This window comes from Phaethon aethereus (genome assembly GCF_964289735.1).
Source record: "Phaethon aethereus genome assembly, chromosome: 2".
Taxonomy (NCBI): domain Eukaryota; kingdom Metazoa; phylum Chordata; class Aves; order Phaethontiformes; family Phaethontidae; genus Phaethon; species Phaethon aethereus.
Window position 1 is genome coordinate 15150819 of NC_138582.1, and position 136238 is coordinate 15287056.

Consider the following 136238-nt stretch of genomic DNA (forward strand, 5'->3'; position numbering starts at 1 on the left):
TTATATCGGTCACTTATGCATTACTTATAAAAACAGAAATAGTAACTGCCAATGTAATAATTCCTTTTGTATGCACACAGTGCAGATAAAAATATCACTGATGTTCCAGAGAAGCTGAGTTACTTTAAACCATTAGATTTCTCTACACAAGTAAATATTTACACAAGTAAATATTTACACATTCATTATTAAAATGAGCCATTAGTGCAAGAGAGAATCTAAGAACGTCAAAGAATGTCACAGGACTTAATGACACAATAAGTTTATACTGTAAAGACAGTGTTTCACGTGTAGCTACTTAATCTTTACACTTGCAATTCCTCAGGAAAATTCAGAAAAATTCAGAAGGGAATAGCTGTAACTGTCAAACCGAAAGTCCTGTAGAAAAATGCCTGTTGTTTTGCAGTTGGCTATCCATTCTCATATTGTCCATGGGAACTGTGAATTTCCAGTACTGTTGAAACTCAAGTTGCATAACCAGACACTTAAAATTAAACCCTTACCTTCCAGAGCAGGCTATCTGTACACTAGATAGCACAAATCATTGTATCACCGCATATAAAAATGCTGCCATACAGGTGTAGCTTTCCCATCCTGTGTCACTGTAGCTCTCACTGAACTTAGAGTGCAACAGTTGCCTACTGGCTTTTGTATAGCCTTGTCAAATAATAATCACAATTTCGTTTCAGAATTTGTAGGTGGTTAGAGCCATAAGAAATTCTCTTCTTTTTATGTGCAATTTCTTCCTTCTGTTCCTAAGGCACTTCTACCCAGAGACCTCAACAAAACAGTCTCTAGATTGTTGTACGTGGACAGCTAGTGGTATGCAGGCCACTTCAGAGAGGTATTGACATCGTGCCTCAGCAGCTGACCACCTCCTCCAGACTGTTTTGCATCTACCAGTGATTTAGGGACATATTTTGTTTTCTTTCCTGTTCTCCAGGTGGGAGACTCCAGGTGGGGTCTCACCAGAGCGCAGCAGAGGGGCAGAATCCTCTCCCTCGCCCTGCTGGCCACGCTGCTTTGGATGCAGCCCAGGACGTGGTTGTCCTTGTGGGCTGTGAGCGCCCATTGCCGGCTCGTGTCCAGCTTTTCTTCCACCAGGACTCCCAAGTCCTTCTCGGCAGGGCTGCTCTCAATCCCTTCAGCCTGTGCTGATACCGGGGATTGCCCCAACCCAGGTGCAGGACAGAGAGAGGTGAGGCTGACATGTCGGTAGTTCCCAAGGTTCTCCTTTCTGCCCTTTTTAAAAATGGGTGCAATGTTTCCCTTTTTCCAGTCTCCAGGGACTTCCATGACATTTCTAATATCATGGAGAGTGGCTTAGCAATTCCTTCAGGACTCTGGGATGCATCTCATCCCAGTACCCTGGGAAGAGTACAGGTGTCCCTGTACTCTTCCCAGGGTACCTGTCCCTGGTTCCACTGCCTCTGATTTTCCTTCTTGCCCTTCAGTTTGCCCATCAGGTCTCCACTCAGCCATGCCGGCCTCTGGCCTTCCTGACCTCTTTTCTTACACCTGGGGATCGAGAGCTCTTGCACTCTCTGGGAAGTGTCCTTAAAGGTCTGCCAGCTCCGTTGTGCTCCCTTGTTCCTGAGGGCAGTTTCCTAGGGGGTCCTGTTGACCAACTCCTTGAGGAGCTGGAAGTTTGCTTTCCTAAAATTCAGGTTCCTGACTTTAGTCTCCGCCTGCCCCATATCCCTCAGGACTGCGAACTCCACCAGTGCATGATCACTGCAGCCCAGGCTGCCTCCCATCTTGATGTCACCAGTTTTCGATGCTGACAGATAATCAACATTATGTATCTTGTAGGAAATATAATAGAAGAAAAATAGGAGAAATATTGCACTGGATTAATGCTGCAATTAGCTTAAAAACGATGTGAAGTTAATTAACTATTATATTGCTTGAAAATGTTCCAGAAATGACTTGCAAATGTACATGTGCAGAGGAGTGGCATTAATCTGTATTATTAAGGCATAAAGATTTCTTAGAGATCTTAGAATAGCTGTAGTAACCAGAAACGCCATTGCATAAGGAAATAAGTCTTATAAAAATGTCTGTCTTTTTAATGAAGTTATTACTGCTGGTGCCAGGGTTTTTCTCCTTTCTGGTTTCTTGCTTTAGTCCACACTGTGATGATGTTCATGCATCTCTGGAAATGCCTTGCTTCTGTAAATAATCTTACATTTCCCCTGGCACTTACTTTGCAGGAAGCAAGGTGCTTCAAAATTATGTATTTTATATTATATATATATAATTGTATGTAATATAATTTTATATAATATAACCTTATATAATATAACCTTATATAATATATGTTATGTATAATAAATTAATATAAATAATAATATATGTAATTATATATATAATATATTCAAAATTCTGTGCCCCCTGAAGTGCATGAGTGTTTGACGCTGACTGCTCCGGGATGTCTTGGAGGGTACGTATCACTATGTGCAGACAAACTGCAATTTAATTGGAAATGATACATTTCATAGCTTAATTGTTAACTTTGCATCCTTTTTTCCAAAATACAACATTTCGTTGCAGAGATAATTTGAATACCTTTGTCACATTGAAGAAGGAAAGAATTAATTAAATTCCAGGTTGCCAATCAAGATGAGAACACAATATGGAAATCCCATTAAACAGCAGGCAAGTAACGGTGCTCAAATTGTGATAGAGACTAATGTATCTTGCCAACGAAAATGCCATCTCCAATCTGTAACATAATGATATGCACAGATTTCTCCCTGCCCCCATTCCCACTCTTTTTGCTCAAGTCTGAAGTGCACTCTGTAATGCATTATTAAGCTAAATTCTGACCCAGTTTCTTAATTATCTGTAAGCTACGGGGAACTTGTAGCAGAATATTAACTAAGGCAAGAGATGTAAGACAGAAGAATCCACGATGGCATTAGAGAGAATCATCAGCATTTTGCTAAGAAAATGCTTCACATTTTACTATTTAACCTTGCCTAACAAGTAGAATTTATCTTTTAAAGCGGTACAAAGTATCTACCCACCAAGCCACCAAAACAACCCGGGCAAAAAAGACATGAAAAGAAAACAGAAGTGTTTGAGGAAGCATTCCTGGATTTACAAAATTTAAAACTTTTAGCATACTGAGACATCTCTGGGACAACAGGATTTTTTCCAACCGCTCTTAGTGGATACCATCAGCAGTTGTTACAATCTCATATAACATGTGCTGAACTATTTATTTTAGATGAACTGTAGAATATAATCCGCTATGGCTTATACATGTGTACCAAATTTTTTTGGGGTACAATTGGGATACACAACTGTCATACTACATGACAGTTTGAAAGAATTCTCCAAACACTTTTGTGCCTGGTGAGTATCAAGTTAGCAGCTGCAGTTTTATACCTCCCTGCGCTGCTGCATAGCATATTAGTGGAATATAAGACGTTTTCATGGTGAAAAATCAACCACAGATATACTGTATCAGAAACAAAGAACACATGGGCTTCTACCTACAAAGCTGCAGGCATTTATGATTTTGAATGTATCTCTGATGTAAAAATGTTCGAATGAGTGAAAAACATACTGCAAGAGCAATGTATTTAGTGAGAACAATTTTTAATACAAAACATATTTCAAAATTATTTGAGGAAAAAATACTTTCCCCACCCCATAATTGAAGGATTTGTGGTACGCTTATATAGAAAGTCAAGCTTTAATTGTAAAATTTAGACAACAGAGAAAGTCTGCAATATATATTTATAATTTTGTGGACAAGGATGTATTTATTCAGTTCAAAGATCAAAGAAAACCCATGCAGTCCACTTACCATTGAGTTGAGGGGTCACCTAATTCTGCAGAATATGGAATTTGTATACACATTTGAAAAAAATATGTTTCATGAATTCATCAACAAAGAAATCCTACTGTTTGAAAAAGAGGAAGAGTAAATTAAATACAATGTTTTATTAGCAATAGTGTCAAATGCAACTCGTGGTAAGTCTGTAGTTTGCAAAACATTTGATGATTGGAAAGTGCTGACAAGCTGAATGTACATTCAAGTACATTGCTTCAATTTGAAGTGTCCTGTCCGTACTGGAGCATCTGGATGTATCATTGCTAATGCTAACACTGTGATTTTCCTCCTTCAACCCACCAAATACTATTCTTCTTCTAGGAATAAAGGTGTCCAATATCTCTCCAAAGGGACAAACAGCAAGGCTGAGACACCTTTTCTTTACAGATAAGGGAACAAAATCAACATCAACATTTTATACTTGAGCACGCAAACCAGTGCGTAGGCATCTAAACAAAAAGACCAACTTTCAAAGGCAGATTTTGTAAAAGTACTGCACACTTTTCCATTTGTGTGATTTATCTTTCTAGACTGATCTGTGTATTCGGTCAGGCCCAAACATTCATACCAGAGTATCCTTTACAGAGAACGGACACCTTTTTTTCATGCATTTGCAGTTCATTTGTGTTTGATTGCAACCAAACCAGCGTTTAGTCAGCTGTCCCTGGGCCCAAGGAGAGAGCAACTGCGACAGCATGTGCTCCTGGGACAAAGCTGGACACCAGGAGGATGTTTATCAACATAAATATGTTATGCAAACCATCTGTGACATCCTGACCCCGCAGTGTTTGATTCTTTCATCTCCTGAAGTGCTTTGATCCATTGGTGAACTGTGAGGAAATCTGCACAGCCTTTTAGGTGGGAAACCATTCCAACTGCTGCAGACATGGCTGGACAGACAACCTAAAGGCCTTAACCTTGTCTCCGTTGGGCAAAGAAAAGTCCTTAGTGAAAATATGCTGGTACCTATTGTTCACTTCTTAGCATAATCACCAGTGCTATTATTGTTAAATGAAAGAGAGCCCCCCTCCCCTAAAAGCAAAGTCATCTATTTAGACATAGCAATGTTCTGCCTCCTTGCATCATGCTGCTCCATGGTTGTCGCTATTTCTTTCGTAAAAATGTCCAGTAAGAGTTTTTTTCCTTCTCAGGACTCTATTTCTTCCATCACTTCCATCACAATTGTTCGAGGGCCAGTCAGGATAAGGTTGCTCACTGTCCTATAATCCACGTGGAGAACGTTGAGACCATTGACAGATACGACAAATTGGCAAACCTGAAAAGTGAGCAGCAAAAGAAGTTATGCATTAGAATTTTTTTGTAAAGTTATTTACACAGGTGTACTATCAACTCCTGGGAATGCAAAACATCCAGAACTCTTCACACCATCTCATTCAGCACTCTTAAGAAAAAAACATTTCTTTGAATTAATCTGGCAAGTTAATTTTCCATAAAATTTTTTGAAATGTCACTGCAATTTTCCAGTCTGTAGAATTTTGAAGTCCTACATCAATCATTTTTCTTATAACAATGACATTTGCTGATATCAATGGTGCTTTGCAAACAGTACAGGACAAGACATCTCTGGCCATTGCAAAAAGTCCGTTATCCTTAGTTTGTCTTAAACACTTTCATAGAAACCATTTTAGACAGCTGTTGGTAGTTACGGTAAAAATATGCATCACGTTTCCAGGCTCATGGCAAGGTCTGGATGATGACTTCACTAGATCAGTGCCAAAACCTCCACCAGTACAACATGAACCCAAAGGATCCAAATTCTAGGAAATAATATCATGGAAGAAGAAATCAGTACTAGGACAGATTAAAATGTCACTGCCATTTTCAGGAGATATTCCTACACAGATTTAGTTCTTTTTTACTTTTTATGTGAACAGTTTTGGTTTTCTTCAGCAAGTATGGGTTATTAGTTAACTTCAAATACGCTAGTATTTTGTTTTTAGAAGCCATAACAAATTTAAATGTTGAAAGTCTTGTATCTTCTGTCCAAAAAGTCTTGGGAGAAATATTCTGACAACCACCACTGTATATCTTAAAAGAGTTAATCAGAGAAAAAGTCACATCAACATTGTAAAAAAACTGAGCAGGAAAAGAAAGATAACAATACCGGTTCCTCAAAAACATTAAGCTTTCTCTGTATCTAATCATAATATTACAGTATTTGGTAAAAAGGCCAAAAATATGTAGTGTCTAGATCTGCGTTTTTAATGATAAAAATATGGAGCCTAAAGCAGCACTAATATCATCCTGATGTTTCAGTGAAAACAATACATTCACTAGAAGATTATCTTACGTACAAGTCATCTTGAGTCTATAAGAAAGAAGCTATGAAGTCCGTATCACTAGAAATTTACACGCCTTATTTTGTATTTTTACCTTTCCTATTTAGGCAGAAACACAACACAGAAATGTATGCAGGAGAGGTGGGAAGCAGCTCTGGTGTCTTCCAATGCCAGCTCTAAACCAGATTTTCTCGCGAGCCAAGTCATTTGACTTTTGTGCATCAGCTACCTTCCCTCTCAGGTAAAACATGTGGCAAAACTAAATTCATGTTTGTGCAAAATGTACAGAATGCAGCTATCGATGTTCCATTTAAGGAAAATTATAGAGGAAGCAAGGCCAACCCAAAAATGTAACATTTCATCAAAAATGCCACTGATTATTTTAATCTCTGCTCCTCAGACCCTCGGCACAGGAACAGCAGCAGCAGCCCCTGGAGGGAGGGGAGATCTCTCTCTTGCACCCTACCCCCGACCCTCAGAACTCCTCTACAGAGCTGAAAAGCCTGGAAGTCGGCCTCACTGGTAGCCTAAACGATCATCAAAGTATGGCCATCAGCAATACCATTTATCCAACTTCCATGGCAGCATGGATGTATCTTTCCTATACATTCATACGCTGTATTTCAGCTGCAAGTAGCTTTGGGAAAACAGTTTAGTTTTTGCACACAGACAAAGCCTCCTGAATTTCAAGGATTTTGGTTGAAAAGGTAACCCATCATTCTCTGCAGTGTGCCTCAAGTAGTATTTAAGAGGCATGTCTATTTAGTTTAAAATGCAGATTATTGCAGTATCTATAGGTCTCGACTCCAGCGGTATTTCCTAACGCTTTCGATGACTTTCCAAGATTGTATCAAGTTTTACTGAATTATAGCTCTGGCTCCAGAATAATATTTGGGTTGATTTAAAACAGACCTGCAGAAATAACATTGTATCTTCTGGCTTAATGCAATTTTTTGGAAGTTGAACGGCTGACGTTTGTTTTACTGCTGAATATTCTCAGACTTCTCAAGTTACTGGAATCCCAATGCATGGGATTCGTGTTTGGCCAGGGACAGGCATGCAAGCGTGTGATGGATAAATCTGCATGCTGGATCATGTCAGGGGCATTCGGGGGCCTCCGGGGAATGTCCCTGGCAGAGGAACAGACTTTCCAGAGCAGCCAGCTACTCGCACCAGGGCGGCAACGCTGTAAATGTGGACGGTGCAGGCACCGAGTAGTGAAGAGCAATCTGGATGTCAAAGAGTTAATTTTTTATGCAAAAGACAAGAGTCTACATGACTGAGTTCTCAATATGTTTGTTTTAACGTATGCCCTTGGTCGTATTTCTAATCAGCAATATGTACTGGCTGAGAACAGTCCCATTCGTGCCATCCTTTGCACTGGATCCAAATGGCTTATTAGTCTCACCATTTCCAGTGGATGGGATTAGATGCAAAAAGTCCACCCAAGCCAGATGAGAAGAGAAATGTAGAGAGGAGGACAAGGCACAGAAGAGCGTACTTCTGTCCTAAAATATCATGAAAAGACCCGTGAGGAACAGGAGATGATAATAAGAGCCAGTCACCCTGGGGGCAGAAAGCTCTCTCCATGGCCATCACTTGGCCAGTGTCCCCAAGGGCTGAGTCTCTGCAAATTCCAGATCCAGCTCCCTCGGGGATAAAGAAATGTGGAGCCATTTGCTGCATCCTCCAGTCCTGAGGGGGGGAGAGAGGTCCGCATAGACCTGAGCCTTTTGGTATGCCGAGTGCCCTCAACTCACCCACTTTTCTTCTCCCCACCCCGGTTTTCCATCCAGCGAGGAGAAATGAAATGCAGCGCTGCTTTGTGCATTTTGGCCATCATCAATCCTGCCCTAAAAAAGTCCACATCGTGCGTTGCTCTCTTGGGGGAGATGATACAAAACAAGCGAGAGCAAGTGAGTACCCACAAACCAGCCCTGACTGAGTATATCAACCCACATATTATCATCTCAGGAATCTTCTTAAGGAGACTGGTTTACAAAATCATGATGATTTAATGTTACATTTATAAAAACACATTTCAAAAAGCTGTAAGTGCTCAGTTCATAGCTACAGCTGTTAAGGGCTTTGTAACTATAAACATGTAAAATTTCTCTGTTGGTTTCCACACATCAGTAACTATAATAGATAATAAACTGAAGTTAAAAGAGCCTCAAAGAGCCTTTTATTGCTCATTTCCTCATAGCTCTCCAAGGAGCTTGACAGGAGATAAGCATCCATTTTTATCCCTCAAACTTCAAGAAATGACAAAGTCCAGAATAAATTCCAACCATTTTGTTGGTCAGGATATGGCAATCTAAAAACCACAGAAACAATAACAGTTAAATAAAGTAACACTGAAATTAAAAGACTCCCTTAATTAATTTCAAATATTTGAATGTTACATGAATAAACAATTATTGTTAAGTATTTCAATTTCCCACCTTGGCAAACAGCAGCCCACAAGAAGCAGGGACAGCAGAAAAGGCACCTCTGTCCTTCTACAGGTTTTCACTGGCACATACAGAAGGTTTAAACAAATCCAGGTGTTCCCAGGAAAAGGAAAACTTCGACTTTGGGCTTACATTTGAACAGAAAGGATCTGGGAACCTATCGCTTAAAGAAGTTAGCAAAGATTTGTCACACCATTTATCATCAAACTGAAGATGGCAAGAAGAGGAATTACAATTAGTTACCATAACATTTAATAGCCAAAATCAGGATTGTGCTGGACTTGGAGCTGTACAACCCTTCCTACCCCTCGCTGGTTATTGTTCTTCCCTCCATGGCAAGCTTTGGCTGCCTGTCCCTCCTTGGTCGTGCCAAGCTGCCCTGGAGATACACATCCACACCCCTTGATTTTCCTGTCGGGAGAATTGCGCGCTGGCCAAACCAGAGCCCCGCTCCCTCGCAGAAGGCTGCCTGCGCCAGGGCCGGAGAGCTGAGCCAGCGTGGATCAGGAGCTGCGGTGAGGACGACTGCGGGATGTGCCCGAGGGATCTCAGAGACCAGCTGCAGGCATGGGCATGGAATTGCACAACTAGCTGAAAGCACTTTATTGAATAAAAACATCATATACCTGTCACTAACTCTTACTTAGCATTCTGCCTCAGGATGAGCTTAATATTTATGAATGCTACAGAAATAGTATTTGAGGATAGGCAGTTAGCCTAGATCCTCGGATATTCAGATGTTGTTTGTGGTGTAGGCTTTAGTCACTTCTCCTTGTGGAGCCAGGCCTTGATTGCTGGACTTCTTTCAATTTAATAATAAAAAAAAAAAATCCTGAAAAAATTTCCTGTCTTTTTCTAGGCACACTGTTTAGAAGGGTGCTGTGAAAGAGCATGAAAAGCTGGAAATTCCCACCACGGGATTTGACTTAAGTGACGATTGCAAAGTTCTTTGGGACAGCCCTAAAACTGGTCACGAAGCAAGTAACAGCTACGCAGTCAACAGATAATATATCTCAAAACAGTAGGATAAGAACAGGATTACACAGTCTTTTTAATTTGACATAAATTTATAAAAAAGTTTGAGATGAAGAGGAATGAGAATGCCCGCGCCAGCACACAGGAGGCAGCGTAGCTGGGGGTGGCTGGGGGACTGCCCCGCTCCGCAGCAGCAAACACACGTGCCCCGGTTCAGTGGCCATGGGTTAAGGCTCTAATTCTCAATGGATTTATCGTTTACATTTTGGCGTCAGGTTCAGTGTCAGGAATCCACTCTGCTTTTTTTTTTTGCCAACTTCTCCTCAAGGAAGAGAGTATAAATACTATTACAAATACAGTTCAAATAGGTACCAAAGAAATCAGTGTTACCAAATACAACGTAAGGTCGAAATTCTTGAATACAAAGCTAGATTATGCAATGACACATTAAAGATAGTGGCAAAAATACTGTTTTTCAGCAGTACTGGTGTTTTACCCAATTATCTGGGCAGTAATGGGACCATTCAGGGTCTAAGACTGCAAAGCACAAAGTCTCTACCAGCATACCTGAGTTTTACCCTCCAACACCACCAAGGTCAACCAAACAGCAAGGTTTTCACAGGGTGTTTGACACTGATAGCTGCTCTGGCAAACAGCATAAAGAGATGCTGAAAAAATTGCCACCAATTCATTTCCATTGAAGGTGCAAATATTACTGTACATGTGGCAACTGCGTGAAGGAAAATCTTCAATAATGCTGGAGAGAGTGAAATCCAGCCCTGCATTAATCTTCCGCTTCGGAGCAGCCAGGATTTCACCCCTGGACTCTGTGCAGATCTGCAACAGATTTCTAGCAGCTGGCAGCTCAAACCAGGGCCATGTCCTGCTGCAAAGCAGATCCCTTTGAAAACAAGGTACTTCAAAAGTTATTAGCCCAGTGCACAGAAACATGCAGTTGCTGGGAAGGCTGTGTGTGAATCAGGGCTGGCTCAGTCATCCACCATAAGACAGACTGCATTTAAGCCTTTACTCTGCTCATAATTTGTATGCAAACTGATTTACACAGAGTTATCAGATAGTTTAGGACACAGTCCCTTGACTGTTATCTCTTCTGTCATCTGTTGTGACACCAAAGTCACACAGGTAATTTTTACTTTAAGACAAGCCATTCCCAAAATACATGGAAAAAATGTACTGGTTTCTTTTTGGTCTTTTTTTTAAAACCCTATTACCATCAAATAGAAATTATGAATTTGAGCAAATGTTGGAATTATTTTCAAGCCTGGAAGATTCTTCAGCAATTTTCCTAAAAACTAAAATAAAAGCTAAGTATACCTTCTTTCAGAGCTACCTAAAGAAAGGTGTAATTTGACCATTTTACAGGATAAAATTGATACCAAAATTGATGATATAACTATTCCAAAAAGAAAAGAATAGTCCAACGTTAGTGTTTTAGCTTTTCTTCTATGTCTATAAATATCTGAAGGATGGCTGTCAGGAGGATGGAGCCAGTCTCTTTTCAGCAGTGCCCAGTGACAGGACGAGGGGCAACGGGCACAAACTGCAGCACAGGAAGTTCCACCTCAACACGAGGCAAAACTTCTTTACTGTGAGGGTGACGGAGCACTGGAACAGGCTGCTCAGAGAGGTTGTGGAGTCTCCTTCTCTGGAGACCTTCATAATCCGACTGGACGCGTTCCTGTGCAACCTGCCCTAGGTGATCCTGCCTTGGTAGGGGGGTTGGACCAGATGATCTTCAGAGGTCCCTTCCAACCCTACCATTCTGTGATTCTGTGATTCCTGCTAATGAAAATTAAAATGAAATCCATTACTGAAACAGCCTGCTTACATTTCTGTTATAGAGATACCCTCAATAATTATAAATAAATGCTTTTTTCATGTCATACTAATCCTACAGGGACAAGGATCAGCTGGCCAGTTTGAGTAGCTCAAGTTTATAATTGTTTCATTATGGTGCTCTGAAACTCACTGTCATCTTCCAGAGGAAAGGTTCTTCATGTGTAGTTAGCAAAACCATCTATTTTCAATGTGTAATCTGCATGAGAGACCTGCAAGAGCCTAATTTTTATTAGATACCAGGCCATGCTGTCAATAAGAACCCTTCCTTACAGGCACCCATGCAAATTGGGGCTGAAGGATTAACATTTTGCAATTGTCAGTGACCTGGAGATGTCTTAGAATACCCAACAAATCATGTTCTTCACACTTTATAGATACTTCTTAAAACTCTGGGCCAATTCTAAAGTACAAAACTTACTGGTTGATTCCTGTAGTATGGCCACAGCTCTCACCTGTGAAAGTTACTGAACTGCTGCAACTGGGAAGGAAAAAGCAAAGCAAAATAAAGAAAATATATTCTTTTACCACTGCTTGTTTAAAAAGTCGATATATCTGCTTTGGCTTTTCTTGTCTTGCTGATGGATTTCAGCAAAATTTGGGGAAGGGTTAGGTGCTACAAGAACGTAACGTGTGAAGCACAGCTTTCCAGCCTGCATCAAGGAGGAAGGAAGATCCAAGCTTCCAACGTTTTAAAGGAAGAGTTATGCTTTCACTGGGGTTCCCCCCCTCACATTCCCCTTGCTCCTCTGGGATGCTGGGAACCGCTCCTCCCATTCGTGCCTCCCAAGCACCGCTGCCTTCTCCAGCAAACAGATGGGAATCAAGGTGTAATTTTTTAAATCTAATTTAAATAGGAAATATGACGGAGTTGACAAATGAGTGAACGTAAACATTTACTCCCATCTAAGGCTGTTCTTCTGTCACAGACAAACAAAAAATTACATTCTTTCTACTTTTTATTGCAGCTACCATTTCAAAAGGAGCTATTTCCAAGCGGGTAGCCACGCAGGTTTGCCCTGCCGGTTGTTAGATCTCTTGAATAAAACTTCTGAGATAATTACGACATCATAACCTCATCTATCTCACACACCTCGCCATGGGTTCCTACGCAAAACCCTTAGTGACAACAGCAGAGAGCGAGGTTTCCCTCTCTTTAGGGATTGAAGAACTAATCTTACTTTTAAAAGAAACGTGGGGAAAAAAAGGGTTTGTTTATAAAACACTGGAGCAGTAACCTGATCTGGGACCCCACCACCATTTCTGCTGGCAGAAAGGGATGCCCTCGGCCTGAATTGCCAAGGACTTTGTGGATCCGGATATCAAACCTCCCCCAAAGGGGAGGCGGGCTCGTAGCAGGACTTGGTGCCCACACTCCCAAGAGGTGCTCCTGGCCCTTCGTGCTGGCTCAGGGGAGCAATGTGCCAAAGCCAGGCACCGCTCCCTTTTAACCTTGTGCCAGCAAAAATAAATAAATGGAAGGACTTGGCTCCAGGCCAAATGAGTTCCCTGATGTGCCCGACATGGTTGGAGAAAGAAGGCAATAGATACAAATCTGGTTGGAGGCAAAGGGAAAAAGGGAGATGAAAAGGAGGTGAGGATAGGAGCAACCTTCCTGGCAACAGCTTACACTCAGATCGGTAAACTGCAGCTTAAGTTCTCAGATAACTTAAAGTCCCAGTGAAATCAATGGCAAGATGGATGTTAGGGCAGAAGGAACAAGCACAGAGAAATCTGAGGCAGGAGAACAACAGTGAAGGCGAAAAGGCGCAGGGCTCAACTTCTTCTTTTACACCCTTATACACACAACTTGCATTTATGCTGGTACAGGGGCTCTTCCATTTTAATACGTAACCCATAGCAGTAAAGCAGAGGAATCCCCGTGCTCAGCAAAGAGCCCAGGCCACAGACATACCGAACGTGCTGCCACAGAAGAGCCGAAGATACAAGACTAACCTTCCAAATAAAAGCAAAGATAGATAGGCAGCACTGAAGTATTTGCTCCCACTCTGCGAAGCTTTACATTGTCACACTGGAATGAGGAAAAGAGATGAAAATCAGAGGTCCTAAAAGTTATGTTTCCAGTTAGATTTTTATCTTTTTTTTTGTTTGTTTTCAGAATTTGTTCAATCTTGCTAGGATTAGCAAATCAAAGCTGGAACCTAACAATTCAAAACCTACTGCATGTCACTGGAAGGTTAAAAAATCATGCAATGTCCTTTTCTACATAATTGAGGTTACTGGATGAAACAGAATAAATTGCAGCTGTGCGTTCAGCTCTGTAAATATCTCTAGCAAATGTGTAATTGGCTGTAGAGTGGGTGGTGTGGGAGTGGGCAAGTATCCAGATCTTTCATAAACACAGGATTTTCTCTCTAGAGGGACACATTTCTTGTTCAATGTTGACACCAGTGTTAGGCTGGCTCACTGTCCCATCAGCGGGCTAGAAACTGGGTACCAGCAGAGCATGGTACAATGCATAGCAGAGAAAACCAACTCCATTTACAGAATTACAAATATAAGCATGTAATTCTGGCTCTCCATCTTGGTCTGTGGCTGCAGTCTGGAATGGATGGCTGGCCTGAGCAAGCCTTCGTTACATATTTTCATTACATACATTCATTACATATCTCTTTTGTTTTTAAAAAAAAGGCTGAATTTTTTATAGTATTCCAAACTCATCAGTCTCCAACTGAAAAAAAAATCAGAAATTAAACAACATAATATAAAAAATAATAAAAACATCTAATAATATATATTTTATAACATAATACAATAAGTCACATAATATTAAAAGTCATAGCTTCTCAAAGGACCTCATCATTGGTTCAGATAGTTTCCCCCCCCATAGTTCCCCCTCTGCTCCCCACTGATGGGAATCAATGGGAATTTAAGTCTTTTTTTTTTTCACTGGGAATAGAATGAAACTATTGCTGTGCAAACTCCACAAAGAGCGGACAAATTAAGAGGGGGAAAAGAGCTGACCTAACAGCCCATGAGAACAATTCTAGTTTTGCGGTGGGCAGCTTTTGGTCTGCACGCAAGTCTCGGCTCTGCAGTGGCAGAGTTGCCCCGATGGATTGACTGAGCCATCAGACAAACGCAGACATAGCAAACGGGAATTACTCACGTAGGTAAATTAAAGCTATCTGTAGATACCTGGAGGGTAATAACAGTAAGGACCTAATACCCTGCAATGCAAACCTCCCATAAATACGGAATAGGGAAATATAGGTCACTGCTTCTTGCGGCCCTACTGGGGAATTGGCGTGTAAAATGACTGACTGAATCTGAGTCCCATCGAGAAATACCCACAGGTAAAGCCGAGCTGGGCTGGGCCACGTCAGGACAGCAAACCAGTGACTGTATGCTTAACTTTATAAGCGTTTTTACCATATACTGTAATTTGATACCTACCACAGAATAGGTCTGAAAATGTTAAATAACTCAAATGGATAAAGGTGGCTCTAGGTAAAATACTGCATCAGTAGCAAAAGAACATGGTGCCTTAGCTTAGAAATGTCTTTTTATGCTTGCGTTGACTTTTTAGTGTTGTTTTTTCTGGTATATCTATACCTAAACTGGAGTTGCTAAAAGAAAAACACACATAATGAATAAAGAACTTAAAAACTATATATCAGTTTACTTACAAAGTCAAATATAATTAGGTGAACCTAACTAAATGTGGTTCATTTAAGGCCCACATTACTTAAACAAAAATAGTCCCTAAACCAGCCCAAACAAGGGAGTTACAAGGGCAGCCAGATCTATGCAGGGCACCTTCAGCACCCTCCAGTATCAAGACTGCAATGAGCAGGAACGATCTGCGCCATTTGAGACAAACAGCTGCTCTCTGTTTGGACAGACAAAAGTGCAATTGTTTTTCCATGTGTTTGACTAGCTAAACAGAGCCTTGGCTTGAATGCAACGTGTTTCCTGAATCATTTGCTTATATCATGAAAGGAAGCCAGCTTGCGTCTTGAGCAGCAACAAGAAAAGATGTGGAGAAGCGGAGGGAAAGGTCTGCATCCCCAAAGCGCTCGGGGCAGAGGGATGCACTAGCCATGATGCTGTGAGCTCAACAGCATCTGAGGACCCCTTCAAGGCTTCAAGTGGAATGGATATTGCAACTAACCTAATAATACAAAATGCTTTTCACCCTCAATTTGAGAGCAAAAGCAGTTCAAAATGCCATTATTTTGCTGTACCGGCCTCTAATTTTGTGTCTTTTTTATAGACACTTAGGATATTCTTTTTAAGATTTCAGCCATTCTGCAGCAATCCAGCAGTGGGGTAAGTTTTTCAGATAACAGTCCTCTCTTTAGAGAGCCTGGACTACCTAAGAGTGACCTACAATAGCCTAAGAAAGCTCAAGCAAGGGTAAGATCACAGCTGTTCTGGCTGGCACTAAATCTCACCGTTCAATGGGCTATAGACTACGCTGGAATTTGGAAGCTGTATCAAAACACAAGCACAACCCTGTTTTACAGTGCAGCTGAAACCAAGACTGCTTTCTCTCTGAATGGCTACAGCTGTAAGACTTCAGAAACAATCAAGAAAGCACTTTCATAAATGCAGGGTGTTCAGATATCTGGGTTATCCTGCCATAAAACACCATTTACTTGAAAAGGATCTTTAAACCTACTTTTTATTAAAATTAATAAAAAATTTAAATTTAAAAAAAAACTCACTGACCTCCAATTATGAACCTGCAGACAATTTTTTTTCTGAACTGTATTTCCTATTGATGAGAAGGAGCCAATGTACAGACACAATGTACAACAGGTCACTTGTTGCCCAACAGCATTTTAGGTGACGGGCTTACAAACAAGTTCAATTCTAATGTCAAGTGCACTGCTGTGAATGCAGAAAAAAAGAGCTCTGAGGTATTATGAAACTTTCTGTATTTGTATAAGGTTTCAGTTGTTGTAAAGAAAAAAAAAAGTCATTTTATTGGCCAGTAAAACTCTCTCTGTTAAAAGAGTCTTTAGAAAAATTCATGTCTGGGATAAGTAAGTAAAACCTTGCTAAACCTGTGTCCTATAAGTTTACAGGGAAAAAAAAAGGAAATTCACTGTTAAAGGTGACATTTATACTCAAAAAGCTAAACCCACTCCTTTTATATTTCACGCAGGAATTCCCACTGCCTTAATGCCTTTCTCTATAGTGAATAACATGGATCCTGTTGTTCAAAAACAGGACCGAAAACCATAAAAAGAATTTTTCACTGTTTTCTTTTGTGTGTGCAATTTGCAGTTTACATCCCGCTGGAGTGACATCTGAGCTCTGCGCTGCCTGTCTGCGTGGGAATGGATCTTCCCCCTTATATCCCAGGGGTGAGTTTTCACATGCAGAGTTTTGATTTCTTTATCATATAACAGTCCCTGATAGCCACAGCAAGCACTAGTCTCTAGCCCAGTATAAAGCTGCCTCATTTTTTTTAGTTCATTTTATGCCCACTGACTCAGAAGAACAGAAACCCATAGTCCACTGAAGCAAGTGCAGTCCCACACCCCATCTACTTGCTGGTGACTGTGTGCTCAGAGACGTCTGCACAAGGGTGGAGTACACTTAACCATCCAACACAACTTCAACAGAAGTACTGGGGCCTCAGAAAAGACGTCTTCAAAACAAACTGATCATTAAACAGCTCTGTGGGGAAAGAGGCAAGGCAAACCAAGGAAATGAGAAGAAAAATGGAGATCCACCAAAAAAAAGTAGGAATGTAGGATGAAATTCTGACATGTCTGGAGACCACGGGAGCTTTAACATGGCTTTAAAAGAATCAGAACGCCATACTTAAAAGTCTAATGATATATTAGTGGTAAACAGAGCAAAACAGAGGAGAATTTTGGTAAAGACTAGCAGAGACTGGAATACGGTATCATTGGAAGTAGAAAGCCTCTACTCACCCCCAGAACAGTTAGAATCTGGGCAGGGGTAGCAGGGTGGTATGTATGTTGCAAAGAAAGTATCTGGAGTTGATGCAAACACAAATTCCTGGTCAGGAGGAGGAGGATGGCTTATCAAGAGGACAATTTTACAAACTGAATTTTGAAACTCAGTGGGGCCTGTGCTGGTGCAACTTTGCTGCACAGGAGTTGGTAGGTCCAGTCAGTAAATTTGTATCTACGTGTTGCTTTGAGACTGGGAAACCTAGACCATATGCTGTGAACCACAGCCCCATGAAACACAAGGAAACTTTAGCAAACCTTGAGTTTTATTCATTTGTACTGGTACAAAAATGTACCTACTCGTCAAACATTTTGATTATGTCAGATTTGTTGGCATTTTCCATCTGTCTCATCCCACAGTACTTTACAAGAATATCTGTGTATCCTGGTAAGGAAAACGGTCAGTGTAGTTGCACAGAGAGTTTGTGGCAAGATGAAGAAAAGAATCCAAATCCAAATTGTGTCTTCCACATGGCCACCATGGGTCAGGTTCCACCAGCAGGCCAGTGGTTCAGTGTCTCTAAGACAGTCTCCTGCCACTCAGAGGGGTCCAACAATTACAGGGCTTCCACCACGGAAGAGGAATAGAATTGACTGAGTGGCTGGTGCAGCAAAGGTGCAGAAGGCAGACTGATTAGCAGCTCATCCAATGCTGCACTAGGATTCCCAATGATGAGGAGAAAGAGGGACCGCTTTCAGTCAACCTAAAGATACTGTGCTCATTAAAAGGATCATCAAGGCCGTAAGGACTCTGTCGTTGCACATGTAGTATTCTGTAATGAAAGCAAAGGTGAGATTTGACAAACCTTGTCTCCTTTTGGCAACCAAAGTTCTGGCAGTGACACACTATGCAGCTCCCAAAATCACATTTTTCCTTCAGTGAGAGAAGGCCCTAGTTTGGTGAGAGGGCTGAATTCACAAAACTCTCAGACAAGAGGAGATGGGTGCAATGCAGCCTGCTGCCCAGTATTCATAGAACTATGTTACTGTCATAATTTTGATGGCAATAATTCCAGTACAGTTAAGAGTACCAGGGTTTAGCGTCGGTCCATCCTATTGAAAAGCAGTAACAGGACTCACTCTAAAAAATTTGGGACCTAACTGTTGAGGTTAATTAAACACACCCACTGGAAATGGAAACTTTGGGACAATTACAGAGGGATCACCACAGCTCACCGGCAAACTTGTTGAGCAAATGATGACCAAAAACCAAAAAGAGAAGGTGGACACAGAGTAGGAACACCCAGGCACAGATTCATGCCTTGATCAGGAAAATATGGTGACTGCTATACGTGCTGTTAAGCGGTTGTCAAGGACAACGAACCACTAATCCATTTTATGTGTCGATGGCAGAGTTGAGTATTTTCAGATTCACAAATATTTGATCTCTTCCATCTTCTGTTGAATCATCATGCTACTTACACAGCTGCCTTACTAAATTTTTCTTTAGAGTTTTTTAGAAAGAGTTCTACTAAAAATTAAATGAAAAAAAACCCCAGTATCCAAAATGTTGACCATTATGTTCTTACTATGCTCTTAATACATCCTAATGTGACAACCACTCTTCTTGAACATGACTGACAAGATGTTCAAGTCTAATAGCTACTGCCAACAGCTCACTCTCTCCAATCTCTGTGTTGGATAGTAGCAGATAAAATCTGAGGTTCTGGTTACAGCTGCATAAAGTGAAAGACGGAGCTCCAACTTGTTTGAATTTTCTTTGGCTTTACAAAACTGGAATAGATTTTATGGTAAAATATCAAATATGGTTTCTTAAAATTAGATTTCTCTAAAGTCATAGGTGCTTGAATACAGCTTCCACATTTCTATGGAGGAGAATGGACCTTTATGTTATAGTTTATAATTAAATATTATCAGAAAATGAGGCACTCACAGATACATGTTTGAAACTTATATATACTTCTATATTCAAGCCCTACAGTAGCGGCATTCATTGCAAGTGGTGTTATGCACATTTAGCTCTGCTGCTTCTCTATTTATGGACAAGCTACAAAAGCAGTTCATCAGCAACTTTTTTTGAGTGTTCTCATTACCAAATACATTCATTCTGAATCCACTCTAATGTAATTATCGAATTCAGCAGTGAGCTGATAACACAACTAAAGGAAAACACCAACCTGCCGCAATGTTTTCATGCTGTAATTGAAAACAGATGGCAACTCATGTAATTTATGCTTTTGTACAATCAGTAACATGTTGGTATAAGATAAGAATTCTAAGACCGAATTGCATCTGCTTCAACAACACCATATGCTAGTGCACAGTATAAATATTTATTCAAACATACTTCATCTTCTCATTTAAAGCTCAGTCACATGAGACAGTGAAAGTGCCCTTCAGATACCTTCAATTAGCACTAAGCATCTCCCCAGCGCTTTAAAGGGTTAGAGTCCCAGCATCGAACACTGAGGGATCTTCCCCTTCCCAAGCTTCATGGAGAGGGTTAAATGGACGCATGTTCGTTGTGCCTTACTTATAAATACCAGTCTTTAAGCTCCCACTAGGCTGCCTTTAGCTTCTCTACTTTTTCCACTACCCTGTAAAACATTGGAGACTGGCCACAACCATGTGTGGGATATTTTTTCCTGGGGGAACAATTTTTTCTTTTTTTAGGATTTTATCTTGCTTATTAAACAGTTAAACAATCACCAATTTTGAGGTCAGATTGGCAAGGACCATGGAGTGGGTTTTGTGTTTCTCTGCAGCATGGGGTACGTTCAACCTCCCGAGAATTTCACAGTTCAAATTTCTTCCTGTTGCAGGAATTGAAGGCAATTCCTCTGATATCACATGCTTTTGCACTGGTTTTCCCCCACTTGGCACCTTATAATACGTAGCTTTTAGTCCTTTATGTTACAAGTCTGTAATATTTTGTGGCTGTGGCAGCACTGGGACTCTTTGGACTAATCAGATGATAGTACCAATGGTCCTTTGGTTGCAGGGAGACCGGGCTTGATGACCTCGACGGACTTAACAGCAATCTGCTCCATGAAACAGTGGCTACTCAGTTACACTTGAGATTTGGCTCTTATTCTGCTAGTGAAATTGTTTGAGAGCCTGGACCTGAAGTAATCATTTGTGAATGTAGAAGACGATGGCACAGGCAGAAAATTTATGAGGCTGACCTCCTCCCTGCACCAACTTTTAAAGATCAGGAGGAGAGCAGAGCCATGCTGAAAAGATCCTGGCCATATACCATAATCCCCAAGCAGAGCTCAAAACAGAAGGGGTTGGTACCAGTGACGATATGTGGTCCCCCAAACTCCCTGCTAGTAACTGAAATGAAGAAGAATTCAAATAGAGTAGAAAAGCTTGCATGGCCGTTGGCAATTTGTACGATACAAAGACCTTAGGTGTAACAGCTATTAAATACTGGTTTGCTCACAATCAATTTACGGAATCAGATATCCTTTAGCATTCCTCAAAGATTAGAGCTGGGCACTGATTTCTCCAGCCAAAGGGAAGAACAGATAATCAGCAAAATGAGTGATTAATTTGTCTCTTTCAGAGGCCTCACACTGAGCTATGTCTGCTCATTTTGTCACAGTCTGTTGCAGTGATGTCACACTAAATAACGTGTGATGCCTAATTTAAGTCACTAGTTTGAAGTCAAGTTGTATAACTTTTCAAAGAATACTTGTACCTTAAAAACAGAAATTAACCTACAGAATATAACAAGGAAAAAAGGGCAAAAAGTTTTCCTGAGAACAAATGGAAATATTTAGCAGCGTCATCCACAGAGACCTGAATTTTGCAGCCTGTCAGTACTGAATACTAAAGCAACCTGGGAACTTCAAAATCTTGCTGTTCCTGTCTTCCACTGCTGACGACAGCAGACAGCAAAACAGAGCTGCAAATAACTTAGAGTTAGGCATCGCAACACTGACTCCTTTCATAGCCCCTTGTTGCCTCCAGCTCCCACTTGTTAATGTGCTTACAGCAGCCACGCTCTTCACAACGCTGTCACAGGCAACTGCACTTCAACAAACCAAGACTAAAAATATCTTAATAAAGCTAATTGACAAGATGTTTATTATATTATTTGCTCAGCTTCATACTTGAAACCTCAGACTGTAAATGTTTACCAGCCCCAGAAAAGGTACCAAAACTTAAAGCCAAAACCATCACACCCTCTAACACCTCTTCAGCAGACCATGCTAGTAGGGATCTTCTCAGAATTAAATTGTCTGAAAATTCCTCAAGAAGAGGATGTATAACAAGACAACAAGTGCTGCCACACAGAGGTGTGTGTGATGGAGACCGGCGCATCCCAGCCACGCAGCGCCGTGCCCACCACACAGCCGCTGCGTGTGGTCACAGCTCCGTCCCAAGCTCATTGAGATTTCTACTCAGACTCCCAGTTCACAGTGACTTGGAGCAGGCCAGGACCCCAGGCAAGGTCAGACTGAAACCAAGACACCAGAAAGTCCTTCAGGTAGATTGAGACTGTAACATTTACTGCTTTATATAACACACGGTAGAGGTTTAAGCACACGAAGTGAGGTGCTACAATGAGATTGTAGGCAGCAGTCCTCTTGTAACAAATCGTCTAGCGTAACGCAAAGACAAGAATATAGTGCTCTCCAAGACAGATAAGTGCAAAATCCCAAGCTTTGCAAATAAAGACACTTCCAAAGTCGATTACACTGGATACATCTCCTTAGGAGGAAAAACCCTGCTGCTACTGCCAAGAACTTTTCTACAAATGGCAACGCCAAGTCTTGGCTCTTCTTCAAATTCTTGCCCTTTTCATCATAGCCAACTTTCCTTGTTAGCGCTTCTTTGGTGTAGCACTCAGAGCAATACTTCCAGACACAAGCCTCTTGCACCAGCCCACCAGAAGTTACTGGGCCCAATAGTCTATTTTCAAAGTGCTCCTCCTGCAGCTTCCACACAGGGGAGGGCTTATTTTCAAGGAGCTGTCATCTAAAAGCCTGTCATAGGATTCCTTTCAATTTGCCAGACTGAAGAGTTCTGTAAACAGATGGATTAACTGACATAGATTTTTAAAAATTTCAAATACTGCACTATAATTTATATACCTATTGCCATGGGAACACCTCAACAAAATCTCTTATTTTCAAAGAAAACTGCATTTCTTCACCAGGGGCTAAAGGTATTTAGTGTTTCTGAAAATGGGGTGCCAATTTTGGTGTCTGAACAGGGACTCACCTTATATATGGCCATAATATTTTATGTGCAATTCTGCTCTGAAAAGCCATTTTATATGAAGATAGCACCGTTGCAAATAATCAGATCTGTCCTTTGTGAAAATTCAAGGCAATATATCCCAGTTTTACTGTCTAAAATACTGTTTGCTCCCCTCAGAACAGCAGACTGTTTTACATTCTTATGTCTTGAATGGTTCAGGTAAACCTCTGTAACCCCATCAGAGCACATAAGCTCATGGACAGCACGAATGGAAGACATGAAGACATAATTTGGTACATAAAACCAGTTTCAGAGGTGAAATATGGAAGAACCTAGTTTAACTGAAATGACCTAGTCTGTAGTCACAGGGCTGCCAGCCTGAAACCAAAAGTAAAAACAAACCAAAGCCCTACTATATTCAGTTCTAAGCTGCTGAGTTCAGAAGTGAAATCTGTAAGATTATACACATGACACCCCAGTGTTATTTTTACAAGTCAGGTTTCAGAATAGACCTACTTTATTGCTAGCTGCTATATTAAGAGAGTAAAAGATGCTGCAAAGTACTAAACTCCCAAGTTCAGGATCTAGAACATACAAATTAATAAATTCATTATTTTTAAATTTAAGTCCTTTAAATTTTAGGCAGGATTACTATTTGAAAATTATACTCTTCATATAAAAATCATAACTGTATATTATACTTAGGTATTGTATAAAACATATACAAAATTACAGCTCCCTCAAGAATCAAGCCGTTTGCCAGCAGGATGTGTCAGGGTCCTGCATGCACCAACAGGCTCTGCAGCTGCCATTCTCCCTCCCAGGGGTTTGCCTGCCCGTACTCAAAAAAAACAAATGTTCCGAAGACAGTACATTTTTGCAAATGTCATTTTAAAATAAAAAACCAGCAGCTGGAGAGGAGAAACCCCTGTAGCGTGTTTGCTAAGGAGGGTGCCGTGGCAGGTCTGGCATCGTGCAGTGGGCAGGATGCTCATCCCTGGAGACGTGGCAGTGCACGCTGCCTCCAGCTTGGTGGGTGTGAATATATGGGCGAGGGACAGCTGGGGTGAGCATGATAGGAAAGGGAGATTAATTAGAAGGCACGACAAAATTTGTGGCAAACTGAGTTCCATGCGGAATACATCTAAAACCTTCACCTGTGTTGTTACCGTACAATAAAACATGACAGAAGCTGATAATTTAATCTTTGTCTCTGGCCCAGGCTGGACATTGGAGTAGGTGTAGCAACTAGCTTCCCTTTCTTGCTTTTAGCTGTTCTTGGCATAATGCTGTGCTTTCATTTTTCCCATGGTACAAAACAGTGATTAATTCACAGATATATGCAGGATGTGATCCAAACCTGCAGGTAAGTCAATAGGTTCTGCATTAGCAGTACAAAAGCCTTCACATGGAATTTGTATTTATTTATTCCCAAATCATGTACGAAACTATTTCAACTCTTTATGAAATATGAAAGTATCATACATTCCTCTTTCCAAAATGTCTTGAAGTGTAACTGCTTTGCTGTGAAAAATGGGTCATGCTAGCTTCATTTTCAATAGGTATGTCTGACTTTTCCTCTTCCTATATAGGCAAAGTCCAGAAGCTGCATACCAGCAACCACATAAATGCAAAGTAAAGAGGGAAGCTAAAATTGTGCAGAGCTGGAAAAAGGTGAAAATAACAAAAAAAAACACCAAAGCAAAAAACCCCACCATGACCAAAACCAGCCAACCACCACCACCACCACCAACAACAACAAACAAACAAAAAAAAAACCAAAAAAAGGAAAAGATCAAGAAAGCAACTTGTAAAGTATAAATGAGGTTCATGTGGAAAAGGGACCTGAAGAATCTCAAGGACAGAAGAAAAGACACAGGACAGGGGGTGAAAGACAGCCGAACTCACTGTGCACACACACCTGAAACTGAGACAAAGATGCTCAATCCTGGAAACAAAAGCACCTCTCTCTCCCCAAGTAAAGGCAGCCCAAGACCTTCACCGAGCAGCACAAATACCCCTGGTAAATTGTCGCGTTTTGAAAACCCACCTTCATCCCAGCCGCGGCTGCCGGCCCGCTGGGGTCCACGGCCTGGATGTGGCAGGGCTTGCTTCCGCGCACCACAAAGCCCCAGCCCACTGCATCACCAACAATCTGGAAAGAGAAAAGAAGGACATGAGCACCTTCATCAGCTCGGTGAAATTTAAGGGTGTAACGTCTAGGTGGTTCAAGACATAATTTCAACACCTCTATACTTCCAACACATAGTAAAGGATGTTGTGCACAGGCTCACACATCACTCATTGGAAAGGCTCTATCCAAATGATTCCGCTTGCTTTTAATGAACTTTTTTTGTTGAACTAAGAGGCTTTAAAAAGCAGTGTTTCCAATGACTAGGTTCAAAAATGTCTTTACAGAAAGGCTATCTCTAATAATGAATATGAATCAAAATTTCTGTCCCATCATAGTCTAGAAAGTCCTAGGTAGAAAACTTCAGTTGGGGTAGGTAATCCACTCCTGCAGAGTAAGTATTACCAGAAGCACAAAACCTAGATGAGTTTGTATAAAACAAATGTTGTTTGCTTTATGTAATTTTACATTCCGTTTAAGTCAGCAGTACTACATTGGCATAAAGACAGTATAAACAAGTGCAGAATCAGACCCGAAATGTGTGGAAGTACTGATAACGGAGTTTTGGATTTTAAAGTACAAACCTTAGCAAATGCTAATCTAATTATCCCATCAGAAAATGTCTGTTTGGATTACCTCATGCATACAACCTGCAGAGAATAAAGAAAAATACTGGAGACATACCGTAAAAGTTTTTCTTACATATGGGGCTCCAGGCATCAAGAGCTCATCAGCAGTCACGGGTCTCTTTAATACTGTGGAGGTACATAAACAAATATTCAATATAAAAATTCCTCTGGAGTTTCTCCTAATAAATAAGATACAGTGCTGGGATACAACATGGTTTTGGTCCCACTTTCCACATACTCTTTCAGTTCTTGCAGGCTTGATTGAAAGTAGTAAAAGAGATAAGGAAAAGACAGCAGAGTAAATCTGAGCACAAATTATGAGAGCTTTGGAAAATCACGGCATTTAGCCACCAGACTTTGCTGTCTGCAATGAAGATCCACTAAACACTATCACAAATATCAGAAGTGTCTGTTCCTGTGTCCAGTGTTGAAATAAGTGACGGAGCTTCCTGGTATGGAGCAGCTTTTCTTATTGGCTTGCTCTGTGCATGTTGGGTGCTCTCTGCTATTTCATCTGAGTTGGGTTTGAATCACAGAATTAAATAGTAAGAATTCTGCCTGAGCCAGGAATTATCCCAACAAAGAGATTTCTGCAATTGTAGGCACAGACATCTAACCCCATCTTATCTAGGGACAGCCTATATAGCTGGCTGAGATTTTACATGAAAGGAAATACCAGTGAGTTTCTGCAGGGGATACCCCATTGCCTTGCCATGTAATGGGGTAATTTTCCACTGAACAAAGGAAATGTAAAGTTCTGCCAAATCAAATCAATACCATTCTGCATGCCATTTTTTATTTGTCTATAAATGCTTCACAAGATGGAGAACAATGGGAAAATTTATGTTGTTAACCATATTTGCCTGCTTCACCTCTAAATTTACGTCTGCTTTTCTTTTAGTGATAAATAATTTTGATAACGCCTACCTTTTCAGTCACAGGTGGAAGATAAGATTTCCCACAGATGGTATTCAAAGACATTAATGAGTTTCTTAATGACATTCATGGGAGCAGGGAGAATTCTAGCATACAGAACAATATGTTTTTTTTTTTCTTTCCCATGCATTTTGACAAACTGTCATTTAGCCAGTGCTATGCTTTGCAGAGCGTGCCTGGTCAACATAAAAAACCTGAATGATTATGCTCGTTCAACAAGACAAAATCAGGTAAATCATCCATGCAAGACTCCCTTGCGTGCCTCCCTTCATTATACCTTCAGAAATTTTTTTGTTTGATTATTGTTTTTCTACATGACTGGTCAAGTCATGAACTGGGTTTTTTCGAAGTGTTTGCCTGCAAGAGAACTCATCTGACAATATACCTCTGCCTTGTGTTTGTTAGCACACAGTTCAGCAACATGCTCTGGTTCTGGATAGCAGAAAACTGAAAAAACCTCACTTTATAGTCCAGCAGAGATTTAAGAATTCCTCCATAACATTTACAACTGACAGCCTTATGTTAACCTCTACAAGATGACATGTGGATCTGTACTTGCGCTGTGGGAGAAATTACCCTTCATTGCCCATAACTGTGTAGTTCTTAAAAATAAATCTGTTTATAAGTCCATTGTTGTCTTCCTTCAAATACGAGTCTGTTAAGGCTATTCAGAGTTTGGAAACTAGTCCTAAGGGGGAATTTCTTTTAAAAAAAAAAGAATTTATGCAAAGGCAACATCAGCCTTTCATTTTTCTTTCAGTGTTGTGTAATCAGCTGTATTAAAATAAACTTGTTCCCACTACTCATGGCTTGACACTTTGTATATAATCAGAACCATAAATGAATGGAAGATTCGGCATAATTCAGATAACACACATCTGTGGACAGTGCATGAATGCTGTTATATCTGTCCCAGAGAATTTTCCAGGATGTAATTAATCATGTACTGGATCTAAAGAGCTCCCCATGCAAAATCTATCAGAGCATTACTGGGAAATAAATCTGAGAGATATTCTGCCAAAACATGATGCTGTGGCACTCTTTATTTAGAGGAAACCCCATTGCATCTAGAGGTAAACACAACGGAAGGTGGTGCTGAACACCAAAGAGCAGCGTACTCCAAGGATGCAATGACCACCAGCACCGACAAGAGTTCTCCCAAGCTGGACAGCACTTCTGGTGTAGGGGGTTATGGCTTCTGGGCATGTGTGATGGTGCACTCCCTGCCACCCCCACTTCCTTCGCCTTGTACCTGGGCCACTCTAAGTTGCCTGACAAGCCTTGGCCTCTGAACAAAGGGTTTGGCAGTTGAGAGCCCCTCAACTGAACCAAGTACTCTTGTGTAGCCAAGGGGGAGAACGGCACTGAGTGTGTCAGGAACCGACTGCACTTGGGTCACAACAACCCCATGCAACGCTACAGGCTTGGGGAGGAGTGGCTGGAGAGCTGCCCAGCGGAAAAGGACCTGGGGGTGCTGGTTGACAGCCGGCTGAATATGAGCCAGCAGTGTGCCCAGGTGGCCAAGAAGACCAACAGCATCCTGGCCTGTATCAGAAATAGTGTGGTCAGCAGGAGTAGGGAAGTGATTGTGCCCCTGTACTCGGCACTGGTGAGACCACACCTTGAATACTGTGTTCAGTTTTGGGTCCCTCACTACAAGAAGGGTATTGAGGTGCTTGGGTGTGTCCAAAGAAGGGCAACGAAGCTGGTGAGGGGTCTGGAAAACAAGTCTTATGAGGAGCAACTGAGGGAACTGGACTTGTTCAGTGTGGAGAAGAGGAGGCTGAGGGGAGACCTCATCGCTCTCTACAACTACCTGAGGTGGGTGTTGGTCTCTTCTCCCAAGTAACTAGTGATAGGACGAGAGGAAATGGCCTCAAGTTGTGCCAGGGGAGGTTTAGATTGGGTATTAGGAAAAATTTCTTTGCAGAGAGAGTGGTCAAGCATTGGCACAGGCTGCCCAGGGAGGTGGTGGAGTCACCATCTCTGGAAGTATTCAAAAAACATGTGGATGTGGCACTTCAGGACATGGTTTAGTGGGCATGGTGGTGTTGGGTTAATGGTTGGACTTGATGATCTTGAAGGTCCTTTCCAACCTTAGTGATTCTATGATTCTGTGATTCAGAACAAGAACAGAACTAATCAATTCTCTCCAGACAATCTTGGCAGCCTTACCGCAAAAACTTGAGAAACCACCTGCCTGGATTGTGGAAACTCACTGATGCCTAAAGTCAATCATCTCCCAGTCCTATAAATAGTGGTTCCAAGTGAGACCCTTTGAGCTCTCCTGGACCGCAGTGGACTGCGACCAGCACCTCCCTCTGAGTGGGATGCCTCTCAGAGTCCATGAACCCTCATGTTCGTGATCAACTCAGAGGCTCGACTGTGCACCCGTTGAGCGACGCAAAGCATTTGATGTGAGTATTTGACTGAATTTGAGGGGGATATTTAATAGGTACCTTTGTACATATCTATCTCATTTTCCTTATATCTCTTTATGTGTCTCTATCTCTATACCTATATGTGTGTGTGATTAAGGAATCTTAGTAAGTTTAAGTTGATTATGCTGCTAAGTTTTATATGATTTAATACTGTGATTTTATCTCAATATCGTTAGTGAATTTGATCGCTGTTATTTAGTATTAGATTGTTGCTGTCCTAAAGTTACACCAAGTGCAATGCACATCACTATACCAGAACCTCCGATACCCTATCCCTTTAGTCATAAACCGTTGAACAATTCTGGGACTAGGAGTGGATTCAGCTGCACCTAAACTCCTGAGAAGAATTTTAGAAAGCAAGGGGATCCACTCTGAACCTTGTGACTCAACGGGAGGATTTCCCTCATTTTCTTTCCCTTTTCCCAATCCTTAGACATAAACCATTGACTGAGTCTGAGACTAGGGGTGGATTTCGGTCCACTCTGAACCTCATGACTCAACGGGAAGGTCTCCCTTACTTTCTCTCCTCAACATACATTCACATTAACTCAATTCAATACATGAATAAATCATTCCAATTTAATTGTAATTTGGTTTCTCTCTGTATACCTTTTCCATTCTGAATAAGTAATAGAGTGAACCTCGTCATCGAATTCTGTTAAGTTGTGCTTTTTACAAATTTATATTGAAATCATTTGCTTTCTGATATCTTTGGCGGTGCTTCTTTAAGTGGCCTGAATTATCCATTCACGACACCATGCAATCCTACTGAGTCCTTCAAATTATTTTAATTTAGAGCCTCATACTGAATTCCCAGCAGAGCCTAAGGAGAGGGAAAAAATGTGCTAAAAGGAGAAAGAAAATGTCCCCATAACTACACCTCTGCTTCTGATGGCCGCTCTGCACAGCAGGAATGAAACGCATTTTAGCTCACTCATCTCTGGAGTAAATTGTCAATATTTTGAACAGGATTCATATAAGGCTTGAGGCACTCTCTAGTAATCATTTCAAATGCCAGCATCCTTTTGAAAGCAAAGCTTACACATATCCACTGAAGCCTTCCTCCAACTGCACAGTGCTCCCCATGCCATCAGTAGAGACCCTGTAAATTTGAAATAATAAGGAGCACAAAGGGCAGCAGGGACTCTGCTTTGAAATCCAGGGCTGTTTCTGAGGAAAAGAGTGGTTGAAACAATATCTGCCCTGGTCTGTTTTTCCCCTTCCCAGATGTAGAGTAAGAAACAATTTTAAGTGAACTGTGGAAGAATGGGTGTGTTTAACCTTCCGGTGTGGGATAGGAAATCCTTTCAAAACCAAAATAAGCTTCAACGCTACTTTTACCTTCCTAAACAGACCAATATAAGACCTAAACAAACAAAAATGTTGAAATAATCCCTGACAGGCTCAAACAATGCTGCCTCTTTTTATAGATGCTGCTGTTTTCTGAGTTGCGCTATTTCATAGCAACTCAAGTGGCCACTGGACAGTTAAACTCTCCTCTGACTTGCATCAAAGGAATGTCTCTAGGAGGAGACTTGAATCTGTTCAGAACTTGGCAATGAAGAGGCAAATCCGGGTCTCTGACTGCATGTCCTCCTAAGAGATAAACTGCAGCTCAAACCACAGTTATGGTCTTGATGCAGAGATTATTGGAGGCAGACATCTGGCTTGTGTTCAGCAGGACTTCAGGCTAGGGTACGATAATAGTCCCCTCTGGCCTACAAAACCTGTGACGCTGTGAATTTTTAATGTATCCTTGAAAAGATAAATTTAGACATGATGCTAGGCATTCTTCGCATCGCCTTCTCCCCAAACAGATGCCTGTGCCCTGGCTCCTGTGCATTGTAAGCAATGCTGCTGCTCACCAGATTTGGGGTTGCAGAGCACAGGGGGACTGCTGCTGAGTGTTGGGCTACTGCTGAAGTACCCGCTGCTGCCACAGCTACTCATGCTGCTCCTCCGTACTGCCGACACGATCTTTATCTCCTTGGTGGGACTCACTACAGAGAGGAATTACAGAGAGAAAGGGAACCTGTATCAATTATTAAACCCATTTCCTTAGTTTCTTTAAAACAATAGCAATAAGCCATGCTTTGACTGACAACACTGGAGGGGCGTTAATGTGTTTTACATAGTTAGAAGAGTCACTGCATGAGTATGATACACTCATGTATACTGTAGCTAACACAATGGCTGAACTGCTCCCATTGCAGTGTCTTCTAGGAGGCACTTCAATACAGGGAAATAGTTTCTTCCATTTTTCCTTCTACTTACCATTTATCCTTTCGGTTCTTGCTAGATATTGTTGTACAGCAAATGCCCCTTCCCCTCACTTTTACTCTTCTTGAAAGCTCCATATAGAATATATAACTAATTACTTCGGGCTTGGAGGAATTTTAATCAGTTCTGTTTGTTCATGGATATTGATTTTTGATCAGCATCTGACGTGCTATTGATGCAAGCGCAAAACCACCCCAGGGAGCTAAAGATTTGGTAAATCAAGTGAATGAACAATCCCTATGAAAGGATACACGATACCCCGCCCTGCTTTTTTCAGATAAACACTGAAACCCCTTGGCCAAAAAAGTATTGTTTAACATCCCATGGAGTCACCCTACAGCCAGCAGTATAGTTGATGAGTCACCTGAGAGAAAACTGGTGTGTTTTCTGTTGTCATGGTTCTGCTTGCGCAGGCAAAATGGGCTGTCATGGCTTTCTGGCATCAAGCGAGATTTCTCAGTGAGAAGCTCCATTAATCGCCGCCGCCTGCGGAAATTCATTCTGCACTGATAGAGCAAGTTGCTGTCCGTAAAATGGTGCTTGTTGGACACTGGAAAAAGAAATGGATAGAAAGTCTATGCCTGGTAGGACTGAAATCAGAGCATACCTATCTGCAATGTGTGCGCTGCACACCTTGGTGTAAGGAAGCAACACCCGGAGCTCTCCCCTCTGCAGACTCAGAGAAAGGAGGAAGGTGGTCAGCTCCACGCGGGCAGCTTCAATATACCCGCTTTTACAGCGCCAATAACAAAGTAGGAACTTTAGCAGTCATGGCTGAGAAGAACCTTTTACAGTACCTTGATTAATGACGAGCACTTCTTTTTGTCAAGTGGAAATGGAAGTACTTTATCTCTCCATGACAGGCTGCATAATGGTCCATCTCCGCGCATGCTCCTTCTGTGCGCCGTTTGCTGCTGCTGGTCACTACAGACCAGACTTAGCTCCTTACATCGAGTGTTTTGTAAATTCATCAGCCTAAGGCAGTCCCTGGGAGCCTGACTGACTACCTCGTTCAGAGCTTATAGGGCAGCAAAGAATCGAGACCTGTGTATTTCCCCTGTCTTGTTCACCTCAGACACTGTGTCCCAGACACTTCCTGCAGGCCACTTCCTCCCCTTCGCGCGGGTACGCAAGGTTTGGGAACAGGCACCTGGCCAAAAATCATTCTTACATAATGAACAGAAGTCTTAATTACAACCTGTTTTGACACTGAGAGCAAATCCCAGGTTGCTGGTGTCAGAGCAAGAGCGCTAAGCCTACCCGCAGACTGCAGCATTGCCGTAACGTCTGCGTGTTCGCTGCCACTGATGTTGCATCTTAATAATGATGAAAAATGCAGCACTTGGACGGAGCTCTGTGACAGGTCCCAAACATGCTCTGACTCCCTCAGGGCAGAAGCCCTCTGGAGTAGTCCCTGCATTAGCACTGCAGCATCTTAAATAGCTGCAGTAGATGTTTTGGCTCATTTTCTCCATCTTCACCTAGCTCCTGTCACCACATTCCACAGATTTTATTTCCCATGGTTGACCTTTTCCATGAAGGATCTAGATTCTGGATTTATCCAGTTTATAAATTGCATTTCTTTCAATACTGAATCATAAGAACCAGTGGGTTATACATATTTATATGTAAACAACAACATAGATACGCATTCAGATGGGAGCCAGTCTTTCAGTACATGACTCAGTCATTTGGCCTCAGCCTCCTACCACAGACACCAAACTTCTGCCTTGGTCTCAGCTCTGACCAGCACGTGGGGTCCAAAAGCAACAGAGCACAAGGTGCTACACCAGATCCACAGTCTGGAGCCCTGCTGGCCTGCTTTCCCTTCATCCTCATCCCCAACATACCCTTTCTCACTCTCATCCCTTCTTAACACCTCTGTGAGTCCCAGGCTGCTCACCATGAGACCCACAGAAGTAGACCACATACATGGTAGCCTTGGAAAAAAGGCTGTATGTAGACATAAACTTCCAGTATGTCATTTGATGCATGTGAGCTGAAGGAATAGCCTCAAAGAGGAAAAAGCCCAGACACCTTCTGCAGCAGCTGGTGGTCTCAGAGAGAATACTCATTCCAGGGATGTCAAGTAAGTTATCATCATCCAGACCATAAAGAAGAGGCCGATCCTAGCCGTGGTCCTCAGGGCACAGTCCTCCATACGGATACAGAAACTGCCATATGGGGTCAGACCATAAGTTCACCTTGCAAAGAAGCATGTCTCTGGCCTGCCTGGGCCACTGTCAGAGAGGGGACACTCTGTACAAATGGACCTTTTGCCTTTGGGACACAAGGAATAATCAGGACAGGAGCTTTCTGAATTGCACTTGCTTGTGCCCGAGCTATCACTCAGACTGTCTGCCCCAGAGTCCCGCAGCATGGCGTAGGCTGTAGGGCATTTCTTAGAGTTTTGAAAAAAGGTAGAGTTTTAAAACTCTATCTTTTTTTCATGAATAAAGTAGAAAGGTCATGTCAGTCAGCCAAACTGTGACGTTTCAAGTACCAAAAGACCCCTGTTACCTAGATTGCCCGGTTTGGTTGAAGAGCTTCAGAAGAGCCAGTGCTACTTGGCTTTACTCTGCTTCATTTTGGTGCTGAACCTGTTGTTTCCTCAAATCAGCCATATGCATCTTCCATGGGAAAAATGGCTTTGCAAAGTCAAATTTAGCATTGCAAGCAATTTGTTACTGTGTTCTGACATGTTAAATATTGCAGGCACACACACTGCTGCTGTGCTCATCATTTTGGACACATATAGTATATAATACTATTAAACAACGCTTACTAACGATTGCTATTTTTGAAGAATGGAAATATAAGAGGAGAGATTTGGAGACTTGCCTACATCCACAAAAGGATTTGCTATCAGAGGCAGAGTTAATATGTAGGTGTTCGCAGCTACCAGTCTCATTTTCAGACCACTGACAAAATAAGTAAAATTAGCAATATCCTACCACATTATTAGAATAACCTGATGCAAATACAAAAAACTTTCTTTTTTTAAAAAATGACATCTTAAAGAGTTCCCTGAAACTTAAAAAGACAAGCTCTACTTATTCTACACACTACTGAGATTCTTAACATTAAGTGAAAGAGGACACCACAAACAGTCAGTTGGAAGCAGAATTACTGTTGCCAACCATTAGCAATATAAGAAAATCAGTATGGTTTCTGATTCAAGTTATATACTACGGCATTACAGTTTTTAATTAAAACTGTTCTGTTTGTGTCATTAACTGAAGTGCTTGACAGTCTTCAGAAATTATGATAATCAGAGATCAACACACACTCATGTTGCAGACACATAAAGCACTCTGAAATTCTAGAATAATTATTGACTACGAAACTACATAATATAAACTTTTTTAATGCCGAGGTAGTGGAACATATTTTAGAGTAATAATACTTGTTTTGACCAAAATATCGTAATATTATATACTTAAAATAGCAAAGCTTACGTCTTACGTTGAAGTAATTCATCCCTGCTGTAACTATTTTAGTCCATGGAAGGGTGAAGTTTTATACAGTAAGTGGAAAAGGTAAGACCAATGACTGTATGTTGTAGGGTATTTGTATATGATTTACACAACAAAGGGTTTGTAGCCAGAACGTTTACGTCAAGCAGTATTAGTACAGAATCTGGAGTGCTCATGGATTTTCATAGTTTAACTCTTCATTTCCACTGATTGATAGTTCATATTTCATGTGAGACTGTTAGAACAACAGCGTGCATCCTCAGTTTGAGCGAACAAAGTATTTGTAGCACCATGTAATTTTTTGCCTATTTAAGAAGAAGCTAAAAACATAAACAGGAGTAGTTAGCTCAGACTGCCTCCTTGTACATACATAATCAAATAAAATATCTCACCAAAATTATTGGTGTGCCCCATGGGTTTGTTTTGTTTTGTTTTTAAATCATCTGACATGTTCATGATTTGGGATGAAATGTCCATGCTGTGACTTTGCCTACGGATGAGTGTATCTGGAACGGTGTGGAAAAAGGGATTTCCAGACCATGGATCAGAAGAAAGAGGCTGAGGGGGAAGCAGACACGGGTGCAGGCTGTCTCTGAAGAACTCCTCAGGTGCAGTGGCTGACTTTCAGTGTTAACCAGGAGGAGCTACTCATGCCCTCGTCCTTGATAAATCACAACTATGTGAATGCCGGATGCAGCGCAGGCACAGAAGGTTGTGTTTGTAACACTTGGTACATGCCAGGTGAGAGGTACCGGCACAGGCATGGGTGCTCAGCTCTGCTGCTGCAACAGTCCGTGTTTTGCCGCAATCAGCAAAGTGGGAATGAAAAACTTTTCCAAGCTGATTGCAGAATGCTGGGAGGACTGCACAGACTTGCTCGGGAGGGATTTCTTTAAACGTAATTTAGAGGTTGTTACCTCGAGCTAATGTGGAGCGTTGACTCAGAGGCAGCAGCAGATAAACTCGTGGTGGCCAACAAGGCTCCTGCTCCAGGTATCTGTCCCTGTCATGGAAGTTGCTGTCTCCTGAATAGGGATTGAACTTCACTGCTCCTGAATTAAGTCACTGGCCTTCATAATGCAGCGTAGAAAAGCAAAGTGGCACCCATTCCAGTTTGTCTTAAATTGTCAGGCCATGGCTGGCGAGGATCAGCATCTTTATTTGTACATGATGAGGGTGATGTAAAGAGCAAGGTGGGGCGACTTCATGGGGTTTTTGTTCCAATTTAATTCACCGGTGCTCATGTGGCAACATGTTCATGTTACGATGTGTACCTTATGAAACACAAAATGTACCAAAGGGAGTAAAGCAACTGGCAACCTCCATAATCATAAAAGTGCACAAAAGCACTTATGGTCCTGGAGGGAAACGCACCAACATTAATTCATAGTCAGCAATGTCAAACTTCGGATGTATGGTCACAACCCACCAGTCTAATCTCCCACATACACAGGCCACAAAACTTCTCGCAGAAACAGAATTTTAAAGCTATCTTTTAATCTTACAAAAATATAGTTTACTTATAATTTAAAGCAGCCTGTAAGGACCACTTTACTCTTCCCCTTACGAGCTGTTCATGCCTTCAGTTAGTTTCTCTACCAGGCAATAAAGATTTAACTCAAGGCTGAATTTGTTTAACTTCAGCTGCTAATCCCTGGACTTTGTTACACCTTCATCAGAAAGTGACATAAGACTTGGTCAGAAATCTGTGTAAAAGAAGTCTGTAAAGTGATGAAGCCAACTCTCAAACATATCTTTGATCAGCTGAATAAATAATACCCCTTAAATTCTGACTTTTTTTTAGCCCTCCTCAAGTCCTCTTCAGAATTTCTTTAACCTTCTTAAAAAACTGGCTATCAGAACTGCATGCTCACAGTTACAACCTCACCCCTCTTCTCTTCCTTTTCATCCTTTTTGTACATCTCAGGCTCATAGTAACAATTACTACAACTGTACTGCACAAAAAGCATATGCTAGGAACAATTTGTACTGTGTACACCCTTCCTTTCCCTGCACAGCGTTGCTTCACACCAACGAGTGGAGCCTGTATTCTCATTTCCTACATGTATTGCCTTCTAGTTATACCATTTAATTAATAGAGTTCAATTATTTGTTTACTGTCTTATCTATCCATAGAGTTTGCAAACTTCATCGGCAAGGATTTTAGCTGGTCATTCCCCATTTACCTTACTGTTAAGAAGAGAAAAATCAGATCATTTATTTGGCATTTCTCAGATCAGAATCGCCTAATATTGCAGCTTTGGCGGTTCTTGTGCCTGGCTGCTTCACAGTTTCTGTCCAGATACATAAAATATAAACTGCAACATCCATGCAAATCTTCTTCAGCTGCTGATTCTGACATAAAATGCTGGGATCTGCACGGGGCTCAAACAGCCCTTTCTCTTCTTCCTTTGCAAGGAGGCTGATGCACAGAAGAGATAGATAGAAATATCAGCTTTACATTGATTTCATAGAACTGAGGCAGCTTTAGAAAGTACAAAGGCCTATTTTAATAACTGGTGTGACTCATGCCTTAAAAATCAGGCCCTTTTCGTAACTGGCTTTTCCCCCAAATCTCTCCCAGCACTTCAGTTCGCTGTGATTTTTCACACTCATAATCTGCATACATCTCCACCGCGGTGATTAATGCTTTCTACCAGCTGAAAGCTGCAGTTCCCAGTAGGCCCCATCCAGCGACGCACTCCCGCTGCTCTGCACGTCCCCAGAGACACAACGCTGTCACCAAGCGAGCCCGTGGCTGGAGCCGGGGAATGGCTGCTCCGTGTCGAGGGAGCAGTGGGAAAGAGATCAAAGGTCCCCAAGGAGCCGGATGAGCAGCTTTTCTCGAGATAGCGGAGGACATGTTGAAGTGTGCACTTGTTTGTTGTGTGAGCGTGTGCTTGTGCTGGAGTTAAGAAGAAGAGGTTATAAAAGCATTAGTAGAGTAGATGGAGTTTTCAGTGCTGGTATGTCATGTCTTTCCTCACTGTCCTGGTTTCAGCCAGGATAGAGCTGGTTCTCTTCACAGAAGCTAGCGTGAGACTATGTTTTGGATTTGGGATGCGAAACTGTTGATAATGTGCTGATGTTTTGGGTTGTTGCTGAGCAGTCAAGGACAGTCCAGCTTCTTGTGCTGGGCTGCTAGCAAGGAGGCTGAGGGTGCGCGGGGAGCTGGGAGGGGACACAACCAGGACAGTGACCCAGACTGGCCAAAGGGATATTCCATACTATATGATGTCATGCCCAGTACATAAACTGGAGTTGGCCGGGGTGCGGAAATCGCTGCTCGGGGACGGGCTGTCAATCACGGGGTGGTGAGCAATTGCTGTATTGGGCATCACTTGTTCTTGTACATTCCTTTGTTGCTATTATCATCGTTGTTTCCTTCTCTCTTTCTGTCCTATTAAACCGTGTTTATCTCAACCCACGAGGTTTTTTTCCTAATTCTTTCCCCCGTCCCACTGCAGGAGGGGAAGTGAGTGAGCGGCTGCGTGGTGCTTCGTTGCCGGCTGGGGCTAAACCACGACACTCACTTAAAGACAAAAGCAGCACTGAACCCTTTCCAGTGGTGCACAACACACTTCCAAGCCTTTCGCTGCGTGAGGCAGCAGCCCCAGTCTACTCACAAGTATACTGTACCTTTTTACTGAGGTAGTTTCCTCTATTAAAATGACGTTAAACCCAGTTCAGAGCTGCAGGAAATCATTCTGAACCTTTACTAGCACTGGCTCCAACAGTCTGCGCCTTCATATAGCAAGTCACACATGACCACACCAGTTTTGACCTCCAAAGCGGCAGGACATTGCCCCAAAAGAGTTGACGTACGCAGGCTGATGACAGACGTGCTAGCGGGCTGCGGGGAGCGATGGGGGCTGCTGGTTCATCGGCAGGAGGGCACGGCCCGAGCTGCTCCCGCCCGCGCCCACAGCGTGCCCAGGGAAGAGCCTGGCTCCAGCCCCGTGCCCTTTTGCTTCCTCGCTCCCCTCTCCTAAGCAGAACCGATGTCGAAAAGGGAAGGAAACTAATCAACGCTGTATAATAACAGTTCCTTAAAAAAATACCTCCCTCTGTGGATAGCACACAGCTTGCTGAGCCCGTCTCCTCTGTGCCTCAGGCCTGTTGCCAGCTTGATTTCGGTCCCTTGCCAGAGAAGCAGTGGAAGCATGTGTCAGCTTTGGCTTGCACAGAGCGAGGGTGAGCCCGCGAGCTTGGAAAACACCGGCCGGCTGCTGAGACCCGCACAGGGCGGCGGCGAGGCTTTCGGCTGGCTCTCGCCTCGGCCCCACGCTGCCCACCTCTGCCGCGCCGCCCCGCCGCTCCTGCCCCGTCCCTCTTCCACTCCTGCCTCGCACCAACGCACGTGCGGCCGGAGGAGGATAACCGACACTTTATTCTGCATGGTACAATGCTTTTCCCACTCCTCTCAAAGCCTTCCTGTTTTTCTAAAGCTAATCTGGCATCTGCAAATGCATTTTAATAATGGCACCTATTCAGATTAGTTTCCTTTCCACATTGATGAAGTCCACCTGCTTGGACCTCCCTCAAGTCCAGGAAGAGGGACTACAGATGTTCAGCGAGCACAGGGCCTCGGGTCTTGGATTCCTTGCACCGTATAAACACAACGCCTGCATTTCCACCTTTTATGAATGTATATATGCTATGTAGACTATAGATAAGCCCACCTGCGAATGTACTCAACCAGCACGTAAAACTCTTGGCAGTGCAGCTCTAAGTAGTACTTTTTTCTCATTTGGATTACAAGACATTCATTTTGAACAGACAGTGGACCTAAGCTTGAACTGCTCTAGTTTCCACCGACACTCTCATATAAAACTGCAAGGCATATCCTGGCCCTGAAATATGAAATCCAGAGAGCTGTCCCAGCTCATCCTAGCTAAGGGTGAAGCCGGTAAGCGTGACGAGAAATAAGCAGGTCCTGGACCTATAAGTAGGTCCAAAAAAAAAGCTGTGGTATAATTAGAGAACTATATCTCCTGAGCCGTTTCAATGAACTGTGGTACATTCATGTAGTGTAAAAAAAGTCTAGACAACTTTTATACTACATTTAAAGCATGAGGGTTATGATAGACAACTGTCAAAATTCCCTGGGAACTGAAATACAGAGCATCCTCCTCTTATTAAAGTGGTATGATCTGCTCAGTGCATTAATTTTTTATTTCAGCTGCCTTAAAATAGGTATGCAGATAAGTGTTTCTATACACATTTTGTCTTTCCAGTAGGTTTGCCATCTATTCGCAGTCTGTTTTCAAATACACGCGACTTACTCCAGCATGAAAAGCCAGTGTTGAATCACACGCTTTCAGCAGTCTCTTCAGTTTGTATATGAGGATTTATCATCTTCAATTTAGCAAGTTTACAGAACATAGCCAACTGCTTTTCTTTGCTTCCAAATAAAGTATGGAAAGTACAGTCTGTGGCAAGGGAAGCAGAAGATGAAAAGGCCCATCTGGGTATCTTTTTTTCTGTTGCAGCTGCTAAAAACTGAAACCCATCCTCTGTCAGAAAAACAGAATTCGGTAGTTAACATGAAAAGAAGTCTTCGTATGTTATTTACATAATGCATAGAGCGTGTGGCTCTTTTAAAAACCAAACCCATTGCTGCTTTAGATAAAGACAACTGCAAGCGCAATGAGAAGCTGATAGAATAGGAAGCTGGAAGATTATACAACTACATACAAAGTTCTTATTCACTGACTTTCCTACTGGGGCAAAATAATGAAAAATATGTGAAGTGGTCTCCAGATTTAGCATGAGCAGTTGAATTACCGTGGGCGAAGCTACTGTCCCTATGTATGGGATCTGCCAGGTAAAACTGCCACACAAACAACTGAGTGTCTCTGCCTGGCATGGCATCGCCTCAGGGGGAACCTGGCTTATAAAAAAACCAGAGCTGTGTTGTAGAACTTCAAAGACTAACTGAAAGTTTGTGTTTTACTGAGATAAACCAAGGCACCTTCTGTAAAAATGGGATGTTTTATAACTTTTAGCATGGAGTATACACAATGAATGCTTGGATGAATCCAACAGCTGATGTGATCCAGGTGTTAGATCAAGTAGAAAAATTATATAAAAAAACCTACGTATTAATTTTGGAGGAGAAAACCTATGACCATCTAAGTGAAGGACTTATGGAATGGTTCAACAGCACTTATAAATTGCTACCTGCAGTTGATATTTCCAAGAAAAGGGGTTCCAAAGAGAAATCTCAAATTAAGGAAGAAGTATATATTTCACATATATGGCAAGTTTTCACTTACAAAGTAAGAAATGTCAGCTAATCATAAGCAATTCGACATCTAAAATAAAAATAACAACACGTTACAATTTCAGATGAGAAAGAAAAGCTTTTCAACAAAAGCAAAAGAAATAATACTTTGTTAGATATTTAATCTACTTCCACAATTATAGCAAACTTTCAACTGCATCATGTATCTCAATGCTTAAAACTAAATGTTCTGGTTATCTGGTTCAGGGAAATTTTGCTGTATAAAGGTACAGAGTCCTTGCAAAAATAGGGAAAATTAAATATACATTTTAAGACTTTTCTGCAGAGACAGGGAGATAGCGTATGTCAATATTTACTGTTCTCACTAAGTCCTCACTACAAAATGTTTTTATCTCTAAAAGTAAGTTGCACAGTGGAGTTTTGCTGTTAAAAGATTAACTCTTGAGAGGTGGTAAGCACCTGCTTCTGTGCTGAGTCAGCAGAACATGTGCCTGCCTTGAACATGCCAGGTCCAGGCAAATGCAATTAACTCAGTAAAACTTTGTAAAGCTGAAAGCTCTTCTAAATGGGGGTGGGGGCAGAAGACACTTAACATCATGCCTAGGGCATCTTACCATGCATTTATTATCATTATAAAATCCTAGCACTGATAAAACGTTTCATAAAAGATACCTGCTAGCCAGTCGTCTCAAAAGACATTTTTCCACCTCTCACTCATTCAGGTAAGGGAAGTCTATGGCCTTTCCAGAACCCATCACACGTGTTCCTCTGCAGGTCTGAGGTTGGGAATCTGCATCTCACCCCACTGAAGCAGAGTGGGCAGCCATGCAAACCTCTTTGTGCTGAGCCAAGCTGTGGTCACTGCCTGGGGAAGGTGCTGGAGGGATGTCAGAGAGGAAATAACACCAAGCACATGCACTTGAAGGTAAGTGGCAGCTTGGAAAATAGCAACAGCAAAAGAAAGAGAATGTGATCTGGCATGGGAAGGCAAGCGCTGCTGCTCAGACCCACACTTCTTGCAGGCTCGACTGGGAGAGTGGCATGTGCCGTACTGTCTGCGGTGCAGAGCAATCGCTACGTGTTTACACTCCACAACATATTGAAAAGTATTTCTAAATGCACTATGGTTTGGTCACTGCCGCAGAGGAAATGCAAATATTCATCTTGCAAAGTACAGGTGCTATCCTAGGAAGTCATGGGTTCCTCTTAACAGTATTAACCAGATTTTAAAACAGAAAGTATTTATCACTTGGGATTCCAGACCTTACACCTTTCTGCAAGGTAGGCAGACGTTTCTCCATCACTCAACTTCCATACCCAACGAGTCCGAGGAGGAGGACGGGAGGACTTAGCCTGTCATGTCAGACATGCTCTGCTTCTGGGGCTGCAGGTGCAGGGTAGGTGCTGCAGCAAGAGCTGTAACCAAGTATGAGCCAAAAAATGATGCCAGAAGGAGCTCTGTGGATACCCTCTTTCCTCCTTGGACATCTCGGTATCTCTGTTTTCCAGACTAAGCAAGGGCTGTGACTGTGCAGGGATGCTCACCTCTGCCTGCCTCCAGCCCATCCTCACTTTGGTCTGATCTACCCTGGAGCTGGCGGAGAACTTCCTTCTTCTCTTGCTGCACATGAATTTTGACCACAGTAGCTAATCTGCCTCACCATTTTCACATGAAGAAGTACTATGAAATATCTAGTCTCCTGGTGGAAAGTCTTATCTGTTAATATTACAGATCTCTACATTCCTCACCATACTAGAAATGTGGGGTTTTTTACAGCTGAGGTGTTCTGTGCACCTTTTGCCCCTGCCCTTACTGGATGCACATCACCATGTTTATAATTCTCCGCACAACCTTTATTCCTATATTCTGGCAAAGACCATCAGTGTTCACAAATGCAGAGTAACTACTGGCAATTACACTGCCAACACAACCCTTCAAGAAACGTACAGTGTATAATACCTGCTGCTTATACTTCTTTTATTCCATAGTACCTGGGGGTAGCAGGCCATCAGAAAGGCCATCTGGCTCCTATTTGTGCAAATGGTGGTTTGTGGGTTTACAATTTGTATGCGCCAGAGGGATTTTGGAAGGAAGCAATTCAGCACTTAAGCATGTTTCATCATTTTGATGTATGACAGGGGAAATATGTATAGTTATATATGCCCAAAGAGATCAGGAAAATTATTTTTAAACTGAAACATTTGATGTTTATACAGCATTTATACAATTCCTCTTAAACTGCTGTTTTCCTTTTTAAAATTAGCATCAGTGTTTGTTTCCTGTGTGAAACCTGATTTTTGTCTGCCCAATTAAAGTGAAGATAAATGTGACAGGAAGCTGTTTTGAATACAGTACCTCAGCTGCAGAATAGAACTTCTCTGAGTAATTGAAATGAAAGTCGGTATCAGTAAAAATAAATTGCACAATTCAGTTGTGGCTGGAAAATTACTACCGCTATTGGCAACTTGATGCAACTATTTCTATTACTTTCTATTGCATGAGGTAAGGTAATAAATACTTCATAAGAACAGTAGAGCAAGCTTTATTTTATTCCATATTGTGGATATCAAACAATACTGCTAGCAAAAGATTGCCTCTAGGGCAGGAAAATGTTTTATTCTCCACCCCTGCACAGTCAGGAGTCTTTCTGCTGGTTCTGCCAACAAGGATGCCAATTAGTGTCAAGTAACATTTTGGTACTGCTGATGAGACACGAAACAAAGGGAGCATAGTATGGTGAAAGGAATTTACTGTACTAAGAGATAGAAAAATAGCTTTTTTTTTTTTTTTTTTTTTTTAATCGGACCTAGAAATCAGTGAGACGAGGGGAAAAAAGTGAATACCACTCCTGCGGTTTTACAGTTTATATCCCAAATTATGGACTGGGAGCTCTCATGTCATGCTCCCTTCTTAGAGGAAGCCAGCATTACATCAACCTTCAAAATGCACAGATCGTATCCACTTGCTAAGGTGAACCCCAAACCAGCTCTGTGTTAATTCTCCTGGTACTTTCATCAATATTCCTAACACTACCTAGATAAATAGTTTCAGTGAAATCCAAAGAATGAAATCTCCCGCTGAGGAGCATGCACAAAGCATGTCCACTGGTGAAGATAAATCTCAAGGACATCACTCAGTTTTTCTTTATTTCCAGCTTCCCCATCAAGTCAGTGTGAAATCCCCATTGAGTCACCTTTGCTCCCGTAAAAGCGGAGTGAGGAAGATGACCGCACCTTGGAGTGAGAAGGCCACTTCCTCAGCAATCAACTAATTCCCAGTGCCCTGTCTGTGGTCACTTCATGAGTGTCGAGTCTCTTTCTAAGAGAGCACTTTGCATGTGTTCTTGACTGCTAGAAGAAGATGGGCAGGGGATAAATCTGCAAAACTGGCCAGGGCAATCCATAAGGGTGAGCAGGGCCAGTGTCGCTCAGGAATCCCCCCAGAAACCTGGCTTGATGGGGGCAAAATTATTTCCCTGCCAAGGTGTACTGCTGAGCATCTGTCTTAGTTAATGGAACAATGTTTGATCTGCAATAAAAGCCACATCCTGACTTTCTTAACTCTGCAAAGATTTCAATAGCAAAGTAAATCCAGCTTTGCACCAAATGTCAAGTCCGGACCTTATTTCCTCTGCAAAAACATCAACAGCAGCGTAAATCTCACTTCTGTATTTTTTTTTTTTTCCAAGAAAGTTTACCTCATATATAATACACAGAAAATGCTCCAGTAAATATAGGAATGAAATCATTGCTGCTATAAAAAGGAGGGGTGGCATACCTTCCCTATCCATCAAGCTCCATGCAGTTGGCACCCTATAAATCATAGAAAGCACAGGAATAATTATAGAACTGGAAGCTGATTACTGTAAACATTCAGAAGTAGCTCCTGGTAATTGGAAGCTAAAGAGAATGTGAGCATGATTACAACCACGAAGGAGCTGTGCAGGTCACTTATACCCCTATTTTTCTCTATTCCTTAAAACTAGGTTTTCTCACAAAGCAACAAGCAACCTAGTCAATCTAGCACCTGGTATATGAACAATCTGTTACTATCGTGAATTGTTTGTTCTCTGTCAGAATTAGTGCTGATGTGACAACATTGGGATCACCAGGATCTGATTACTTTCCCGTTGTGCATTAAGCAACATAGCTTAACAGCTTCTGCCAGCTTGTTCTGTCATCTCCTGGCACCCCTTCATCACTTCTAGAGGCACTGCAATGCATTTACGGTGGAAAACACCTGGTCACAGAAGGGCAACTTGCACTGACAGTAGATGATGACAACATGTAACATGGGCTTTAGTACTGGGGGTGTTCATTTTTTCACTCAGGACAGTACAGAGAGAAAACTCTGTCTCCTCCACCCTTAACAGAGGGAGCTCCTTGGTGAAGGTGCATCTGCCTGACACATTGTGCTGGACCACAAAGAAATATTCAATTTCTTCCTCAAAGAAGTTGCACCACTGGCACAAATATAATAACACTTAAGCCGAAAGTGATACCCTATTTCTTGCCCAAATGTACTAGAATGACGCTGCAACATGACCAAGGGGGAAAGTTGCTTTTTCTGGCATCAGATTGTGCTCTCCTCCTGTCCTCAAGTAGGAAGATATACAGAACCTGTCATTTTTATTCTACATAGAGAATTTAGTTTATTTATGGCTCTAATCCCTACTTGATCCTTAGAAAGCTATTTACCTCAATTATACATGTCTCTCATAACAAGTTCTACAAGTTAATTACCACAAGTGTAGGAGCATCGGTTTTCATCCACATCCTTATGTTGTTACTATACAAGCCCAAATTCTAGCTGTATTCTGCATTTGCAGGAGAATTTTCAGAACTAAAACAATGAGCTTTTGAAAAAGCCACCCTTTTATTTAAAAAATGTTACCTAGACTCCTATCTGAAATTATTTAGAACTTGGGTATACTATGACCAAGAAGACAAGAGCCTCTCCACATGATTTCACCTGAAGAAAGTGCTACAAAAAGTGTAGCTTTTGCTACCCAGCAGTAAGTTTCTCACCATGCTGTATAATCCCGTGCTCCAAAAGTCTGCGGCCAAGCTGCTCTGCTTCAGCCCGTGTCGTGGCCTCTCCTTCCTGGATCAGCCAGTCAATGAACTCTGATGCCACGAAGGTCCGTTCGTACTTGACTCCTTCCTCTTCCCTGGCTTGCAGAAGAGTATTTTCAGAACTCATTAGCCTGGTATGGGGGGAAAAAAATTGGTAGGACAAATGGTTCTTCGGAAAAGCAATTCCAAATCTAGTCTGGCAAATCTCACTAATATTAAGCAAACACAGGTGAACCTTTCACTGACTTACTAAATCTTTCCTGAAGCTAGCAATCTAAACTTAGGATGTGAATTAAAACTGCTTAGTCAAGACATTTAGGCTTTCTTGGTTTTAATTAATTCTAAATAACTAAATTAATGCTTTTTTTTTCTGTAAAAGAAAACAAGCTTTTTCAGTTTCATATTTCTCCTATTTAGTTCTTTAGCTTCTCTGAAAGTTACTGTATAGTCAACTTTGAAAAAAAATAGCCCAAAAGCACCAAATTGTGATTAATGTGTTCAAAAATTCCTGATTAATTTTTACAGTTAGCAGGACTATGCCCTGAAGTCATTTTGATGGTTTTGAAAATTCTCCCCATAAGCTCTAAAACAGCTGCAGAAAAATTCAAGAGGAAGAAGAAAAGGTAGTTCTGTAGTTTGGGTGGTTGATAAATATTTAGCACACGACACTTTGTGATGCAGCTGCAATCAGTGAGTTACACACCTGAACACAATTTAACATCTGAGTCTCGGACCCTCTGTGCCTCAGCTGGCTCCGTGTAATACCAGAGTTCAGAGGAACGTCATGAGGTGTCTCTAAATAACCTACCAACTGGCAGGTACCTAGCTTAAATATACTAATAAAATTCACCATTCAAGTAACCTATGCAAATGCACAGTATTTAAAAAGAAAGAAAAATAGAAGCCGTAGTATTTTGTTAATGCAAAAGTAAGGTTCACAGTTTGAAAGAGAAGACAGTTTGAAAGAAGTGAGAATCACTCCCTTTTAATACAAAATCCCACTTTTTTTTGTTTCGTTGGAGACTGAGCACCATAGCCTCCTTATTTACTAATTTAATTTTTTTTCATAATTACTTTATTTATTATAGGTTAATAATAAGACTAGTGGTAAGACTTTCAGAATAATAGCTCAAGAATAGCATGGTTATTTTTTCCATGTTAAGAGTAATAAATCCCCTCCCTTTACCAACTATTTCAAAATTAAGGGCACAACTGAACTACAACAGGAATATTCTGTAAGTGCTTAATCTTTGCCCTTCTGATAAAAAATTTGAATTTCATGTAAATCCATACATTGGCCATCTCCTTCTTAAACTGCCAGCATGTCCAGACTTCACAGAATGTAACTTCACCTCCTTTGGGAGGCATCTGTGCCATAAGAACTGAGAGAGAAATTTAATTTGAAATTACAATGAAGAGGTTTGATAAGATCCAGTCCTTGTTATTTCACCTGAAAGATTTATTCCCTTGTCTTTAACAAGAGCTAAGCAGAAGCCTGAACTGACTGGATCTGACCACCAGGCAGCAGATCATCAAACCAGGCAAAGGCTGCTCCACCACAGCTGTATGTCCGTGGCAGATATAATGAGCTGCTTGTTTGGATGTTGGTGCGTCATTGCCAGCACCTCCAAGCTGAGTAAGAACTAAGGAAGTCAAAATGAGCCGAAGTCAGGGAGGAGGCCAAAAGCAAGAGTATTTGCCACAGGGGACAAGGTATTGACTCCAGAACTCCTGCAAAGACTGTTCTTTTTCATACTTTGATTTACAAGCATCTGCATGCAAGGCAACATTTTGTTGCACACTAACCACATCTAATACAGACAGAGCTCCAAGAAACCATCTTTAAATGTGTCTCATTCACCAGGCTTTTTTCCCCACAGAAAAAAAAGCAAACCCAAAGCTTGTGTCTTTTCGTACCATCTGCTGCACAGTTACCCAGAATTGGTTACTCAGGCTGTGTGGGCACCAAAGAAAAAATCCTTAGGATTGTGTTAATTGTTCTTTGATGAGTCTATAATTAGTTGACCAGCTTGTTGAAGTTGCAGATACAGAGGTACTTGAAAAAGAGCTGCTAATCGTTAAATTTTTTACAGAGACACAAAAGAAATTTGGAAAAATATCAAGTGGAAAAACACTCAGCCTGACATTTCACACCCTTCTGTGTGTGCCCAGAATAGCACTGCAAAGGATTTGGACTTGTGAACAAACAGACATGACAAATTGACAGTTTAACAAACCTAGAAACAGCAATCCATAGACTTACATCGCTAACTGAAGTAAATCACTGCAACTCCATGGCTGTCAACAAAGCTATACCAATTTACATCAGCCAAAAACCTGGCCTTTCACTAGCCAGAATCAGAAATGGCCTCTATCTCTTGCATTTTCTCCTTGTTTTGAAAAACATGAGGCCGTTCATGTCAAAACATATTATTGCTAAAACTGGTGTTGTCCTGCATTAAGGGAATGTATTTAGCCAAACACTGAAATTCAAACCCTTTTCAAAAGAAAATTTTAACCTTGTTTCATCTAAATAACTGCACCAGAAGATAAATTTAATTAACCACTGATGAGTTAAAATGAAAGTGATTCAAAGAATGCAGTCTCAGAATTATCTGAATGATACCCTGAAATGAAAACCGTAAATCTGCACTTCTATCTGGTTGAAAAATCTCAGTTGAAGTCAATGTCATGAGATGACTTATAGCTCCTAAACCTGACTGCACCAGAAAAACAACAATCCTGTGTGCCTGACCAAAGCCTACTGAGAATTGCAAACATCATAAAAATAGGATCCCTGCACAACTTGTTTTTTTTTTAAAGCTGTGAGAGGTCTGTGCTGGATTTACTTAAGTTTCGCAGGAAGGGTTTTGTTGAATAGGGAACACGTTTATCTCATTCGATCTATTTGGTCAGTCCCGTAGAGTACGAAAACTGATACTATCTTTGGACCTAATAAACTATTCAACAGTTTTCAGACAAAGCTGTAGGAAAACCAGTAGGTTTCAACCTCTAGTTATAAACTTGAAACTCAAAGCATGTTCACAGAAAGGATTACCAAAGTTTGCAATGATGTGTAGGGAACCTGAGCTGATTTATGATTTTCAGTGCAAATGAAGGAAAAATACAGTCAGAGACTGGTTTTGAATCTTCTCATGGCACAAATATAGCCACCAAAGATGCCCACAGTAGGTGAAGGAGGTGATGCCACAAGAGAAGAGAATCCAGGGTACAAGAAGCTTTGTGGTCACACAGAAAGGAGACAGGGACAGGGAGCTCCTCACTGCGGCGGCAGACCTCGTGTTCACATGTCCCAGGGCAGAGCACCGGGCATTTACCTGAAACAGCTGTCTGAATGCAGGGAACCTGCCTAATGCGTCCATTCCTCTGCCCACGCAACAACCTGCTGATCCCCCTAAAGCATTTTGCTCATTTTACCCACTGAGGGTACCAATCTGCGTGGACTGACGTTGGATAACACGTCTGTAATTTTTGGAAAGCAAAAACTACACTGGCTTGTGAATGCAATGGTACTTCAGCCCTAATGCAGTAGATGGAGAAGAGCAGGAAACAGTATTGTAATGTCTATCTTAATCTAGCAAAGCCTAGTGAAGATCAGCAACATCTACAAAATTAGACACAGATTTTTAAAATATGTTGGATTCAAACAGATTTCCTTTGGCATAGTTGCATTTCTTTTGACATTAGGTCTACAGACATTTTGATAAACAAGCTGAATATACTGGTGACTTCATGTTTGCGCATTAATACTTTTCTCCAGTTGTTGCCATTTAATGACTACTTTAATTGCGCTGAATTAATATTTTCTTTCTCAACACTATAAGGAAACTGATACAACAGATGTATTACACATACACACATTTCATTGCAGAACTCTTTCTGTAGTAGTCTGACTTTCAGTATTAGATTTTGAATTTAAAATGCATCCAATGAAACCGTAAAGGTGCTGCTAATAAGCATGCATGGACAAGGAACCTAATGAAATCCAAGTGCTCTGTACATTGGGTTTGCTACAATAAACAAAGTGAAGCCCAGATAGCCCAGGTATGTGTTCTTATCTCCCATGAATATGAAATATTTCCAATGATCCATGGAGAATTTTGACTAGCTTTGACTGTCACAGACTGGTTTTGAAATGCCGTGTATTTTCAGTCTATACTATATTTAGCACTCAGGTCTGGTTTTAAAAGTTTCTGAACCCTTTAGATATGTTGCCTAGGAGCAACCACCTCATAAGGATGTAGTTTTATTTAGATATAGGTGCTGCTTTTAGCGTTAACTCCTTTTCCAAGATGGGGACAATCTATGCTGTGATGAACATTTTTCTGCTAGTATAGTGCTGGACAAACTGGACGCCAGACATTGGTTTGGAGATAGGTCTTCATGCAGAGAAACGGGGATGGAAGCAGACACTGGCAGAACAGAGTTCTGCCCACCGTGGCTCCTTTCATGCAGAGGACTGTTATCAGCCTCACCAACAAAAAAAAAAATATTTTGCTCACAGAAAAATAGAAATAGAAATATAGAAAACAAATAGAAAAAAAAGTTTGCTACTGTAGACACACTGATCGGCTTTTCATAGTACGGGCCAGGCTTGCAGGCACTGCATGTTACAGAGTCTAAAGGAGCAAATGCTGTGCTTGGTAAGGCACAAGAGATTTCGGAGAAGAGTGATTCAATTCATCTGTCCCAGTGCATCCAATGAAGGATTTTTTCCAGTGGTGTACTTTCTTGTGTCTTATACAATTTATTTTTTTTACTTTAAATAGTCACGGTCACTGAGTCTCAGGGAATTTTCTCTGATGGGTGTAACAAAAGGAGTGGCATTTACAATTACTGGTTTATATTTCAGTTTAATTGCGCCTTCACCAAATTGACCTTCAGAGCCTTCTAACCTTAAAAACAGTATTTATCATTAGCTTTTAAACTTGGGATTGTCCTGAGTGCTTTATTCTAAGATGGAAACAAAATTCCTCCAGCCAGAAGACACAGCATCTCTCCTGGCTGCTGCATGCTTCTGCTCTAACCAAGCAGGAGAGTGTGTGGGATTCAGTCTGGAGTAATACTTCAAGCTTTTTGGTAAATAACATACCACAGCTTTTACATTAGTTTGTAGCATATGCCAACATGCATTTTATTCACTCAGCTTGAAAGTACCCCGTCACAATCTCTACATCCGGAATAAAAATGTCATTAATTATAGATTGGGAAGTACAGTTAAGGTGCCTAGTTATTTGATGGAAATAATCCGGTGGGATACTCAGTATCTCAGCATAATCATCGGTTTCAAACCTTAATTAGATGTTCTTGGCTTGGATTTTTTTGAAACTACCTTTAATATAACCTTTCTGATTTAGAAGCTTTGCAGACTGGAACACTGAAGATCAGTTTCACCTGTTACTTAAAATCGTACCTCCTGGTGAAGATAGGGAGTCTCAACAGATATGTTGCCACTTGTTCAGTATGTGTTGATGTACTAAAGGTTTAGTGATTACAATTGTGATTATAATTTTACATGACAAATAATCCATTAGTAATTTTTTTTACAGAGTAGAGTTCAAGGGCTTAAATTTACATTGGGTTCTCATATAGAATGTATTTATGACCCAGAACTAAGAAAATGCAATTTCATTTTAAACAAAATGCTACAAGTGAAAGTGGTAGAAAAGTGAAAGGGAAATGGGAGAGAGAGAGAAGGATTACCAAATAAAGTCACGGGATTACCCAGACCCATTCCTGCATGATTTGAAAGACTCTAGCTATTCAAAAATAGATTAACAAGTATCATTTGCCTCCTGTAGTACTATTAGCAACACATTATGGATACTGAATGCAACATACTTTTCATACAGTCTTTGTCCTCTCATGAAGACCTTCACCTCATTGTCCAGTGGAAACGTCCCATCATCTTTTCTGAAGCGGTAGAACAGTTTGACATCCTTGAATTCCTTATGCTCATCACAGACTGAAAGGTAAAATAAAAAAAATCATAGGGATGTTAAGGAGTTGAGGATCTATTTAGAACGTTTCACTGCTGAACTTCAAAGCAAGCACGTATGTGGCCTAACCCCCCGTAATTCTGAGCATACAACTTTATTCAGTTCTAATAACTGATGAAAGGCTGGAGAAAACTTTCAGATAGGTACCCAGATTTCTAGGTGAGGGGGATAGGTGTTCATCAGCTTTCTGAGTATTACTGCAAACATACAAAGAGCAAAAAACCATCCATCTGCTATATACCCAGAAAACCTTTTGATGAAAAGTCTGTTAGCTTGTTTGTTTTGAAGGTCACCAGTGTAGAACACGCAATAATTTAAGGATTGGAAAATTTCTTAAAGTTACTTGTATCAGTTGAGTGATGCTGTAGGAAACTTGAGACTTGCTGCAGAAACAGTCAAAATCAAAGCCTTCTGTCCTCTTAAAATTGCCTCAATTGCTCTGCCATGCCAGCTAGCAAATGGTAGGTACCACAGGAGCACAGTGCAAAATGCTAAATAAGGTTTATAGAGGAGCAGCTGACGATGGGCTCCTGTAAATGCAGAACAGAGCTCCAGCAAGGGCACAAATTAACGGGAAAAATATCCCAACCAAGCTGCTCCTAGCAGAGCTGTCAGCCCACGCACATGGGCTCACTTGCACCACAGCAGCAGGAACTGGTACCCCTTTCACTTGACATGGGATTTGAAAGGATGCTCTGAGCATCGTGCAGAACCTAACTGAACCTCTCTGAATTTGCCTTACCTCACTTTGCAAAGAAATTTGTTAAATTTGAATGCAATACATGACTTTTTTTTTAAGAAACATCTGCTTTATATGCAACATATACACGCACATATATATAAAATTTGTATGGAAGTTACAGGGTGCAATTGGATCCTGAGGTAGAAAATATTTGAAGGCTGTTAAAGCTTTAAGCAAGCACCCAGCAATAAAACAACTATTGCTCAATTAAATTAAGTCACTCAGGCAGCCACGCAACTCTTCACTGACATTTTCTCAATAGACAATTAAGTAGTCAGATTTGAATACCCTATAATTACCTTATTCTTTAACTATCTACCGTGCATCCCAGTTTCCATAACAACCCAGAATTTCAATTTAATAGCCGAGCAGAAGCTGTAGAAGTGGCACTCATTCAATATGTGCATTTCTTCCTTTAATTAAGGTGTTGTTAATTTATTGCAGATAGCAGCAGTATTGCTGCACATACAGTGACCCCTGTATAAAGTCAACATTGGTTTGTTTGCAGTGGCTCAGTTTTCTCTTAAAAAAGAACTAAATGGTACATTTTGCCTTTTTGAAATGGGTCATACTATACGCTTGAAATCAAGGGCTTGGATCTTCTTTGTTTTGTGTACTTCCTAGTCTTTTGTGCACCAAAAAGCAACTAAATTCTACCACTGAATTGGAAATCTCCTTTTCATCAGAGTAAACTGTTACTCAAGAAGCTGAATGGAACAGGTCTCAAATAGACAACAAGTTTAGAAGAAAACTAATCAGGGCACAGTTGGACCACTAACTTTCTTGCAGCTGTACCAGCACAAATGTTTGTGCAGCTGGTGTGAGGAACAGGGCCAGAGAACTAATCCACATGAGAAAAATGACCTTTTTTTACCGGCTGATTTTTCAGATGGGTTTTTCAGCTGGAAAACTGTGCTCTGGGGAGCACGGAGGTGAGGGCAGTTGGGAGAGAGGGGACAGGATCCAGCTGGGGCTGCTCGGGAGGCAGGGAAGCAGCAGTACAGTCTCCAGTAACTTTCCCCCCTGTACTGACATGGGGAACGTCACTCCACAGCTCTTCAGCCTCTCTCCGTGTCCCTCAGGACACAGGGGACCTTGTGGAGCAGCACAGTTCAAGGGAGATGCTCCCTTTGCGGCAGGGAAAAGATCCTACCTGTCCTGTACTTCACTGAAGAGCAGGAGTGGTATTTCCCTTTTTTCTCACAGCAGTCAATAAAATTTAGCGTAGAACTTTTTAGCAGCTAATATTGCACTTACCATGATGGATAATGCTGTGATCCAATAATTTCTGCACCAGTTTAATTGCCGTCTCTCGGTCGGAGGCCTCTTTATGGTCAATCAGCCAATCGATCAGCTCTTTGGCAACGAAGCAGTTCGGGTAGGTCTTGAGGTGGTGCCGCCGATCTTTAATGACCTTTTCTTCATGCAGTCGGAGCCTGAGGGTCAAATGACTTTGTGAATATTGTGTGCAAAGAGTCTCTGTAACTAGCAAGACTGGGACAAGAGTGGAGCAGAGGCACCCGAGCCCTGCTCACAGGATGGGCTTTGCAGGCGTTGGATGGAAGAGGAAGAGACTCGGTCACACGTCCAGCGCTGGCGTCTGACCACCAGACAACCCACAGCAACCATTTCCTACAACTTTAAACCCCATACTTGGAAAAACTGGGTTTCTGCCCGGTGGTAAAGATTAAAAAATGAAGAACAGTACAGCATACTAAGCCCATTAAAATGTTTCCTGTAGCCCAATTAAACTGTCAATAATTTGGAATTAATTTTCCCATATTACCACTAATAGGTTCCATGTTACTCTCTTACTTTGCGGTATCACTGCTGTAGTTTTTTTTCTTTTTTTAATCTCATGCATTTTTTTAGTTGTAGTTTCTTTCTTGGTTGGGTAACTGCATTTTGCCTCCAGCTGCACAGCAAGCATAGCATTTATGATTTAAAATTCAAGCACAAAGCTGTTCCAACTCAATGTTATCTAGAATAAAAAAGTTGCCTCCTACTCTAAATAAAGGGAGACTGATTTCTCACTTGGGGAACTGTTGATAAATGCTATCTATCTGCAAAATCTCCCCCATCATCTTGAAAGCAAGTTGGTTGACTGGTTTTGAGACACTTGGGTCGGAATGCAAGATCCTGATTAGAGTATTGCCTTGTTAGTGAAGGTTCTGGAGTTCTGCATCTTTATTTTTAGTCATTTTTTTCCAAATAAACAAAATGAAAACCATTATCAATAAATTAATGGATAGAGGTTTTTTAAAGTTTTTTAAAGTTTTCTGCTTTCTTGTTTCCATTTTAATTAATACATTTAATAATTCTGGTTTTGTAGTGCTACGTCTATATAACAGTTCTGAAGAAAGCATAGAAAACACAACGCTTGGGCTCCTATCACAAAGAGAAATATTGCCATTCATTTTGAAGTGGCCAGGATCCTACTTTGTAAACAGTCTCACTAACTTCAAAGAAGTCCTGAGAAATTATAGAATAATTATAGGAGGTACAACTATCTCTATTTTCTGGAGGGGGAGATAGCGCAGAAGGGCATTACCATGAGCCTCAAGAAGCAGAGAACAGGAGTCAGCCATGAGACCAATTTTCCTCTCAATGTCATTCCAGTGTGAAACAATTATTTCTCTTTAGAATCAAAGAAGGGGAAACTATTTGGCTGAAATAAGTGAAGAAATATTATTAGGGCATTAGACAAGGCTTATGTAGGCTTCTACCTAAAAATAGTAGCAAAGGAATGTTTTTGTTTTGCAGCATTTAGCTTTGAACTACACTGGAATGCCCAATCTGTGATACGAATTCAAAATCTGCTTTGCAAATGTCCTGATTTCAGCCAGGATGGATAGAGTTAATTTTCTTCCTAATAGTTGTTATATTGCTGTGTTTTGGATTCAATATGAGAATAATGTTGATAACACACTGATGGTTTTGGTTGTTGCTGAGCAGTTGTGGTGCTTATACTCAGTCAAGGACTTTTCAGCTCCCCATGCTCTGCCAGCGGGGAGGTGCAAAAGCAGCTGGGAGGGGGCACAGTCAGGACAGCTGACCCAGCCTGGCCAAAGGGATACTCCCCACCATATAACGTCATGCCCAGTATAGAAACTGGAGTTGGCCGGGGAGTGGGAATTGCTGCTCGGAGACAGGCTGTTGATCAGCGAGTGGTGAGAAATTGCTGCGTTGGGCATCACTTGTATATTCCTTTATCAATAATAATAATAATTCTCCCTTTGCTGTCCTATTAAACTGTTTTTATCTCAATCCACGAGGGTTTTTTTCCACTTCTCTCCCCCATCCCACCTTGGGCAGGGAGGAGACAAGTGAGCAGCTGCGCGGTGCTTAGTTGTTGGCTGGGGCTAAACCACAACAACAAGTGTCATTAAAAGATGAAGACTTTTATATTAAAACCACCGATAAATCAGATTAGTATTCTGGAAAGAAGTGCTGGTAAATATCCCATGCATTGTGAAATTCTCTGAGCTAAAATACCTTTGCTTAAAACATATTTTCCAGATGTGCTCTAACAGCTGTTGCCATACTTAGAAAGAAAAACCTACACAGTTTTAATTACAGAACATGCAATTATCAGTAAGTTTGGCTGAGCTTTACATTTAATATATACTCCAGGTCCTGTTAATGTTTATCCAGTTTTAGGTCACACAATAATCTGCAAGAACAAAAATATGAAAAATATGAAAATACATATGCAGACAGCTCAACCCACCTTTCAGTCATCAGCGTAAGTCTAAATGGATGCAGTACATCTAACACAAGAGGGAAGCCCCCTTCTATGAAATTCTTTGTCCAAACACCACGTAACAGTGTGCCAGGACTGGTCTGGTATTCCACAAACAGGCCAGTAGCCAAAGAGCCCCAGAACTGAGTATTTATGTCTTAAATTCTGACTGAAGGCTTTCCTGAAGTTGGTGGGCTTACAAATATTGCAAGTTCTCTGTCATGTCAAAAGACATGGGTTCCCACTAGAACCTTTTTGCTCACTCAGAGCACTTATAGGGTCTCACTATATACCTTTTTGCCTTTGTTCATAAAACTCATAGAAATCTCATTATCTTAATTATCTCCACTCACTTGCTGAAGTGGTTCCAAAGTTAATAAGAGGTTGCGAAATCATTAAGTCAAACAGAGCATGACCACATAAGCCTCAGAGAACCAGAAAAAACGAATTTATCCACAATTTCCAAATGGAAGTGGGAACTTTTTCTGCAGTCTGTAACAATTGTATCCATAATGGATTATGTCCAGGCTAATTTATTTGGAATAAAGAACAGAAAGGGAGTTCAGATTTTCTCCCTGGTGTATGCTTTTCTCTCTGTCAGGGCTCCCTCACCTCTACAAACATGCTAAAAATCAAACTGTATGGAGGATAAGTAGCTCAATAAATAGGATCTAGTGTAAACTACAACTACAAAAGCTTCAAGTAGTTAGTGAGCATATCTTGCAGTTTACAAATCAAAACTTTAGGCAGGAATTCTAAAAATGTGTTCAGAAATATTTGTTAGGAGCCAAATCAAATGAGACAAAAAGAGGAAAAATGTAGCAGTCAATGCAATTATACACTGGAACCAATACTCAAGTGAAGCGGTAAATTCTTTATCCCTTGGCACTAGGCAGCAGACTTCTGACCAAAAGATCTTGATGTTTTCCCTTTAAGTAACATAAATCACTTTTCGTCAGCTAGTCCACATGATGACTGGAAAAGACCTAACTTGACACCAGTCACATTTCTCTTGCTAGAAGTTTTTCTCAAGAGCTGCTTGGAGAGTTAGCTCAAACAAACCTGACCACTTTGAGGGGAGAAGGGGGAGAAGACAGAGAGCAAACAACAAGGGCTGATGGGGGGACACCTTGATTCAACAAGCCTTTGAAAAGTTGTCCCTCTTTCTACAACTTGGTAGCCTAACACCAGAAATAAATCTTGTCTACACCAGTACATCATCCATATGTAATTCCCTATATTATTCAAGGTTACCTACCAGATTTGGCACTTGGAGCCACAGTCTCCCCTACCTGCAGAAAACGTGAGAACGAAAGCTTTTGAGTAATTTGCTGTGTACTGTAACAGGCATATGCAAACCTTTAATATTGAAAAATTTATATCCATGGCTCTTATTCATGCTTACAACAAATAAAGACAGTCTGTATTTGCATGTGTGCATGCCAGAACAGTTTTCTTGGGGGCTTGTCTAAACAGGAGTTGCTCCTAATTAAAACATGTAGGGATTCTTGCTCCACATAGAAGTGCCTTCCCCCTGCATAGCATGGACTGGGCTAACTTGGAACACTCTGCTCCTGTTTTGCAGTAAATGTGTTCAGAGTTAATGAGGAACAACGTTATTTGTTGAGAGGCCGTTAGGCATTTTCTTTGCTAACTGTCAGAAAAGTCATGATAATGGAAAAAATCAAAATCTTTGCCTAGGAATGAAGAATCAGGCACAAATTGGGAAACAATCGCTCTCACAGCTACATGAAACTTGCATTTTGTTTTCCACCAGGGAAATTAGGCATTTTGAAGTCTCTTGCATCTTTTTCTAAACCAATGGGTAAGGATTTTGCAAAGGCAGTGCCTGCATAAGAGTCTAGCTTTCCTTTTATGCCCCAGAAAATGCCAGCACACTGGCTGAAGACAGTAATGATGTCGCTAACTGGACCATGGTCCAAATATCTCACCCAGCTATTTCCTTCTATTAAGACTAGTAGTTTGTGCTTGGCTAACATCAATCTTGCAGAACACCATCCAGTCCTGATTTCTATGCATGAAAAGACAAAAAGCCTCCTGCTCTTCTTGGTAATTTTCTGAATAATTCATCTACCATTCCCTAGTACACCCTATATATAGTCCCTATGTTCATCCTAGCAAAAATGTACAGGTAACAGGTTGGTTCCTGACATGATAGGCAACATGATATGAAGACTTTCATACTGTGCTCCACTCATTCACCTCTTTTAACTAGTGAGATACCTTCCTGATGCAACGATACACACATATGATATATGTGTATATATATGTGCATGCATAATTATATATATATTAAATATACACATATATACAAATGGTATATATAATTTGTATTAAATATGATATATTTATATATACCATAGAACATTATATATGATGTATGTTATATATGCGCATAATATTATATATATATCACAGAAAACATCATTATAGAATGACTTTTTTCACAGAATCACAGAATCATTAAGGTTGGAAAACACCTTTAAGATCAAGTCCAACCATCAACCCAACACCACCATGCCCACTAAACCATGTCCTGAAGTGCCACGTCCACACGTTTTTTGAACACTTCCAGAGATGGTGACTCCACCACCTCCTTGGGCAGCCTGTGCCAATGCTTGACCACTCTCTCAGTAAAGAAATTTTTCCTAATACTAAGTCTAAACTTGCCCTGGCGCAACTTGAGGCCATTTCCTCTCGTCCTATCACTAGTTACTTGGGAGAAGAGACCAACACCCACCTCACCACAACCCCCTTTCAGGTAGTTGTAGAGAGCGATAAGGTCTCCCCTCAGCCTCCTCTTCTCCCGACTGAACAATCCCAGTTCCCTCAGCCACTCCTCATAAGGCTTGTTCTCCAGACCCCTCACCAGCTTCGTTGCCCTTCTTTGGGCACACTCAAGCACTTCAGCATCCTTCTTGTAGTGAGGAGCCCAAAAGTGAACACAGTATTCAAGGTGCGGCCTCACCAGTGCCGAGTACAGGGGCACAATCACTTCCCTACTCCTGCTGGCCACGCTATTTCTGATACAGGCCAGGACGCTGTTGGCCTTCTTGGCCACCTGGGCACACTGCTGGCTCATGTTCAGCCGGCTGTCAACCAGCACCCCCAGGTGCTTTTCCATCGGGCAGCTCTCCAGCCACTCCTCCCCAAGCCTGTAGCGTTGCATGGGGTTGTTGTGACCAAAACGCAGGACGCGGCACTTGGTCTTGTTAAATCTTGTACAGTTGACCTCCGCCCATCAATCCAGCCTGTCCAGATCCCTCTGCAGAGGCCTCCTGCCCTTCAGCAGATCAACACTCCCACCCAACTTGGTGTCATCTGCAAACTTACTGAGGGAGCACTCGATCCCCTCATCCAGATCGTCAATAAAGATACTCAACAAGACCGGCCCCAGAACCGAGCCCTGGGGAACACCGATTGTGACCAGATGCCAGATGGATTTAACGCCATTCACCACAACTCTCTGGGCTTGGCCATCCAGCCAGTTCTTTACCCAGCGAAGAGTAAACCTGTCTAAGCCACGAGTCGCCAGTTTCTCCAGGAGAATGCTGTGGGAGACGCTGTCAAAGGCTCTACTAAAGCGCAGGTAGACAACATCCACAGCCTTCCCCTCATCCACTAGGCGGGTCACCTGGTCATAGAAGGAAATCAGGTTGGTCAAGCAGGACCTGCCTTTCATGAACTTCATGAACTGGCTGGGCCTGATCCCTTGGTTAAATTTTTTAAAAATTTTTTATTAAAATTCTGTTTTTTAATGGAAGAACAAAACACCAGTGAAGAGACCATTTAAAATGGAGATTCTTAGAAGAATTTATTAGTCACTGAACAATATACACTGATGTAATCAGTCATGGCATGAAGCATGTCCTGCCCCAGAGTGCTCAACCACTGCCGATGAGTTCCAGCAGGGTCATGAGTTACTGCCGCGTTACACCTCGCTTTAGCATATGCTCTCGGTTTCAGCGACTGTGTCTGCGCAGCCCAGCTCAAGCACTGCCAGCCGAGATGCACTGAACTTCTGTAGTTTTATCACCTTAAGGTAAACCCTGAACAAAGCCATATCAGCTCCCTTGAAAATGAATAGAGATATGCAAAGGGAAAAGCATTGCAGGTGGTTTCTGCCATCTTAAAATTCATCCACAGGTTTTGTATCTTTGGAACTTCTATCAGAGAAGGATTTACTTATTTTCAAATAAAGCAAGCCACAGTGTCCTTTGTGACAAAAATATATGCACAGAAAAAGATATCTTGCCAAAGATGAGGACAATGCGTGGTGGCTAAAGAGCATGAGTTTTCTGAACCTTTTCTCAAGGGACATCACAGGTGCTCCGCTGGCAGGTAGAATTGCCCCTTTCTCTTGGAAATGGAACAGTTTTGTATCCTCCCAGAGGTCACAAAGTTTGGTTCTTTTCTGAAAGCAAGTGTATGACCTGTCTACAGGTAGATACTTACTAAGAGGTAGCATTTTCCAAAGTGTCTCAGTGACTTAGAAGCATAATTCCAACTGGAAGTTAAACTCACAGGTCAGCTGCAGACCCAATTCATTACAAAAATAAGTGAGCATATGGCGGTGTTTGTGTATATACACACACCCAGGAAAATACAGAACTACATGAAATGCCCTTTACAATAAACTTTTTCCTTTGCATTGTCAGCAAAAAAAAAAAAAAAGAAAAAAAAATAGGTCAGTGCCGATATAAACTTTGTACACAAAGGCGATCGTGAAGGTACTCTGCAAATGCAGTGTGTATTGCTGGGACAAGCAGACAAGTCTCAGTTGAAGTGTCAGCAGTTCTCTGCTGCCTGTTCCTCTTTCTATTTATGCTTCAGCTCTGCACTCACTTAGTTCTGTTACTTGATATTCATAGGAGCTAAAATACCCTTTGAAATACAGGGTCATACTGGAAATAGGATGAAGACATTTCTGTGTTGATAGCTGTGGCAGAGAAGGAATCTTACATCTGAAATAGGGTTAGAAAGGGTGTCTTCAAAGCAGCTCCTGATATTGGTTCTCATCATTGTGTTTACGTCCACACTTTTGCCCGCAGCCATCTAGTCAACATGAGGAGATGCCAGAACACAGAGCCAGAGACAGAGAGAGATTTCCGATAAACCGTCTCTCGGCGCACTGCAGAGGAAAGCCTAAAGCTTCCAAAGAAGTGATGGTCCACCAGTGCTCCTGTGCCTTTAAATGAAACATTGGGGCTGCCTCTTTTATGCAGTTCTTTTTTATAAATTCAGAAGGTAATAAGGTCACTGAGCCTGCAACCGCGCGTGCACAGGGACATCTCCTATATTTGTAACGCCTTACTAACACCGGTGGGGGTCAAAGCAAGCTCTGGGGAACAGACCCAGGCACGGCTCAGGGTCTAGGATGAAATCAAAATTATGTCTCTTGGAGTCACTCTTTCACCCCGCAAATTCAATCCAGAAATTCAGACCCACAGCCTCCCTTGTGAGTACTCCAGGCTGCAGAGGAAATTAGACCTGTGTGTTTGTATCGATCTGTCATAAAACTAGAGACCACTTGCAAAACCAGCGTTTGGATTTTTAAACCTCAGCAATGTATAATCTGAGCCTGTATCTGGTCTTCACTTAAAACAACACATTGTTGATTTGGTAAAACAGTGAATGTAAATAGGATCGTTAAATCACTTTCATTTATATCAAGTTTTGGAATATTTATGTTGGCATTTTTCTAGGGCTTGACTCTGTAAGGGAACGGAATGTGCTCAGTGGACTGCTGACTCCCCTCCACTTTTCTCTTTGGGCTGTGATATACCCATGTGTGAGGGTAGTCTAACAGTATCACCAAATCAGAACAATATTTCTTCACCTCTCTTTTTCAAGAAGCAGGAAAACTGTGTATCTTGCAAGGTTGCAGATCTAACAACACTTTCTCCTCAAGTCCACAAGAAGCTGTGAATCCCTCTCGCCTGCCAAGCCATTTCACTTTCATTTCACCTTTAATCAAAATGTGAACAAACAGGAATAATACTTCCAACTGCCTGCGCCAAAGACAAAACCACAAAATGCTGGCACGTTATTATTTCACCTGCCCCCAGTCATAAGGAAAGTGGAAGTCTGCCTGTCTCGCTCCAGCTGCTTGCTTTCTGGACTGAAGCTGTCAGAACTCAGGAACTCACAGTTCTCCTCCTCTATACGGAATTCAAATATAATTATGCTTCTCACTCATGTATGGATGAGCTGGGATGCACACATGGGACAAATGCATGCAGGTCAAGGTCTACATATACTGCTATGTGGATCCCCAAAAGAACTGATGCACTTTTCATGGAAGAATAAGCCATCTTTGCTTATGTCCATCAACTAGGTTTTATTCACATTATTCTTGGGTGTCTCCATTTCAAGGATATACTTAGGCTTAGGTACTGCAGGGACTAATTTTCTTGGGGAGGTCTTCCCAAACCTAAACTGAAGATTTCTACCATAAACCACAGAAATTTCAAAGTGTAGACCAGAAACCATAGGACAACTGTTGTTATAGATGTTCCTTGACTGGACTAACACAGTAGCCAAAAGCCCACCAACTCTCGTGGACTTATACTGAAAATCACTCTCAATAAAGGAAGTATTTTACAAATAGAAAACTGAAGGAGCAGTGTAGGTCTCGTGGAAGGCCAGTGAAAATCAATGAAATCTGTGTGAGGGAACGCAGACCTGCTATCTCAGTAACATGGCTGGGAGAGATGAATGTTCCTTTGAAATGCTACATGGGCTACACGGGGCAAATATGGGTCAAACAGCCCAAGTCCTACTGCTACAGCTATTCCTGCTAGCACGGCCATCCAGGAACCTGGAAAGACAGACTGGGAACTGGGGAATAGGATGCTGGACTACAAGTCTGCATCACTGAAGTCAAGAAGAGGGGCTGCAGCGAGGACACAAGGGGCTGTGGGTGCCAGAAAGCCCTGCTGTGAGACAACCACCCTCTTGGATGCATGTTGCATCCCAAGGGGGCAGGGGAGCCAAAAAAACCTACAGGCTGAGGTCCCTTATGTGCCAAGGCTGACACCTCTTACACTTATCCATGGGGAAAGCTGAGTATGACCTTGCTATGCTCTTGCACTGCGTGCAGCAAGTTTCAGACGTCCTGAGAAATGAGGAGGTCTTTCCACCCACCCATCTCTCAGGACATTTGGGGAAGAGCAGATCCATAACAACCAAAGCACTGCAGAACTGAACGGGTTTGCACTGCGAACTGTAAAAGGTGTCGTTATCTGCCGGAGGTAACCCAAGAAATCCATGGGAGAACTGAAATTAGCCAAATGCCTTATCTCAAGTGCAGTTGTGATATTTCTCCCACCCTGTCAATGAGTGACAAATAGTCTTGCTGCGACATTTTATGACTTTGGGTAACCCCTGATTTCAAAGTCCTTCCAGGCATGGCCACTTGAGAGAGAGCCTGAGCACTGCAGGCCTGCAGGAGATCTTCTCCACGATATTTTATGCTCCTCAGAGGGGTACTGACTGTGTGTACTCCTTTCAGTGGTCCCTGGCAACACTGCTAAAAGCAAGAAAAAACATTTCTACCTTCATCATTAATAATACGTCATACTGCAGTAATATCTCAATTGCTTTTAGCAATTATGTTCCATCTCTACACAAAACTCTTAACCAATTACTATGCTGTGCAATAATGAGTGTCATTAAGCACAAACAGCCAGTACCTGACAGGTAATAAAATGAGTAATAAAATACGTAGTGCTATGTACTATTGTTAACAACCCCAAGTTTATATTGAGGCTATGATTCAAGACTCTTTACTCACTTCCAACAAATATGTAGGTTCATCTTAAAATTAGTATAGATGCAGTACTCTTTCAATATACAGTATGTTGTATTAAAACCATCATATTTTGTTTATCTCTCCCACTCTAAATTAATAGCTTCCTTTTTTTCATGTTTAGTATAACTGCATTATCGCGCTTTATTTTTATTTTGAAGGAAGCTGTGAAAGCAGTAAATGAAAAAATACTGACTAGAAAAGGCACTTTGTATTGATTTTCTTAAGATAAAAAAATAATCTTACCGTATTTTGGCACTGATTCATGCTTTTTTTTACCTCCTACTGCTGGCAATACCGCAATACGCAGGACGTTACACTGACAGAAGACATGATTCGAGGGAGTTCCTTCCACTGTCTTCCAGAAGTCTATTGAAATGCAGTGGTTGACCACTAAACTATAAAATAAAACTGGAACTGATGCAAATTTTTAAACACTGAAAGTAATGATCCATTTGAATGGATCACCTAGAGGTAATTAAATTGTTAGTAGATGACCTTCACAGTGCAAAAATAGAAATGGAGGAACAGGTAAGACTATAAAATGCAAGGCTGTGCACTAACAACTAAATGCTCTGCTGAAAACTGAGAACTTGGAGGCTGGAGCAAAAGAGAGTAAGAAATAGCTGAATGTGCAGTAGTTAAACTTTCACTGACTACAGGCTATCAACAGCCTGAGACCACACAAAACCCAAAGGTAATCTTAGGTTGTACTAACTGAGATGTTTCCAGAAATGATGGGAAATCCAGTTGTCCACATCATTGTATATGAGTCTAGACTTATCTAAAGAAAAAGTGAGAGGAACAGAATTGTTGTCTATAATCTTTCAGGTGAGTTAAAAGCAGAGCGCAAGAAAAGCTGTTCAAGTGATGCTGAGGGATCCTAAGGTAAAAATTAGACACAGTTTTGAGGTAAAATTTTCTAATTGCTACTTGAGGCAGGAACTTAAATTTAACTTTTAGAGAACTGTAATAAATATACCAAAGGATTATCTGTTGTAATATTCTGCAGAAGACCTTCCAGTCCCATGTTTTATAATTACATGATTTACACTGATATCTATGAACAACCTTGGGAATACTACAGAAGGAAGAATATCAGAGGCTGATCCTTTGAATGCACCATACCAGAGCATGGTTTCTGAAGTCCTTTTCATGTCAGCTGCAAAAAAGAAAAGTTGAAGTACTGCCTATATTAAGACATTTGCTGTTTATATTAAGGCTTTTATTAAAAGTGGGTATGCAGATACACAGACATTCTTCATGTGCTTGCCAAAGCACAGGAGCTGTAAGTATGACAAGTGACGTCCGTATTTGTGAGCATGCTTCCTTGCTTTTGCAACAGGGAATTACTTGCGAGCGCACGATAGCCCTGACGTGGCTGATTGGAAGGATAGGTATTTAACTGGCCTGTCATTACCGTACAGTCAACTCCAAACTAGCGGCATGTTTTCCTCCAATGCCTGGGAGAAATCCTACAACCTTTGTGACACACAACAGTGTCAAAAAACGGCTGGGGATCTGCTGTGAGGAAACCCCATCAGCTGGCTAGCAGCATGCACAGAGGCCAAGGGTCTGGTCTTCCTCGCTAAATCAAAGCGCAGAAGCCAGGAGGAGCTGCAGTGGCAGAGGATCTCTCTGCCAGCTCCACGGCCCAACTCTGCATTTTACCCTTGAGTGAAGCCTCTACACGTCCGTACTCAGTTGGCTTTCCTGCCTCCACGTGCAACACCCACTCATCCCACCGAGACCCAGATCACCAGGTTTGCAGGAACCTGCAGCCCCTCGTCTGAGATCTTGTGAAGCTACCACAAAGAACCTGGCTATATAGTCATAGTAACTCTGGTCTTTTCAAGCCTGGAATTTGTCTAATTTTATATAGTGGCAGAGATTTAAAAAAAAAAAATTATTGAAATGATATAAAGTACATAATTCTTAAAGTAAATAAATCAAAATAGGATAGAAGCCTAGACTCATACTACAGCCTTTTTCAGTTCCCTTAAGTTGTCATGTTTGCTTAAGAAAAACATTGCTCTGAGTGTAAAATATAAGCCAGTATGACCTTCACAACCAGCTGGAGACAACAAATCAGTATAATCCTAATTAACATTCTACTCATTTATATGTTTTTCTTAAAGAGAAACCTGTAACATCCAATAAGGTTTCACTGCAAGTGCCAAATGAAAATGAAGAAATGAATCACCATGTACAGAGAAAAAATGAAAAATGTCTCAGAAAGCTACTGATTGCTCCAAACTACACTGAAGGAGTTCCAAAGACAGTTATGCCAAATGGTAACAACGATTTTACTCAACAATTCTGCAACATAACGCTACTGTATTCATTTTCTAAACACAGACAGGATTGCTCTCTGACAGAAAACTTTTCATGATAAAGAACCATCCTGTCTGCTTTAAATCTCTTCCTTTATCTAGGTCATACACACATTTAGCATGAAGAATTCTGGTATATGAATTTAAGGGGATTACTCAAGGGCATGAAGTCACTCACTGCTTAAATTTTGTCAGGTTAATAAAGAACTTTATCATTAATGAAAATGCATTAATAAAAATTCTAGTTAAAGACTAATTCTATTTAAATGATTTTGCTTTTGCAAAAATCTAGGCTGGTGATGGTTTCTTTCGATGAGCTCAGCATTTTTCTACATCTGATATACGGTATGAACAGACACACAGCTGCTCTTTATGAACCACTCTTTATGAATAGTTCCTTCTGTCAGGATGCTATGAAGGATCTTGTCTGGTTTGATTAGGCCTTGTTAAATGTTCACAAGTAGATGAGCTTTCAAAAGATAAATATGACAGAAGCGTTCTTCCTCTGCTCTTAGGATTAAATGGAAATTTTCCTTTAAAATAATAAATAAATCAGTAAGGAGCCCAGAAGAGTTCTGCTGCTCTACTGAGCAGCTTGCTCCCAGTGCTGGGCCATGTGTTTACCATTTCTCATTCTAGGCAAAACTCTCTCTCCACACTCGCAGAAAGCGCAGTGAACAGGTATTTATATGCTCTGATAATAAATTCAAACTGTGACTTCTTACTAGCTCAGAACATGCACCCTGACCCTTAATCACCAAGTAACGGCATCAGCTTTATGTACGGTATCAGCCTCAGTTGAATGCTGGTAGACTTAGATTACAACAATATGGTTATGTTTACAGCACACTCCAAACTCTGGGTCAGGCCTGAACTTGAATCCAAAACACATGTTGCACAGACAGTTAGGGATAGGCTTTAGATGGGCAAGAGGACAAGAGAAGGTGAGAGGTTAGGGCCTGCACTGTGCCTTTACACAGACTCAGATATTACCTATCATCAGTGTAAATGGCCCAACACTACGTGTTAATCCTAAATCCAACTCATTTGCTCAAGACGAGCCTTGACATCACCTGTCCTGAAGAAAGGTAGGATCTGGAGGAGCCTGGGTGTGGTTGCTTCTCAGATGGTGTCAACGACCATGGTTGGGCAGAAGAACCATAGGCACTTCTTGTTGTAGCTACCGAGACACATGGAGGCATGCTAAAGAGCATGGCAAGGTTTAGTCCATTACTCGCCCTGGCTATCAAAGCACAATACAAACAATGCCAATTAGGTCTTAATTCAAACATAACTGCAATGAGCTTTCTGAATGAACTATACAAGATTTCAGTCTATATGTAAGTAGGCTGTGCATATATGAACAGCTGAAACTACAAAAGGTTTGGGGCCACTCAAGACATGAAATCATTGATCAAATGGTCAACGCCTTTCTGTGCCTTTTTCCACAAGTCTATCATTTTCTGAGTTGGAATACTGGTATTGTACATGAAAAGATGCACCGTGTACAGTCTTCAGCCTGCAAGTAAAATGTCACAATTTCCAGTCCACTGGAACTTTTCCTTAGCCACTATATGTTTAAATACATTCTTCTCTCCATGTTTATTGTGCTTCTCCTAAACAGTTTACGCAATCCTTTTTTCTTCCTCCTTTGCCCCAGTAATGTGTTTCCCAAGAGTACTGTTGTTACTGTCCTCATATAAACTCAGATGTTCCATATTCATCAAAAAAGAAATCATCAGAGAGTACAAACATATTTCATGTGAAATTATGTAGTATACACTGTTTCAGCTGGTGTTGATTTACAGATTTAACCAAAAAAAGTCACATGAAGTTCTTTAATGTATTAGTCTGGAGCAGCACTAGCCCTGCTCCAGCCAAAGTGAATGCAAGCAATTATCTTTCAACCACCACTGTTTGATTTGTTATAATAGGCACAAAGTATAGCACTTGGGAAAACCACCACTTTATAGAAACCTAGAATGATTGGATTTTCCCCCATTATGAAATATTTTTAAAGGATCTAGGTCTTACAGCATTGTGATAAAGCACCACGGCATACAGAGAAAGCAACAAATCTCATTGCTTTGTGCGTGTTGAAAGAAATATTATTATTTTCAAAAAGGTGGGATAATGGTTGGGCACATGCCTGACTTAATCACGCCTTTGATCACATCTGTAAAGGCAAGGGAATATATCTCATTACCTTCCAAACACATTATTGGATGAGACATGCTCTTCCGAGGGAAGAAAGTGTTAACAGTTCTAATACCTTCTTCCCTCAATGTGGGACTAAAAATCCACTTTCCACAAGCAAAGTTGGAGCTGCAGGACTATGGAAAACCAGAAATTTATGTACACAAAGAAACTCCCAAACTGGGCCTTTTGTCCAGTGAGAGAGGATCTGAGAGCGCTCGATCCGTTTGTTGTATCGCCGTGCAGGCAGTGAGAACGGAGGAGCAGGTGGCTTGCCCTGAGATTACTGTTCCCCTTGTAATGCCAACACGACATAGCCAGCAGGATTTCTGGCACCAACATGATCTACCAGCCTTCCAGCATGTATTACTCTGCACACTGCCCCCAATCTTTTCTCTATTCTCATCCTCCAAGGACTGATATAAAACGAGTATGTCCTAAGCATGTGCACTTTGGTTTCTGTCCCCCAGGTTCTCCCCAAGTTCTTAAGAAATGGATCTACAGATAACCTCACAGACACCTTGAAAAGCTCTCTTGGGGATGGGAAAAGTTGCGATGTTGGCATCTCATGAATGTCACATGATCTGGGGTAAAATCCTGGCCTGACTTAAGACAGTGTGGTCATGGGAATCAGGTGATTCATAAAATTTTAAGTTGAAATTAAAAGATTTCAAAAGTTCTTGAGCATTCATTTGGAAATGGATACATTTCTCATCTTTAAATTTGCTTGAAAATCTGGACAATGTAAAAGGAGTGGTGCTGTCAACCACTGCATGTGTTGTACAAACTAACCCAGCAGATTTTTGCACTGAAGTAGGTTAGGAAGTATTCTCACAAGCCCTCCCACCAGTGCAACTGAATGGATAATAATCTCTGGTTACCAGCCAGTAACAAAATGCTGATAATATCAGCCACCACAGTTTAAAGAAGACATCATACCATGCCTTCATGAAATATAGAGTAATTCAGGTTGGAAGGGACTTCTGGAGGTCATCTGGTCCAAGCTATAATGAAAGCATGTCCAGTTAGTACAAGTTGCTCAGGGTCATGTCCAGGCAAGATTTTAATCTCTCTGAGCTTGTCTGGGCCCCTATTCCAATTTTTCACTTACCCTCACAGTAAATAATTCTTTCCAAATATCTAATTAGAAATTCCCATGCAAATTTTGCCTACTGCCTCTTGTCCTATCCCGGTCCACCTTGGAGAAGACTCTCTCCTCAGTTTCCCTGCACCTTCTCATTTAACTAGTTGCAGCCAGCAGTAAGATCCCCCTGACCCTTCCCTAGGCTGAGCAGACACAGCTCTCAGCAACTCCTTGTACATCAAGTGCTCCAGCCCAACCCCACCCTGACAGCCAGCCCTCCTTGGGACTTGCCCTGGTGTGTCAATGCGTTTCTTGCACGAAGACACCTTTTCATTGTCTATTTTAGATAATTGCATAATTTAGCATAAACTAAAGTTGAGATAACAAACTATTAATAAACCTTATTTTTTTCTTTTGTTCAATGTGCTTTCAAGAACCTACTTTCATTGCCCTGTCTAGTTAGACAAGCAGCATTGTGATACTGATGGCTCCTATTATAGAGCCATTTTTCTCATCACAGAGATCTACTTATTAATTTAACCTCATCTATTTCTACCATTTCCCAAAAGACTTGAAAGGTTTGAGCTTGTCCAAATGCTATTAGTTTGGATAATACTTTAATTGTGCACAAGTCTTTACGCTTCTAGCCCCAGATAATTCTCAAAATGGTATCTGTACAATCTCTTTTGGAATTTGTACATGATAATGCTACTTTTAGCTTCTTCACATCACAATCATAGAATCATAGAATAGTTTGGGTTGGAAGGAACCTTCAAAGGCCATCTAGTCCTACCCACCTGCAGTGAGCAGGGACATCCCCAGCCCAATCAGGTTACTCAGAGCCCAGTCCAACTTGACCTGGAATGTTGCCAGGGATGGGGCATCTACCACTTCTCTGGGCAACCTGGGTCACTGTGTCACCATCCTCACTGTCAAAAATTTCTTTCTTATCTCTAGTCTAAACCTACCCTCTTGCAGTTTAAAACTGTTACCCCTTGTCCTATCACTACAGGCCCTGCTAAAAAGTCTGTCCCCATCTTACCTATAGGCCCCCTCTAAGTACTGGAAGGCTGCAATAAGGTCTCCCCAGAGCCTTCCCTTCACAAGGCTGAACCACCCCAACTGTCCTCACAGCACTGTTCCATTTCTCTGATCATTTTCGTGGCCTCCTCTGGACCCTCACCAACAGGTCCATGTCTTTTCTGTGCTGAGGGCTCCAGAGCTGGATGCAGGACTCCACGTGGGGTCTCATCAGAGCACAGCAGAGGGGCAGAATCCCCTCCCTCGTCCTGCTGGCCACGCTGCTTTGGATGCAGCCCAGGAGACGGTTGGCCTTCTGCAAGTGCACATTGTCAGCTCACGTCCAGCTTTTCATCGCCCAGGACCTCCAAGTCCTTCTCGGCAGGGCTGCTCTCAATCCCTTTATTCCCCAGCCGGCACTGATACTGGGGGTTGCCCCGACCCAGGTGCAGGACCCTGCACTTGGCTTTGTTGAACCTCATGAGATTCACACGGGCCCATTCCTCGAGCTTGTCTGGGCTCCTCTGGATGGCATCCTGTCCCTCAGGTGTGTCAACTGCACCACTCAGCTTGGTGCCATCTGCAAACTTCCTGAGGGTGCACTCAGTCCCGCTGTCCATGTCATTGTCACAATCTCCCTCTGTTTGCACTGACCAAGCAGCAAAATAGCAATTTAAGCTAGGAGTTACTATTTCTACATCGTACTAAAAATAGCTAGAGGAAAGTATAAGTTAATTACATCCTGAGCATCAGGAAATAATTAACAGCTTTCTATTATATCACCCTGATTTTTAAGCTATACAATTATATGCTACTGCAGAAAAGGATGTGTGATTATCAAGAGAACAATCTTTTCTGCAAAAAATGAAAGGAAATTGTTCCACCTCTGACAATCGATGCTATAAATAATGCTTAGCTAATATTTTTTCATAAGTCATTTCCATTATTTGCAGTCCTAACTCTGAGTGACAGATTCTCCTCCCAAAGAGGATGAACGTAAGCGCTGGACTCTGATTCCTTAGACAAGCACTCGCAACTTCAGCTTCCTGTGAATATTCTGCAATACTCACTGAAATTAAATTAAAAATCGTTGTCTTTACGAACCATATTGTGATCATGCCTTGTGTTAGGTTTGTCTCTTAAATCAGTGCTGCGAATGGCTTGTGAAAACACAAAGGAATACACAGGCCGGCTTTAGGGAGCCCCAAGGCTTTGAAGACACAAGTAACAATGTGAAGAGCAACGGATACAACATACGAACACTTCTTTTTAACTCCTGCCAACAAACTCATTTGGCCCAATACGCAGGAAAGTGGTGCAAACACAGAGCCAGTGGACTGTACAACAGTTCAGCTGAATGCTAATGGAAACATTACGGCAACGTACCTGTTTTGGCAATGGCCCTTAGTGAGAGAAGCAATGAAACAAACCCACATAAACATCCACAACTCCAAGTCAAAGGCCACTGTGCTAGACAGCAGCTGTGTTCCTGGGGGTCAGAGAATCTTCCCAAACCAGGTAGATCCATATATAAGATCCATAAAGAATAAATATGATAGTGTTAGTGCTGCTTATCAGCAGAAGAACTTTGGTGTCTACAGATTCCTCATGCAATGCACCTCCAGGAAACTATACCTGTCCCCCAGAAAGTTCAAGTTCTCCTTCCCTGTTATCTTACACCTCAAGGCTTCTTCTATGCACTGTCCATCATCTTGTCTGCCTCTTATTTAGTTGGAATGCTCTAGGAAAGATAGTTTCCACAGCTCTTGATCTCAATAACGTTGCCAGTCTCCCTGATTCCTTCCACTGCCTCCTCCTCTTCTGTCACATCAAACACAGTATTAGTGTGCTTATCTTCACTTTCAAGCTCCCACCTTTGCTATCATTGTCTCTCAGGTGGTGTTGGCTTTTGTTCTGACCGGCCATTTAGTTCCAGTTTTGCCATTCAGTTTTAAATATTCAAGTGAGCATCTTTGTGCTTGCTGCCTTAATACACTGGAGGAACCCTCACCCAAACAGCCACAGAGCTGCCTGGATGTCATCCCCCAAATCCTGTCCAGCATTGCTATGATCTCTTCCAAAAACTTGATGTTTAAACAGGGGTTGGGCAGCACAGGAATGGATGGAAGGGGTGAGAAGGGGCTCCTGGACTGGCATAGCTGTACTTCAACATCAGGGTTTGACTCCATGAGAAGCCAATCTCACTGCGGCATCCCCCAGTAAAAGGGGGAATCTGTGGAGCTCCTCACCCCCTGACCTCAGGCCAGCTGACCTTATCCCTTGCACCGTCACTGGCGCTAGTTTGATGTGAGGGTAACCTTGCTGATCTCCCCAGACTGCTCCCCGTGGGGCCAGCCATGCACCAACGCCGGTGCACCAGGCCGAGCAGCAGGAGCCCCAGCCCAGGGGAGTTGGGCTGCCCTTTTCTGCAGCAGCATCTACACACGTCGGCTCAACGCCGCTGTAAAACCCACAGCATGACCTGCAGTCCCCTGGTTCTCCACAGAAACCAGAAAACTCCCATCTGGCTGCAAACCCCTGTGACACAGCTGTGGTAGCCCATGGTAGTCCACACAATTGCAAGGAAATGGAGAATTACGGCCTTATTAGCAAGCCCAATGAGGCATATTTTTTAATTATTTGTAAATGCACCTTCGAGTTCTGAATGCATTTACTGGACTGAGGCACTGTTAAGAAGCAAACTACAAAGACTGTAAAATTATAGGGCTGGTAATTAAGATGGAGGGTTGCATTCTGAAGTAGTGCTGTCACATTGTGATGCGCTGTTCATATAAATTACGTAGTATACATTTCAAACCATACGAAATGGCAATATTTGTCTCTATTCATGCACGATACCCTGACACGAGTGCAGAAGTAAAGGTAAAAACCTTGAAAGAGAAATAATTTAGGCAAATTGCAAACACAGTTTCTGTTCCTATCTGGTAGCAACACGTGCATTTGGGCATTTAAACTCCGTACGATTTTTATAGTCTGTCTTTTACTGGAGTCTGAATTTTTTTAATGGGAATCCAGCAAATGTTTGACCCACATCGAGTTTAGGCAAATTAAGCACTGAGGGGGTGGCCAAGCAAACCCAGCAGTGGTTGCTGCCACCGTCCCCTCTCTCTGTCCTTGACCACGCGTTTCTGCTGGCTCCCTCACCCCAGCGCTGGCACTGGTCTGACCTCATGCTGAGCCTGTTTAGAAAGTTAATTTTTTTCTTATTTGACTTCAGCTGCTTTAGTTCCCTGAACTTCTGATCCCAGACGAACACCAGTGCGAAGTGCAAGGCAAGCGATAAGAGCGGGGCAGTAGCAGCCTGCAGTTAGATCCGCTGCGTCAGAAAACCACAGCCTTAAACCGTAGTTCAGTGACATGGGGTAAGCCAGCACCCATTTCTCCCCCCATACTTCTTCAGAGAAAGCTTTTATGTGGTCATGTGGTAAATGGGGTTGTAAAACTGACCCAACTGAAATACCAGCCATCCAAAAGACCTGCTGATCATTTCCCCAGTGCAGGTCACCATATGGTGATGCTGTGGAGATGCTTAAGCCGTTCTGATGGAGGGGAATCACAGAGGAGGGAACCAGCAGGCAGAGACACCTATGTCGGTACAAGAAAGTGAGGACCACTGCTTTCAGCAATACTAGGTCAAAGTTTTAGCCATCCAAACTATTAGCCTGTTTCCACTCCTCTAGCTCCAGGCATACCTGGACTTTGTAGGGAGAACAGAGCAGGTCCTTTCCTGAACACGGTACCCAGAGCTCCCCACCCATCACGGCACACATGCTATCACCTCTGCATCTCCACACTTGGGAGGTATTTTTCTCTGCGCTTTTGGGATGCCACTCTTGGGCTCGGTGTCTGACCTCCCAAACCAGAAATCACAATCCTGACAGAGTCTCACTTCGGTTCCTCAAGTTTGGCAGCTTCACGCAGACCCTCCCTCACCGGCCAGTGCCCGCTAATGCTGCAAGAAACCTCTACCAATTGCAGCCAAAATTCGTGTTGCAAGAGCTTTATTTTTCTTCCGAGCATACAGTGCCTACCCCTGCCGTGACTTGATAAATAGCTCGAATTCCTAGGTGCTATAATTACACAAATAGTAAATATTAATGAGTGATAGGAGGACTTCTCTGTCATGGTGCCAGCCTATGGCCATTGCCCCCACAGGAGCAGGTATCGTGCAATAACTGCAAAGCGAGATTGGCTTTGGCACATTAATTCTGCCTTCCCTGCCTAAGCATCAACATCAAAACACTCTCCTTTACCTGTTCATGGGAAATTCCTCTAACATAAAATAAATAAAAAATATCCTTGCACATGCTCCACTCATCCAGGATCCTTTGCTTAGCCTGCTGATGTCTGCTAACCTGAGACAAAAGTTAATGATTGACTCCATCTGGAATGGAATACATAAAATACACAGCACAAACCACTCATACAACATCTGCATTCTTATGTACATAGCGAAGGAGTAATTGCTATTTGCACATGCGTTGTTAACTACTTGATCTCTGAGTTGTGCTTGAGGAAAGCTGCTGATGGCAACGACTCAATTACTAAAAGGCATAGCTTCAAGGAAAGAACCGAGCAAACAAAAACATTACGTCTTGATTTCCAGAAATGTTGCATAACCACAAATTTTACTGAAGGACATGAGAAATTGAGATTCCTGGCCCAGGAAACATATACATGTATATATACACACACAAATACATATACCATATATCATATGTATGTATCTGTGCATGCATGCACACTCATGTATACATAGAATCATAGAATCTTGGGGTTGGAAGGGACCTTTTAAGGTCATCTAGTTATGGGATTCAATGTAATTAAAATTAGTACAAATGGGCAAGATTGAAACACATGGCAAGGTATATCAGGTATCAAAGATTCTAGAAAAAAATAACATCTTAATCTGAGAAACACATGTTTTTTATAAAATTAAAATAATTTTTGTTAATTAAAATATATAATTGAAAGTGTTCTGATAGGGTAGAGCTAGCAGGAAGCTTCTTGGTTTCACAGCACTTCATTTTGCAGCTCTACCAACCTTCGCTTTGAAACCTTTTCTTTCAGTGTATTACTCTGGTGGAACTTCACAGAGAAGATTGCCAATTCTTTGGTTGCTTGATTTTGGAAAACAAATTAATGAAAGTGAAATTATTTGGACAGAGAGTTCTGGAGCACTCTGTTCCACAGAGATCTGATGATCTAATCTCTTGTGTCCTATGTGCCCCAACAAAAACAGCAGACAAAAGCCTTCTCAAGTGAGACAACTGAAAACTATTTTTTCAGGGTTAGTTTTGAGCCCAATCAGTAGCTCTTGGCTAAGGGAAATGCAACCACTGGTGGAGAACTAGGGAGGTTGCAAGAACATCGTGCAGGGGGTGGAAAAGCACATCAGCCCTTTAACAATATTAGATTGGCTTAGGCAGATCACAAAATCTCTTCTTAATGAATTCTGTCTCTAAAAATGGCATATATGTTTGACTAATATCTGAAAAACAGTCGGGACCTGACTTGAGCGGAAGTGACCTCTAGACCTCAGAAATTCTCTCTCTGACATCCTCACATTCCTTTTTGCATATAAACTTACACAGTTAGAGTAGCGCATCACTAGAGTGTTAATATACTTTCAAACACAGTGATATCATTTAATAAATTATGTAACTATACGGTTAATATATTCTATGTTATAGCATTAATGCTAAGGCTCTCTTGATAACATTTCTCTACAAACTGTTATTGTTATGTGGGTTCTTTGCACCTTAGAATGCCAATGAACTTTTGAATCCTACCACTGTGAAAAAGGTTGACTATTTATTGCTCAGAATAAGAAAAGAAATTATGGACGTAGGTGCTATCATCCTTCAGAAGTTAATGACTCTGAAAGTTATGCACTCCAATATATTAAGGAGTTTTCTTAAAGCAATAATCTTCCTAAAGTGAGACCTTTGGAAGACCAGTGAAGACTGGTTTTGACTTCTCTTGCAGCTTCAGAATGTATAGCTGTTTACCACGTAAAACCTCTTTTGTAAGATGAAACTCATATACAATCTCTGATAAAAAGGCAAACAAATTTCTATTGAACCATACCTTGCATTTTGTCTTTTATGAAAGAAAGAAAAATCTCTAAGAAACATGCTTCATATTTACTTAAGAAAGAAAGTAAAGAAAGAAAGAAAGACGATGCTGAATTATAAGAACTATTCTATCAAAATCACCGGCTTATCTAACAAGTTTCCTAATTATTTACTCAATTATTTAACAGAAGTGTGAATCGGGAAAGGTGTGCTTCTTGTAAAGGCTGGTGAATAAAGAGGTATCCAAAAGTCTGTAGAGACATTAAATGACATTCATGTTACACCTACTATAGAAAACTGCACCACATATGCAGTGGCAATTTCTGATTTAAAAAAAAAGATGGCCTTTTAATACTGCTGTTTGGTCAACTGACGCCTGAAGATACTCTGAATGTCTAGGCACATTTTCTGCACGAAATGAGGGACTCTTGGAAGATATATCAGGTTTTGGTGACAATCTGACATCAAGAAACAATTAGCAGACAAGGAAGATTTCAGACACCCCTGACTTGTAAGACAAGCAGCCAAGTATATCAAAACACGCCCATTGAAACTGCTTTCTGTTTCCAGAGGTAAGATCAGTTCTAAGTTAATGCTCAAACCCAGACAGATACTTTAATCCTTCTGCCAAACAGTGCTGAAACAGGCACAACCCAGCCTTTGACCGGGAGGGAAATGACCTTGGAATTGCTCTGCTTCCAATAAAACTCTTACCGACTTCAGTTGCGCCGCTACATGTTCCCGTTATCAGGCTTCCACCGATGACCACCCAAAGCACTAAGGCTGTGATACCTTCCTTTAGGTCACACCTGGCATGACCCAGGAAACTCGGGGACATTGGCTTCCCCCCCAGGCGGGTGTTTGCAGGCAGGGACGTAGCGGGGTGGAGGCTTCCAAGGGCTTTCCCAGTCCTGAGGAAGCTGAAGGCCCCGTTATCCTCCCAAGCACAGCTCACAGTTTCTTCAGGAGACAGGTCCATACTCGTCGCTTGTAACTCACGGAGCCTTTTAAGGGCAGCTCTGTTGCAGCCATCCTCAAAAGAAAGAGCTCACCCCTGAACAGCTATAGGGTGTCTGAAACTGCAGCAGAACAGGGGGAAGGGCTGGGTTTTTGGGTGGTCGGAGCTGTCAGACAGAGCCCCAGCAGTTTGTCCTTGCAGAGCCTGCAGCTGGATGGTGCCTGTCCCAGCTCTCGCCTCGCTCTTCCCAGTCTCCTGCATGGCAGCGAGAAGCTGCCCAAGGGTCTGTCCTGAAACGCCAAGCTGCTGAGATCTTCAGCTTTGTTCATGGCTGTCAGCCTGATAATTTAAAGGCTCACCAAGAGCCAAACTTCAGAAGTCCTCACTTTAAAAGAAACATTTCTGTTAACCAAAAGTAAGAATTAGGTATTTGCTTAGCCAGCTACTGGGTATAGAGGCAAAAGACACTACTGGATGTAAAAATTTACCAAGTTAGATAAAATATAGCTCAAGATCCTGTTTCTTCTTCCATAAGTCACCCCACTATGGACCAGAATTTACATCACGGCCTCATCTCCCACAAATTGCAAGCCCAGAGCTGGCACGTGCCAGCGGCCCGCTCCCCGGTTGCCAGCAGACATGGCACACACGGGGGCAGAGGCTCCTGACCATGCAAAGGAGAAATACAGGTCACAAGCAACCAAGGAGAAGGAAAAAACTCTGTGGCCTCCTCCTCCCGCTCCCCTAGCCAGCTTGCACTTGCCTGAGGAGAGGAAGGGGGCACAGGGCTTCCATCCCCACCGCTGGCACTGCCAGTGTGCAGCCGGGCTCACCAAGGCGCTGCTCAGAGGTCCTCTGGCAGGGACCTCACTGCATGAGGAGGACCCTGCCAGAGAGGGATGGATGTGCAGCAAACAGGCCACAGGAACGGAGACTATGAGGCAACACGTGAGGCTGGGGCGAGACAGGCAACAGGAACTTTGTAAGGTATTTAAATCAAGCAGCTCTCACAAGTATTTGAGTTTAGACACACGAGCTATCTAGTCTAGTACAAGAGTGCTTTAAATGCCTACATTTGGTTGCTTTTATGTAAGCAACGCCATGCCCACAGTGTCGTTTTACACATTTACTCCTAAGCTATGCGTTCATCTTGCAGTATGCAACACTTGCTCACATGCACTTTCACCCAAATACGCACATAATCACCTGTCGGGCTGTCTCACTCCGGCTGAGGCTTATCTTGCATTTGTAAGCATCACTAAGAATAGAGTACAGTACGTTTCCTTGAGTGCATGTGTGCTGATTTTCTATCATCTGTTTGCCTGCCCCAAAGGCTGCTAAGAGAGCTTGTCTTTGATCCTGAAAACCCTCCACGTTTTCATTTAGCCTTAACAATTATACACTTATCTTGGACAGGAAAAGGGAAACTTTAAATGCAGGGTTGGCTAAAACTTGTCTACCGGCCAGTTTTTTATCACATATTTTGTGCCTTTCATTGTCTGGAAAACTGAAGAAAACTAACCCTTTGCATAGAGTATCCTGACAGAGAAACAGAACAAAGCTAATAAAAAATCAGGGGAAGAGAGACAATTTTGAGTGCAGTTTCACAAAACAGTTCCAGCTGACCCAACAACTCACTGCTGCCAAAATGGGAGCTCTTGCTTCTTCTCCACCACCTCCTCGTCTTGCTCCCAGCTCCACATTCCCATCACCTACCTTCTGTGGGGTCAGCAGATCAGAAAAATAACCTACCCGCCAGACTGCCGCACTGGATCTGCTCCCAAGAAGTGCAAAAGTACATGAGCAGGCACAAAGGAGGAGGTGGGACTACACAGCTGGGAGTGGGGAGTAGGAAAAGGGTCGGGGGAGAGCGGACCTCCCCATTCAGCAGTAGCTAGACATGATGCAGGCTGAGTTGTTCATGAAACCACAGCCCAAGGAGATTTAGGCCACTTCCTACAGATTCGCAAAGGAATGTCCATAGGTAACTTCCCAGAATGGGGAATAATTATTTTGTATCTGTAGATCATCCTGCCCCAAAATAGTACCATGTTTCATTACCTTAATAAATAAGATGACAAATGGCATCTTGATCGTGAGCCTAAGGAGCTGATTTCTAGAAGCCAGATTTGTTGAAGTTTCCTCAGGTTTCTCCTTTGGGAAAGATTGCAAAGCTTTTGCTTTTACATTTAACTATGAGGTATATAGAAAGATTAATGTGATCTTAGAGGTTTTCTTATTAGTCTTGAATCTTCAACTTCTAGTGAGATAAATTAGGAACAGCAAGATTCTTACCAGGGACTTGGATGAACAACTCGTCACCAAGTCCACCACGCAGAGCCTGTGTGCTGGTGCACCCTGTCACCCTAGGTTTCATTTCAGGCTACTTTGAAGAGGAATCTCAAGCTTGGAGCAGCCACTGGTGTGTGCTGGAGCCAGACCGCTAAAACAATGTTTACTCTCCAAAGGTGGGTATCACTGGTGTGCACCACAAGGTGACAATGGCCCTTACCATGTGGATGTGACCAGTAACAATGTCAGTGTCTGTACCAGCAGCAATGATGGCACCTCCCAAATCAAGCAACATTTCTATCATTTTGCAGTGGTTGTCTAGCATTTGAGCAAAAAGTTCAAAGAAAAGTCGAGCAAAAAGTTCAAAGAAAAGTCAAGCAAAAACTACTGGGAAAAAATTTCTACAATCTCTTTCTAGTTACACATATAACACGCCATAATAACAGGATTTTTCTTCCTGAATCACAAGATGTTCCATCAAGAAGCCAAAAACCTTAAAATTTCTTTTTCTCCTCTGTAGCATATGGGTACAGATGGCACACTAAGTACATCACAGAAATTAAAAATTAACTGAGTCAGGCTTTTTTGTTAACGGTTACTGTGCTGCACACAACTCCAATCACACAGCACTGTTAATTACTGCTGGTGCTGGCGGTAGGGACCCTCTTCCATCTGCTGGGACCAGCTGATGCAGAATACAAGCCCTGGGAAGGGGCAGCACCTCTGCGGGGGCCATCCCGGCACACGCGGGGCTGGCGCGGGAGCGGCTCCCTGCGCTCTGCCCACCGCTCGCTGGCGTGCCGAAACACTTTATCGCTTATGCTTTGCTTGGGTTTGTTGGGTCGTTTTGTTTTGGTTTTTAATCTTTAAAGATGCAGCTCCTCTTCTGCACCGCTCGATCCCTTTCGGGCTGCAGCAGCCTTGCCCCCCGACGCCTCTGGTCCCACGCAGGGGAGCGAAGGTGCCCGGGGCAGAAGACCCCCGAGGCGGTGACTTACCTCCCCGCGCTCGCAGCGCCGGCTGCCACCTCTCTTCCTCCTCTTCTTCCTCCTCCTCCTCCTCCTCCTCCTCGCTGCGGAGAGCGGGGCCGGAGACCGCGGGCGCGCTGGAAGCGGGGCAGGTGCTCCGGTGCAAGGGAAAGCCCGAGGGGACAGACCCTCGCCCTCCGCCCCGCAGATCCCCCTCCCGCCTTCGAGGGGACTTGCCACTGACCCCCGGGTACGCGTCCCCGGCAAAGCAGGGGGAAGCACCGCTTACCGGAGCTGCTCGCCGGTGAGCAGGACCTCGGCCATGTGCTCCAGCTCCGCCGCTTTCTGCTGCATGCTGCTCATGCCCTCCTCCATCGCCGCCGGCCTGCGGGCACAGCACCGCCGGCTGAGGGGGCCGGGGACCCGCCGCCCGCGCCCCCCACCGCGCTGCGCCCGCCGGCAGCTCCGCGGGCGCCTCCCGCCGCGGCTGCAGAGCCTGTCGCCGGGGGGGCGGGGGAGCAGCGACAGCCTCCCCCGCCGCCTCGCCCCACCTGAGCCGAGCCGGCCACTTTTCCCCTCGGCAGGCTCGGATCCCCCCCGCCCCGGCCGATCCCCGTGTTACTGTGTCACGGGCGGGCGGAGGAACGCGCGGCCGCCGCCGCCGCAGCCCGGCTCGCCGAGGCAGCAGCGTCCCCCCACGGCTGCCACACGGCAGGCTCGGCGCTGCCGGCACCTCCGCCGCTCCCCCCCGCCTGCCCCGCGGAGGGTGGGCAGAAGGCGGCCCCCCTCCCGTGACTCCGTCCTCGCAAGTGCAAGGTCCCCGCGGCCTCCCTGACACGCGGGGCTGCCGGCAGGACGGGCTGAAGGGAGGAAAGTGCGCACGGGAGAAGCCCGGCTGGGGGCATGGGTCGGCGCTGGCTCTGGTGGCTCTGGTGGCTCTGCCGGGCCTGGTGGTTCTGATGGCCCTGGTGGGATGCTGCTGCCCGCTCAGGTGGTGCGCGTTGTGCCTTGGCGGCTATCCTTAGCCGTACAGGGCCAGCGTGGGGGTGGGGAGGGCAGAAGGGGAGCTACTGGTCTGGATTTTCACCCTCAAAAACTGGTGCTGCCCTCGTGCTGTCCAGATTTCTGCTCATCTGCTACCCAGGGGTTGTTTTCAGACATTGGTCCCCTGACCACCTCACCTCTTTGTCTCCAGGCGACAGCAGATGCAGAATTCCTGAGTGGGCAGAGGAACATTTCTCTCAGCATTTAGTCTTGGCAATGGGGAGTAAAGTGCAAGGACAGGAGCACTGTCTGTCAATGTTTTTGATGGGAAAAAAAAAACCCATCCTGTTTAAAAAAAACATCCAGGAGGCATCTTCTGCAGTGGTCCAACCATAGTTTTCATTTACAACCACATGCAATTAAGATATACCTTGATTACCCACTCATTGCCTTTATTTCTGCCTGCACATACTCTGTGTGCATGGAAATTGCATATGCTTAAGTGTTCGCAATATTGCCATCCATTCAGGACCAAGATGATAGTTTCAGGACCAAGAGAAGAACTAAGAGGGAATCGAGTGAACCTTGTAGTAACCAGGCTGCAGATAACAGGAAGGAGGTGATTCTTTGCATGGCTCATAGTAGACTTGTATTTCATACCAAAGGAGGTTCTGTATGTAAAAGAATGGACTTGGAGTCAAGGAAAAAATGGACACATACTTGGAAAAGAAGTCTATAGAGGGTTACTAAGCAGACAGCAGCCACATCCAGCTAGGAAATTCTCTGTTCTAAAAATAATTGGAAGCTAGGCAAGCTCTTGCAAGACGTTTCATGTATGCTTTCCCTGCTGTTCCCTTAGCATCTGTTTATAGCCACTGAGGTGAATATTGGACTAAATGGACCTTTGGTTCAACCCAGTACAGTCGGTTTAATGAACACCTTTGCGTGTCTCAGAGAGCACCGGAGATCCATGGACAGCTAAGGAAGAAAAAGAGAATCTGCCTTCACTTCATTTGTGGAATGGGCCAGGGAGAGAATATACCTTAGGATTCTAAACACTACAGCTTGAGCTTGCCTGCTGTACATTTGGAAGACATGCATTTAATCTGAATACTTTGCAAGCACCCTCTTAATTCCACTCATTCTGCAAATATACAAAGTACAGATTCACAGAGCTGGAAACAAAAAGGGAATTGAAACAACCATCTCATCTGACCTTATCTTTAGGACAAAGAATTTATGCAGTAATTTTTATCAAGCACTTTATCACTTGACTGAAGGAAAGACAATTTCAAGAGAATGTTATTGTACATTGCAGACCATTTCTGGGTAAGCTCCATCACCTGGGTTTGGCCGATTCAGCCATTCACCACTGCTAAAAGGGGATAGCGGCACAATCTGCGATGTGTCTTATGCTAGTTTTACCACTTTTAGGACCTCTGCTTGCTGCAATTGAATTCACTGAACAGGCAGAAGAGTACCAGAAAGTGGAGAGTTTCTTCTGGGCTAGTGAGCAGAGGTGTGCAGGTGGTTGTAGGGTCCAGTGAGCACCAGAGCTGGCACCAAGGTGGAGTGGGTCTGGGCAGCTGGGAGCAGGAACAAGAGAGAAGGAAGAGGGAGAAGAAAGAAGCTGTCTTCGGGCAGTGATAAGCTTTCAGCTTGACTCAGGGTGCTTGTTGAACTGCAGCCTGAAATGCATATCTTTCCTTGTATATTCTTGCAACTTGGAAAATGCAGTCTAGTGCAATTTCCTGTACTGAATTATTTAATGACTATACACAGCCATGTTTGCCTTTGTGCACTGATATCCCATTTGTAATTCGTTCCACATGTTCACACTGAAATTTCTTACAGTTACAGTGTGCCTAAGAGGAGGGAATTGGGTATCAGTCACTCCAAGCCTGCTGTCACCCAAAAATGGTTCGTTAACATAACCCCAAAGGGTCATGTTTCCACCAAAAGCCAGTAAAGAGCTACATAAAATAACCTGGTTAGATGTTTGTTTTTAATGTACAGACTGCTATAGAACATAAGGTCTAGCAAAAGATTAAATTGTCTTCACCCTTCCTCCCAGGGGAGACTGATCACCAAGACTAAGACACTCCTTTAGGAGGTGGGACAGCATGTGCAGGGCCTGAAATCCTGACAGCAAAAGAGAGAGAGATATTCCTCTGAAGTAACCTTCGGGAAGTGAATTGATCTCTTTTTTATAAATATAGGATCAATTTTAGGAGTCAGTGTCTATTTTAGCTATAAATACATCCTTGCATTTTACCTTAGCAAGGCTGAAGTCAAGGGAGATGAAGGTAGCTAGCTAACAGTAAGGCATTCCTTAGCCAAGAGCATGACAGATACTTGAGCTGGAGCCCTGGGACACTTTAAAACTCATCCTCCACAACATCAAGGCAGTAATAAGAGCTGCATAGGTCTGGCGGAGTGTTGGTGCCACAGGCATGAGGGGAAGCTCAAGTGTCTTCCAGTGACTTTTGATGATGCTGGAGGCTCTCTGGTGTGCTGTAATGTATTAGGCTACACATCTGAACGCCCAAGGTCATGATGCTCTGTGGAACATCAGGCATGAATAGGGACATTGTATTAGAGTACTGGCTTTAGAAAACATTCTAGTAATTTTTATAAACTTTCTTATCTCACTGAGTGGTGAATTACTAAATGTTTACATAGTGAAATAAGAACATTGCCTTTACTGCTTTAAAGAATATTACAGCTTTGGCCTATATTTTGACTTCATAAATTAATCTGAGATTTGACAAACTAATTCTTTATTCCCACTAATTATTTTTCTGCAAGATTATTTTAGCATGAGACATTCACATGAAAAATTTACCAATATTCATGTGCGTACTTCTCATTTCTCCTATAGCATTGTTCCCAAGTCTCATGTAAGTCTTTCCCTTGCTGGGATGACTACAGCTTTTTAAACCGGAAAATGACAGACAAATCATGAAGGTATTGATCACCTCATGCAAAAGATGGTGAAGCACTGGAGGGAGAAAAGGCACTAGCAGGTGAGGTGTTTGATGGGTTAATGGTTTTGTTTTTCCTAACATCTTTTGTATAAGAGCCAGCACTATGTAAACATCACATTTAAAAATACTTGGTCCCTCTCTTATTGAGGAAGACAAATACAAAATAGGGTTATGGCATTTAAGTAGGCCTTTTGTTTAAGTAGCTTTTACAACACTCACGGAAAAGAAGTGTGTTTTTTTTCTATATTCCCATGCTTATTTGCAAAGAGAGCTCACTTGTCTTTGTGTCTCAGCTGGTTCACTTCCTCAGCAATAAGAGGCTTGGCAAGGAGAACCAGAGGAACTAGCAGGTATTGTCCAGTCTCCCCTCCTCTTTTCAGGCTCTTTTCACAATAGTGTTTCCCATTCTTGGCAGTGCACAGATTACATTCATTGCTGCTCATTTGCTCTTCTAAGTGCGAACAATTTAAGTTGTCTGCTAGGAACCGGTCAGAAGAGTCAGTTCTTGTGTGATTCAAAGGACTGAATGCATCTGGCCAAGCTAATTTTAGTCTTGTGATAAACCACAGGAAAAGTTAGTAAGTTTTCAGCAAAAAAATTGTATGTTTTAAACTTCTCTTTTTCTATTATAACCCCCTAGTTCCTGCAAAAGCCACCATGGTGAGATAACAGGAAGAATTTTTCACAATCTGTCCAACATTTCAGCACTAGAGTGAGACTCGTATCTGTTTAGATTCTTCCATGTCATGTGGCACTGACCTGGTAATCATTATAATAGTAAGCTGAAGTGCAGAGAAAAAGGCATTTTTATCCCGAGATATGAGACACAATCTGAAAAGGGCTTTCTAAGCCCCTCCTTACTCAGCTTTTCCATTTGGTATTAAATGTTCAAACACTCACTGTGCCAGAGATAGTGTGATGCCTGTGCAGACTGACAGCTAAAGCATGACCAAGAGACGGGTACATGTTTTAGTGCTTGCTTGTGCGCACAGATAAATATTTTATGGAAACAAGCAGCTTCAGTAAGATAAAAGGTCAGAAATACACGTCAGACCAGCATACCCAATAACTGAAGCTGACAGTTTGGTCTGCTAAACCAGCATTTTGCACTACTCAATGCCAGTGAAACCATTTTTTCTATACACTTGAATCCCTCTACTTATCTATTATAACTGGAATATTTTCTAATTCCTCTTATTTCATATATTCAGTAGTTCTGCAACAATTTCTAATTTTGAACATCACAAAAATACTTACCTGTCAAAAAGCACCTCTAAAACTGGCTGAAACCTTAATCTCTGAAGATTTCATATGTCTTTCCAGTAGTTCTTTTTTGGTTTGCTTTCTCTTTATTTTATTATGCATTTAACTGATAGCAATTATGAACTTATTCAGCCTGAGCTATGTCTACATCATATATTTAGCCTAGGTTGCAGTCTAGGACTCTTGTAGTATCCAGCTTAGTGCACGGGCTGGGAGGTATGAGTCAGCTGGGAAGTGTGACTAAAAGCTGAAAAGCAACTGCGCTCTAAACCACATCTCAAATGTGAAGACAACACCTACTAGCTAAGTGGTAAAAGCCAGCTTCTTAAGCTGTCCCCCAGCTATATCTGTGTTAATGCACTCTGATGTCTGGCTGCAAAATCAAAAAAGTTTGCTTAAACCACTGTGGCTTGAACTGACAGGTTGACTCTGCACTGTGACCAGCCCTGAAAACTCAGGCATTTTCTTTTTCCTGAGGCAACACCTAAGAGCTGAGATGCAGTCTAAGACGCTGTTCCGTAACAGTCCTTCGCTACCTACTCCTGCTTCTCAGCCCAAGCTCCTCTTGGCTGTTGCTCTTTCCACATGGACCATGATGGAACACACTCCACCTTAGGCGATCTGGCTCTCCTGTGCCCTAGAGTGAGCACCACAGCCAGGTTTTGGGCTGGGTGGTGGGTGTGAGCATGCAGTGCACACCTACCTGTGGATACGTGGTTCTGGTGGCAGGAACAGATGGGAAGTTTGACAGGATGACAAACAGCTGCTGCCGGGAGATACAGAATCATACTCCATGATTGATGAGGCTTTTAATAAAGAAAAACATTCTTTGTCAAACAGTACTCTATGAAGCAGAGGTTTCACCGTTGTATCCACCCTGTCGTTAGGTGAGGTTCTGTGGCACACAGAGACTTACCGTGGCTGAGGAACACCCGCCAGCGAAGCTGCTCCTCTGGCTGGCAGGCCTCACTGGGGGACACAGCCGGCTGGCACCGCACATTGCAGTTATGCCACCATTGCTGCGAGAAGTCAGAAACACTACAAACCGATGGTATCGCTCAGCTCCACTGGGATAATCACCACCAGCAGCTAGTCTGGGTCGCCTAACTCCTGATCTGTTTACAGCCGTGACATAGATTGTTTCCAGTAGAGATGTGTTTAATCACTCTGCCACCCTGTGGTCCTTTCAAGAATTAAGTACGAAAACGTCTATTAGAAAATTGTTGTGAATTGATGTTTGACAAAATAAAAAGACAGTTAAATGAAGCTAATGATAATTTTATAAGCGAGTAACCTTTAGACAATATAATCTTTGCACAAATTTACAAACACAAACATACTTGACTCCATCATTAATTTCCCTCCACAGTGAACACCAAAATAACAATCTAGTAAAAATGAAAAATTAAAGTCAGTAAAATACTAGATAAGTCAGTATCCTCTTTTATGAAAGCGCCTTGCAAGGAAGCATCTGTCTGGGACCTCCTGGGTTCTCAAAATATTTATGGATCTCTTCAGAGCCCTGAAGCAATGAAGTAAACTCAGTAGAACATGCTTCTAAAATAAATCAGATACCGCACTGCTCTGAGATACAGCAAAATGATCAGATATGATCAGTCCCTCTATTGAACGAAACAGAAGGTGGTTTTGGTGCTACAGGGAACCAGAATTCTTCATGGAGAAAGAGTTTTGCTGCAGCTCTTCATCAGGGAAACTGGGTGCCAAAGGAACTAGTGGAAGGAGACACCAACAGACACAACTGGGATGAATCAGAAACATAGCAAGGTTTTCTCCTAAGAACAAATTCAGGTCTCTTGAAATACAGAACCTGGTAACAATATTGCCAAGGGCTGAACTGTAGTGGGAACGCTGTCCTGCTCTCAACATCTCAGCAGAAGAAAAGCATCAGAAAATCAGCCTGTAGTTGTTGTGCCCAGGAAGAAATCTTCACTGAGGTGCATTCACCCAAGGATGAGGGGTGAAATGAGGGTTAAAAGGTACAGAGGAGAGCTGTGAAGATAAAAGGATGAGGAGCAGAGAGTCTCATTAAGAACAGAAGTGGGACTTGAGCTGAAGAAAAGAGGGGGAGAAAATCAGGAAGGGAAGGGAAGAAACTGGAAGAAGATGGCAGCAACGGAGCCAGGCTGAGGTTAGAAATGGAAGGAATAAATTGGCTTTGTGATGTCCCTCAGAGCTTTTTCCCTCTGTATTACAGTGTCTTCACAGCGGAATGCTGCCTGCCTCCTCAGCAACGAGCAGAGAGACCTTTCCTCTCTGTCTGCATTGACTCCTCTCTCCAGAGAGGAGCCCTCCAAATTGTCACTCATAGAGCTGTCAGTATAGAAAATCATCCTGGAAACAACTCAGGAGACCCACTTACTGCACATCCCCACTGTGGAACAGGATCAGCTACACCTGTGCTTTTCCTATAGCCCAATTTGGCAGACCCCAGTGTCCGCTCCCCCAGGAATGGAATTTGCATAGAATTTTTAATTAAAGATTTCTAAGTTTCTCATTTGCCTTTGATGTTTCTCTCATTTAAATTGTTAAATTTGGGGGAAAAGTCATTTAGGTCTCCAAAGAGGACTTGAAGGGTACTATCTCCCCTCAGGCCTCACAAAGCACCTCTTCTGAAAAGCAGTTCATGATGAGAGCAGCCTCATCTTCCACTTACTGAACAATTTCCTAGGAAAAGGCAATTCTGTTAGGTAAGGTCCTCACCAAGACTGATGACCCAGTCTCCAACACCTAGAGGGGAGAAGATGAGAGGACAAGGATCTCTCCTAACTGTACAGGCAATGAATTTATTTTCTGAGTCAAGACAATTGGAGATCTGAGAGGCCAGAACATCTGATGAATGGAAAGTTACTTCTGTTGTCCTGGTTATAGCTTACCACATGATGTCAAATTGTTCAGTATCTCAAGACATTTGTAGCCCTTGTGGTATACTCACTACTAATCATTACTCACAGAGTTGTAAGAAAAAAATTCCAGCAACTCATTGACACAGTGATTACAATGGAAAAATGTCTGGCCTCATGACAAGCTCTAGCATTCAGCAGCGGGAGAAAAAAAAATCAAAAATGTGGTTGATATAGGAACGTGCATGCTTTAGGCATAGGCCCTAGTGATACCTGATGAGGGGAGGTCAATGGAAATCTTCAGGACAAAGTGTTTCTTGCAGAGATGTCTGCAGAGTTTTTTGCACTTTCATCCCAAGTAGATGGTTTGGGGCTAAAAAGGACATGGGACTAGAAGGACTCCTAGGTATATTGGGGAGGAGAATGGGAAGGGGACAGCCTGCTCCTCTAGCACTTCAGCACCACAAGGAAAATTGAGCATGACAAAATTGAGCTAACTAGTAATTCTTGGAAGGCTCCAGACTGAGATCTCATTATTCAACATGACTGAGGGCTAGACTAACAGGCCCTACAAGGAGAAACAAGAGAAACAACTAGAATTTAACAGAATCAGATATTTGTTCTGCAGTTTATAGATCATTCCAACATTGGAGTTTTTTGGACATAGTTTTTATGATGTGCTCATTTGTATTGCTGTTACAGTGTTTCCCAGTGTAAGGCTTCTGCTCCTTTTGTTACATGAACTTTTCCAATATCAGCTTCTTCATGGTCTCATTCGAGTTTTCATCCTATTTTTCACTGTCATTTTCCTGCAACACTCTACTCCTCTATCGTATACTCTTCACAAATGGAATATTTGATGCATCTTCCTGATTTTTTAATATTTTGCATAATATGGCTATGGTTTTCACATTAATTAATTAATCTAGTTATTTCTTTTAGATTATAGATAGATATTATAGGTATGTAGCTTGCTGGGATATACTTCTAACACTTAGCCCTAGCAATGTCTCAAAAAATAATACTCCATTAACTGCGAAAAAAAAACTTGCTGAGGTTACTGCTATGCAGATATTAGTTAATCAAGAAGTGAGACTGTATGGTAACTTGCCAGATGATGCATACTGATGTTGAGTATGTCACTACTAATAAGGTGTCCACACTGAGCCTTGAAATTGGCCACAAAGCACTCCACACAATATTTCCAAAAAATTACATTTAATTCCATTTATCTATAGACATTTATCTCCTACATACTAATGATAACACTATTTCAAATAATTTTAGCAGCAGCTGTGTTATGTGATTAAATTTTAGGGCCCACAGTAAAGTACTGCTGTTGATTTTGCCAACTAGCAAAATCACTTGAGTCTGAATTACAATTTTTGCTGTGGTAGAAGCACTCTGGAGATCTATCCAGAAAATGTAGATGGAGCAAAAGACTTTCATGATGTCCTCATGCATTAAATTACATGCTCACCTGTCATATACTCTAAATCTAAAAGGGACTGTGTACGTATAATTTATTCTTGAAAAAAATGTCCTACTCTTTCATGCCATTGTTAACAGAAATCATAGCACCTTCCTACCTGCTGCACTGGTGTTCACACTGCAAGGACACACTCTGTAGCGAAGAATGTCCTGGCAGACTGGCTGAGACTGGGGAGAAGCTATGAATGTAGGCTGGGTACCAGCTTGTCCAGGTTAATCCCACCTTATCATAGAATCATAGAACCATTACAAGTTGGAAAAGACCTTTAAGGTCATCAAGTCCAACCATCAACCCAACACCACCATGCCCCCTAAACCATGTCCCAAAGTGCCACATCCACACGTTTTTTGAACACCTCCAGTGATGGTGACTCCACCACTTCCCTGGGCAGCCTGTGCCAATGCTTGACCACTCTTTCAGCAAAGAAATTTTTCCTAATATACATTCTAAACCTCCCTTGGCGCAACTTGAGGCCATTTCCTCTCGTCCTATCACTGGTTACTTGGGAGAAGAGACCAATACTCACCTCGCCACAACCCCCTTTCAGGTAGTTGTAGAGAGCGATGAGGTCTCCCCTCAGCCTCCTCTTCTCCAGACTGAACAACCCCAGTTCCCTCAGCCGCTCCTCATAAGACTTGTGCTCCAGACCCCTCACCAGCTTCATTGCCTTTCTCTGGACATGCTTCAGCAACTCAACGTCTTTCTTGTAGTGAGGGGTCCAAAACTGAACACAGTATTCGAGGTGCAGTCTCATCATGACTGATATTCTGGCTTTGCAATTACATATGCTGCCCTTGCAGAGAAATGATGTAACAATAAAACAGGTAGCTAAGCACTAGTTTTCTCACAAGCATTGGGCATCTGGGTTCTTGTTTGTCACAGCCATGTACTGTGAAATTCTCAAAGTAATTTCCTAACTGTGTTGATGGTGTTTGGGCCCCAGCTATTTTGGCACGTGCTCTTCAGCTTTGTGCTTGAGTGTTTTTTCTCCACTGTTTCCAGCACAGAACCAATTTTATGTCACTAAGATACTCCAAGCTACTGTATAGTTTACACAAATATTTATGTTTGGTTACAACTGTTTATTTTCTCCTAATTTCAATATAACTGTTTTGCATCTCACTGTTGCCTATTAAGAGTGACAAGATAGCACTTACCTGAGTGAGCTATCTCGTTATTCAACTAATTGTCTGAAATTGTCCGTGAGTCTTGGACTCATTATCTCCTGCATTGCGGTGCTTTGCTGGCTAACATCACCAGGTATGATGGTTTTACTGGAACATGAGAATACAAATTAATTAATGCCTGAAACATGGGACATGCAAGCCACTGCTTTGCTATTTTAGCTATTCATTAAAAAAAAAAGAAAAAAAGTAAAAATATGTCTAAATAACCAATTCAAATGGAAAGCTGAAGAGCATGTGCTCTGGTGATTCAGAGGATCCAAGTTTATTTAGGGTCCTGAGCTATGACTAAAACCTGAACATTTAACAGCAACAAGCACATCTAACCTTTATGAATTGGTCTAACTCTTTTGTGGATTGCGCTCATTTTGACTTGTACCACATATCACAAGTTTCACAACGTGTTGAAGAGAAAGGTCTTTTCTCTTGTTATCCATAGCTTACTTTCTGTCCACTTCAGCAGTATTCCCTTGTTCTTACATTTAGGACAGACTAGACAATCATTATTCAAGATACGTGTGCACCATGGATTTATACAGTAGCATAATTATGTCTTCTGGTCTGTTTTTTTTTTCTCTTTCCTGTTTTCCTAGGAAGGAAATGTAGCACATGCATTGTAGACAGTTATTCTCCCAGTGCCTCCCAGGAGCCTGTAACATGCTGAAATGGCATTCAGAGCTCTTGTGTTCTAACTCCAGTCACACCTACAGGCCCAGCTGCCACGGTCACCTTCTGTGTTGAAGCACAATGGGCATGTCCACTGACAGGTTATTTCTAGACAATGAGAAACTGTCATTTAGTGGGTGAAAATGTAACATACATGGTAATTTTAAATATTGCAAATGGCATATCAGCTGAAAAGAAAAAACCTTGAACTAAGTTTTGTGAGGCTTTAATCAAACTGAGCCTCTCCTGTGGAATAAGGTCCAAGAGCTATAACTGTGAATTGTGTAATTATCACCAGGCTGATAACGTGTTACAGTATTCAACTTTGGCGCTGTGCCAGTTTTTCCAGTGCTGTCTTTATGATCTTTTTATTTTCACAGCTACCTATGTTGTGTTTTGAAGGGCATTCAGAAGTTTCTAGTGTGTACATCTTTTTTTGACAATTCAACACCCCATTTCATGTAGCCAGATTTTCTCACTACATTTTACTGTAGAGCTCCCCAAGCACTTGAAATCAAATCACACCTGGGAAGTCATCTTCCTAATGTGCTGCCTGATGACTAGACCCTGACACTGGTAATGTGCACTGTTATAACATATGTTACATTATCTTGCGGTTCGTTGTTTTGTCTTAGTTGTGGACCTTTGGAGTTATTTGAATTTCCTTCCTTTGATTTTGGACAGCTGCCCTTCATTTATTTTGCTGTTCACATCCTTGATGTTTGAGTCCTGGGAAACATTATACAGGGCCAAGAACTTAAAAGGCAAGACTATAATAACCTTCAAAATCCATTTTCTGTTTTGCTAACTTCACTCAACGTTAGTCAACTAGATCCCGTTAACACCAATTTCCATTAATATTAGTCAATTCAAAAACTACACCAAAGCTTCATTCCTGCCTCCCCTCCCCAGCCCAGCTGAGGATGCAGGCTACTTAGCGGTTAAGTCTACTTCTCCCTTATACAGACCTGTTAGAAGAGGTGTACCTCTCAGCTGTACACTCACAGCAGTAACTTAAAGCCTCAAATGTGCACCTTTGGGGACTGACTTCAGCTGGTGGTCAGTGAAGTTGGGATGGCTGAATGAACTGCTTCCTCAACTCTTTCTTCCATACTGCTACCGGAGAGTTTCACCCCTGCTTGTACCATGATGTTACATGTTCCTGAACCCTGACAGTTTCAGCCCATCATACCAGCTCGAACTCATACAATACTCAACTCATTTATGCTACAGCAACTTCAGAGCAAATAAATAATCCCACAGCATCATTATAAAATAACTTCAGGATCCTACCAAGCTCCCTTACCATAGCATGCATTTCTTTATAAATTGACTGCAACATTGATAGTTCAGCATCGCCTCATTTTCTCTGCACCACAAATTCACTAAATGTTTCAACCGTGTTTCCAGAAACTAACTTCATGAGTTCCTAAACAAACCAGTTTTTCTCAGTTAGGTCACTGCTCTAAAGCATTCTCAGTGAAAAGAGAAGCATAATCAAGTTGTTTCCCGAGAAATGAGACATGTTTCCTATGTATTTATGTCTATGTTTTTGCTGATAGGCCAGCTGGCTGCTGCCTCTCAGAATGGATCAGAGCTGCTTTCCCCTAAGTAGGGGCTCAAATATGTTGTCCAGCCACTGATTTCCAAAAAGACCTCTAGGAACTTTACCTGCCAAATTTGCCTGAACTTGAACAGCAACTTCCCAAGCAGTAAGTGAGGCATAGGCAGAGAAAGACTGGTTGATGGAGTGGGAGCACAGGTATTTTTTTCATCAATCCCTTCAGTGGCAGGGGGGGAACACTGAAAGGAATGAGAAAACACACCCGGTTAACTTGTGGCTCAGAGGCTGGTGCTGTCGGCAGAATTTTGGGGTTTTTGACCATGTCTACATGGCACCAGGCCTGCTGGCAGCAGATTGAGTGCAACTATCTCCAAGCAGGAAAAGGATTCTCACTTACCAGTTGGCAGGCCTCATCAAGAGGGCTTTAAATTTGAAGGGGAAAGGGGATAAACCCAGGCTTACTAGAGATGAGCCTAGGGGTGGCATGCCAATGTTGGGGGTGAAATCGATAGCCCAGCTCAAGTGCATCTCCACCAATGCACACTGCATGGGCAGCAAACAGGAGGAGCTGGAAGCCGTTGTACAGCAGGACAGCTATGACTTAAGTCACCATTGAAGAAACATGGTAGGATAACTCTCATGACTGGAGTGCTGCAATAGACGGCTATAAGCTCTTCAGAAGGGATAGGCATTGAAGGAGAGGCAGTGGGGTGGCTCTGTATGTTAGGGAGCATTTTGATTGTAAAGAAATCAATGATTGTGATGACCAAGTTGAGTGCTCGTGGGTAAGGATGAGGGGAGAAGCAAAAAAGGCAGATATCCTGCTGGGAGTCTGTTATAGACCACCCAACCAGAACGAAGAGACAGATGAAGCATTCTACAAGCAGCTGGCAGGTGTCTCACTATTGCTAGCCCTTGTTCTTGTAGGGGACTTCAATTTACCAGACATCTGCTGGAAGTATAACACAGCAGAGAGGAAACGGTCTAGGAGGTTCCTGGAGTGGGTTCCCACTTTTGGGCCCCTCACTACAAGAAGGATATTGAGGCGCTAGAGCATGTCTAGAGAGGGCAATGAAGCTGGTGAGAGGTCTGGAGAGCAAGTCTTATGAGGAGCAGCTGAGGGAACTGGGGTTGTTCAGTCTGGAGAAGAGGAGGCTGAGGGGAGACCTCATTGCTCTCTACAACTACCTGAAAAGGGGTCGTGGTGAGATGGGTGTTGGTCTCTTCTCCCAAGTAACTAGCAATAGGACAAGAGGAAATGGCCTCAAGTTGCACCAAGGGAGGTTTAGACTCGATATTAGGAAAAAATTTCTTTACTGAGAGAGTGGTGAGGCATTGCAACAGGCTGCCCAGGCAGGTGGTGGAGTCACCATCACTGAAGTGTTCAAAAAATGTGTAGATGTGGCGCTTCAGGATATGGTTTAGTGAGCATGGTGGTGTTGGGTTGATGGTTAGACTTGATGACCTTAAAGGTCTTTTCCAGCCTTAATGATTCTGTGAAAGATGGCAGTCAGCACAAGCATATACATTTCAGCTCCTTAAGAAACAAGATAAAAAGCATCTACAACCAGGACTACTAGAATAAACAAAACTGGTTGGAAAAATTAATAACTAGTACAAATGTTCCTGACCACAGATCAGTGCCAACTGCTGAATAAGATTCAGTGATTTGCTCCCCATTGGGTTTTTGTTATGTAGCAGAGCTCTTAAGATACAAACTCCATGAGTTTATGCCTTGAATTCAGTTCCTTGGCTATATCAGAATCTCTTTTTTTATTCCACAGAATGAAAAGGGGAAAGGAAAAGAAGCAGGCATGCATTGTAATTGGAAAATTGCACAAATTAAGGTATAAATTAAAACCAGCATAATTAAACTGCTATTTAAACAGTTAGCAACTGTGTGAGCATTTACTTGTTAGGACAGCGATTTTCTGGCTTACCTTAGTGGTGCAGGAACTGATTTACATTAAAGCAAAATGTAACAGCCTGTACACGTATCAGTTTGCGCCTACACATTAGTAGAAACTAGCCAAAGTCAGAGTGCCTCAGGTTTCCTGTGTACTCAGTGACTGTATTTCCAACTTCCAATAACTGAAATAAAACTTGAAAATATGATAGATGGCTGAGTCTTTGAGCAAGACACTGCACCTGTGATAGAGGTAACTGCCTCATTACTTCGGTCAAAGTTTTCTCCAAGGCCAATTGCCTGGCTGGCACCACTCAGGCACAGGACCTTCTGAAGGCAGAAGATGCCTGACACGGTCACATATAACAACAGTTGCTCTCTGCTGGGCTGAGTACTGAACCAAGCCAGCTCCATCCCACCGGCTCCTGCTTCTGGTTCCAACACGAACGTAGCATGACCTCCTTGGGTTATTTGGTGGAGGGTTATACCAAGCACACAGGGACCCTGCAAGTGGATATACACAACTTAGGAGCACAAAGTAATAATTTGTTAGCTAATGTACACAGAAAACAGCTAGGACTAACACACTACTAGGCCCCGCAGCAAGAACTCTGTGAGCATTTGGGGAGCTGGCCATCCTGGACAAAGCAGGGAAGAGGCATCCTGTGCTGCTCCGTGCAGAGGGCTGACTCCCAGTGGTGCTGAGCCACTGTCTTCTGAGCCTCTGCTTTCATTTTTTTCTTACTGTTTAAGGATGTCAATAGATGACTTCTTGAATCTCTGAGCTGCAGACAACTCCCATTGCAGTAATCGTGCTTGCCTGTGGTTTTTACTCATCTCTCTTACGGCTTTAGCTCAAGCACTTCCTCACAGCTTCCACAAGCAAATGGAGCCCAGGCCAGGCCACAGCACCAAGCTCAGCTGGGTCCTGACTCATGGGGAGACGAACCCTGCTGTGCGGGCTGTGCAATCTCTTTCCTAAGGCATCAAGCGGCAAAGAGAGCTGGTAGATACTTGCCCTATATACAGATACTACACCCATAGCTGTCGTGACAGAAGGAGCAGAGGTGGGCGACACTGGTGGGTGCCCACCTGCAGCTGCCTTGCCTGGTGCCTCCCCACCCACAGCCAGGCCCTGCAATGGCGGCTTGGATGATCAGTCTCCCTCTCTCCACCCCTGCTCTCATGCTTTAGTATCGAGGAAATATCTAGAGGGTGCTGCTTCAGTCAGAGCTCGGCAGGGACCCCCATATTGGGCCTGTTGTTGTTTTATTTTATATATCTACTTTATTTAGGACCTTTTGTGGATTTTCATGGCATTTTATTGGCATAGAGAGAGATTTTATTGCAGCCCAGGGTGGCTCTAGTGCAGCCGGACAGAAATCGGGAGGTTTGTCCCGGATGAGACCCGGCAGAGGAGCGGCGCCCCGGCGGGCTGGGCCTCGCCGGGCGGGAACCGGCTGCCCCTGAGAAGAACGATTCCCCTCAGTGTCAGGCCGAGGCGTTGCCTCCCGCCCCGCCGGACGTACCCGGCCACATCGCAAGCAACCAGAGAACCAACCCAGCCCGCGCGCGCCGACAGCGCCCGCCTCACCCCTTCCCCCCGCCCCGTCCCGCCTTTTACCACGACCCGGCACCGCCTCGGTAAAGGCGGGGAAATGGTGTGGCGCGATTTTCAGAGCGGGTCCATCCGCCGAGTGCCATGAGGAACCGTGCGGAGGTGGACGCTACGCTGCAGACGGCCAAACTGAACCCGGCGGAACTGTTACCGGTCGTGCATTGCCTCAGCTTCGGTCCGCAGGTCGGTGCCGGCGAGTGCTGTCTGCTGCAGTTAGAGCCGGGCCTCTGCGCCGAGCTGGAGGCAGGACGCAGGTAAGGACGGCAGCCCGAGATAGGCTGAGGGACCGGAGCAGGTCCGCCCTGCGGCGAGACGCTGGAGTTTTCGACCGTTACAGCGGCGATGGAGGGAGATGAGGAAAGGCAGTTCCACCCAGGTCTGCCCTCTGTCAGGCCTGTGCTGTCGCATCTTTAGTGTTAAGTAGCTGACACGGATCTTAAACGTGGCTTTTGCCGGACTTCTATTCTTCTAATACGGTTTGCATGAAAATGTTACTGTCCCTTAAACCTGGCCCAGTTACTTCGGAAACTGAAAACTAGTAACACTTATAAGAAGATTGTTTTTTAAAAAATTTTTTGGTTTTTGTGTATGGAAAAATTGCTTCTGAGGAGACTTGTGGCAAAAAGTGTGACGAGTTTCTTGTCAGGCATATGAGTATAAGCGCCTAAAAATTTGGGTTTAGGAAAGGAGATTAGGTCCTTAAAAGGATCCCACTGACTTTGGGATTTTCCTATTGGAACTCTTGAGGTCAGGCAGACGGCAGGGTGCCTACAAGTCAGACAAACAGGACAGCGAACGATGTGCAGTATTATCACAGGTGTTTGGTAGGATGGTTATGTGACATCTAACTCTGGACCAAGAACAGATTCTAGATAAGTTTTTGATACTGTTTTAAAACTTATTACTTTGCTGCAATGCCAGGGACATAATAAAAATGTTTAAAATTATACATTAGAATTCCCTCTAAAGAAACTAGTCCTCAGAGATGTATGTTATTAAGCCTGTCCATACTCAGTGCAAAATTGATAAAGTGGCAGTGGTAGAGGCCTGAGGCATGCTGAGGACCATTTGAGGAACAGCTGAGCTTTGTTCACACAGGCAAGATTTTGGAAGCAAGATGAGCATTAATCTGAGTGCTTAATTTAGTGGAGCTGGGAAGGAACTGAATGTCCCTGTGTTGTGGTCCTAATTCGGTATTATCATGTCCTCACTAAAAATCTCTATTTAATCAAGTATGTGAGTTGAAGGGGGTGTGGTTGCATTGATTCTTTGTACTGAAATGCTCTAGAAGATGGTTTTCTCTCCAGCTTGGAATTACTTGCAAGAAAATGTGTCTATTTTTGAGAGGGAATTATCTGAAGGACGTTGTACAATAGACACAACTTCTGGTTGCTTTCTTGTTTCACAATGTGCTAGTTTCAGTCTTCATTACAACTAGAATTGTTCTTTAATCTCATTTCTAAGATTAGTGACCTAGTTCAGGCTTTAAGCATCACCTAATGAGTGTTTTAGGGGGTTTTGTGTGAAAAGGCAGGTGAGGTGACTGTGATCTGCATAAAAATACTTGTCCTTCAGAGTGGGAAAACGCAAAAAGGTGAGGAAAAAACAGTATTAAGATACTTTAGATTAATTGACAATTACATCTTTATATTTTGGTATACTGTGACTGCTGCTACCAAATAGGACTGCGATTTGTAACTTCTTTACCAATGTAAAAAAAATCAGACAAGTTTAATAGGTGTTCATCCTGAAACAGAGGTAAAAATTTATTTTTTGTGCTATTTTTTTTTTTCCAGCCTAGTAATCCGTGGTGAAAAGGATGAACAAGCAGTGTTGTGCAGCAAAGATAAAACTTACGACATGAAAATAGCAGATACCTCAAATATGCTGCTATTTATTCCTGGTTGCAAAACGCCAGAACAGCTGAATACAGATCAAGCATCTTGCAATATTATTCATTCACAGGTATGTCTTTCTGGGTTTTTGGTTTTTTGCTTTAATTCTCTACTTTCTTATTCTCTCTCATTTCTATCTCTAATAATCTTATCCAAGATGCATATGTGAAACCCGTCTGGGATTCAGTTGCCTAAACATAGGCTTCTAATGCCATTTTAGATGCCTTGTGGTATTGGTCTAGCTACAAGCTACTGCTGCAGAAGGACCTGAGTCTCCTGTAGGTTCTTTGTATACTGACCAGCCCCAGGAAGATGGCTTTATAAACACACGTTCTACACAGGAGGCATGCTATACCTTAGCATGTCCAAAATGGCTCTAGGGCCCTTCTTTAGGCAGCTGCACTTTATCCATAATGTATGATAATTATAGTTTCTAAGAAGTAAAAACTTTGGTTAATTTTCAGTGGGTAGTAATTACTTGTGGTAGGTATTAAGAGCTTTCAAAGAAAATCTAATTTTTCAGTGTTAGCAACTATTTTTAAAATACGCTGTTTGAAAATTGATTCTTAGGAGTGCTTTCCCGAAAAGGCAGATTATACCATGTCATGCCTGAATGTTACTTTTTAAACACAGAAATATATTCAAAGGTGACTCACTTTCAACTTGCATCTGGAAAGCTTAGTTGGAGTGAATGATTTTAGAGTTCTCAGTTTAAAGAATTCATTGTTCTCTGCTCTTCTGAAGCACAGTTAACGAAATTCTACTAAAGATAGTTAGGCAAATATTACTACTAGGTCATTACTTGCTGTGATGAATGTAATGACATCATTGAAGAGTGATCCTGCTTGTCCATAGATGAACATAATAATCAAAACAACACCATTTCTTCTGTGAAGTCAGCAGTTCAGCTAACAGGAGAAGTTAATTCAAACTAAAGTAGATTAATAAGAAAGTAATATTCTTCCATATTCTTTTTTTGCTACATTTAATGATCTCACTAGTCCTCTGAAGTCACACATGTCAACATAATATAAATGTGATGTGTGAGCCAGCACCGGCAGGATGCAGGAACAACTACAAAACCACAGATGAAATCCAAAGACTAAATTTATTTTCGTTACCTCTCCAACCGGGGGATCCTCAAAGCAGCACCCAGGCGGAGGCACACAAGCGGGGACGCAGGTACTGCGGCGCTTGGGCAATCCTCCTGGGGATCTCCTCCAGGTGGAGGGGAGCAGGCTGCAGCATGACAGTCAGGTAGCTGTGGCACACCGCCTCGGCCAGGGCCACTACGTTGGCAACGTGCATCAGGCAGACCCTGGACTCGGCTGTCTGCTCAACGCAAATCTGCAGGAGCCTGTCGCACAGCAGGCTTTGCCGCAGCTGGAAGGCCTGGCTGGCGTTCAAGCTGTCACCTGGACAGCAGGAGAGGCACTCCTACAGCTGGGCGAGCAGCTCGCACATCCGCTCCCAGCTGTCCATCTGGGCGGCGAAATCAGTTCCTTTGAGGTGTTTCATAGGTGACACCAGGATGGTGACTCAGGCGGGGCTCTGCCGTTAACTGCCATGGGCTGCAAGGGGACAGCCTGCCTCACTGCGGTCTTCACATGGGCTGCAGGGGAATCTCTATTCCGGTGCCTGGAGCAGGTCCTCCTGCTCCTTCTCCACTGACCTTGGTGTCTGCAGAGTTGTTCCTCTCACATATTCTCACTCTGCTTTTCTGACTGCTGCCATGCAGTTTTTTTCCCCCTTCTTAAATACGTTATCCCAGAGCTGCTACCACCATCACTGATGGCAGGTCCATCTTGGAGCTGACTGGCATTGGCTCCGTCGGACATAGGGGAAGCCTCTATCGACTTCTCACAGAAGCCACCCCTGCAACCCCCCCCACTACCAAAACCTTGCCATGCAAACCCAATACATGTGATTTATTTTTAGACTTCTATTTCTAAGAGCTTTCTTAATGTTTTCAGAAACAGTACATGATTTATTGACACTGCAAATTGTGAAGTGTAGCAAAGGATACTATGTTTATTCAGTATTTTGGGGCTTCACTGCCCTTCTGCAGTCTTGGTGCTGCTCTTTGTACCACTTGTGAGGCTAATACGGCCAAAGCATCTGCCATTTTACTCACCTCACAAAGACCAGCTCCAGTTACGGGTTTTGGATTATAAATTAGAATTATTTATTTTCTTTTCTGTGCAGAGTACCTTCTTGTTCATTACTAAATTGCTCAGAAAAGAACTAACACTTAGGTAAATGCTATTTGACATGGAGGGAAAAAGTAAGTTTATCAGGAAATTAGTATTTACCTGAACTTTGTGCCAAGCCAGCTATGGAATAGATTAAAAACTAAGAGCTTTCTTTGTATTAGAATTTGGTTAGGACTTATTCTACATATAGGTGGTTTTCTTATAGTTGTTTTAAATGGAATATTATTTTAAAGTTTTAGTGGATGACCTAAAAAAAAAAAGTAGTCTGGTTAAGCATTTAGGGTATTTTAAAGTACTATCTGGAGGCTTTTTTACAAGGGTGTAGTGGTTGGGTCAGGAGTCATGAACCTGGAGCCTGTTCTGCCTCTGCCACTCGGTACCCACTTCTGTCAGTTTGATAAATAACAGAAGCAATCCTGAAAGGCTCCCGATACTCTGTACTTGTCAATGAATCTTCTAGGAAGTCCAAGCTGTACCCCATTAAATGCTTCAGGATTACTCTGAAGGTAAAGTTTTATCAGATTAGTGTTGTTGAATCAATTACACCTGAGTATCCTGTTGCATGCTTTAAATTTGTGTGTTGAATCCGAGTAAGGAACAGAGATGTCTTGTTAGTTGTTTGCAAGCATAGCTTACTGTCTTGTTAATGTCTGTTTTACTTGAGCTTAGTGATATGATGATTCATTAAGTTGTAAAAAGACTGTGAAGTACATCCCAAGCATGGGAAGAAGTGGGGAAGATGGAAATAGGATAATACAGAAAGGATTCTATGGCAGTAATATAACTTAGTATTAAGAGGAAAAGAAATGTTGATGAGGATTGTGCAGGAATATATCCCATGATGATATTCTGTCATTTGCATGTTGGGATGAGTTGTTCCCTTTGTCATTGAACATATTTTTATCAACCAACAGTGTTTTTTTATTCTTCATTGCCTGAGATAGATTTTTAATAGAAAATATTACAATGATTATTTCACCTTTAAGGCAATTACCCTATTAATAAATTCTTGTTCTTAGTGACTAGATTAACACTTTTTGCTGGTTGGCAAGCTACTTGGAATCCAAATGGTAGATTAAAATACTTTAAGAGTCGCTGTTTTTTCTTGTAGATTGCGGGCTTCTCCAATAACTACTGGGAATTAAGGAGATGTCGACCTAAACTGAAGAAACTGAGGAAGCTTTTAAAGGAAGACCCATATGAAGGGCCAGATAGTCGGAAAGATCAGACTTTGACATTGTCAAAGGTAAATCAGCTACATAAGTTACTTTCTTGTAATTGGTGATGGGCAAATTAAAGTGAAAATACATTCTTAACTAGAAAAATGCCTTTCCTCCCATGTTTCACAGTGCTGCTTGTAGTTAATTTTTTAAGCCTACTATTCTAAAGAAGTTGGTAACTATTAGCACTTCCACTGAGTAGCCAGCTAAGCAATGTTTTTTTAGTAAAAAGAGGAAAAGGAAGGACACCGAAAGAGACTGGGGATTTCCTTTTTATATGGGAAGTTTCTTGAAGACAGTCTTCAGGTCTTTTTTGAGATTCCTTGAGAGTTATATGACTACTAAGGTATAATGCAGCCTCTCCCTCTTCTTTAGGGCTGTCATGTATGACATATGTATGAGCTAAGTATGAGGTCAGAGGACACCCAGGTGCAAGTCACTTGCTAATCAGTAATTTATGATGACAAGGTGAAGCAGGGAGTTGCAGAGAATAAGACTGATGCTACAAGAAGGGAAAACACAAATAAAATCCTGTCCTGCTATCCTTTTATGTTTCCAGGAAATCCAATTCGGGATCTAAGTAGTAACAGAGAGACCTGGACTGTGTAGCATACAATCTCGGATAAAAGGCTGATAAAAATCCTGGGGTTTTGTTAGTTTGGTTGGTTTTCCTTCTGACTTTAAAAAACAGAAATGGTCGCTCCAAAGTATTTAATGCCGAGGCTTGATTGAAGCTGATCCTCACAAACCATCTGTGTGTGTTTGGATGTGCAAACATAGCTGTCACTTTTCTCTCTTGGAGAGAAATGCTGCCTCTCTCCTTCTGGATGATTCATGGACTAATTTCTGATAAGTTTCAGAAATTGCCTTTTCCCACCTACACTGCTGTAGGCATAGAAGGACACACAGCAAAATAAGGGATGGCAGAGAGAAAAGGCCTTAAATTGTCCAGAAATTATAAACAATGACAAAGGCTAGCAACACAAAAAAATGTCATATGCAATAATATTTATTGATAATATTCCACAAATATTATAAAAACATGTCAATATCTCCCCAAATATTAATATCTAGTTTGAGGACTGATCTTCTTGGTTTGTTTTGAAGGAGAATGTATTTCCTATATCAGCTTACTGGAGAACAACTAGACATATCTTTTTCTTATGGCACTAATTCTCACTGGAATCCCAAACAATATGTGTGTAGTAAAGATTTCCACTCTGTTGTTTGCTTACACTTAATATTTATTGAGTTCTGGCAACTAATAAGCCACTTTTAAGCTGTTTGAAAGCAAGTTACTCTCTTTTAGTGGTTTACTGTAAGCTTCTCCCGGTTTTCAGTACTGTATCATACCCAGAGAACCACAGCAAAAGAGCCATAAGGAACTGTAGCACTACAAGGAAATACTGTAAGGAAGCCTGTTACATAGTGATGTAATTTAGCAAACTACAGGAAAACTTATAAATGAGCTAATACACAGGTTGCTGAGGATGCACCAAATTAAAATAATGGATTTTACAGTGAAATGGCAAGGCATACTCAAATGATTGCACACGTCTGAGTTAAGGATAAGAAATACATTAAACACATTATCTGGAAATTGCTGGTGTGGACAAGATGCAAGTCAACCCATTCCATTTCACGTTTGCAAGGGTCATGCAGCTCATAAAAACATCACAGCTGAGAGCAGTGATTTCTTTAAAAAAGCTGTTGGAGTGCTAGCTAGGCCTCTGAAGGAACAAATGCCAAGGACTCCTGTGCAGGGTTGTAATTGCATGGCAGTATCTAACTCACAAACACACTTACATGTTGACCAGGGAATACATTTGCTCTAAACTGCTAGCAGTGGTTTTTAAAGTTCTGTGTAATATGGTCATCCCTTGCTGAAATACTGATGTGAGTTCAATGCTGCTTACCCTGTTGGTGTTTCAATATACTGTCTAATAGGAATGGCATAGCAGGAAGAGGAAAACTTTCTGTATTTATTAAGTGCTTTTTTAACATGTGGATGTCCAAACTTAGTTTTGTTTTTTTCCGTTTGTGTTCCACTAGTCTAATAGATCTCAAGTGCTTAATCCAATTTTTTCTAGTATGCTATAATCAACAAAACTTTAATATTAGAGTTGATTGAGTAGATTGAGTTGCCTTTTTAGGCTGTAAGGCAAATAAAGGAATTGATGAAGCCCTGTTTCCTATGGATTGAAGTCTGGTGTCCTTCTCTTTACTTCACTCCTCATGATACCTTCTCTTCCTCCTGCATCTCCTAAATCTTTACCACAGTATCCACAGCACCCTCCCATCTCAACCAAGTAACTGATCTGCAAGGACCTGTATGTACTGTGGCTGGGTCTGTGCTACATGTCTGCTAATTGGTTAGCAGACACCAAAACTCAACACATAACTGTTGAGGTCATGCTGGAGGAGGCGTTCGCTCAGTGGAGGTCCTAAGTTGGAGTTCGGACTTACCCAAAACTGATAAGTGATTTTTGATTTGCCTTTTCTTTGAATCTCATAGATTAAAATATCTGAAAAGACAGAACACATTCACTTTTCATTCCTGCTGTGATACTTTACTAATGATGCCTACTTGTGCTAGTTTGACACCCTAGGAATACAGGTATATTACTTATGCATGGCACAAAGGCTTCCCTGTAGTGAGACTGGCTTTTGTATCGAATAATTCTTTGAAAAAATGTTGTAAGTTACAGGACAAGTTTTGGAGAGTGTGGTAAACCTTAGAAAATTCACAGTCTGCAGAAAAAAATCAATTTTCGAAGTCTGTCGTTCATTATATCTTAAAATGCATTATCGTGCTTGCTGAAGACAAAGGAGGAGTAAGGATAACCTGTTTTATTTCCTCCTTTTTTTCCCTTGTTGCAGTATACAACGCAAGATTTGTTAAATCTGATTCAAGCAAGTGAAGAAGAAATACTGCGCCAATTGCAGGTTATAGATGCCTGCAAAATTGAAGGTATTTGTCTCTAAAGAATATTGTTGCCTATGAGGAAACAACCCTGTTTTTTTTTCCCAAAATATCTGCGTCATCTTTTTCTAAGGCCCTTTCCACATCGTCTTTCAAGGTGCAAGTTACTTCACAGTAATAAGATCCCCTTCCATGTATCCTATATCCTTTTCTGCTGTGAAGCTGGTCAAAAAGATAAAACTGAGCAGGCATCGACCAGTCTGGATCTTTCCAGGGTAATTCTTTCTTTGCGTCTACTGCTGGCATCAGAGTATCGCACCCATAGCATGAATATTTTTTAGCTGGTTGCCCTCTTCATGGATGAGTGGGTACCACTTTCTGCAGTTCTAGAGGCAAAAATAGCTGATCTTCACATAACCCCAGCCCTTTTATAGTCCTTTCTTCCTCCCAGACTGGGTTTATCTCAGAAGCCTTCCTTCTATGTGAGGCAAAGCTGGAGAAAGTGCCTCACGTTGGGACAGGTCCTACGCATCCTGTACTTGGCCATGCCCAAACTCTCACCTGGATGCCAGGTGACAGCACTCCTACAGTCTTAACTGGGCAGAACTGAGCTCTGGACGTTATCAGATCCAAACCCCTGCTTTAGAACAGGGTCAACTTGGAGCTGGCTGCTCAGGGCCTTGGCTGGTCAAGTTCTGAGCATTTCCAAGGATGGAGGTTGCACAGTTCCAATGTTTGACTGTCACAAGGAGAAAAAAAATCTTCTAATACCCAGTGGGGATTATGCAACGCAACTTGTGCTTATTGCCTCCTGTCCCATCACTGAGCTTCTGCCCATGACTTCTGCTCCATCTACTCTATACTGTCCCATTAGGTAAGTGAGGACAGTCTCACAGGTGACTTTGCTTGTCACTTACAGCTGCACAGCACTGTTGTATCAGATCTGTGCTTTCTCACATCTAGATTTCTGTGAACTTGGCTGGACCTGAACTGCCACTTTGCAGGGCCAGTGCAGCCGGTTCTGTTCATGCAGTTCTGTGTCTGAATTAATAGTAATTAAAAAGTAATACTAGTTTTTCCAGATCTGGTTCATCTTGGGATGGGATTTGTACTGTCTTTGTATCTGTGGTAGTTAATCTACATAAACAGTTATGAATAATTGAGATGATTTAATTTCTTTCTCCTTTATGTTTGCTTTTACTATTCTGTTCTTTTTCTCAGTTTTAGTTCTGAAAAGGGCAGAATCCTGCCACTGTACTTTGTAAAGGTGTGACCTAAATGTCCAGACTCCTGTAATGTATCTTCAGGGGAATAGAATTAAGCTGTTAATATTTTCCTTCTAATACTGTTTTGTGGGGTTTTATTTGGCAGGGTACTGGAGAATTCTAGAATTTGACTATGAGATTAAACTCTTGAATCACGTGACTCAGCTAATAGACTCAGAGTCCTGGTCTTTAAGTAAGGTTCCTTTACGTACCTGCCTTGAGGAACTTGGATCCCTAGAGCCCACGTAAGCAATTCTTTTTAGTTCTTAAAATTGTCTATAATCATTATTAACTATTACTAATTGCAGTTATTGTTAAATGTTTATTAGAATTACAGCCTTATATATCTAGAATCTAGTTACCATGGTGTTAATGACATATTTTCTTTGGCTCTAAAATACACAAGGGCAGTAGTAGTTTAGAAAGACAGGTTATTAAGCTGATTTTAGTGTCCACTGGTAATATTTCCATTGGTTTGTAATGGTAATGCTAGTATTTTCCATTTCCAATAGTAGAAACTATTGGTTGTGTAGGGATGGGGTCAGAAAGGCCAAAGCATGGCAGGACCTGAACTTGGCAAGGTATGCAAAGAATAATAAGAAGGGCTTTTACAGGTATGTCAGCCAGAAAAGGATGGTTAAAGAAAGTGTACCTGCCTTGATGCAGAAGACTTGAAAACTGGTAACAACAGATGAGGAGAAGGATGAGGTACTCAATGACTTCTTTGCCTCAGTCTTCACTGGCAGCGTCTCTTCCCACACCTCTCAAAGGGATGGACTGCAAGATGGGGACTGGAAGAGCAAAGTCCTTGTAAGAGAAGATTGGGTTCGAGACCACCTGAGGAACCTGAACAAGCACAAGTCTATGGGACCTGATAAGATGCATCGCAGAGTCCTGAGGGAATTGGCTAATGTAGTTGCCAAGCCACTCTCCATGATATTTAAAAAGTGATGGCAGTCAGGTGAAGTCTTTGGAGACTGGAAAAAGGGAAACATTGCACACATTTTTAAAAAGGGTAGCAAGGAGGACCCTGGGAACTACCGACATGTCAGCCTCACCTCTGTGCCTGGGAAGATCATGGAACAGATCCTCCCAGAAGCTCTGCTAAGGCGCATGGAGGACAGGGAGGTGATTTGAGACAGCCAGCATGACTTCACCAAGGGCAAGTCGTGCCTGACCAACCTAGTGGCCTTCTAGGATGGAGTTACCACATCAGAGGACAAGGGAAGAGCTACTGATGTCCATCTGGACTTCTGTAAGGCCTTTGACACGGTCCGCCACAACATCCTTCTCTCTAAATTGGAGAGAGATGGATTTGATGGGTGGACTGTTGGGTGGATGAGGAATTGGTTGGGTGGTCGCATCCAGAGGGTAGTGGTCAACGGCTCAATGTCCAGATGGAGATGGATGATGAGTGGTGTCCCTCAGGGGTCTGTACTGGGACCAGTACTGTGCAGCATCTTCATCAATGACACAGACAGTGGGACTGAGTGCACTCTCAGCAAGTTTGCAGGCTACACCAAGCTGGGGAGTGTGGTTGACACACCTGACGACAGGATGCCATCCAGAGGGACCTGGACAAGCTTGAGGAATGGCCCCGTGTGGAACTCATGAGGTTCAACAAGGCCAAGTGCAGGGTCCTGCACCTGGGTCAAGGCAACCCCTTGTATCAGTACAGGCTGGGGAATGAAGAGATTGAGAGCAGCCCTGCCAAGAAGAGCTTGGGGGTCCTGGTGGATGAAAAGCTGGACATGAGCCGTCAGTATGCGCTCAGTCCACAAGGCCAACCGTCTCCTGGGCTGCATCCAAAGCAGCGTGGCCAGCAGGTTGAGGGAGGTGATTCTGCCCCTCTACTGCTCTCTGGTGAGACACCACCTGAAGTCCTAGGTCCAGCTCTGGAGCCCTCAGCACAGGAAAGACATGGACCTGTTGGAGTGGGTCCAGAGGAGGCCACAAAAATGATCAGAGGCATGGAGCACCTCTGCTCTGAGGACAGGCTGAGAGAGTTGGGCTTGTTCAGCCTGGAGAAGAGAAGGCTCCGGGGAGACCTTACTGCAGCCTTACAGTACTTAGAGGGGGCTTCCAAGAAAGATGGGGACAGATGTTTTAGCAGGTCCTGTAGAGATAGAACAAGGGGTAATGGTTTTAAACTAAAAGAGGGTAGATTTCAACTAGACCTAAGGAAGAAATTTTTCACACTGATGGTGCTGAAACAGTGGCACATGTTGCCCAGAGAGGTGTTAGATGCCCCATCCCTGGAAACATTCAAGGTCAGGCTGGACGGGGCTCTGAGCAACCTGATCTAGTTGAAGATGTCCCTGCTTACTGCAGGGGGGTTGGACTAGATGGCCTTTAAAGGTTCCTTCCAACCCAAACTATTCTATGATTCTATGAAAGATCACAGCTGAATTTTAAGTGATGGAAGCAGCATGTACTTATGCTGCAAATTGCTGACTACGTTGAAATACTTGTTCTGAAAGTAGCCAAAAATGTTTATTTTACTGCTTGCGTAATGTCTGAGATGGTTGTATGTTTTCTGGTATAATAATGAATTCAGATCTTCAAAGTTGAGTTTATTGTACTGCCATTTGGAGTCATGAAATAATTTAAGATTACCGTTCAAACAAAGTCTTAAGTTGACAGTATGTAGCATTTTCCATGTATTTGGCTTTTGGCTCAAAAATAAATCTTCTTTTAGTGTTAGTTTCTGCAGTTAGTTTGTAATTTTATGCCAGAGATCTAGAAAAAGGCCTGCTATTCAGTAAGTGATAATAACTGCCAAATTTGAGACTTGTGTTTCAATTTGGAAAGAAGTGACATTGCAAGAGTCTCTTTTCCTTATTCTCTGTATGCCTTTTAGTCTTTGCTAGTTAGAACTAGAAAGAGGAAGAGACTTTTGGGGATGACATGCTGAATTAACTCCCATGTGTCTTTTTTTTGTCCTGTTTTGTTCTCTTTTAACTTACTTCTGAGTTTTTATTGATTTGTTCATTTCAGCCATGAAGACTTATCCCATCCTCCCTTTTTGATTTTTGCTTTACCTTTTCCTTCATCATCTTGGTTTCTGTAATGTCCTAATGAACAGTTTTAAACCTTGATTTCTGATTTTTTTTTTTTTTCAGAGAGATGATCGAACATATTCTTTTAAGCTATGGAAGGAAATACGCTGATGATGGTAAGTCTGGGAAAGCATGCATATTTTAATTTTGCATAAAGGACATAGTTATTCGTGAGTAAAAGCAGATTTTGTGAGAGTGGCCCAAACAAATGAATTTGCTACAATGCCAGTAAAAGGGAGCAAACAGTGAGCTAAAAATCAGTAAAATTGTTAGAAAAAGTTTAATAGGAAAAGGACTGTTAAACTGTACAAGCCACTAGGGAAAAATTAGGAACCATCAGAGGTACCTGAAGTGATTTATTAGGTGTCTACAAGCTATAATTTTATGACTGAAGAGAGATCACTAGTAAAATTTAGATGGAATTTCTCTTTAGATACCCTAGGATGTCTCAGATGTTTGAGCAATTAATTGTGCTGTTGTGAATAGTCAATGGCATGTAGATCTCCCTGAATTCAGCTTGCCTGAAGTAGACATCTGCCTTTGGTCCCTTGAACTACACCACAGGATCCACTGATTTTGTTAATTAAACCTTTGTTGCCCATCTCACATACAGACATAATATTTCACTGCCTTAATCTCAATCTGAATTCTTCCCCACAGTTGCTTTCCAGAGAATCATGGAATCTTTGGGTTGGAAGGGACCTTTTAAGGTCAAAATCATCTCACCTTTGGCTGAAGTAGAAGTTGCACTCAACCTTAAGGGACACAGGAAAGTAGTTGGAGTGACAGAGATTGTCTTCTTGGTGTATTTAGGGAAGGTTGCACAAGGAACAAGTTTGAATTGCAGACAGTCCAGATGACTAAAAAAGTGGAAGGAAGTGTTTATGCCTGATGTAGTTCAGAGAATTTTAGCTAAGTCAGTGTGAAAGAAAATAAATTCTCATTATTCCCTTCATCATCTCATATTCTAAGGATGATTAAGGAAGTGAAAGTTTTGTTTAATTGTTCAACTGCAGACAGGAAACACTTTAATACAAGCCATTCAGAAAATCAGAATGAAAGCTGTAGGAGAAACAGTGTTACAGTGAAAGGGGAAAAGATGGAAGGCAAATACATTTATTGATATGAAGAAATACTGTAGCTCTGATAGTGCTGCACACACACATAATATTCTGCATAATTTGTTCTTGAGAATGAGAAGATATCATCATTTATCTAAAGTAATACCAGCTCAGGTTATTCCCTGAGGAAAAGGAAAAAACAGGATACTTGGGTTGTAGAAGGCTGTAGAACTGGATGGAAATACAAGGCTGTTCTCTGTTCTTTTATCAAAAAGCAAGAACCCAAGATATATTGGTTTTTGTTTCCCAGCAGGGGACATTTACTTTGAAATGCGTGAAGATAAAATATGCAGAGCTATAGCACAAATGCTTTTGCAAAATGCAGTTAAATTCAATCTATCAGAATTTCAAGAAGTCTGGCAACAAAGTGTCCCTGAAGGGATGACAACAAGGCTCGATCAGCTTAAGGTAAAAACATAAAGAAGTATGGATTCTTTCATGACTAGGCTGCTGACTTGTGTCATGTAGATTTTATTGATTAATGGGTATTGATTGTGTTACTTCTGTCAACTTTTGAGTTAAAGTACTTCTTATAACATCCCCTATGAGCATCAGTAGTCTGGAATCATGACAATTCAGGTTTCTCTAAGCCTGGCACGTTTCACTGTTTGAAGAGAAGTTACAGCTGTACAGTTAATACATGTAAATGTAACTAGAACAGGAGCTGAAGCTATTGTCAAGCAGACTGTAGTGACAGCCAGCAGAGTAGCAAGCACTGTGAAAATCCTTCTGCTCAAAGGAGGCAGAGAGATTTCCCTCTCCCTTCTTGTCATAAAGGAAACGATAAATACTGCCTGTAAAACAGCATCTTTATGATACTTTTTCACTTTGCCTCTAGTAGTGCAGTTTTGGAAGGCTTTGAAGGTGCAAAGGGCAACTTGAATGGATTATTGCCAAAAAGAAGCAATTTTAATTATTTTGTCATTACTTAACACTTTCTCTCTGATGCTGATCTACAGGGCTTGGCTCTTGTGGATAAAAGCTCAAGACCAGAGACCATCTTTCTGCTAAAAGTAGAAGACTTACCTGAAGACAATCAGGAAAGATTCAACAGCTTATTCAGCATACGGGAAAAGTGGACAGAAGTGGATATTACCCCTTATATAGAGTAAGGTTATATTTATTTTTATTAAAATATAATTAGTGTTATATTCTTCCCTTTTTGCATAACTGACTTCTTAATAGTTATGATTTCCTCAAATACTATACTTTCCATCTTAAATGACTACAAATTCTATATTAATAGAATCCCCACCACTGGGAACTGTAGCTATATCCATTGGATTTAAACTTGTATAAAGAGCTGATACTACTGAATTTAAACAGGTGATAACTGGCGTCTTGATTGAGGCAGACTTAACTCAGTGAGGCAGACATAAACCTCCTGACAGTTGTAATCAGGTTCCATATTTAGAACTCAAGAACTATAGAGCAATAGTGCTTCCTGTACTGCGTCCTTTGCTCTCTTGGTGGTTAACACTTATGCTACGGTGCTATCTGGAAGGCCCAGCCAGGATACCTGTGAGCAGATACAGATGGTAACCCAGGAGTAACGGCATCAAACTTTTAGGAGTGGTTCTAAATGTAGCATAATTAAGTAGTTCAAAGGTAACTGGTTTGCTAGATTGAAAACCCTTTAGAGACTCACAGAACCACAGAACAGTTGGAAGGGACCTTTAAAGGCCATCTAGTCCAATGCCCCTGCAGTGAGCAGGGACATCTTCAACTCTATAAGGTTCCTCAGAGCCCCATCCAACCTGACCTTGAATGTTTCCAGGGATGGGGCATCTACCACCTCTCCGGGCAACCTGTGCCAGGGTTTCACCACCATCATTGTGAAAAATTTCTTCCTTAGGTCTAGTCTAAATCTACCCTCCTTTAGTTTAAAACTGTTACCCCTTATTCTATGATTCTATGATGTGGTTTACTGTAAGCTTCTCATGGTTTTCAGTACTGTATCTTACCCAGAGAACCACAGCAAAAGAGCCATAAGGAACTACAGCAGTATAAGGCAGTACTGTAGGAAGCCTGTTGCAGGCTGTTGAACAGTAATAATAAAAACCAACCAACCCCCCCAAAAAACAAAATCCTCGTTTCTGTAGTAAATAACGTAGTTTTGCCTGTTGCTTAAATGTCAAGCCAAGTTCTAAACTTTAGGTAATTTAAAGCATTATGTGACAGTTACTGTAGTATTTTTTTTTCCCAATACCCTAATCCAGTTTATTGCTATATTTACAAGTATTTCACAGATTCATTTTGTAAGAGAATATGTCTAATGCCAATGTCACCTGCTTTATTTCCTCTATAGAGACTTATGTGCTGAGAAGCAGACAGTTGGTGCTCTTCTGACAAAATATGCTCGCTCCTCAATGCAGAATGGTGTTAAAGTCTATAATTCTAGAAGACCCATCTCATAACAAGTATTGTTTTAAGAACTGAGAACACTGAATGGAGTAACAGTGAATGTTGCTTCTTCCTGTGTTCTAGGGAGAGGAGTTGTCAACCAATATTATACAGTGTTCTTAAGTTTAAGCAGCTAAGCTGCTTGAATGAGTTTTTTTTCTGCTCAGCTAAGTAGAACGTGAGGGTGCATGCTTCTTCTAAGAAACTGTCGTGTCAGCAGCCCCTGCCCACCCTCCTTTGCCCATCTTCTTCCTTTCAGTCTGTAGTTATGGCAGGAGGCAAGCTACTTCTTGAATACACTTCAGCTGTCTATCCGTAAACTGAAGTCTGCCATTAAAAATTAAATCCTCCTTGATAAGAATTGAATCAACTGAATTGATTTCAACAGAAAAATGGAATGCTTAGTCTTTTGCCCATTAGTGAGCATTCTTAAAGATTAAGATTGCATTGCGGTGTTGACATTTTGAATACTGCAGACCTTGACATGCTCATGAACAAATTATTCCTGACTGAGACTACACTAGTCTTGGTTTTGCAAGGTGGTTCTTTTTATGGTCATGTCTGTGAATAGTGTTGGCACAAGCTCTTGTCACTTTAACACTCGGCAGAATTGCCTTTTAAATATTACCGAAAAACCAAATTGCAACCAAGTGTGAAGATATGACAGAATAGTTGGACATTGTGTTGTGAACTTCCTCTAAACTGCCATTAGAATGTAGCTGATGTAAAATTAACGCTTTACAGAAGATTACCTTTGCTTTTTAAAGAGAACTTATAAAACTTTGTAATTAATTTTTTTTTTTCCAAATTTTGTTATGGCAAATAACTGCCCATAGAAACTGTGCCTTGAAAACTTAGGGTGGGATACCATTCTGTGTAGAGCAATGAAACAGTTATTTTTTATGATATTGCCATAAAGCGGAGTGTCTGAAATTGAAATTTTGTAACCATTAAAAAGGATTGTTTGCATTTGTCTGTGAACCAGACATTTTCAGATTAGACATTTAGACATTAGACCTTTTTCACATTGTTTTTTGAACTTAACAATTGTAGGTTTTTTATACAAACAGCATTTGCTGCATCAAACTCAGATGTAAGGTATGAAAAACATCAGAACTACTAGCATGCACAATGTAGGGACAGCGGGGAGAGGAAAGAAACAATAAATCAAATGGAAGTCTTAAGATCACAGAATCACAGAATGACTAAGGTTGGAAAGGACCTTCAAGATCATCAAGTCCAACCATTAATCCAGCGCCACCATGTTCCCTAAACCATGTCCTGAAGTGCCACATCCACATGTTTTTTGAACGCTTCCAGAGATGGCGACTCCACCACCTCCCTGGACAGCCTGTTCCAATGCACATCCTTGGTATTTTCTTATAGATAAAAAGCTGAATAAAAAATACTCCCTGAGCTCTGCTGATTCTTGCCCACTGATGCAGATCAATTCCCTGTGCTCCACATTTCTGAAGTGCACGAGTGTGGTGTTTGACCCAGTTGTGTAGATACTCAGCTGGCTTGTAATGGCACTCTGCTGGGGAGAGCTGCTGTGTTCACTGCCTGGTTTCAACAGCTGTGGCTCTTTCTCATAACTGCACCAGGAGGTTCCCTCTCAGAGACAACAACAGTAGTATGAATGTGAAAGCCTTGGAACTAACTTCCGTTGCATCATAGAAGGTTCCTTAGTTGAAATACGGAAGACAGTTAATAGTCTTGTAGTCTGCAATACAACCGCGTATGTTTACATTGGGTTTTGTTTGTGAAACAAGGAAGAATTAAAGTGTTACAATGAATAAAGCTGTATCATAGTGCGAAGGTAATGACTCAGGTTTATCTAAATTATTTTTCCATGTGTCATCCTTCTACCTGTTCACAGTGCTTCTGATTTGTGTTGTCGGACATTCAAAATGAGATGATGCCTTCTAAATTTCAAGAACTGCTGATGCTGAAAGGGCTGCTTTGATGCAAGCATTTATTTTAAAGTAAAATAGGTTAATCAAAACTTGCTTAGAACAAATCTAGGTTGTGAAGAAACTTTATACTGTGTCCTCCTGATACTGTAACTACAGACACTCTGCAGCACACTCAGGGTGGGAGGGAAGCAGTCATTGGGACCAATCTCATTTTGTGGCTTTATGCCATGTTTCCAACAGCATTGTTATGGCCTTAAATCCTTTTTTGATTCAAAAAATGAAGACTGATGTGTTTTAGTACCTTCCTGTGAGTCTGTGTTGGGTACACCCTTGAGTTTGGCCCCTAAGTAAGTTCAGGGAACACCTAGTTTGTGCATTCAAGAAGATTTAAGTGCTCGTCAGTCATTGGAGCTTTGCTAGTGCAAATGCAGGTAGTGCGAGGTTCACGCAGGTGTGAGCCATCAGCAGTGGGTGCAGCTGGACTGCAGGCCCCCCGGGGAGGTTTAGAAGGCAGGGGCGTGTGTTACTGTCCCCTTCGCAGCAGCCTGACAGCCCTGTGCTGACCAGCTTGCTGGCTGCCAAGGCACTGCCACCTGCTGTGGCCTCTGAGGTGTGAGCTGCAGCCTACGTCAGGCCTGGTGTTCCCCTGGCTAATGGCAGGTCACACCAGAAAGTAAGATCATAGAATCATAGAATGGTTTGGGTTGGAAGGGACCTTCAAAGGCTGTCTAGCCCAATGCCCCTGCAATAAGCAGGGACGTCTTCAACTCAATCAGGTTGCTCAGAGCCCCATCCAACCTGACCTGGAATGTTGCCAGGGATGGGGCATCCACCACCTCTCTGGGCAACATGTCCTAGGGTTTCACCACCCTCATTGTCAAAAGTCTCTTCCTTAAGTCGTCTAAATCCACCCCCTTTTAATTTAAAACCATCACCCCTTGTCTTATCGCTACAGGCCCTGCTAAAATGTCTGTCCCCATCTTTCTCGGAAGCCCCTTTTTACGTACTGGAAGGCTGCAATAAGGTCTCCCCAGAGCCTTCTCTTCTGCAGGCTCAACAACCCCAACTCTCAGCCTGTCCTCACAGCAGAGCTGTTCCATCCCTCAGATGATTTGGGTGGCCTCCTCTGGACCCGGTCCAACAGGTCCACGTCTTTCCTGTGCTGAGGGCTCCAAAGCTGGACGCAGGCTCCAGGTGAGGTCTCACCAGAGCACAGTAGAGGGGCAGAATCCCCTCCCTCGACCTGCTGGCCACGCTGCTTTGGATGCAGCCCAGGAGACGGTTGGCCTTCTGGGCTATGAGCACCCATTGCCAGCTCATGTCATTTTTCATCCACCAGGACCCCCAAGTCCTTTTTGGCAGGGCTGCTCTCAGTCCCTTCATCCCCCAGCCTGCACTGATACCAGGGGTTGCCCTAGACCCTGCACTTGGCCTTGTTGAACCTCATGAATTCCACATGGGCCCATTCCTTGAGCTTGTCAGGTCCCTGTGGATGGCATCCCGTCCCTCAGGTGTGACAGCTCCCTCACGACGGCTGAGGGCACCACTGCACTTGAAATAAATCCTGGTCTGTAAGTCAGAATCAAACAGTTATTTTATGGGCCCGAGCCTTACACACTACCCGAAGTCTCGCACCAAGTTGCCAGCGCAGAGGTACGGGCTCCGCGTTGCGGGCTGGGGCAGAGCCGGGCAGCCCACAGCGCCGCTCCCGCCTTCCCACCGCCCTGAGGCCCCGCCCCGGCCCTCAGCAATGGGTGCTCATGCGCGAGCCGCCGCTTCCGTGCGCCGCGCGCCTGCCTGCTCGTGCGCCTGAGGCCCGCAGGGCGCATGCGTACGAGGACACGACCCAGCCCCGTATACGTCTGGGCTTTTTTTTTTTAGTTTTTTTTATTTTCTTCATTTTTTTTCCCCATGGCTTCCTCTGACATCGGTACACCACCCTTCTGGAAAACAAGATTCCAAAAGACTTTCTATCCTTAAAGAAATAAAGCTTCGTTAAAGGGGCTGTGACCTTTCAACCGCCAAGGGTCAAAGGTTACTAACAAAATGGCGGCTGCTGAGGCGGAGAGCGTTGGTGGGGCCTGGCGGGCGTGCTGCTGAGGGGGAACCTCGCGCGGTCTGGAGAGTCCGCGCCGTGCCGGTGGGCCGCCCCTACCCTCCATGCCGACCGGCCCCAGCCGACTGCCCCGGGCGAGAACGAGCCGCGGGAGCCCGCAGCCCAGCCTCCGCCCGCAGCAGCACCCACAGCGACGATAAAGCCGGGCCGCGGGGGGATCTGCGGCGCATGCTGCGCTCCCCGCTCCCGGCCCACCCGCTTCCCGGCACCGGCTCTCCCGCTTGTCGACGGAGGGTGCTTGCCCCAGCCGGCCGTCCCAGGAGCGGGGACCCCTCGGCAGCGCCTGCCCAGCCGCCGCGGCCTTCCTGCTTCAGTAGCTTCCACCTCCGCTGCTCCGTGAGCCGGTTAATTTACGTAGTTTCTGTGGAAAGGAAGCACGCAGCGCTTCTGAACTGGTATCATCGTACCCCTAGTGGAGAGAGGGGTTGTGTGCTGCACTCGTAAAAGGTTATGTAGAAGGACTGAATGTTGTTTGTGCATTAACTATGGTGCTTACTCGAGCTGAAGATGCCTAACTGTTGGGAGTCACAGAGCCACTGGGGAGATGAGTGATAAAATACGACCTGACACGCGGAAAAATCAAAGGACCCATCAGGCGAGGATGATGTTGATGCCAGTCTGACGGTCAGCAGTGTGTGTTTAGTGCTGCTGTTCAGGATGAATAGGAAGAAAGGAGACAAAGGATTTGAGAGCCCAAGACCATATAAATTATAAGTATCCACTTTTTTTTTAAAGTTGCTATGCTTGAGAGCAGTGCACGTTTGAAACAGGCCCCAGGCTGATCAGTAATTACTTACCTGAGAAGGTTGGAACTCTTGCGTATGGTGTAGCTTGCACTTAGAAAATGTGTGTTGTAGGTGTATGTTTTATTGTGTAAATGGACTCACTCATGGACAGTGAGTGTGTCAACCATGTAGTCTCATCTTGCAAAGATATTTACATTGTGCTCTTCAAACCTTGGAGATCTCTCCACACAATGTCAGCACTACAGACCATGCTACCATGTTTCATTCTTACTGCTGTGTTAAACCCTTATGACTTAAGGGCTTTTTTATACATATAAAAAAATCCTTGCATCTGCAGCAAGTAGCATTGTTAAGCAAATTGTCACTTTTACAGTCATTATTTTGGTTGTAACCAAGCTGTAAAGCAGTTGGTTGTAGATTTCTGTGGATCTTTATGTATTTCTGTTTATAGCTTCTTGATTCCTTTATAAATCTGTAACATAAATGTATTTCTAAATAGAATCAGTCTTGTAATCTTCTACATTTTAATGCGTAGGTAATGGTTGAATCCATCATTGGATACTAGATGTTATAATTTTCTTGTAGGAATTTTTATTGAACTTGCTCAACTGAAGCAAATTCACTTTATTGCACAGGGTACATGAGTATGTGCATATAATTTGTGATGTGGCATGAAAGTTGAATTATTACAAGCTTGTCTCTTGAGTCATGGATATCACTACTGTGAAGTTTGGTGAAGATGCCATCTACCACAGAAGAAAATAGCAATAACTTATAAAGTTTTTTAAAAGTTGGAATTACTATTTTATCTTCCATTTTTTAAATCAGGTTTTTATTTACCAGGAGTTTTAATATGTCATTCAAGATCTAAGCAGCTGCATTTGACTTGTTTAAAATACCTATCTCGATTAATTAACCATTATTTAAAGTAATAAATTCTAACGACATACAAATTGTAAAAGCACATACTATTACTTTTTTTATGTATAGTACCTGCTTACATAAATTATGTATGAGAGTCAACTCACTAGGTAAATTTTCCACAGGTTTCTGACTGCAAATAGTGCAGCTGCATGCCATTTCTAATACTGCACATCACTGAAGTATTAGAACTTGGTTCTATGCCATTAGTAATACTATATTTTTACGTACTGTTATGTGATGCGCAAAAGCAATGTTGTTGTCTTCCTGTATTACTAGTGATATTTATACTGGTGTGATACTATACTTGGGTTTTATTGGAACTTTTCTGACCGTGTGTGCAATTTTTATTCGTTATTTATTTTGGACCATGTAAGAGACTTAGACCATCATGAATTCTTCTTATATAAATATATGCTATAAGCAGTATTTATCTATGCATGCATACATCATGTATGAACTCTATTTTTTTAAAGCTGGGTTAAAATAATTTAAATGCTTGCATTTGTGAAAAACTTTACTTATTTTAAATTATTATATTTTTTTTCCAGCACAACTCACCAAGTAGTTTGTATCAACAACATAAATTTTCAGAGAAAGTCTGTTGTAGTAAGTATTTTTTTAATAAAATGTGAAAGTAGAAATGAAAAGTCTGGGTTTTCTTCATGCTTTTAGAGTACACTGCACGTACAAGCTAATTATGTTCTTCATCTTCGTTATATTTTATACTTTGTAATCTGATGCCTCTTATAAGTCTGTCATTCCTTGAGATGCGTCAAATGAAATACCTTCTAATTGTGATTACTTTAACCTTTGTAAGGAAAAGCTTTCTAAAAGAAGGACACTGCATTGTAAATAGTATTACAAAGCAACTTGCAATTCAAAATTGAAGTTCAACACAGTGTTAGCTGACGTTAGGGATAGATTTATAGTTTTTTAGCTTATATGTGGGGTTTGAAGAGACTTTCACAATTTCAAGCCTGAGGTCATTGAGGCTTTTTATGAATTTAGATACCTACATAAATGGATTCTGCTTAGGTTTTAAAAATCATTGTCTCAAGTTCAGATACCAAAACTTAAAACACAGTGATGAAAAATACAGTGCTGCTAGTAACTTGAAATCTGGTCAATAGAGGCAGATCATTTCCACTAAAACAAGGATGATTGTCAGTGATTTTGAAATTTCTTGTTTTGTTTTATTTCACAGCGGGGAAAATGAACGTTAAATGATATGAAAGAAAATGTATCCTAGAGATCTGAAAGGGCAAACCAATTACATTTTTAAATAAAAAATTAATATTTTAACCTACAATTTTCCTTTGAAATGCATTAATAAGATTTTTTTAATATATATCTACTTTTTGAATTGGTAAAGATTTTATAGAAGGTTTTGATTTGTGTTTTCATAGGGTTATGTGGAACTGACAATATTTCCCACTGTTGCAAACCTGAATAGAATCAAACTGAACAGTAAACAGTGCCGGATTTACAGAGTAAGAGTCAACGATTTAGAAGCAGCTTTCATCTATAATGATCCAACGCTGGAGGTTTGTCACCATGAGTCAAAGCAGTAAGTGATGTGTTTAAAACTGCAGGTGTAGTGTCTTCCGTTGCTGTTAAGCATGACCCATTTTATTGTACTGGCAAGTTTGACCTGGTGATTTCCTAATGGTAACATAAGTTTCATACAGAAACAACTATGGTGACTTAATTTGGGGAAAGTATTTTGGCAATAATTTTGAGTCTTATGCTAGTCGTCTTTAGAAATTCTTTTATAAACATGTCTTTGTTTTGTTTTTTTTTTTTAGAAGTATCAGAAACTTTTTTAAAAGTACTTGGGGGGGGGGGAAGTGGTGGATGCCAGTAGTGTTCGCAGTGTTTTAGGAAACTATCCTTCTCATGTGTTTTTTCCTTGGTAAGAAAATGTCTTTGGCTAAAATGTTTTAGCTTTGATGGACTTAAAGGTTTATCTATGCCCAACCTTTATGCTCATTTAATTAAAGAAAATTCGGTTACATTATTGTGGCAATAGCATTTTATTTATATTGTAGAGAACGTTTTACAGGGTTGCAACTACATTCATATGAGAGTTCCACATGAGAGGATTGCCCTTAGTTTGATGTTTTGTGGGGAGTTTTTTTGTGGTTTCTTGTTTGTTTTTTACTCCATAGCATAGTTGGGTAAATCAGTTTGGTTGCATCAGTATAATATGTAGACAAAAACTATTATGGTAATTTCTCCTACAAAAATTCTCCTGATTTTTATGATTTTTAGTGTCAGATTGGATGATCATTTTTGTTCCTTCCTATTTTTAAACCTAAGAATATTCATATGGTATCAAAGTTCTTGGGAATATTTTCCATTTTCCTAGTAAGATTTTGTAAGAATAGTTTCTGATTTTATTAAAAATGTCTAGATAGCCTTATATAGAATTAGCTTATTACTTTGATAAAAGTAGCATGCCCCATCCCTGGAAACATTCAAGGTCAGGCTGAATGGGGCTCTGAGCAAGCTGGTCTAGTTGAAGATGTCCCTGCTTCTTGCAGGGGCGTTGGACTAGGTGGCCTTTAAAAGTCCCTTGCAACCCAAACTGTTGTATGATTCTAATAGAAATAAGGCAAATCTTGTGCCTGTATCTGGATAACTATTAGACTACTAAATAAAGATGCTTATTGCTGTTCTTCAGCTATTTGTTGTGTCCCTTTCGACAGTGATTGCTCTGAGAGATTTGCTAGCTGAGCTTTAGAGGTGATATCACCTTGGTTAACTCATACAGCTGATGAAGGCAGATAGGAACTAGCTAGGCTTATTCCCAAGCAAACTGCAGAGGGTTCATACAGTCCTGCTAGTTAGATTTGTGAGAATAGTGTCATTCTCAAATGATACCACTAGATCTATAAGAGGTTGTCTACCCATTGCCTTAATGACTAGAGCCTTTGAGATGTTTCTTAGCCCATCTCACTTTTCAGGTTAAACCTGGCTTAACTTCTGTGATTGTTGTCTGAAAACTAGAATATTAAAGAGAACTTCTGTTATTCAGTTACTGAGATTCACGTACTACTTTTTATCCTAAGTTATGTGGCCTTGGATTTGAACTGTTTATGGCAGGGGCTCTATATTCCTTTATTCATCACTTACACAAGAGTTTCAGTAATTCAATTTGCAAATACAATGTTAATTTGTATAGGACACTGAATTGGATATCAGAGTTCTGAAGTTTTGTTTGAGTCCTGATACCAAACCACTTGAGTCTATTAATTCTGTAATTTCTGTCTGTTTTGTGACTTGATTTTGTTGTTGTTGCTGCTGCTGTTGCTTGGTAAGTCAAAAATTCAGGGCCCTCATTGGGGAGATTCTAATTGTTCCGAAGAGCTAGAAAGTAAAGCTTTTGGTCTTTCCTAAGGAATCAAACTTTCATTATTTATTAGCATTGTAAATTAGGGTCTAAGTCCTAGAATGTTACCTAAACTCACTTTGAAATTTGAAAGGAAGATTTTCACATTTATTCACCATCTGATACTGAAGAGCAAGTTTAAAAACATGTAGCTTCCTACATGTTTTTGGGGAAATGATAAGGGAAGAGACTTTGGTAAAAATCTCCTATCTGTTTTTCGGTAAGAGAGTGCCACTGGCAAATGTTTTCACTAAGTATTCTCTTGGTTTTACTGAAATTTATATTCATGTTTTCACACCTTCTTTTGGCTGGCTTGGTTGAATTTACAGTTTGCTGAATTGTTAAAGAACTTCTAATGAAAGTGCTATACACGTTTGACAGTGGCTGATACGAACTCTCAGAGTCCTTTTAGTTGAAAAGAACCTATTGAGATCACCTGGTCCAACCCTACTGCACAAGCAGGGTCAGCTAGAGCAGGTTGCACAGTGCTCTGTCCAGCTGGGTTTTGAGTATCTCCAAGGATGGAAACTTGCAATCTTCCTGGTTAACCTGCTCCAGTGTTTCACCCTCACAGTAGAAAAGCATTTTCTTGTATTCAGATGGAAATTCATGTATTTTAACTTGTGTCCACTGGCAGGGCCAGAGGCAACAGACACGAACTGAAACACGGGAGGTTCCTTCTGAACTTCAGGAAACACTTTTTTTACTGTGAGGGTGATTGAGCACTGGGACAGTTTGCAGAGAGAAGTTGTGGAGTCTCCGTCGTTGGAGATATTCAGAAGCTGTCTAGACATGGTCCTGCGTAACCAACTCTAGGTGGCCCTGCTTCAGCAGATGGGCTGCACCAGATGACCTCCTGAGATCCCTTCCAACCTCAAGTGTCCTGTGATTCTGTAATAACTGAGTCCTGCATAACTTTCAGAAGATGTGAGAAAGGAACAGCACTTAAAATTATTAGAGTGAGCACTCAGTTATGTTAAGCAAGGGATCAGGAGGGGTAGCTCTATTACTTTATGGAGAAAGTGGATTTCTGTGTTTAGCGTCCTAGTGGTGTAGTGGAACATTATCCTTTTTTTCATTTTATCCTGTTTAAGAGCAATGAACAAAATTTGAGGACAATGCATACAAAGTAAGATCCTGATACACACAAGGCTACAGTGTGAGTAGCTATTCAGACTTAGTAGAAAGTCTCTGTATTTTGTAACTCCTGTGTTATTCATAGTTATGACAGAGGATACCAAATATTCTTAACAAAAAACTAGCATGCCTCTATCTCAGAAGTCAAAGGCTACATGGGTTACAAAGTATTACATGAAATATGTATTTTTTCCATTGAAATACCTGGTCACAATTGGGTATCAAGCATGATGGTTGGTAAGTTTTGAGATTACAAACAGAAATATTAGAAATCTAAAAACTCTAGAATTAGTACCTCAAAAAAAACTTGTATGTGAGTTTCCTCTGCCCTTCTTTACAAAGAACTGCTTTTAGAAACAGCAGTGGTTTGTAGTAGTCTTTGTATTTAATCAGTCCTTGCTCTGCTGGTCATCTCTTCCAAGTTCTCATTTGTTGTGGCATGTTTAGTGATGATGTCCTTTGTACCCTTGTTGCTGAACTAGGTGTATCAATTATTTTGAAGAGGACACAGGTTAGTCATGTTTTCTTTCTAGCATTAGAGAGATTGTTACCTTTTGGATGGTTTTCTTCAGTGGTCTATTGAAATAGTAAATGTGAAATTAAGATGGTTCTTGGCAACCTGTTTATTTAAAATAATTTGTTTTATATCTTTACTCTTTCCTGTGGTGTGTAGCAAATAAAAAATAAGTTCAAGTTGTAAGGTTTTATATATAAACATTTTCTTGCTTTTGATAATGCTTTTGGTTTTCTTAAATGTTGATTTCTAAAAGAATATATACAATATGTAGAAAAAGTTCTTAATTTAATGGACTCGCTCCGAACTTTGATAAAAAAGTTAAAGTATTTTAAAGGCTTCTTAATCCCTTAGTTAGCAACAGAATTCAATTTAAATGGAAAATTCGGTATTTAAAGCCCCTTCTTTGGGAAGACTTGCTACAGCATCCATGACTTGAGAGCTGTGTTTGCTGATATGAGGTGAATGTTGAGTGAAGTAGTTAATTGTTTGTTATGCAAATTTTGGCATGCAAGAAAACATCGTTAAAAGAGGGTTGAGAAAGTCAAGATTAAAGAGGGCTTCATCTATGAAATACAAGCTGTGCCATCTGAAATTGTTTGTTTTACCATGAGGCTCTCTGCTACTTCTTGGGTGAGATCTTCTGTCAGATCAGGTCTTTGTATTTTGAATTTGAATATTCAACTTGCTTTCAGTTCAGGTCATGCTTTTGGGTTTTGTCATCTATTGATGCAAAAATCATTGAGATGTGGTCTATGTCATTTCACAGTGTTGCAGAAGGTGAAACAATTTTTTTTGTCTTGTGTATTGTCACTTCTGCTGAATGACAAAATAACCCTCAATAAAAAGGTAATTAAAAATTGGTGATTTTTTTTAGGAAATGTTAGAAACCTTTAAGTAGTATTCAATATATTTTCAGCTTTGGTACCATTGCCAGTTTATCTGTCAATCCCAAAGCATAATTTCAGATAACAACTGAAAGAACTTTTACTAGAAGTAAAGTTGGTTTTCCATCTTGTAATTTCCTCCTGAGGCTTTAGAACATCGTAGCTTTTTCATATCAGAGTGGATGGATGAACTTATGTAATGCAGTCACTTTGTCCCTGGCTGAACAAACATCTGAACAGTGTTGTAAAGTATAAAATAATTCCCGTAGTTTTACCATGTGTACACGAGGTGGCAGAGAATCCCATTTTGCTTATACTTCTAAGGAAGAGTTTGAAATCTTGCAAAAACTGAAAATAGTGTTGGAGAATGTCGGTATTGGTCCTGTCTTAGGGCTGTTGTTGTTGAGTGTTACACCCACCTCTGTCCTCCTCATCTTCCCTCTTTTCCTTGTAAATTGTTGCTTTCTCGATTTTGTCAGTATAAGGGAAGTCAGATTTATTTTTCCAGGCTATAGTATGCAGAAATCCCACAGAGTGTATTCTGACTACTGAGACGACTGCTTGTATCTCAGTCCCTTTTATGTTAAAACAGGCAAAGGAGATCAGTTTTCTTAATTCTGTGGGTAGGATTGTAAAGTATTAAATAGCCACAGCAAAAGTTTGGAGTTTTGATGCAGTGGTTTGATCTGTGATGAGTGAAGTTTATGATGATCCCGCAGTTACCTGGTTATGTGCTTCACATGTTTGTGTGATAACTATGGTGAAGGGTTGAGAAGCTATTGCATTTTATTATTATTTCAGTGTAAAGGAAGATATGTTTTTGTATAGGTAGCTAACATGTGCATAATGCTTTCCTATGCATATGTACACTCTTCAGTGTAATTTTAACCCTTGGCAGTGTATACCTGTTCGTTCACTAGTTCAGCTTTTTCTTTTTTGTTTTTTCAACTTGAAGCCTGTAGTTTTTAAATATTAAAAATATGAAGATGTTTGGATATCCTCACTGTCTCTTTAGTTACCGTAAGCTGTGAGAGAGAGTAGCCTTCAGGGCATGTCTTGCAATATTCTGTCTTCTGAGAAGTCAGAGATCAAGCCTTTAACCAATGCACAAAACAGAAAAAATACTGGTGGACGGAGCATGTGTTGTTTTGCTGCAATAAATAGCTTTCATTGCCACTGGTATGATGCTTATCTAGTTGTAAATTCATAATATACTTTGTTAGAAATAAACATAGGTATAGAGAACTTTTGAAGATAAAGATGGCAAAGCCCTTAACCTTGAGCAAGAATGAAAATTAGGTTTTTATGAAAATTAGGTTTTTCAGTGTGCCAAAGACTCAGATTTTTGCCTTATTAATAAATTACCTATATGTGTACGTATTATAGATCTATAAAATATGTTATATGTAACATACACTGTGTCATATATTTTGGGGTTGGACTCCAAGACCAAGTGCTAATTGTAGCTGGGAAGCAAAGTAGAATAGTAAATGAATTACAGGTAATGAAGAGTAATGAATTACATGTGGCTCAAAGAACGTCCTTTGCCAAGTTGACGTTAAATAGTGTAGGATAGAAAGTGGTTTTATAGACTATATGTTTGGGCTGTGTAACTGTTAAGTAACACCACTGCAGCTAGTAGAGATGCTACGGGAAGTTGACATGGAGGTTTTTGGAATCAATGAGTAGCTTTAAAAAATAAGTCTCTGCAGGATCGCTTGTTTCCAGTCAGTCAACAAGCATGCACTTAGTCTGTAATTAACAGCATTTTGGGTGAATTCTGATAATCAAATGTATCTCTACCAGGAAGAAACATGAATGCATATTACTTTTTCATTGTCAATCTACACTCAGCATTACAAAAATGTATCTTTGTTCCTTGGGCTGTAACTTTCAGCATGTGCTCTGTTGTTGTTAAAATGGCCATATCCAGTTTATTGAGAATAGTTCAACCTATGAAAAAATTAATCCATTGTACTAAGCCCCTAATGGATTCCTTTTACAATGAGTCACCCATTTGAATTGGAACACTTCAAAAAATAGAAATATCAGAATAGACTGTTTTCCATAAAATGTTAAGTCTACCTTTCTTGATATAAAATCATAACCTTTTCCTGTCTGTGAACCCATTGATGTTTAAAATGTAACCACAAGTTCACCACAATCCTCAAACTTGGAAAAATTTCTCACTGATTTATTGGAAAGGGATCTCCTATCAGTAATTGTGAATTTTCAGAACCAGTTTAGATTAAAATTTAAGAGTTTGAGACTTTACAGTCTCTCAGAATGGTACTGTTGTTTTCTGTTGCTAGTTTCTTTAATTACAAAGATAGTTTTTAGTCATGCAGTCGTCTTTTAAAGAGAGTTTTTCCAGTGGTATTCTTTGCCTTCTGAGGATGCCATTTGAAGACAGCTTAAAGCAACATCAGTTTGGGTGGTTATGATTTCACTGACAGTCTCCCATGCCTTAGTAGTAGCACTTCCTTGACCCTTCAGTGTGTTAGATCAGGGAGCTAAACCCACTGAATTGTGTCTGGGGGGAAAAAAAAAACCAAAACTTTTTTTTTCCATTTGTCACTTTTGCTGCATCACTGCAGGATTGGATCAACAGTAGTCTCCTTAATAAGTGAGAGAGCAGGAATGTGTGGCTGAGACTAACAGACAGCACATCAGCTGGAGTTCAAATTGGTTTGAATTGTTCTGGAATCAGAGCTGAAGTTATAGTATATTCCAGTGTACGAATTTAACCTCGTGCTTCTAAAACTTTTTGGCATTGTATCCTATCTTTAGGTACATTCCAGCTATGAAAAAGGAAAAAGTGATTATGTATTAAAACTTGGGATTTCTATGCTCATATGCTCCCATTTACTATTCACGTCCTATTTTCAGAAGCTTCCAAGCAAAGTAGACAAGTTTACTGCTCCTAACATTCTCAGTCTTGGTAACGGTGCCAGGGAATTTGTGCACTATTATTGCCAAAGATCAAGAACTGTATGAAAATATGTTCTCAATATATGTCAGTGTTTAGCAAAGTTTTTTAGATGTGGAAGGCTAGGAATATAAGCATGGTGTTTGACATACCTAGACTTGTAGCATGATCCTGGCATGGGTAATTACCCTTCATTCTTCCAAATAAGGTACTGTAGTTTGGGTTGAATGCTGTTTTCTCTGTGGGTGGTGAATAGATGAATGGTTAGATGAAAGTAAAATCCTGAAATGAGATCATGTCTGCTTTGTGTGGACTTCAGATTCCATGGAAGAGTGGAGTCCACAGCTAAAAGTTAATTTACTCAACTGTGGTGAAGTAACGCTGCAGATAGCTTTATGCTTAATTGCAACTTTGCCCCCACAGTGGTTGGATTGATCAGTGGTACACACCTAAATGCTTGATATTCTGGAAAGAAAGGTGATCAGTAATTCAAACACTTTCTCTTCAGCCATACAATTGTGCAAGCTTTTGAAGAACTCTGTATCCTAGAGGATTAGAATTAATGTGTTGCTTCCATGTTTTACAGAGTTTAAAAATCCATTTTGAAAAAGTATAAAAGCTGTAGCATAAAGATAACCAAGGTTATTTTTTAACTTGATTGGTCAGTCCTCCAGCATCTGAACATAATCACATTAAATAATAAGACGATGACATCCTGCTCATAACCACTGTAACAGCAGACATGCATGTCCCTGTGCATTTCAGTAGAAAACAGTTAATCTAAGCCACAACTGAAGTAATGGTATTACTTTGTAATGAAATGTGCAGTCAATTAGCAGCTAATATATAGTAGCTCAAACCTCATTACAGAAATTAGGGTCTGCATCCTAAATAAACAAACGATGGTAACATTTTTTTAAATTGTTTCTAGCAACTAAAAACTATAATGCATATTTCTGTGGTTTAGTGTATTAAAGCCAAAACTCTAGCATCTAGTATTTTAGGTGATACTTAAAAGAGCATAAAAAAACCCTATTCCTATCCATCAAGCTAAGAGAGGGGAAAAACACCATTGCTAAGCTAAAATCTTACTACATTTGGAAAAGCAACAAAAAAGCAAAATTGCAATATATGAGGAGGCAGATCTTCAAGACAGATCTTTAGAATGAACGTACAAACTTAATCCAAAATTTTCCAAAACAAGAATTTTAATTGCTATCCCAGTAAGCATAAATATTATTCTTATTGGGAAGTAAAGAGCACTGAGCATTTACTGGGCGTTATTACTGCTTAAGTCTTTTTGATTGTGCATCACTTCCATAAGAGCTTAGTTTTAGGTTCTGATTTTTGGAATCTAATCTTTACTCTTTTGTTCTTTCGCTCCTTCAAAACCACAACAAAACACTTGTTTTCATGCACCACGAAATTCAGTATAGAAATTCTATAAGTTCAAAAGTTGTATTTTGTGGTTCAGCATGTACTTTAAGAATTAACTGGGTATTTCTGACAGGAGGAATCTCAACTATTTTTCCAATGCCTATGCTGCCGCAGTCAGTGCTGTGGACCCAGATGCTGGAAACGGAGAACTCTGCATTAAGGTTCCCTCAGAGTTGTGGAAACATGTTGATGGTAAAGTAAAGAGACCATACCAAAAACTTAATTTAAGATGCTGTAGAGTTGTTAGCTGTGAGTTTGCATAGGAAGATAGTGGATTTAAATAAATAGAAATAGCATTACATTATGAAATGGTGGTTACTGCTTCCTTTTTCCTCACCTATATTTTTCTAGTCAAAGTCTGAAAAAATACCTTCACGCTTCTTGGTAATATGGAGAAGTGCTTGCAAGGTTTCTCAACACCCTTTACAAACAAGCTCTTCGGTGGTCATGAGCCAGAACTATACATGAGGATGTGGGTGTAATGGATTATATTGGGTGCTAAATTGTAACTGTTTGAAGCTGCTTGCAAAATGTATGAGCCAACAAAGAAAAGAATTTACAAGGAGATATGCCTCTCTGCGTGTTGTTTAAAAAGCTACATGAATTTTTTCCCATCTCACTTTGAAGAATGCTTGGTTTAAAACTGATTCGATAGTGAAAAATAGACTACTTTATAAACTGGCATACTAGATTGTGGAACAAGTAACTTTTTTAATAAATTACCCTCCAACATTGGTTATTTTCTTACATGGATTTTATTAGCTTCTTGTATTTGTTTTCATATATGGTTTTATCAGTTTTTCCCATGGATTTGTGAGACCTGTGAGAGAAAAAACAACTATATCATGAAGCTGACTCACACAGTGTTGTCAGATACACCTTAATGGAAAAGACACTTTTGTTTATTTTAAATTTTGTTTACGTTCCTGTTGTGTTACTTGCAAGCCTAGAAGGGAAAATATTCAAACAGGTATAATTTTTTCTTTTCAAAGTCTGAATGCCAAAATGACTTGTTGGATAAATTTCACATATGCCTGAATTTCTGTTCTTGCCAGCCTATTCATAGGTGAGATTTCTGTGAAACTAAACCAAAGCAAAGACACTTCAGTTACAGGAAAAGCTTTAACTATAATAAGAGGTTTTAAGAAACTGCAAATGGCAATAACATGTCTTTTAAGAATGTGCCTGTTACACGCAGTTTTTGTAGAAAATTTCAGCAGGGTTCAAAGGAGATCATGGTTATGGTACAAGCACTGTATAAAGATTCTTTACTGTTGGGGAGCTGGAAGATGAAATGTAACTCCAACTGCAGTTTTTATTAATCAGTAAAGATTCTTATAAATTAACATCCTGTAAGTTATGCTTAAGAGGTCTCAGCTTTGTAAGCTTTTGAGCTGCGCTTTGTAAGCAGACGTGGACGTACATGGGACAAATTAAACACATAATCTTGAAAGACCAAGAGTCCAAAACTGAATGATTATTCTGAAATAACTTTCATGGAAGTTGTATATATTTACTCTAACTTTGGTCTTGATATGCTGCAGAGTTAAAAGTGCTGAAGGTGCATATAAATTTTTCTCTGGACCAGCCAAAAGGAGGCCTTCATTTTGTGGTACCCAACATGGAGGGCAGCATGGCAGAAAGAGGGGCTCATGTCTTTTCATGTGGTTATCAAAATTCTACAAGGTAAGAAAACTACCTTTTGAATGTTAGACTGGATTTCCTATTTAATCTCAGTGTAGGAAATTATTTCTTTGAATTCTTGTAAGTTTGAAAAATTCTAAGACTTAATTTGTGTTTGAAAGGAGCTTACCTATGTGAAGTAGCATCTAATGATTAGTGATTAGGATTTCTAGTCTTTATAGCTCTGCAGGAGGTAATGTCAAAGAAACGAGTAGTGCTTTATAAAATTAATGTGTAGTAGGAGTCAGTATGTCAACATTCAAAGTATTTAAGATTATAGTTTGGAACTTGAGAGAAAAATCATCTGTGAAAGAGATAGTATAATTGTTAAGTATAACTGTTAACCATTTTTTTCCCCTCAATCCTAACTTCCCTAGATTTTGGTTTCCTTGTGTTGATTCCTATTCTGAGTTGTGTACCTGGAAACTTGAGTATACTGTAGATGCTGCAATGGTGGCCGTTTCGAATGGAGATTTGGTGGAAACTGTATATACCCACGACATGAGAAAGAAGACTTTTCATTACATGCTGACTATTCCAACAGCAGCTTCTAACATCTCCTTGGCGATAGGACCTTTTGAAATACTTGTTGATCCATACATGCATGAGGTAATAATCTTCATAGAGGCCTCTGTTTTCTTTTGTTTTTTTAAAGGGCTAGTGGCTATTTTTATGTTGCAACCAGTATATGTTGGTCAAATATGAGTATGTCTAGACATGGCCGCCATTAGTACATATATGATAAAACTTGTCTAGTAATGCTTGTATTTAAATTTATCTCCAAAGTAAAGCCTTGAATGAGCAATAATTCCATTTATGCCTGAATTTATGGGGCTAATTTGGTTGGAGTTGGTAACAGCATGTTTCGCAAAATAGCTTTAAACCTGTCCTGTTACTGCTAGTAGGTGAAAATTATTGCTACACAATTGAGTAGTCGTCTGAACTAAATTTGACATTGGGTTTTCATTCTTGATAGATTGTTGCCATAATGTTGAAGTCCACCAGTTTATTACTTACATGTGTCGTTTCAGATTGGGTAAGGGTGGACTTGGCAGGCAGTTGACATTACCAATTCAGCATAAAGACTGGCTTGTATATTCTTTTGTAAGCATGATAGGAAAATACTGCGAAATAGCTATGTTTTACTTAATCCAAAGCCAAACATCAGATTTTACTCCTCAACAATGATATTCTGTTGACTTTTACTGGTTGGACATACTCGCTTGTGAAAGGTAATAGCTGTTAAAAAAAAAAAGAAGAAAATCAGTTGTTGATATTTGAAAAATCCAAACTGATAAATTTCTGTAGAGCTTGACTTCTATAGAGCTGACTTAAAGATATATATCATTCTCAGCTTGGTTTCTGTGTCACTGCTGAATTCAGCATCACTGGCTGCATCATAAGTTTATGGAAAAAACAGTGATATCAAAGGTTACTTGTAGTTTTAGCTGTAACAAAACTTCTAAAGAGTAACACTACTTGACTGATTTGAAAATAGCTAATTCTTTACTGCATAAAAGAAAAATATTATTTCCAAAAGACACTGGATTGCAAAATCAAAGAAAAATGTCATGTGTTTTTAAATGATAGACATCACTAGGTAGACATTTTTATTGTACATTGTCTACTAAAAATTATTTTCCTGTTGTTGCTTTCAGTTAAGAGGGACATCCTGGTGCGCTTTTCTGACGTGATAGTCATTATCACAGCTTGAAAATCCTTTTTTCTGTTAAATTTATAACAGCTCTATTTTTGTTGTGTTGTGGGTTTTTTTTCTGTTATGTAATATACTTGATGTTTATGGATTTAAATCTATTCATCAGTCTTGTACCGAATTTTCCTTTGATTGTAGGTGACTCACTTTTGTTTACCACAACTACTTCCATTGCTCAAACATACCACCTCATATCTTCACGAGGTGTTTGAGTTTTATGAAGAGATTCTTACCTGCCGTTATCCATACTCCTGTTTCAAAACTGTTTTTATAGATGAAGCTTATGTTGAAGTAGCCGCTTATGCATCCATGAGTATTTTCAGGTTAGTATTTGAGAAAATTACACCTTTTAAATCCACAGGCTTAGAAGCTCTAGAATACTGAGAAATATGTGAAGCTTTTAGTATTTTTATAGCCTGAGTTTTGGGCTCTGTCGTTTGAAAAGGCTGGCTTGTGTTAACATTACAGGCTTTTAACACCATTTCCAATTTTATCTGTTACAAAGATGTTGGATTTGTATCTTCTTTAAGAAAATATGGGCAGAGGTTTTTTTCTGAATTAGAAACACCATGCATGAAATATTTAAGATCAAATTACCTGCAGATATTTGATTATGTATTATTTTTGTCAGTTGGGGTAGGGTACCAGGAGTCCAAAAGAGTTTTGCCAGTTAAAAGAAACTACTTTGGCTTTACACTTTTTATATAGATTATAGTAGCAGGAGATCCGCCTGGATTAAAGGTATTAAAAAAAAAAAATGTTACTGTCTCATTGAAAAAACAGTGAAGGAATTATTTTTTTATTATTATTATTTTTTAAGCAAGGTCTCTACTTTGTTTCTTTGGAGCTTATGCTCATATTGTGTTATTTTCTTTTTATGGGGGTCCAGCACAAATCTCTTACACAGCGCAATGATTATAGATGAAACTCCACTGACAAGGAGGTGCTTAGCACAGGCCCTGGCCCAGCAATTCTTTGGATGTTTTATATCAAGAATGTCCTGGTAAGTATTTTACTGTTGTACTCTCTAGAAAATGGTGTAAATCTAGGCAACTCAAATTTTAGTTTGCATGTTGCATTTTATCAGAAGAATAAGTGAAATAGTAACTGTAGAAGAATGCAAAAAAAAAGCCAAAAAGTGCTGCTCAATATATGAAAATCCATGAGAATTTTTGTTTGAAAGGAGAATGTGAGATATAAAGGTTCCAAAGACTGTAGAGATTGAACATGTCTGCTCTCAGAGATTATTGGTACTTGAGTATTGTACTGTGCTTTGGCACCTGGAAATTTAGAGAGACTCTTGTATCATTAGTAAATTTCTGTCAGATATTTTGGATGAAGAAGTGTTGCCTGCATTAGAAATACTTGTGGGGCACAGAACTAATAAATTATGAAGAAGTTCAGGGAGGGGAGTGCAGAAATTAGTGGCAAATGGGCAAATTTATTGGGGTGGTAAGCTGCCTATAACTCCAGCCCTCAGAAAATCTCCCCTAACTGGCTCTTTCAGGTCTGATCAGTGTTTATTATAAAGCCTTTTGCATACAGTTTGTATATCAGGCGCCTGTTACTATTTTCATGGCAAAACTGTATGTCCCACAGTATCCTTGGCTTAAAAAAAGAAACCAACATGTTCTTAAATTGATGTTTGTACTATTATAATTTCTTTTGCTCTCTTCCTTATTTATGGTCTACTTCCATTGTGAAGACAATTTTTTCCGCCCTCATAATGACTTCCGTTGTGTCTTTATTCACTTCATCATAGTCTGTATGTCATTCTTGATGTTTAGAATTCTATTTCATCATCATTTTGTAGTATTTGTCAATTTTTTCTCTTACAACACAACTCTCCAAAGAGGTGTTTAAATGGGTGCCCACCATTTTGTGAGATATTTGGTGTACTTGCTGTCCAAATCTTTTGCACTGCATTGATATCTATATCAAAAAATTAAGACCATATAGATTAGTTGTTTTAACTTTAGTGTCCATTTCTGCTGTTTTATTGTTACTGTTTCAGCTAAAATAGTTTGGTTTTATATTTTAATCTGGAATTCTGTGGTAAAAGTTCAGTTTTCACTGGTTTTTCAGTTTCATCAGTCCCATCCAGGTGCCAAGTTACATAAATTGGTTCACAGCTCATCAGACTCCTATTGACTTAGAGAAGTTATATAACCTGCTGAAATTTGTGGCTATTTTGAGCTGGTCAAAAATACCACTCTGTACAAAATACCTTCTGAAGTGCTATCATTCATGCTTCTTTCTTATTATAGGTCAGATGAATGGGTGCTAAAGGGAATCTCAGGTTATATTTATGGCCTTTGGATGAAAAAAACCTTTGGTGTTAATGAGTATCGCCACTGGATTAAACAGGTACATAATAGTAATGTTTTCTATATATTTTAGACATTTTACATCAAAGAAGATGCAATATAAAACCAGAATATAATACAGTTTTGCACTACAATCTAAAAAAGTGACAAAACTTAGAGCCAAACTATTTTTACCACTGCTGCAAGGAAAAACACCAAACATATTAACGAAAATACAATTTTGTGACTGCCTTATGAATAATAATTTTCATTGTCTGTGCAGTTAATTTTCCTCTTTTTGTTTGGGCTTTTGCACAAAAACAGAAAGAAAAAGTCAAAAAAGATTGTACTTTTTAAACACTTGGAATAGAATATCAGATTCATAAGGTGATATATTTGATGAATTTGTTATACTGTGATGGTCATCCATACAGCTCAGAAGGGCTCCAGTGTTAGCTTGGATCAGTAGTGGATCATATATCTTTTAATGTCATTTAAGTACTAAATGAAATAATGAAACAGTAAAAAATGCCCATTGAAGGGATTTCCTCTCTTGTAAGATGTAAACAGAAATTTCTTTTCCATTTCCACATGCAATGCTCAGACAGGTACTTTCTAGTGATAGCAGCAGTGACTCTTCATTCTTTGCCAGTAACATTCATTCACAGAAAGATGTACATCTTCTTCCGCTCCCTTTCGGCACATTCTCTTACCCTTGCTTTTCCAAATACTAGATTCCTAACCCCATGTGCTCCACTTACATCCCTTACTCACATGGGGACCCAGTACCCTGTCCTTACCTGCTTAATATGTGTTCAGCTCATCAGTCTTGTGCTGTCTGTGCTAAAGGTGTGGGTGC

At 41.5% G+C, this 136238-nt stretch overlaps 3 protein-coding genes across 3 annotated transcripts in view; 2 read left to right on the forward strand and 1 right to left on the reverse strand.

The window, feature by feature from the left end:
* Nucleotides 1–4991: 4991 nt before the first annotated feature.
* Nucleotides 4992–81430, reverse strand: DEPTOR (DEP domain containing MTOR interacting protein; the record flags this gene model as incomplete). Its single annotated transcript, XM_082014974.1, has 9 exons — nucleotides 4992–5120; nucleotides 24606–24710; nucleotides 25371–25441; nucleotides 30558–30692; nucleotides 31337–31522; nucleotides 45724–45902; nucleotides 51634–51757; nucleotides 53791–53969; nucleotides 81345–81430. The coding sequence occupies 9 exons, from the start codon at nucleotides 81428–81430 to the stop codon at nucleotides 4992–4994; spliced, it is 1194 nt and encodes a 397-aa protein (XP_081871100.1).
* A 15730-nt stretch (nucleotides 81431–97160) lies between these two features.
* Nucleotides 97161–113693, forward strand: DSCC1 (DNA replication and sister chromatid cohesion 1; the record flags this gene model as incomplete). Its single annotated transcript, XM_081996880.1, has 9 exons — nucleotides 97161–97834; nucleotides 99377–99545; nucleotides 102800–102934; nucleotides 105789–105879; nucleotides 107203–107341; nucleotides 110219–110271; nucleotides 111530–111684; nucleotides 112236–112384; nucleotides 113585–113693. Exons 1-9 carry the CDS (start codon nucleotides 97665–97667, stop codon nucleotides 113691–113693), a joined length of 1170 nt encoding a protein of 389 aa, XP_081853006.1. The 5' UTR covers nucleotides 97161–97664.
* A 4675-nt stretch (nucleotides 113694–118368) lies between these two features.
* The window catches only part of TAF2 (TATA-box binding protein associated factor 2), a gene marked incomplete at both ends in the record, with an annotated part of 62120 nt that continues 44250 nt past the window's right edge, over nucleotides 118369–136238 (forward strand). Inside the window, 9 exons of the mRNA XM_082015065.1 lie at nucleotides 118369–118418; nucleotides 119930–119987; nucleotides 120788–120948; nucleotides 129750–129868; nucleotides 131221–131362; nucleotides 131737–131968; nucleotides 133212–133396; nucleotides 133963–134076; nucleotides 135341–135440. Coding sequence (XP_081871191.1) covers nucleotides 118369–118418; nucleotides 119930–119987; nucleotides 120788–120948; nucleotides 129750–129868; nucleotides 131221–131362; nucleotides 131737–131968; nucleotides 133212–133396; nucleotides 133963–134076; nucleotides 135341–135440 — 1161 coding nt within the window. The remainder of the gene's footprint in view (nucleotides 118419–119929; nucleotides 119988–120787; nucleotides 120949–129749; nucleotides 129869–131220; nucleotides 131363–131736; nucleotides 131969–133211; nucleotides 133397–133962; nucleotides 134077–135340; nucleotides 135441–136238) is intronic.